Source organism: Peromyscus californicus, unplaced genomic scaffold (genome assembly GCF_007827085.1).
Source record: "Peromyscus californicus insignis strain IS unplaced genomic scaffold, ASM782708v3 Scaffold_9__1_contigs__length_137607984, whole genome shotgun sequence".
Lineage (NCBI taxonomy): Eukaryota > Metazoa > Chordata > Mammalia > Rodentia > Cricetidae > Peromyscus > Peromyscus californicus.
In genome coordinates, this window is record NW_026294617.1 from 73,438,121 (window position 1) to 73,581,342 (window position 143,222).

At 43.9% G+C, this 143,222-nt stretch overlaps 5 protein-coding genes across 5 annotated transcripts in view; all 5 read left to right on the top strand.

The window, feature by feature from the left end:
- Positions 1 to 2,018, top strand: part of Ctsk (cathepsin K) — a 10,309-nt gene extending 8,291 nt beyond the window's left edge. Inside the window, exons 7-8 of the mRNA XM_052731995.1 lie at positions 97 to 202; positions 1,424 to 2,018. Of these exons, the coding sequence (XP_052587955.1) occupies positions 97 to 202; positions 1,424 to 1,523 (206 nt within the window). The 3' untranslated portion in view covers positions 1,524 to 2,018. The remainder of the gene's footprint in view (positions 1 to 96; positions 203 to 1,423) is intronic.
- A 14,550-nt stretch (positions 2,019 to 16,568) lies between these two features.
- Ctss (cathepsin S) lies at positions 16,569 to 55,518 on the top strand. Its single transcript, XM_052731476.1, has 8 exons — positions 16,569 to 16,681; positions 19,006 to 19,132; positions 37,979 to 38,101; positions 40,547 to 40,696; positions 43,514 to 43,744; positions 45,675 to 45,840; positions 48,393 to 48,495; positions 55,202 to 55,518. Exons 1-8 carry the CDS (start codon positions 16,656 to 16,658, stop codon positions 55,299 to 55,301), a joined length of 1,026 nt encoding a protein of 341 aa, XP_052587436.1. The 5' UTR covers positions 16,569 to 16,655; the 3' UTR covers positions 55,302 to 55,518.
- Positions 55,519 to 62,846: 7,328 nt separating this feature from the next.
- Positions 62,847 to 92,118, top strand: Hormad1 (HORMA domain containing 1). Its single transcript, XM_052731261.1, has 14 exons — positions 62,847 to 63,497; positions 65,310 to 65,454; positions 66,663 to 66,726; positions 67,950 to 67,986; positions 71,305 to 71,325; positions 71,789 to 71,815; positions 76,696 to 76,763; positions 77,486 to 77,637; positions 80,761 to 81,008; positions 81,949 to 82,015; positions 82,090 to 82,166; positions 83,558 to 83,641; positions 86,982 to 87,050; positions 91,635 to 92,118. The coding sequence occupies exons 1-14, from the start codon at positions 63,462 to 63,464 to the stop codon at positions 91,713 to 91,715; spliced, it is 1,176 nt and encodes a 391-aa protein (XP_052587221.1). The 5' UTR covers positions 62,847 to 63,461; the 3' UTR covers positions 91,716 to 92,118.
- Positions 92,119 to 93,031: 913 nt separating this feature from the next.
- Positions 93,032 to 119,783, top strand: Golph3l (golgi phosphoprotein 3 like). Its single transcript, XM_052730945.1, has 5 exons — positions 93,032 to 93,229; positions 95,333 to 95,521; positions 110,184 to 110,315; positions 110,825 to 110,939; positions 117,520 to 119,783. Exons 2-5 carry the CDS (start codon positions 95,339 to 95,341, stop codon positions 117,945 to 117,947), a joined length of 858 nt encoding a protein of 285 aa, XP_052586905.1. The 5' UTR covers positions 93,032 to 93,229; positions 95,333 to 95,338; the 3' UTR covers positions 117,948 to 119,783.
- Positions 119,784 to 123,494: 3,711 nt separating this feature from the next.
- On the top strand, positions 123,495 to 132,005 carry Ensa (endosulfine alpha). Its single transcript, XM_052730946.1, has 4 exons — positions 123,495 to 123,688; positions 126,234 to 126,359; positions 128,343 to 128,509; positions 131,294 to 132,005. Exons 1-4 carry the CDS (start codon positions 123,632 to 123,634, stop codon positions 131,307 to 131,309), a joined length of 366 nt encoding a protein of 121 aa, XP_052586906.1. The 5' UTR covers positions 123,495 to 123,631; the 3' UTR covers positions 131,310 to 132,005.
- Positions 132,006 to 143,222: the final 11,217 nt, after the last annotated feature.

Sequence of the window (143,222 nt, forward strand, 5' to 3'; positions counted from 1 at the left end):
TACGTGGGGTGCCTCAGCTGTAAACCCTGACTGAGACAAGGGACCACACAGGGCCCCTCGGGTTGCAGAGAGCCTCATCCATAGTTTGTTTTGTAGGTGTGTACTATGATGAAAATTGCGACAGTGATAATGTGAACCACGCGGTGTTGGTGGTGGGCTATGGCGTCCAGAAGGGAAGCAAGCATTGGATAATTAAAAACAGGTAACAAACAGTCAGAGCGCTGTGTCTGCCATTTAATCCCCTTTGTGATCACAAGCCTCACCTCCAGCTTCCCAGTCTGTCTTTCAGGCTCAGAATTACAAAACTAACGTGATGGACGGACAAGAGCGTCCAAAGTACGTGCTGGTCAGCTGCACCTTGTGCAAGATGCTCAGCTGCACACAAACAAACGGGCAAAGGCTGTGCCAGTGGCCTGGCAGCCCAGTCAGAGAGACTTAGCAGCAGAGGCCAGTTCGTTCCCAGCAGTCTCATTCATCTCTCCATTTGCTCCAAAGCTCTCCTGCCACAGGGAAAGCTCCGCACCCCTTAGATTTCCAGTAGAGAGCGTTCAGCCTGATGTTTCTGTTTGGTTGGTTGATTGGTTTTGATTTCTTGAGACAGGGTCTCCTGTAGCTCAGGTTAGCCTTGAGCTCTGGACTTTTCAACCTTATCTTAACCCACCTCTCCAGATCGGTCTCCCACTTCAGTTTGTCTTATACCCTGGTTTTCAGCCACATTGTCATAACACATCTTGCTTCCCCATCTGTCATCAATTTCACACCCTTCTACCTTCTTCCCATTCCCACAGATGCCAAGTCTACTCATCCTTCAGGTCCAGCCTCAAATACCCCCTCTTCACCTCTCCCCCTTGTCTGGAGACAGGGTCTTATTGCGTAGGCCCTGCTGGCTTGAACTTGCTGTGTAGACCAAGCTAGGACGGAACTCACAGAGATCCTCCTGCCTCTGCCACCGCACCCAGCAATCTCTAGTATCTTTAAGACCTCTTAGTTTCTTCTGTTGCTGTGATAAAATATTCTGACAAAGTGACCCAAGGACGAAAAGGCGTATTCCACAGTTCCAGGGCACCGTCCATCAGGACAGGGGAGTCTGAGCAGCAGGGCCTGAGGCTGCTGTCACATCACAGCCGCAGTCGGGGACAGAGAGATGAAGATGATGAATGCATGCTAGTGTTCGGTTCCATCTCTCCATTTTATACAGACCAGGACCTGTCCAGGGAATAGTTCTCCCACATCGATGAACATAGTCGGGATACTTCCCGGAGGTCCATCTCCTGACTGATTCTAGATTCTGTTGAGCTGACAGTTAACACTAACCTGGGTAGCATGCCCAACTTACTCATTTATATATATTTATTGTCAGTGCCTAGTAAAATACAGCTGTATAAATTTTGAGGCTGAGCATTTTTCTCACTTGGTTCTACAGCTGGGGAGAAAGCTGGGGAAACAAAGGATATGTTCTCTTGGCTCGGAATAAAAACAACGCCTGTGGCATCACCAGCCTGGCCAGCTTCCCCAAGATGTGATGCCAGCCAGCCGCCCATTCTGCTCTCCCAGTCCTTCTTCGATGGTGCCCTACGACAGTGTACTTTGGAAGGGAGTTGCCAGAGCACTCCTGAAGTGGACGTGTTGACACGAAGATGGTGTAGTTTCTCCTTGTTGCTGCTCCCTGTGACACCTCTGACTTTCCTTCTTTCTGCCCCAAGCCCTTTTCTTTGTGGACACAAAAGGAAGTTCTCTGAGACTTGTAGACTCCTAGGCTAAGATATCTGGTCACAGACTCACCTGATGTTGCTGTTTGGGGACTGGTACTGTGCACATAAACACTGGAGGTCTCCAGCAGGCTGGAGTGACCTTCCCAAGTCCCTGTCTTCCATATTCTCCAGTGCAGATTTCTGTTTTCCACCGAGATTCACAGCCTATTCGTAACTCTTTGACAAATTTGTACTCTATAAGAAATGCATGTTCTTTTCCTTCTTTGCATTTTAAATAAAATATCTCATTTACGATTTCATAAATGACATTGCATCCACACTCATGTTGGGTATGGTGCTAGTCAGCATCTATTAAGTATCTCATTATATCAAGAGAACTGTAAATTTCTGAGATTAAGTGGACCTAAGAAGATCTCTCAATATTTAAAACTGCTGTGAAGCTGGACACAGTGGTCTGTGCCGATGGTCCCAGCACTCAAGAGGCAGAGGCAGGAGGATCACAGCAGTAAGTGACATGCATACCTAAGCCTTCAAAAATCAGGTTTCCTGACGTTATTTTGTTTTATTTTTGAGGCAGAGTCTCAACTTGTCAAGGCTATCCTCAGACTCACTGTGAACCTGAGATTAACTGTGAACTGAACTCCTGGTCAAAGATTTTTTTTTTTTTAAAGAAAAACAAACCAGTCTCCTGTGTAGCATATGCTGGCCTCAAACTCAAGATCGTGTCTCTCCCTCCCAGAGACGGGATGATAGTCTTGTGCACCATCGTGCCAGGCTGAAGACGCTTTAGTAATAGTCTTCAGGCTGTATTGCTGCATAGAGCAGTGGTTCTCAACCTTCCTAATGCCCTGACCCTTTAATACAGTTCCCCATGTTATGGTGAGTCCCCAACCATAAAATTACTTTGTTGCTACTTCATAACTATAATTTTGCTGCTGTTATGAAACATAATGTAAATATCTGTGTTTTCCAATGGTCTTAGGCGACCCCTGTGAAAGGGTCTTTCAACCCCCAAAGGGGTCGCGACCCACAGGTTTAGAACCACTGTATTAGATGAATAACTAAATTTCCATTTTCTACAAAGTACTATTATACCATGACAGAGAGCTCACAGTTACCGAATATTCATTGCCATTCACTCTTGTTTAAAATATTTTTAAATTTAGCCAGTCGATGGTGGTGCACACCTTTAATTCCCAGCAGTCAGGAGGCAGAGGCAGGTAGATCTCTGAGTTCGAGGTCAGCCTGGTCTACAGAGCAAGTTCCAGGACAGCGAGGGATACACAGAGAAACCTTGTCTAAGACAACAACAACAAAACAAAAAACCAACCAAACAAAACAAACAAACACCAAAGAAAAAATTTAGTATACATTTTGAATTTTTTATTTTATATATATGGGTGTTCTGTCTGCATGTATGTCTGTGTGCCGTGTGCATGCCTGGTGCTCACACAGGCCAGAAGAGGGCGTCAGATCTCCTGGGACTGAGGTGTGGATGCTGAGAGGCAAACCTGTGTCCTTTGGAAGAGCAGCTGGTGTTCTCAACCTCTGAGCCCTCTCTCCAGCCCCCATGTCGTACACTCTTATTTCATTCTTGGTAAACCCCTCCTCTACGTTTTTGGCCTGAAGGACATGCCAGCTACATATGGGGTAGCATATGCCTTTAATCCATGGACCTCTTAAGTTTGAGGCCAGCCTGTTCTACATAGTGAGTCCCGAGACACCCAGGCTACATAGTGAGATCCTGGCTTAAACCTATATCCACCCAATATGTGGACATGGAGCAAGCTATATTTAAGCCTAAAGGGATGGAAAAAATTAGTTCTGACTTCAAGAACATCATAGACTGCTACGTGTGGTCATCCATGTGTCTGCAGCAGGAGAATCACTTAAGCCCAAGAGTTCAAATCCTGATTAGATACCATAGCAAGACTCTGTCTCAAAAAAATAAAAAGTTTTAGACATAAAAGATACTGAAATGCTGAACTAGTTTGTGGTGACGTACACCATTAATCTCAGTTCTCAGGAGGCAGAGGCAGGTGATCTCTGAGTTTGAAGCCAGCCTGGTTTATGTAGTAAGTTCCAGGACAACCAGGCCTATATATATAGAGAGAGCATTTCAAAAAACTTAGAAAAGGAAGTTTGAAAACAGGAATGTAGTAGGACATTAATAAATACAGATGGTGTAATAAATACAACCAGTGATAGCGAGAACGAGAATGAGGTATTGCTCATACCAGCAGCAGAAGCCATTAGTGTGTTGGGTTTTAGATGGAGGCTTTAGTGACAGCACAAAGAAAGTGTGGCAGGGTGAAAGGTCACATGAAGCTGTGTTCTGGGGGAACTGTTAAGGCTGCTATGACTCACATGCAGTGCAAAGTACATAGTACAAAGTACATACAAGCTGAGCCTCGCATGCTCAGCGTCCACCCAGAGGTCCACTGGCAGTATATATATATATATAGCAGTTAGTATAACATTTTTGAGCAAAATAATCATGATCAGATCTGTACTTTAGTATTATTCTTTGTGTAGACAGCAAGAGATGAACAAAATGAAGAAGCAAGAGACTAGAGGAAGGTCTTAGTGTGGGACAGTATTCCTGGGGACCTAGAAACATATACTCACCTCCGAATGGGAACCTACAACAGACACAAGTGCTGATACCAAAGTCCAGCTTGATGAACCAGTGAGTTTTATTGGGGATTCTTAAAGGGATACACATAATGGGTCACTTACAGGAACATTAATGACTCAAAGACAGCTCTACCACCAGATCCCACCCCAGAATGGGTGACAGCTCGTGAAAGCTGAAAACCCAGAGCTCACTGCACAGCAGGTTGGACAGTGCTTTCCAGGCGGCTCAGCTTGTCCGAGTATCTCCCATCAGGCTTTATTGCAGATATGTGCTTTAAAAGTAAGGGCCTAGTGAATCTGGTCAGCTTCAGGGACTTCCTGAAACTGTGAAGTTGTCCACTTTCTGAGCCAGCAGGATGGAATGTTTCACCTCCCTTAGAACATCCTGAGTCTTCATAAGCTTCCCTCCAAAGGGGGGAAAAAAAGATTTTAATCTCAGAGTAAACTGCTACATGAGCCTACATTTCATCGGTCCTTACATTTGCTCTGCTGTTCCTCAAAACGGGGGAAATCCTTCACAAAAGAACAGATCCAAAGCCTTTCCTAAGTTTAAGTTTAGTAGACAGGGAAGATACAAAATTGCATCCTAAATGAAGCAATTAACATCTCCAAGTGTGTCGGTGTGAGAGCATGCACATTTAATAATGTGCAAGGTTTTTGCAGTGTTGGGGATCAAACCTAGGGCCTCACTGTGCAAGGTAAGTGTTCTCCTGGTGAGCTGTATCCTCAGGCCAGCAAACACACACACACAACTGAATACTCATTAAATGTTGAAAGGACCAAAGACAAGCTAATGGAATGTCTGATTCCCTATTGTACAAATTTGTACCGAATTCTCTTGCTTTGTTGTAGAATTTACTTCCCCACTTTTGCCTAAAGAATATCCTTTAGATTTACTGTTTTTTAAATTATGTGTATGTCTGTATGTGACTATGTTTCAGGAATCAAACAGGTCTTTTGAGTTGGTAGCAGGTGGTGCTGGGCCATCTTGCAGACTTCTTGCTAGTTACTTGATAAGTGTTTTTCAGGGAATTTTGGTTTTTATTACATTCTGGTGGGTTAAAATGGGGTTATTTCCAATACATCTTATAACTGGGTATATTTGTATATTTGAAAAATACAGATTTCTGTCTCATATTCAGCTACTTTATCTTAAACTTTTTTCTTTGAGTTTTTCAATTGATTCTCTTTAAATTTTTTGAGTATATAAGTATATAACACACAGACATAAATCTTACCTTTTTCTTTCCAATTTGCCTCAAGTTTCTCTCTTGTGTATTTCTGTTCCTCCAAAATGATATTAAGTAATGGCAGTAAAAAAAAAAAAAAAAAAAATCTTGCCGGGCGGTGGTGGCGCACGCCTTTAATCCCAGCACTCGGGAGGCAGAGCCAGGCGGATCTCTGTGAGTTCGAGGCCAGCCTGGGCTACCAAGTGAGTTCCAGGAAAGGCGCAAAGCTACACAGAGAAACCCTGTCTCGAAAAACCAAAAAAAAAAAAAAAAAAATCTTGATCCAGAAACATAATTATTTTTGGAGGTGCAATGACTTCTGCTGTGGAGACGCGCAGGGGCTGGTAAGGTGGCTTCATTAAGCGCTCTTGCAGCCACGCCTCATGATTCAAGCCCCACGTGATGGAATAAGAGAACTGACTCCTGCAGGTAGTCCGACTCACACACACACGATGAGTGAATGTGAAAACTGTGAGGATGTACGTATTTATTTAGCTCCCATTAAACAAACGTTACGTTCAGTGTTCTAGGTTTTAATAACATTGCAACTGATAGTTGGTATTTTGACACAGACAGTTTAAAATGATGAATTTGTCAGTCTTTTTAGTGCTTCGTGGGAGTGCACACACGTTTGGATGTGCATTCACTTCTGTATATGGAGGTCAGAGGTCAACCTTGGGTGTTATTCCTCAGACGCTGTCCTGCCTTTTACAGTCACGCACGGCCAGGGGCTCTCCAAGTAGGCGAGCCTAGCTGGCCAGTGGGCACCAGGGAAGCTTCTGTTCTGCTTCCTTAGCCCTGGAATGACAATCACTCATCACTCATGGCCCTAGCTATTTTTTTAAACATTGTTTTATCTGATTGGGTTTTTTTCTCCCATGTATGTGCTCTACTTGAATGTTTGGTACCCAGGGAGGCCAGAAGAAGACACTGGATCCTTTGGAACTGGAGTTAGACACTTGTGAGCTGCCCTGTGGGTGCTGGGAACTGAATCCAGGTACTCCGCAAGAGCTGCCACTGCTCAGTCATTGAGCCATCTCTCCAGCCCTGACCCTGGCTTAAAAACAAAAACACCAGAACTTTATTTGTATGTGTGTTTGTGTATGTGTGCGTGTTAGCAGAGTTCAGAAGATGTCTGATTCTCAGAGCTGGGGCTACAGGCAGCCGTGAGCTTCCTGTTGTGGGAGCTGGGAACTAAGCTTAGGTCCTCTACAAAACAGCAAGGCTCTCAACTGCTGAGCCATCCCTCCAGGCTTCACAAATGTTTGTTAAATCATTTACTGTTTAGTCCATGTCTAAACTTTTCTCCAGTTGCTTAAAGTACCTTTTCACTGTTAGTTCCTTCAAGTCATTACCAAAGCAGCTTTACACACTGGATGTTATCGAGTCTGGGGGGTGGGGGGAGTCGGCACAATGGGTCAGCAAATAGAGGCACTTGCCGTCAAGCCTGAGTCCTTGAGTTCGATTCTCAGGACTTCCATGGTGGACGGAGGGCACTGACCCCTCCAAGTGGCCGTCTGACGTTCACACACACATTGTGGTTTACACACACCTGTGCACATACAATAAAAACATGTACTGTTTGAAAAGTCTGCTGTGTTCTTTAACATGCACTCTTCCTACTTCCATCCTCCTCATAAATACTGTTTTTCCTCTTCATTTGTTGGGAGCACAGAGGTCCTTGTCCTCATAGACAAGCACTAAGGAAACCAGGAATGTTAGGCATGCAGGATTGTCTCTTCAACAGGAGGGATGGATAACCTTTGTGTCCACCCGGAAGGCTGGGAATGGGGGTGATTAATAACCTGGTGATCTTTGCTCTCTGTAGCGCCAGGTCACACCAACCTCCCATGAGCAGGACCGGAGATACTTAATCTAGGTAACATTTGCATTATCTGTATCGCCAGATTCCCATAGCAGGACCAGAAGTGGCTTCTACTCTTGGTGTATGACCAGGACCACACCAGATCCACCCCAGGCCCTTAACACATGTAGCCTATCTCTAGAAGCCTGTCTCTTCCATCTTCAAGGAAGAAATGGCATGTACTTTGAGAAGTGTGCCTCCCTGTGCACGGGGGATTGTTACACCAAGAAACTTTCCTAATTGCACTGAAATATGCTTACTATAAACTGCTCGGGTCAGACTCTAGAAGTGTGTACCAACAACACCAGCTAACTAAGTCATGTGGTACTGGACATCCCTCCTGCCCCATGTGGATCATTACTCTGTAGCCCTGGTGTCTGCAGTGACCCCCACATTCATTGATTTAGTGGCCTAACGATATTATTGATCTAGTAAATGGGTTAGATTACTTGTTTCCTCTCTTGTTCAAGGTCCTGCAATCTGTACTGTTTCTCACAATCCTTCACAGACATGGTGAGAAGGAAGGAATGATAGCCTGTTTAATTCTGTTTTTTCAAGACAGGGTTTTTCTGTGTAGCTTTGGATCTTGTCCTGGAACACACTCTGTAGACCAGGTTAGCTTGAATTCACAGAGATCCGCCTGGCTCTGCCTCCCAAGTGCTGGGGTTAAAGGCGTGCGCCGCCGCCGCCGCCGCCGCCGCCGCCGCCGCCGCCGCCGCCGCCGCCACCACCACCCGGCTGGGAGGAGGTCTTAAATACAGGCTTCCAGCACAATGGGAGAACCCTGGAGGGCAGAAGTTTGCTAAGTTATACGGCATTATTGAAACCATGAGTTGTACTGTGATACTTTCATATTGTTTATCATTTGACTGCAGTTTCCAGCTCCTCTGCCATTGGAGACCTTTCTTGAGTCATTAGCAGCCTTCGTACTTACAGACCGCTTGTCAGGGACTACAGTAATCCAGTCCTTCACTTTGGTAGCTACAACCTTAAAGTCTTTATTTCCTGAGAGGTTTTTTTTTTGTTTGGTTGTTTTTTTTTTTTTTTTTTTTTTTTTCCTCGAGACAGGGTTTCTCTGTGTAGCTTTGGTGCCTGTTCTGGAACTCACTCTGTAGACCAGGCTGGCCTCTAACTCACAGAGATCTACCTGGCTCTGCCTCCTGAGTGCTGGGATTAAAGGCGTGCGCCACCACCGCCCGGGTCCTGAGACTCTTAAAAGATCGGTTTTTATTTTATTTTAGTGGGAGGGTAGTGCAGAAGTGCAGTGCCCTCAGAGGCCAGAAGAGGGCACCAGATCCCCTGGAGCTAGAATTAAGGGCATTTGTGAGCCACTTGATGATAGACGCTGGGATCCAAACGCTGGTGGAGCAATAAGCCCCTCCTGCTAGACCATCTCCCCAGCCCTCGGAAGCAATTTCTGTGGATAGATTTTTTTTTTTTTTATTTTAACATAGGCTCTCACTCTAGCTCAGACTGACCTGAACTTGCTCTATAACCCAGGCCAGCATCAAACTTGCAGTGATCCTTCTGCCTCAGCCTCCCAAGTGCTGTGATTATAGGCATGCACCACCGTGTCTGGTCTATGGATTTATAGAATAAAGAGTCTGGAATGTTAGAATTCCTGGCCACTCCCCCAGCTCTATGTGCTATCCAGTAGCCAGGCAAGATGCTTAGTCATCTTAGGGCCTTACCTCCTGCATAATCCCTGTGCTGCATGATCACATAATCTATGCACATGTGTGGTGTAGCTACGTAAGCCCATATGCACTGTGCAGGGGTGGGGTACCTATAACAGCAGGTTCCACCTACTCCTTCTCTCTCTTCCTGCACAGTCATTCCAGAGGCCTGTGCACACCCCCTCTCTTAATTAAACTCTCATAGTGGGTTTTGTTGTACTTCATGGCTTTTCTCAAATAGTAAACAACGCCACTTAATACATAACAGTATGGAGGCAAGAAGTTTATTGTAACTCTACTTTCTATTCCATTTTTGTTTTTAGAACATAAAACTCTAAAAATTGTCTACTTTTTAAAATGGTCTGGAAATGGTAGCTTTTTAGTTTTTTGAGATAGCTTTGGCTGGCCTCAGACTCAAAATTGCTGTGCTTTCAGCCTCCCAAATGCTTGGAAATAGGAGCGCTCCACCACACCATTGGTTACCACATAATTTAATGTAACATTTACCAAAGAGACTCTCCCTTACCTACCTACACATTACAATTATCCTTTCTATTTATTTATTCTATTTACTCTGTGTGTGTTGCCAAATATTTGTTTACACTGTGACGATGTGCCTTTGCTATGGCACCTTCTGATTGGTTTAATAAAGAGCCTAATGGTCAATAACTAGGCAGGAAGAGGTTAGGTGGGACTTCCGGGAAGAGAGAGGACTCTGGGAAGAAGAAAGGCAGAGCCACCAGCCATACCCAGAGGAAGTAGAATGGGCAATATGGAGATGAGGTAATGAGCCTTGTGGAAGAATGTAGATTAAAAATGTGGGTTAATTTAAGTTATAAGAACTAGTTAGGAACAAGTCTAAGCTAAGGCTGAGCTTTCATAATTAATAATAAGTCTCTGTGTTGTTGTTTGTGAACTGGTAGCCCGAAGAAAAATCCAACAATAGTGTGTTTCATGCCTGTGATTGTAACATGTAGGGACGTGTATCCATGCACACGCAGAGGATGATACCAAGTGACTTCCTCTAGCTTTGTCTTCCATATCACTTTAGCACAGGCTATCTCATTGAACCAGAAGCCAGGCCAGCTGGCCAGCAAGCTCTTGGGATCCGCCTGTCCCCACCCTGAAATGCCAGGCTTACAAAGACATACAGCCACCCCTGGGTTGACACATGGTGCAGGGATTGAGACTCAGGACCTCATTGTCACAGAACAAGCGCTCTTCCCCACTGTGCAGCTCCTGAGCTCCCCACTACCCTCCTCAGTCCTCCAGGCTAAGCCATTACACTCCCACCTGCTTCTAAGTGCTCCCAGGAGGAAGAGGAGTGGGTGAGCGCTTTTCCTATGGAAAGCTGTCTGCTGTTAAATCCCCAGCACAATCATGCAGATTAAGAGACAAAAGCAGCCCGTGTGTCAGCTTAAAATTCAGAGCCTTTTAAAATGAAGAAAGTTTAAAATTGAGAAAGTTCCCCAGAAACCCTTGAAGCAGCTATTTCAGAGTCACGAAGCAGAAGACGATGATTTCAAAAGTCAGAGAGGACAGACCAGGGCTGAGCAGCTCTTCCCCATTCGGCTTTCATTTCTCCCTCCCAGTCACTCGGGGAGTTTTCCCATCTGCAAGGCGCCAGTGTTCTGGTGGCCTGCCTCACTCTTTGCATCATTCCGGCTAAATCAACATGGAGTGGCTGGTGCGCACCATTTCAGGGGAGATCAGTACAAGATCCAATTTGCTGCCTTGGAATGTTCCAGAACAATTCTTTTCCTTTCTTCTCTGCCCTTACCCATCACACACACACCTTTTTGCCTCCAATTCCTGAGTGCTGGGATCATAGCTTTGTGCCCCTATAACCACTGCAGATCTTGGTTTTGGTTTTGGGTTTTTTTTTTTTTTTTGAGGGTGGGGGAATTTTCGAGACAGGGTTTCTCTGTGAAACGGTCCTGGCTATCCTAGAACTCACTTGGTAGCCCAGGCTGGCCTCGAACTCACAGAGATCTGCCTGACTGTGCCTCCCGAGTGCTGGGATTAAAGGCGTGCGCCGCCCAGCCAATCTTAGAATTTTTAAGTTATGTGATTTTATGTGACACTGTGTGGAATGAAGTCCTAACTTTGAGCTACAATTTGTAGGCTCTCAACACCACAGCTGAGCAAAGGTGAGTGGGGTCATCAGGAAAGACGGAAGAGGCTTCCTGCAAGCTCTTGAGGCGGCTCTTCCGGATGGAGATGAGGGAATGGAGAAAGGCACTGGGCAGGAAGAGGCAAGAGTGGCTGGCCAGTGAGAGCGCGACTACAGCAAAGGTGATTGACGGGAAAGCCTGCTCTAAACTGAGTAAATTGCTCAAGAATGGGCATTTTGTGGGGGGAAGAGCCCTAAAAGCAGGAAGAGCGCTTGCTACAGTCACGAGGACCTGAGTTCAAATCATCGGCTCCCACGTGAAAACCCAGGCTGGGGATGTAACCCCAGAACAGCGGAGGCAGAGACAGACAGATTGCAGGGCCTTGCTGGCTCCCAGCCTAGCTCCAGACTCAGTGAGAGGCCCTGTCTTAAAAGAATAAGGTGGACTTGGTGTCCTCCTCTGGCCTCCATAAGTGCAACACACACACACACACACACACACACACACACACACACACACACACACACACACAGTAGATTTAAGCCAGGCATGGTGTTCTCATGCCTGTAACCTTAACACTTGAGAGCCTGAGACAGGAAGCCCAGGCTGGGATACAGAGTGAGACCCTGTCTCAAATAAGTAACAAATTAAAAAAAAAGATTTCGTGCTGGTGCTGGGAAGGGAAGATGGCTGAGCAGTGAAAGGCCTTGATGTACACGTTGGAGGGTCAGAGTTTAGAGCCCAGACCCCGCATGACAAACCAGCTGTAGAAGCCTGTGCCTTCAGCTCTCAGGGACCCCACGTCCTCTCCCGGCCTCCACACAGGCACAGGTGTGCTGAGCATCTATCTAAACCACACTTAGAAAGAAAATAATTTTGATCACGGGGAAAGCATGATCAAAATAGCATACGGGGAAAAAAAATTTTTTTTTTCCGATGTTCTTTCTCTTCCTTCTTCAGCAGGGTCTCATGTGGCCCAAGCTGGTCTTGAACAAGAAGGATTTTGAATTCCTAATCTTCCTGCCTCCACCTCCCAAGAGGTAAAGTTATGGACACATATCACCAAACCCTAGTTTACCTTTTTTTTTTTTTTTAATCTTGGTAGAATTTATTTATTTATTTATTGAGTTAGGGTTTCTCTGTGTAGCCCTGGCTGTCCTGGAACTCACTCTGTAGATCAGGCTGGCCTCGAACTCACAAAGAGCTGCCTGCCCCTGCCTCCCGAGTGCTGGGAGTCACCACTGTCCAACAGGAATAATTTTTTTTTTTTTATCCTTGTCTTGTTTAGATTTTTTTGTCGCCTGACACAGGCTGGAGTCCTTCTGGAAGAGAAAACCTCACCTGAGAAAACGCCTCCACCACACTGGCCTGCGGGCAGGTCTGTGGGGCATCCTCTTGATGGACAATTGACGTGGGAGGGTATAGGCCACTGTGGGCAGTGCCACCCCTGGGACGGGGGTCCCCAGAACTGCAGGAAGGCGGGCGAAGCAAGCCAGGAAGCAGTGTTCCTCCAGGGCCTTGCGTCGGCGCCTGCTTCCAGCTGCTCCCGTGGCGTGCCTCAGTGCTGGACTGTGCTGTGGAACTGTAAGCTGGAATAAACCCTCCCCTCCCAAGCTGCTTTTGCTCATAGTGTTTGATCACAGCTGGGGAAAGCCTAAGGCAGTGCTCCTTTCCCACTGAGGAAACAGCCATAGATGTTTGGGGGTGCAAGTACATACAGAGGGGATCAAAGCTAACAGACTCCCTGCCCCCCCTAAAAAAAAGGGTGTGTGTGTAAAATCAGATATGTAGAGTCAGCCGGTGAAGTGCTTACCTCATGAGCAATAGGCACTGGGGGGATCCACAGAAGCCAAGTGCAGACCCCAGGCATGGTGGCATGCCCTGGGAATCCCCGTGCTGAGGGGCAGAGACAGTAGTATTCCTGGGGCCCACTGGCCAGCAGTTTAGCCATATTGGTGAGGATGAGCCAATGGGGGCGAACTCAGAGGACATTGTTTCTATGGATGCCATTGGAGGTTGTGCTTAGGTCTCCAGGCACACACTCACGTGTGCACCGCTGCACACCCATGAACACACACACATTAGAGCACAGCCATCAGACCTACAACAGAAGAACAGAGAAGGCAGCGGTCTGTGGTTATTGTGGATTTCACAATTGTTTTCTCCTCATCCTTCCTGTTTGTAGCCCGAGAGCAGCTGCTTCCCAATCTGCCTCTGGGGCCCAGGTCTTGTTTTGCTGATGTCAACACGCCTGTGAATGTCATTACTGGATCTATCTCTTGGGGGTACCACAGTTTCTTTTAAAATAGCAGAAAGAGGGCCGGAGAGATGAGTCATCACTTAGAACCCGGCTGCTCTTCCAGAGAACCTGGGTTCGATTCCCAGTATCCACATGGCAGCTCACAGATGACTGTTACTCCAGTTCTAGGAGATCTGATGCCCTCTTCTGGCCTCTTTGGGCATTGCACATACGTGGTTCACCTACACACATGCACACAAAATACCCATATGCATAAAATAAAAATAAACAAAGCTTTATTTTTAAAAATTCAGCCGGGCAGTGGTGGCGCACGCCTTTAATCCCAGCACTCGGGAAGCAGAGGCAGGCAGATCTCTGTGAGTTCAAGGCCAGCCTGGGCGACAGAATGAGTTCCAGGAAAGGTGCAAAGCTACACAGAGAAACCGTCTCGAAAAACCAAAAAAAAAATAAATAAATGCAGGAGGCTTCCAGAATCTTTGAGAGTCCAGAGTCAGTCAAACATAGAGGATATTATGTAACTGTGAACTTGTTATCACACAAGGAAGGCAGCTCGAGCTGTGATGTTGACGTGAACACTGTGATTTGCAGAGGGCACTAGGAGTCAACGCCAGAACCACTGCTGCTGCGACTCCACGGCAGTCCTCACCAGAGAGTGGCTTCCTGGGTCTATTTCTTTATAGGCTGATTCTGAAAACGAAGTCTCTAACAGGGCAAAGCCTAGGTCATACATCTGAGACTGAACTTCAGTGGAGCCTTAGACATAAGAGTTTTGACCTCAACATGGAGTAAAATTTGTGATGCAGAGAATTCTCCAGATGGAGGCAGGAGGGCCAGGCATTCATGGCCAGACTCTGCTGCATAGCACGGCCAAACAGTCTAGGCTAGAGGAGGTCCTGTTTTCAAGGGGCAGGGAAGACAGCAGTTAGAAAAGCATGTGCAGCTCCTTCTCAGCCTCAGGTCAGTTTCCAGGACTCAGGTCAGGCAGATAACAGCCACCTATAACTTCAACTCCAGGGGATCTGATGCCCTCTTCTGGTCTCCAAGGACACCTGGACTCATGTGAACATAACTCACAGACACACACACACACACAGACACACACACACACACACACACACACACACACACACACACACACACATATAAAATTAAAAGTAAAATAAATCTTTAAAAAAGAAAAACATATATTCATATTTAAATGTGATGGTCAGTTTAGATATTGTCATGGTTTGTGCTTGTATTTCTTTAACATATCTCTTTCAAAAATATGCATATGAGGGTCCTCGAGATGGCTTAGTGGGCAAAGGCACTCACCGCCAAGCCTAATTCAGTCTCTAGAGCACACAATGGTTATAGGAGAGGCTCTTCAAGTTCTCCTCTGAACTCCATGTGCGCACTATGACACAGGTTCACCCACCACACACACACACACACACACACACACACACACACACACACACACACAAAGGATAAACACTTGAAACATTTTCATATTATAAAGGAAACCATATGATATCCAGGAGTTATTTCAAAACAATCTGGGTAAAGAGAGTGTAAATGAAGCAACTTGGTCAGTTACTGACAATTGTGGAAACAAAATAAAAGTTGCAGAGAGGCTCATTATCTTACTACTTTCTTGTTTTACATCTTGAGGACAAGGTTTCATGTAACCCAGGCTGGCCTGAGACTAGCAATGTAGTAAAGGCTAGCCTTAACTTCTTGCCTCTGCCTCCAAAAATGCTGGGATTATAAGCATGCCACAGCATCTCTGATCATCTCTCCTTTTACATATGTTTGCATCTTTTTAGATAAAAACACTGTTGGAGGCAGGCTGTTCAAAATGCACTGCAGAGCCCAGGCTGACCTCAGCCAGTCCTGTGACAGTCCTGCCGCTGAGCCTTCTGCGAGCCTCCACATACATGGCTTCTTCGTTTTCAGATTTACTTTTTTAAATTGTATGTGTATGTGTGAGTGACTGAACGTATGTCTGTATATCACGTACATGCCTGGTGCGTGAGGAGACCAGAAGAGGGCATTGGATCCCCTGGAACTGGAATTACAGATGGTTGTAAGTCACCGTGTAGGTGCTGGGAACCAGACCTGGGGCCTCTGTGAAATCAGCAAGTGCTCTTAACCACTGAGCCCTCACTCCAACTCTGTTTGTTTTGAAACAGTCTCTTATGGCTTGAGTTGCCCTTGAACTCCTGATCTTCCTGCCTCCAATTCTGGAATTACAGACATAGACCGCTATACCAGGCCTGAATAAAATTTTCTATTTTAAATTTTCAAATAGAAAAAAAGATCAATATAAGCAAAGTTAAAAGGCCAGTGGAAAGCTGAGAGAAGTCAGAATTAGTGTATAACACTGTCAGGGATTACTAGCCAGAACATAGTAAAAACAATCCCTGCAGATCACTAAGAAAAGCAATAGGTACACTAGAAAAATGGGCAAACTAAGTGAAAATACAATTCTCAGAAAACTCAATGGTCAAAAACGTGAGAGAGATACCTATATACTTTATGATTAATAAAAGTGCAAATCTAAAAATAATACTTCATATTGTTCCCACTGTGCCTAGATGACCACAGCAGCAGTTGAACGTATATTCTGGTGTGGGTAAGTTTACGTGTGTGTGTGTGTGTGTGTGTGTGTGTGTGTGTGTGTGTGTGTGTTAAGAAGCTTTGAAACAATAAAAAGGAATTACCGAGTGAGAATTAGGTACAATAGGTCATATATGACTTGTGTCAAAGGAATAAGACAGTTTCCTAGGAAATCATGAAAAGAGCTGAGATTTGAGGAGTCCAATCTGAATATCTTTATAACTAAACTTTTCCATTTCAGAACCGACATTGTGAACTAAATGGATTCTGAAAATGATGCGGGGTTGAAGGATAACCTTGTCCGTCTCTCACTGAGGTCAATAGATGGCCTCTACCCTGGCCTCCTTCGGGCAGCTCACTGCCCTCACGTGGCTCTGAGGTGAGAAGGAAGGGGGCTGGAGGCAGCTGCTCACGTAAGGCTCCACATGAAACCGAAATGAAAGTCCACTTCCTCATTGTGGATGCTTCGTGTGACAAGCTCCGGTTTCTTTTTAAAGTCAGTTCACCCAGCCTCCTGCTGCCTGGGACGTCTTTGGAGTGAGTGCCACACTTCAGGGTGACCATGGGGACTCCTGCCCACACCGCCATGTATGTACTATCTGCTTTTTTATTTGATTTGTTCATACATTCAGTCTTAAACATTCTCTATCTTTTCATCAGCCAGGCTGCCAGGTTTTTAAATCTTTGCTTTCAGGAAGTGAGCTGAAAACAAAAATCATGTCGTCCCATTCGCCTCCTGTTTTTCTGACTAGGAGTTTCCTGAAACCTGGGTTACTGTGGAGCATGATCCAAGGGCTCCCATGGTTAAAATCCCATCTGTTCTGAATTGAAAAGATCCGGTTCCAGGTGACTGCTGAATTTATGTCAAATATAGAAACATTGTGGGTGCTGGGCGTGGCGTTGTTTAGAGACAGGGTCGCACCTCTTAGATCTGGCTGCCTTGGAACTCGACATGGAGACCAAGCTGGCCTCAAATGTGTGTGCGGTCCCTGCCTTGCCTCTGCCTCCGGAGTCCAGGGGCAGGGGTCACAAGCGCAGGCCTCCACACCTGGTGAGAAAATGATGTTTTGGGGTACTTCCTTAGAAACAGATCTTTGATTTATTGGGGAGAAAAGTGAAAAAGGAAAATAACCAAAGCGTGTACGATCTAAGAACTGAGTTGTCTCCTACCTATCTCTAAAGATGTCTGGACATTTATTTTTTTCCTGGAAGCTTATCTGTCGGGTGTTTGTTCAGGGTCAGGCCAAGGACCTCACACCATCATGGGGCAAGTGCTCTGTGGCAGAGGACTATTTGTTGATTTTGGAGATTTGATCTATCTATGTTGGCCACAGGCCTTGAACACTCTTGCTGAGCAATCCTCCTGCCTCAGCTTCTTCAGAAGCTGGGGCTATAGCTACCTGCCGCTGCACCTGGCTTGTTTTTTAAATTAAATATTAATGAAGTACTAAGTAGTGTTGCAATCCATGCACACGCTAAGTTTATTTAAATGGCCGCTTATGTCAGAGGCATGTCCTCATAAAGAAGGTGTCTTCGTTTTATTTTTGTTGTTGATTTTAGACACAGGGCTCCCCTGTGTAGCCCTGGCTGTCCTGGAACGTGCTCTGTGGACCAGGCTGGCCTCGAACCCACAGATCTGCCTGCCTTTCCCTCTGAGCTAAGGAAGGTTTCTTTAAGAAAGAGAAAGGTGACAGGCAGTGGTGGCGCACGCCTGTAATTCCAACACTCAGGAGGCAGAGGCAGGCAGGTCTCTGAGTTCGAGGCCAGCCTGATCTACAGAGAGAGTTCCAGGACAGCTAGGGTTACACAGAGAAACCCTATCTCAAAAAACAAATTAACAGGGCTGGAGAGATGGCTCAGAGGTTAAGAGCACTGGCTACTCTTCCAGAGGTGCTGAGTTCAATTTCCAGCAACCACATGGTGGCTCACAACCATCTGTAATGAGATCTGGTGCCCTCTTCTGGCCTGCAGGAATACATGCAGGCAGAACACTGTATACATAATAAATCTTAAAAAAAGAAAAAAAAAAAAAACATAGAAAGGAGGAATTTCCTTGGCTAGATTTGTTGGCAAATTCTGGAAAGTCTTTGAGTTTAACTCTCTAAGTGTGTTTGTTTGGGAAAATTCTTTTTTTCTTTTGAAGTTTTAGTTTATTTTATGTGTATGGGTATTTTGCCAGTATGTGTGTATGTGCACCAAGTGCATGCAGTACCCATGGAGACCAGAAGAGAGAGACAGGTCTCTCTGGAACTAGAGTCACAGAAGGCTGATTGCTGTGGTGTGGTGCTGGGAATCAAACCCAGGTCCTCTGGAAAAGAGACTTCTTAACCACTGAGCATCTCTCTCCAGCCCACTTGGAGAATTTCTCGAGATATTTTCTTTTCCAGACAGAATCTATCTCCATAGCTCCGCCTGTCCTGGAACTCACTCTGTAGCCCAGGCTGGCCTCGAACTCAGAGATCCTCCTGGCTCTGCCTCCTGAGTGCTGGGATTAAAGGCGTGCACCACTGCCCAGTTGCATTTCCCTTTTTAAAGCATTAAAAGTATCAATATAGTATGAAAAGTATTCAGAATAGTATTGGGGGCATAATTCCTTCTTCCTCCGGAACATTCTAGTAAGTTACAGGAGTGTGCTCCTTTGATAGATGTTACATTGTTACTTTCTGTTTTAAGACTACATTGCCACATCCATGGCGGTGGTCCACACCTGTATCTGTAATCCCAGCCCTGGGGAGGCAGAGTCAGGCAGATTGCTACAAGTTCAAGGGTAGCCTGGGCTGCATGGTGAGGTCCAGGACAGCCTGGGCTATAGAGCAACCTATCTTTATAAAAACAAACAAACAAAAGGAAACTCTATGATCAAATACAGGCATCTAACCGCTGTGCTTCCTCTGCTCTCTTCCCTTGAACAGAATGAGATGGCTGTTCTGTGTGCCCCTGGTGTGTTCCCTGGCAATGGAGCAACTGCAGAAAGACCCTGCCCTGGACCACCACTGGCATCTCTGGAAGAAAGTCCACAGCAAACAATACAAGGAGAAGGTAGGTGGGGTTCCTGCTCGAGCAGTGCGCTTTCGCACAGTGCCGTTTTCTCCATCCCAAATGATGTCTGGGCAAGCAGTGTTTTCTAGAAGTACCGTATGCTTATTTCTGACCAGATACTGCTTTGGGTAGAAACAAAGCACATTCTTGTTGCTGTGGAGCTCAAGTTACAGTGTGAGAAACAGGACACCAGGCAGTAAACAGACACAGGGTCGATGGTGACAGACAAGGAAAAGACACATAAAGCAAGGCAGGGGAGACAGGGGACCTAGGAGACAGCGGCGGCGACACATCTTTGGGAACGAGGTGGGAAGGTGAAGGCCCAACAGATAATGTGACGTTTGAGCAGAGGGCTGGTAGATGCAGGGCGACAGATAAAATGGGTGGGAGAGAGGGAAGCTCCTGAGCCAGGAGAGCGGGTAGAGGACTCGGAGGAAAGACCACATTTGGCACATTTGAGGAACAGAAAGTCTTGGCTTTGGAGAGAGCTCAGTGGGTAAAATGCTTGTCATCCATATGAGGAACTGAGTTCAGACCTCTAGAGCCCAGATAAGACTGGGTGCAGTAGTGTGTCCTAACCTGAGGTGGAGAAATCGCTTGTGAGCCGTCAGCCTGGCACATGGAGGGGCAAACAAGAGACCCTGTCTCAAAGGGTACAAGTGGAAGACCTCTGACCTTCACATGAACACTGTGGTATGCCCTCACCAGCACACACACACACACCCGATATACACAAGAGATAAAAAATAAACGTTTGAAAAATTTACGTGGATGAGTGTTTTGCTGCATATCGGTCGGTACACCATGTGTGTAGTACCTGCGAAGGACAGAAGAGGGCGTCAGATCCTCTTACAGGCCGTTGAGAGGCCAAGTGGGTGCAGGGAATCAAACCGGATCCTCTGTAAGAGCAGCCAGGACTCTTCTGAGCTATTCCTCCAGCCCGATTTTTTTTTCTGATTTATTAATTTTATTTGATATGTCTGAGTGTTTTGCCTACATGTATGTATGTGCACCACATGTATGTATGTGCACTGCATGCCCACCTAGAGGCCAGAAGAAAAGGCGTCAGATCCCCTAGAACTGAAGTTTTGCATAGTTGTGAACTGCTGTGTAGTTTTGCATAGTTGTGAACTGCTGTGTAGGTGCTGGGAATCAACCCTGGGTTCTCTGCAAGAGCAGCAAGCACTCTTAACCTCTGATCCATCTCTCCACTTCCATAAGGAATATTTTTCAAATTCCTCATTACAGTCCCTGGCCCACAAAAGTGCTTCAAGATACATGCTTTTTTCCTTTTTAGACGAGACCTTAACACGCAGCCCCAGCTGCCCTGGAACTGGTTATGTAGGTCAGCTTGGCCTCAAACTCACGGAGATTTGCCTCTGCCTTCCTAGGGTTGGGATTGAAGGCCCACACCACTATGCCCAGCTAGATGGGGATCCTGACTCTCACTTCTCACTCTGTTCTTTGGCTTTTGTTTCAAAGCATACTTGTTGATTGTTCTTAAAATGTTAACCATAGCGTCCTGTAACTCTACAATGTTTTTTGCAAATTAGTAAATTAAATTGAGGTACACAATAGCTTTGTCATTAGTGTGGACTTCCACGCTCTACAGTAGGCAGGTCACTACAGCTGACTCCTCCCACCTGAGACTCCATGCCCTTCGGCCCTTGTCTTTCAATCACCCTTCCTTCAGCCTCGGCTACGCATCATTCTCCTTCTGTGAGTTTGGCTTTTCTATTTTATTATTTTATCTGTTTATTTATTGGGGCTATGGATGGAATCTAGGATCCCAGCATGCTAGGCGAGTGCGCTGCCCGTGCGCTACACCCTGGGTGACTTAGGTGATTGCAGATCCCACACACCAGTGAGATCTGGTGGTGAAGTGTCTTTCTGTACCTGGCTTATCTTGCATAGTGCGCTCAGATTCACCCGTCTTGCTATGTTTGACAGGATCCCTCCTTTTAAAGGCTAAATAGCATTAGATTGTGTATATGTTCCACATTTTCTTTATCCCTTCATCTGTGATAAGACTCTTAGGTTGATTCTGTGTCTCAGCCATTGTGAATGGGGCTGCAGTAAACACAGGGAGCAGATCTCTCTCCAATGTCTTGATTTAGTTTCCTTTAGACATATATCCAGAAATGGGCTTGCTAAGACAAATGGTAGGTCCATTTTTAGTGGACTAAAATATTTATGTTACAATTAGTTGTTTACTTATGTGTGTGTCTATCACTAAGCCTTTCCTCCCACCCTTTATAAGTTGTTTTCTTCCTATATACTTTTTAAAGATTTATTTTATTTGTATTTATGGTGTGTATCAATGTCTGTGTGAGTATGCACAGGTGCAAGTCAGTACCAGAAGATGCCAGGAGAAGGCATTGCATCCCCTGCAGCTGGATTATAAGCAGCTGTCAGTGCCCAGTGCCAGCTGGGAACTGAACTGGGGTCCTTTGCAAAAACAGTAAGTGCTCTTAACTGCTGGGCCACTTCTCAAGCCCAGTTTGGTTTTTTTTTTGTGTTCTTTAATTTTTTGTTTGTTTGCTTTCTTGGTGTTTTTGAGAAAGGGTCTATCTACATAGCCCTGGATGACCTGGAACTCTCTCTGTGTAGACCAGACTGGCCTTGAACACACAGAGATCTGTCTGCTTCCCAAGTGCCGGGATTAAAGGCATGTGCCATTACACCTGGCTTATTTTTACAATTTTATTGATTTATTTTCTGTGTGTCCTCATATGCACACGTGCTATGGCTCCCCCGAGACACTCAGAAAATGACCGGGGGAGTTCTCGCCTTCCACCACGTGGGTTCTGGCTTGTCACGCTTGGCTGCAGATGCCTTGGTCCACTGAGCCATCTCACCAGTCCTGTTTTTAACTCTTGAATCAGTTGTGAGGGACTCTTGTACACCAGGTTAGGATCCAGTTTCATACTTCTGTGTGTGAAGCGGGTTCCCACGCTGTTAGAGCGGTGAGGTTGTCTTTTCCCTTTCTATGGCTTTGGCATCTTTGCCGAAAATGGACTGGCCATAAATGCATCTGTTTGTTCCTGGGTTCTCTCTTGTGCTACACTCTCAGCCAGTGTATGCTTTGCTGGGTTCTCTCTTGTGTTACACTCTCAGCCGGTGTGTGCTTTGCTGGGTTCTCTCTCGTGTTACACTCTCAGCCGGTGTATGCTTTGCTGGGTTCTCTCTTGTGTTACACTCTCAGCCGGTGTGTGCTTTGCTGGGTTCTCTCTCGTGTTACACTCTCAGCCAGTGTGTGCTTTGCTGGGTTCTCTCTCGTGTTACACTCTCAGCCGGTGTGTGCTTTGCTGGGTTCTCTCTTGTGTTACACTCTCAGCCGGTGTGTGCTCTGGTCACTGTGGCTCATGGTGCCTTCTGAGATTAGGTACTGTGATGCATCCTCTCCTGTTTCTTCTGCTCAAGACTTGTTGAAAGTTTGAAGTTATGTGGCTCCACATAAAACTTCAGGATTGTTTTTCTGTGTTTGTGAAGAATGTTACTGGAATTTGACAGGGATTATATTGGGTCTTCAAATCGTTTTGAATAGTTTGGATATTTCAGTGACCTAATTCTTCCAATCACTCTGAATTTCTTTCGCCACAGTTTTACAACTTTTAGCATTCAGCTGCCTCTCCAGATCTGCATGTTCTGTATTTATGGATTCGACAAGCTGTGGACTGAAAATATTCTTTTTAGCTGGGTACATTAGCACACACACCCGTAATCCTAAGTGCTCAGGAGGTTGAGATAGGAGAATCAGGAGTTCCAAGTCATCCTTGGCTATGTATGTAGTAAGTTTGATGCCAGCCTAGGGGACATCAGATCACCTCAAAAAAAAAAAAAAAAAAAAAAAAAAGGACTGACAATTACCAGATCTCATGGTGAAGGAGAAAACCAACTCCACAGAGTTGTCCTCTGACCTCCCCACATGTGGGATGCACACACACACACACACACACACACACACACACACACACACACACACACACTAAATGTTGAAGATTAAACAAAAGAAACACATCTAACCTAAACACATGTAGAATTTAAAATTTTATGTCTACGTGTGTGTGTGTATGGGTGCGTGTATGTGAATGCAGGTGAGGAGAGGGCATCCAATCCCCTGGAGCTAGAGTTATAGGTGTGTAGAGTTCCAGACACAACACAGGTGTGGGGACAGAACATGTGTCCACTTCAAGAGCAGCATGTGCTCTTAACCTCTGAGCTATCTCTACAGCCCCGTAGACTGTTTTTTCTTAACATCTCCTACACAATACAATATAGCAACTACATTATATTATATAAATAATCTAAAGACAATTTGAAGTATATGTGTTTTTATGCATGTAGGTAGGTAAATTATGAGAATACTTGACTTTCTGTTGATTTTTTTTTTGAGACAGGGCATCTGTGTATTTTTTGTGAATTATTTTATTTTTATTTTATGTGTATGGGTGTTTTGACTACATGGATAGCTCTGTACAATGTGAATGTGGTGCCCACAGGTGAGAAGAGGGAATTGGATCCCCTGGAACTGGAGTTATAAATGGTTGTGAGTTGTCATGTGGGTGCTGGGAATAAAACCTGGGTCTTCTGGAAGGATAAGTAGCCAGTGTCCTTAACCACTGAGCCATCTCTCCAACCTTCTCAGTGTATCTTAAGCTGATCTGAAACATTGTGGAGTCCAGGCTGACTATGAACTCTCGGATATCTTCCTGAGTGTGAGCCATTATATTTAGCTTACACTTCAGGGATTTGAGCGACCAAGGCTGTTTGCATTCTTGGGAAACTGATTCTTCATGGTTCCTCCCAGACAGCTGCACTGAGCCTTCACCTCCTTGACTGGATTTATTCTTAAGTAATTTTTTTGCGTGTGTGTGGGCACACATGTATGTACAGGTATGGCCATTATACACGTGTATGTGTATAGAGGTCCAACCCGGACATTGAGAGTCTTCCTCAATCACTCTCCACTGTTTTCATTGACTCATGGTCTCTCAGCTGCACCCAGAGTTGTCAATACAGCTAGTCTAGATGGGGCACTTCTCTAGATGGGGCGCTTGTCTCAGGAACCCTCCTCTCTGCCTTCAGGGTATTGGAGTTACAGACAGCCCAACATTCTCGCCCAGCATTTCCATGGGTATCGGACATCCGAACTCATGTCTGAACACTTGTAGGGCAAGCACATTATCCACTGAGCCGTCTGCTCAGTCCCCTAAGTATGTTTTATATAATTATAGATGGGATTGTTTTCTTAATATCTTTTAAAATTGTTTGTTGTTTAAAGATACAAAATGCTACCAATTTTTGCAGATTGGTTTTGTATCCTGAAACTTCTGAATCTGTTTATCAGTTTAACATTGGGTGTGTGTGTGTGTGTGTGTGTGTGTGTGTGTGTGTGTGTGTGTGTGTGTAGGCCAGAGGTAGACATCAGATTTCTTCCTCACTCTCCACCTCATTTTTGAGGCAGGATCTCTCACTGAACCCTGGAGCCCAACTTCTGGAAGCAAACCCTAGAAATCCCCTTATTTCCCGCTTCCGAGGGCTGTGATTACAGGCATGTGACTTGGTTTCCTCACGGATGCTCTGTATGTAAAGCCAGGTCGTATGATTCAGCACAAGCACTCTATTGGCTGAGCTATCTCCCCAGCTCATGAACACAACTCTCATGAGTAACCTACCTTAATATCTAATCTCTAAATTAACTTATTTATTTTTTCCTTTCCTACAATTTTTTAGATTTATTTTTACTTATTCTAATTTCCTCCTCTAGAGTCTGGGATGTGTTTATCATCTGTGCCCCTTACGTCTATCACTAGGATTGTTATAAAACTTGTACACAGGGAGAGTGGCTGTGGCCGGACTAAAGCGGGACAGACATTTCTGAGTGTTCCTCACTGAGGCTGAGGCTGGCTTTGTGGACCTTGAAGGGTTTCAGCTGTCAATGGAGGCACTGTTGTGGAATAGTATTTTAACTAGGCAAAGATGTATACGTTTGTTCATGCTGCATTTGTTTGGTTAGGTAAAGATGTGCTGCATTTGTTTCACCTTGCCTGCCTAAGGCACCTGATTGGTTTAATAAAGAGCTGAAAGGTCAATAGCTAGGCAGAGGAGGGATAGGCAGGGCTGGCAGGCAGAGAGAATAAATAGGAGGAGAAATCTAGGAACGAGAGGAGAGAGAGGAGAGAACAAGGGAGAAAGAGGGGCATACAACCGGGGTAAGAAGCCAGCAGCCTCCAGGGAGCCAGACATGAGAAGCAGTGAAAGATATACAAAAGGGGGGGAAAATGGAAAGCCCTGAAGCAAAAGGTAGATCAAGAGAAACGGGTTAATTTAAGTTAAAAGAGCTAGCCAGGAATGAGCGTAAGCTAGGCTGAGCATTCAAAACTAATAAGAAGTCTCTGTGTGATGATTTGGAAGCTGGTTGGTGGTCCAAAAGACAAAGCCTGGTACTATGTGTGTGCAGGAACCTGTGAAGGTCAGAAGAGACATTGGATCCCAGAAACTAGGATCACAAACACTTGTGAGCTACCATGTGGGTACTGGGAGCCCAACCCGGGTCCTCTGCAAGCATCGGAGGCATTCTTACACTAAACCACCTCTTCTGCCCCAAATCAATCATCTTGAAAGTAGTTCCGAGCCATCCACGCAGAAAGCTGCATAGGGAAGTAAAATGGAGCAGTGTCTATGCAGAACAAAAGCAGGAGACATGAGAGCTTGAGTCTCCTGAGTGTATCTAAGAGAGTCAGAGTGGGGGTAAATGACACAGGAAAAGACGCCGTTGAGAATTTTCAGTTATAAAAATATTCCCAAATTGTTGCTTGAATTTCTAATAGGTCTTCTAATAAAAAAACCCGGACCAGATATTGGGGTGAAAGCTGAAAGATCAGAGAAGCAGAGCAAGCCACAGCCACCACCTCTTACCTCACCAGCTCCTCAGCCAGAAGGAGCTTCAGCCGATAGGCTAGAATGAACTTCCTCAGCTGAAAGGCTTTGAGATGAAAGGGACGCGTCTACCGAAAAGCCTTCTAGTTCCTGTCTCCTCACGCTTTATATGCCTTTCTCCACCCAGTGATATCACTTCCTTCCTAGAGCTGGGATTAAAGGCGTGTGTGCTTCCCAAGCAAAGGCATGAGATCTCAAGTGCTGGGATTAAAAGGTGTGTGCCACCACTGCCTGGCTCTGTTTCTCTCCTAGACTGAGTCAATTTCATGTAGTCCGGGATGGCTTTGAATTCACAGAGATCTAGATGGATCTCTGCCTCCTGAGTGCTAGGATTAAAGGTGTGTGCCACCACTGCCTGGCCTCTATGTTTAATCTAGTCCCTTGTACTGTTCTCTGATCTTCAAGCAAATTTTATTAGGGTACACAATATATCACCACAGCAAGTCATCAAACCAAGCTTAAGAGGGAAAAATGTAAAACCCTACACCCAGACACACATGAGGAAATACAAGACTTTTTTTTTTTTTTTTTGGTTTTTCGAGACAGGGTTTCTCTGTGTAGCTTTGCGCCTCTCCTGGAACTCACTTGGTAGCCCAGACTGGCCTCGAACTCACAGAGATCTGCCTGGCTCTGCCTCCCGAGTGCTGGGATTAAAGGCGTGCGCCACCACTGCCTGGCATACAAGACTTTTAAGAAAAAAAAAATCAGGTTGGAGATTTAGCTCAGTGATAGAGCGCTTGCCTAGCAAGCGCAAGGCCCTGTGTTCAGTCCTCAGCTCCAGAAAAAAAAAAAAAAATCACAAAAGCTAATGAGCCTAGTTAAGAACATTGGTACAGGAGCCGGGTGTGGTGACAATTTGAACAACCCCAGCACCCAGTAGGTAGGCATAGGAGGGTCCTGAGAGTAGCCAGCGTGGGCTACCCAGCAAGGCTGAAGTCAACCTGGGCAAGAATAAGAATAAGAACTATCAGCAGCTGCAGCAGGAGGCTGTGGTGGTGCAGCCTGTCATACCAGCACTCGGGTGGTGAAAGCAAAGGGATCACAGGTTCAAGGCCAGCCTGAGCTACATGAGATCCTGTCTCAGAAAAAAAAAACAAAACTAAATATAAGGAAAATTAGAAGTACAATGGTTAAACTCCTGATTCGCAGTAGTGGTGTGCTGGCTAGTTTTATGTCAACTTGACACAAGCTACAGTTACTGGAGAGGAGGAAGCCTGTGTTGGAAAAAAAAAATGCCTCCATATGCTCAGGCTTCAGGCAAGCCTGTAAAGCATTTTCTTAATGAGCGATTGATGGTGGAGGGCTCAGCCCATGGTAGGTGGTGCTATCCGTGGGCTGGTGGTTCTGGGTTCTATAAGAAAGTGGGCTGAGCGAGCCAGTAAGCAGCACTCCTCCATGGCTTCTGTATCAGCTCCTGCCTCGAGGTTCCTGTCCTGACTTCCTTCGATAATGAACGATGATGTGGAAGTGTAAACCGAATAAATCCTTTCCTCCCCAAGTAGCTTCGGTCATGGTATTTCATCACCTTAGCAATATTAACCTTAACTATGGATGCCAGGACAAAAAATGAAGAAACATCTTCAAATAGCTAGAAAAACAGAAATTTATAATCATCTGAACTGCTTTGCAGGAGTGAGAATTTTTTTTTTTTTTAAGATTTATTTACTTAAAAAAGAATCTTATGATGATCTACAAAACCAGGTGTTGGGGGTATGCAGGAGGCCAAGGCAGGAGGATTGCTGTGAGTTTGAGGCTAGCCTGAGCTACAGTGTGAGTTGCTAGGACAGCCAGAGCTACATAACGGGACCATGTCTTTAAAACAACAACAACAAAAAGAAAAGGAAAGAAAACTAAAGAGAAAAAAAGAAAAGAAAAATTTGGAAGGATTAGAGCTCATTACCTGACCCGTCCCGCGGGCCAGGTTATTGGGGAGACCCGAGGAGGCACCTCCTGAAAGATCAATGGGGGCAAGAGAGAAAGGAGACCAGGCGCATAAGGGAAGACAGAGTCAGTCTGAGTCGCGTCAAGGTCTCGTTTATTGACTGGGTATTGAGGCTTATAAGCAGGGCTTCAGGCAGGGAGGGGGAGCAGGGGAAGCAAAAGGAGAGAAGAATGGAAAATTCCTAAGGAAGAGTGAGGTCGCTTTGGTCCCAGGCCCCTGCAGCTGGCTGATTAGCACGTACTCCAGGAAGTTGTACAGCCTGCGGTTAGGCCAGGAACCTGTTTTTGCAAGGTTTGTTAAAGTAAGGAAGGTCACACAAAATTCAAGACACAGCTGTCCGGAGTCGGTCTCCAACAGTTCCCCCTCTTTTCTCAAAAATGGACCAAGTCCATGTGATCGGGGTGGCTAGGGTCCGAGAGAGTCCCTGTCTTAGGCTACACAGGGGGCTTCCTACGCTCGGCAGCGTGCCACGTTGAGCCGGTCTCGAGGACCTCTGTACGCTGTTGTCTCCGGCGTGAGCCCTGTACTATTCCCGTCATTGGGTACCCTCTAGCAAGACCATGGGGACATTAGGGCCTTAGGACACTGAATCTGAGTCCTTGATGGGGCTCCTGGCTGGCCTCCTCGGAATCTGGCCCAGGGACCAAAGGTAATGAGAAGGAGAAAAACAATTAAGGGGGCTAGAATGGTAGGTAGCAAGGTGGAGAGCCAGGGGGACCCTTGCAGCCAATCTTCAAACTCCCTTTTTCTTTGGGCTAGCCTTTCCCTTAATTTTTCCATCGATTCCCTGACAATACCAGTATGGTCGGCATAAAAGCAGCATTCTTCCTTCAAGGCTGCACATAATCCCCCCTCCTTTAAAAATAGTAAATCCAGACCTCTTATGTTTTGTAACACAACCTCAGAGAGCGAGGTTAAAGATTTCTCCAGAGCAGAAATGGATCTTTCTATGGCCTCTAGGTCAGTAGTCATAGCCATTTGTAACTGCATAAGGTGGTTGCTCTGCACGAGGGCAGTAGTTCCTGTACCAATTCCTGCAGTGATGCCCCCAATACCTAACAAGAGGGCAATAGTCATAGACACAGGTTCTCGAGTGTATCTGCCTCTCTGCTCAAAGAATTCCATATCGGAGACTAATTGGACCAGAACATAAGATTTTCCCATTATCAATGGCAAAGCGAGCTTCCCCTTATTCAGTTTTTGCCATCTGCAAGTGTGTCATGGGTTCAGAGGTGGATATTGGAATTCTAGCATCCTCAGTTTAGTGGTACCCAGACATGAATCATCATTTAGTTAAGACACCAGTGATATAAGAGCCAACAATAATTAGCAGAAGCACAAGGGCCAAAAGCCTTATGATGGCTGACAGAGTTCCTTATCCTCAAGGAACTTGGAACTTTATCTCAGGTTCCCTATGACAAGAAATTCCCTTTTGATCTAACATTCTGGGGGGCCGGGAAACAAGGGCGATGTTTTCTCTTCTGTAATTACTTCCTGCTGACATTGGGACGTTGTTGTCAAGGCCCTGGAAAGCCAGAATGTTAGTCAAAGACAAGAGGGAACGTTCTATTGACCAGCTGAAGAGATGGTATGCATATCGGCTGAATTGGTCCATATCAGCTTTCAGCAAGTTCAGGGCTCACAGTCATTTGCAGTAGGTTGTCACCAGCAAATGATGCTTGGATGTATCTGTCAGCCAAGTAGAAACCTGTTGAGATAGATATAAACTAGGAACAGAAGTTAAAACTTACGAACTTATTTGGAACTTTTAGACCCATAGTCTTAGTAATTGTAGTATTATCAATTTGCCCTGAAATCCATAGTGTCTTCTCTATCTAGAGAGCCAAGTATAGATTGGACTGAAATTTCCTTGGCCCAATGAGAAGCATCTGTAAGTCTATATTTAGAACCTGTTTATCTTTTTTTAAAAAGACTTATTAGCTTTAATTAATTAATCCATTGATCAATCAATTACTAAGCTGAGAAAGCTATAGCTAGTCCAGTCATCAATGTCATCAAAGATCTGAGAAGGATAAACTTTACCCGAGTGCAGACTTTTAAATCTATTTAAAAAACAACAGAGACTATTCATTACCCAGACTGCCATCATCCCAGGCTCCTATAGTCTTCATAGTGTTGGCAGGACAGGTGTCGGGACAGCATCAGTCTTGGCTGCTGGGCCCATAATGTGAAATTCTCCCTGTTGAGGAGCAACTTGGTAAAAACTGACCTTATCTTGTCAGTGTCTCATAGGCCAGATCCCTGGCAGCAGGTGTTGAGTCAGAGTGTCTTGCCCAGTGGTCGGTGTTGTCTACAATTCAGGTGGCATCTTCTTGTCATTGCTCCATATCTTCTTTGGAGACCTTGGGAGTCATTGCTAGGAGCTGGGGAGCTTGGAGTCTCTGTTTGCTATAGTAAGCTTTTTATCAAATAATGTAAATGCCATATTCAACAGATCCTTGACAGGTTTGAGGACCATTATCTATTAAATGTATCTGAGCCAAACAAATCTAGGCCCAATCTTGAAAATATCTCTAAGTTTGGTAACAATAACCAGGCCAATTTGTTCACCTATAGATATATTAGTCAAATATACCTCTCAGTTTTTTTTTATTAAAATAGAACAGTTTATGCTTTAAACTAGTATCTGAATAGCCAGATGACTAGTATTAACTTGTATTCCTTAACATAAAGGACATGCAAACTCAGACATTCAAAACCAAACATACATGTGGCCACATTTTTCATTCATACCTGTAGAGTAGACAGACATTTTTACAACTATGACCCTTTGGAGTCTCAATGCAACAGCAGAATAGCAAGACAAAGAAATCTGAAACATGTTTCATTTTTTTTATATATCTCAAGTCATTTTTTTAAATCATTATTTAAGCCTTTTTATCCTCAGACCTTTATACCTTGCTTTTACATATTCTAATAACTTGCATTTTATATATTTTTTAAAACTTTTTTTTTATCTTAACCAACAATAATTTGAAACCAATTCTCTTAAATGATGGCAAGTATTTGTAACCCATTGAACTCAAATGACCCATGTTAATTTTTATTTTTCCTGTGGAAACAAAAGCATAATTTTCCCAGTATCTTGAACTGATAATTTAACATTTCCTTTTAAGCAATATCAGGACAGAGAAGGGTTAACAAGAGAAGCTGCTGGCCGGCAGAAGAGACCTTGAAGTTATCACAGTAAAGGAAGGGAAGGGGAGCAGTGGGCATAGAGCGTGTCCTTGGCTGCCAGTGTTCCTGAAAAAAAGTTTTTGTTAACTCCTCTGACTAAAGTCAGATTCTCTGCTCAGTGTTCACACAGTTTTTGTCAATTGCAGGCAGTCCCCATTGCCCTGTCCAGAGCTCCTGTCTTTGCCCGCCTGTATGGAGAGCACGCACCCCCACCCTCGTGAGAGCGGCCAACTGGCTGCAGTCCTGATAGCAAGAGAGCTAGGGAGGGACGGAGGTGGCCTTAGTTATGCCTCTCTTTCCTCCTCTTCCTTTAGGAAAATAAGGGAGGTTAGTAGACAGAAACATTTAACATTTACACAGACAATCCAAGAACCGGTACATCAGCACTGAGATGACAGCCTCATTCACAGCCAGCAAGTCCCTCTTGCAGTATGCAAGCCCCACCTGGCAGGAGCTACCTGTTTATCTCAGTTCAATCAGGGAGTGGGGGTGGGGAACCCAGTTCCCTCTATTGTGGCTCACACATTCTTCCAGTGGGCTAGGCAAAGGTCTAGTGGAGAAGAAGGGAACTGTCCCATAGCGTCCGTCACAGTCAAGTCAACAATGAGAACAGTTAATACATTACACACAAGACCAAGGGCACACGAAAAAACTTTGCCCCAACAAAACAACCAACAAAGCTCCAAGAACAATGACAGCCTGATGTGCTCTGGGGGGAGGGGGGGGTAACCCTCCAGGCTCAATCACATCAAAACCAATCCAGACTCGAGGATCTCTGTCCTTAATCAAACAGACATCAGGGGCTTCCACATCCCTGTCAGTCAGACATGCACCTTTTTTTTTCTTGGAAGAGGAGAGAGTAAAGTAACAATGATCACAACAAAACATACAAAAAAAAAAAAAACCCACAAAATGGCTCTGACAATTTCCCGGGACAAAATACAAAGTGGCACTTCCTCCCACCGTGGGGGAAGATACCCAAAGATGCTCCTAAACCAAATGGTCACCTCTGAGGTGGCCTTAGGGCTCTGGGACGCCTCCCTTCGCCGCAAGGTTCACTGTCCGGACACGTCTGTCCCAGTGAGAGCCTGCAAAGTACAAATCAAGCCTGCAAAGTACAAAACAAAAGTAACAAGACAGAGAGACACAGACAAGACAGAGAGTGCTCTTACCGGTGGATATCAATAAACCTCTGGACCCTTGGGTGTCAGGCAGGGGGAGTTTGAGAGAAAATCCTCTGCAAGGGCTAGTAAATGTAAAACATGCCCATCTCCCTCTGCTTCCTTTAGAACATCTCTAATCACACCATAAAAACTAAAAAAGGCTTCGGGGACATTTTCCCCATCTCTGAGTAATTTGTTAATATCTTTTCCAACCTTGTTCCAAGTCAAAGGGTGAATTCCTGGTCCATTAATCACTAACCAGGGACATTTCTCCTCCACATATTGGAAGAATTTTATCAAATCCTTTTTCTTTTTCTTTTTTTTTGGGGTTTTTCGAGACAGGGTTTCTCTGTGTAGCTTTGCGCCTTTCCTGGATCTCGCTCTGTAGACCAGGCTGGCCTCAAACTCACAAAGATCCGCCTGGCTCTGCCTCCCGAGTGCTGGGATTAAAGGCGTGCGCCACCACCGCCTGGCCTCAAATCCTTTTTCTTAACTCTTATTCCTCTCTCCCTAAGATTACCTTTCATCTCCTTGAGAAAAACAGCCTCTTTAGATAAATTTTCGCCCATGATCGATGGGACGACATACTTACCTCAAGACTCTCCCGCGTTGCACGAGTGATGCGGTCCGGGCGTCTCTACCCTGATCCTCTCTGGGGGGGGGGGGGGGCTGTTAGTTTTTCGGCTGCGTTGTGTTCTTACCCTGCAAGGAAATGCCACGAAACACGACAGAATCCGCTAACAAGAGTTTTATTAAAGGTAAAGGGACAGAGAGTGAACAGGCCTGCGGGAAGCACGTGTGTGGAAAAGAAGGAGGAAGAAGAAGAAGAGAACCAGGAACATGGCGCCGGATTTTAAAGGCTGGGCGTGGACAGATCAGCGTCACTATTACACGCAAGCGCGTAGATCACATGGCCACGTTGCGCGCCTACGTAGCCAATGGAACGTCACGGATCTTGGTCACGCAAGATGCCCTGACCCGGAAATGGCTATCCTGACCTGGAACTGGCTAGGTGGAAGTGTCTGTTGGGCATATGCGAACACGCCCGACCGTGGGGGCGTGTTGTAAACCTTTCATCCCTGACTCTTCCTTTTTTAAAAAAGAAAAAAATTGTGGTTGCCTGGGTATGGGGGCGACGTTTCTCTCAAAGACTGCTTCCAGCTGAATAGTGGGCGTTGGTTGGCTCTTGGGGGGCAGGGGGATGAGAGGGTATATTGTGAAGTCCTGGGATAATGGTGGGCAGGTCCTGGAATGAAGTTCTGCCGTCCCCTCGTTCTGCGGCTGTCCATCCATGCTGTGGCTGGGAACCTTCCGTGCTGTGGCTAGGAACCTTCTGTTTGACAAGATACTGTTGACATAGAAAAGGCTTAGAGAGAAAGAATCATTATTATTTTATTTTGGAGTTGGCATTTGTCTGAGGTAGATCTGGCCTGTCCAGATAGAGACATGTGATATTTACCTGAGGTAGATCTGGCCTTAGTACTCTGCTTAATTTCTATCTGAGACAAGCCTTATTAGAGGTAGTTTATTTAAGGCACCGGTTTCCCTTATTAGGTTAGCATTTAGGAAACGCAGGTTATCAGTTACTGAGTATCGAACAATGATAGATTATTGTATTACATTATTCCTTACCGCCTGGATATTTTTGATGGTCCTTTTTGCCTCCGGCTCTGTATGTCTACCTGAGAGACTGGTAGGGGAAAGGAATTGTTAGAGTCAGAAGAGTGAGTGGCTAGGAGGAGAAGTAAAGGAGCTGCTGGCATGTCTGGGATGAGGCGAATGTGTGGAGCGAAAGAAATGGACGCTCCTACCTTAGCTAGAAGATCCCTCCCCATTAAAGGTACAGGGCAGCTTGGCACCACTAAGAATGTGTGTGTGAGAGGGATGCCTCTGAAAATGCAATTGAGTGGTGGTGTCTGATGAGGTAGATAAGGCTGTCCCCAACCCCGACAATAGGGAGACGAGCAGGAGAGGTGGGCCTCCAAAACTCTCTCAGGACAGAGTAGGTAGCTCCGGTGTCCAAAAGGAACGAGATGGGGCCGCCCATTGACCTTTATAATTACCCTAGGTTCCCTGTGTGAGATGGGAGTGGCCGGGGCGGAAACCAGGCAGCAGCAGTCCTCGCTGTAAGCCAAGCCTACAAAGTCAGCTGGAGGGTGGTCTTCATCTGGCGTTCCTATGTCGCTTGGGACATTAGGACAGTCAGCTGACCAGTGACCCTTTTGGCAACACTTTGGACAAGGCTTTGTCGGTGCCCTTCATGGGCCGGTGGTGCAAGCCTGGGCCCAATGGCCTTCTCTCCCACACTTGAAGCAGGGACCAGATGGCTTTCGGGGAGCCGGTGGGGCAGTGCTTGCCAGCATCTGGCAGCTCCTTTTATGGGCTTTTTCATCTCTACCATGGAACACCTTAAACGCTATCACCAGCACATCTGCCTGTGGAGTCAGAGGGCCGTTCTCCAAACGTTTAAGTTTATCCCTAATGTTAGGGAAGCTCTGTGAGACAAACTGGGTTATTAGCAGCTGCCTGCCCTCAGGGCTCTCCGGGTCTAAGCTAGTGAACTGAAGTAGAGCCTTGGTGAGCTGCTCTAGGAAATGAGACGGATTTTCGTCCTTATCTTGAATAACCATTTTTAGTTTTTCATAGTTTACTGGTTTTAGGGCAGCCTTACGGAGACCTGTCAGGAGACAGGTAATAAACCTATCTCTGGCTAGACAGCCACCCTGGGTGTTATAATCCCAGTGTGGCTCTCGGTCAGGAACCGCCTCAGCTCCTGGAGGGTGTGAAAGGTTAGTTTGATGAATTTCGTCTGCGTGAATCCTAGCCTGCTCCCAAACCCGCCTGCGCTCCTCAGGAAGTAAGTTATTAGAAAGTATCATGAATATGTCATGAAAGGTAAGACTATAAGATTGAGTTATATATTGAAACTGTTTAATAAAGGCAGCAGAATTAAAAGTATAAGAACCCAGCTTACTTTCTATCTGAGAGAGTTCTGCTAGAGAGAATGGAGCATGAACTTTAATCAGTCCATCCACACCAGTCACCTCTCGCAAAGGGAGAACAGTGGAAGGTTTTGGATGGCTGGTATCCGGCAGTTTAGCAGCCCGAGAGCGGGTGGTAGGAGGAGTGAAGTTTGGAGCTAGGGCAGGGCCTTTGGAACCGGCCGCTGCTGAGGAAGGAGCAGCTTTAGAAGAAGAATCCAGAAGGGGAGCGGAAGGAACAGTTGTTCTAGGAGTTGGAGCTGGAGGTTGAATAGGTGGAGGTTCATTAGCAGGATCTAGAGTCAGAGATTCCGGAGTCAGAGAATCCTCTGGTTCAGGCATAGCCAGGAGCATATGAACAGGAGAGAAGGAATCCAGAAGAGACGGTTTAGCACTGAGAAAGAAAAATGCTATAACATAGGGCAACTCTTTCCATCTGCCTGAGCGCTGACAGTAATTAGATAACTCCCGTAAAATATCGGGATCTAAGGAGCCGCTCGGCGGCCATTTTTGTTGTTTTCTAAAGAATACTTTGGCCATTTTTTAGAACATAGACGAGTTAACTTAGGAATCTTTATGTAAGGCATTAAACTGAGTGGTTTTAAAGCTTCAATAAGACAGCCTAACGGAGAAGAAGGACTAACAGGGTTGGAAGCCTTGTTTCCCATGTCTGCAGCGGAGAGGCAGAAAAAAATAAAAAAGAAAAAAACAAACGTGATCCGGAGCCAAGGCCCCAGGCGTCCCCAAGGCCAAGGACGGATACCGGGCACAAGCTGTTCCTTAGCTCGTCAGCCACAGAAACAGGGGCCCTCGCCACGTGAGGAAAGGATTCCCCGGGAATCCGGACAGCGTCTGCCGCTTCGTCAAGTCGGATGAACGTGTCGGCCCCACGTGGCCCCCAGGACGCACCCAACGGCGGTGGTCCCAACGCGAGAAATATCTCAGGCTGCAGACGTGGGAGAGGGCTAGAAATCTGAGGCCTGCGATAGGGGCCGACCGCAGCCAATGAAGACCGTGGTCGGGGGTTCCCCGGTCTCAAGAATACTTGTGAGGTACCGGTTGGTCTCACAGATTCAGGAAACCGTTTACACTGGCCGAAAAATGGGGGGGACTCACCAATGGGAGAAAGCGGTGTTGCATGGAATTTCTGCGGTCAGGCAAAATGGAGAGCGGTCTGTCGCGTACGGAGCAGAGTGTTGCAGTCCCCGGTTTACGGGTTTCCAGGCGCAGGGCGTCCGGAAGCGCCCGCTCGGTTTCGGCACCAAAAATGTTAGTTTTTTGGCTGCGTTGTGTGCTTACCCTGCAAGGAAATGCCACGAAACACGACAGAATCCGCTAACAAGAGTTTTATTAAAGGGACAGAGAGTGAGCAGGCCTGCGGGAAACACGTGTGTGGAGAGGAAGGAGGAAGAAGAAGAAGAAGGAACCGGGAACATGGTGCCGGATTTTAAAGGCTGGGTGTGGACAGATCAGCGTCACTATCACACGCAAGCGCGTAGATCACATGGCCACGTTGCGCGCCTACGTAGCCAATGGAACGTCACGGATCTTGGTCACGCAAGATGCCCTGACCCGGAAATGGATATCCTGACCTGGAACTGGCTAGGTGGAAGTGTCTGTTGGGCATATGCGAACACGCCCGACCGTGGGGGCGTGTTGTAAACCTTTCAGGGGCCCCTTCTGTTGTCCGTCGTCCACACGTTCGGGCGCCACTTGACCAGTCCCGCGGGCCAGGTTATTGGGGAGACCCGAGGAGGCACCTCCTGAAAGATCAATGGGGGCGAGAGAGAAAGGAGACCAGGCGCATAAGGGAAGACAGAGTCAGTCTGAGTCGCGTCAAGGTCTCGTTTATTGACTGGGTATTGAGGCTTATAAGCAGGGCTTCAGGCAGGGAGGGGAGCAGGGGAAGCAAAAGGAGAGAAGAATGGAAAATTCCTAAGGAAGGGTGAGGTCGCTTTGGTCCCAGGCCCCTGCAGCTGGCTGATTAGCACATACTCCAGGAAGTTGTACAGCCCGCGGTTAGGCCAGGAACCTGTTTTTGCAAGGTTTGATAAAGTAAGGAAGGTCACACAAAATTCAAGACACAGCTGTCCGGAGTCGGTCTCCAACAATTACCTGTAAGGGACATGCATCAAACAAGCTTCTAAATTTTGGAGTGCTAAGAAACAAATTCACAATAAGTAAAGAAAAAAAAGAGAATAAAACTAATTATGTAGGTCGTATATTAATAAACATCCAAAAATTAAGAGCAAGAATTTAAATTGAAATGTGATTTTAGCAGTTGTTTTGGACGTATGCATTTGTTTATATGCTTCTAGATATATCCACATTTAGTAGAATACTATTTGGGGCACAGGAAAGATGACTAAGCAGTTAAGAACCCTGATGCCCTTGCAGAGGACTCTGGTTTAGTTCCCAGCACCCACCTGGGGTGGCCCATGACCACCTGAAACTTCAGCTCCACAGAATCAGATGTCCTCTTCTGGCCTCTGTGGATACCTGAACCCACATGCTCACACACACACACACACACACACACACACACACACACACACACACACACAGAATATTAAAATTAATAAAATAAATTCCACTTGCATCCATTTTCCTCCTGTTTCAGAATGAAGAAGAAGTACGACGTCTCATCTGGGAAAAGAATCTGAAATTTGTGATGCTTCACAATCTGGAACATTCTATGGGAATGCACTCATATGATCTGGGCATGAACCATCTGGGGGACATGGTAGGTAAATCACCAACAGTCCTTCTTTCACGACTGGGCAAGTATGCTTTCCGTATCACCAAGAGTAATTTAAGGGACACTGGGATGGTAACAACAAAACCAAAGGAGACTGTAAGGCAGGCTGCAGTGTGGCTGTGGTGTGGCTGTGGTGTGACTGCGGTGTGGCTGTGGTGTGGCTGCGGTGTGGCTGTGGTGTGGCTGTGGTGTGGCTGTGGTGTGGCTGTGGTGTGGCTGCAGTGTGGCTGTGGTGTGGCTGCAGTGTGGTGTGGCTGCAGTGTGGCTGTAGTATGGCTGCAGTGTGGCCTGTGCTGTAGCTGAGCTGTGGCTTCAGTGTGACTAGGTGGCAGAGTACCCTTCTTGCGTGCACTCAAAGCCCTAGACTTCGTCCCTAGCACCACCATAAGGAAAGAGAGGAGAGCCGGGTGGTGGTGGCACACGACTTTAGTCCCAGCACTCGGGAGGCAGAGGCATGTGGATCTCTGAGTTCGAGGCCAGCCTGGGCTACAGAGTGAGTTCCAGAGCAGTCAGGGCTACACAGGGAAACCCTGTCTTGAAAAACAAAAAGGAAGAAGAGGAGGAGGAGGAGGAGGGCTGGAGAGATGCTCAGGAGGTAAGAGCACTGGTTGTTCTCCCAGAGGTCTTGAGTTCAGCTCCCAGGACCCACGTTGCAACTCACACCATCCATAGTTGTGGTCCCATGAGATCGCAGGTCCTCTTCTGGTGTGCAGATATACATGCAGACAAAACATCCATGTACAGAAATAAATAAATCTTTAAAAAATGAAAAAGAAAGAGAGGAAAGATGGGGAGTCAGTGAGATGGCGCCAGGGTAAAATCCCTCGCTGCCAAACCTGAGTCTGACCCCGTGGTCTCATGTGATCCAAGAAGGGAACTGTCTTCTAGAGTTACCTCTAACTACATCGAAAAATTCTCACTTAGTCCTACATTCTTTAAAAAAAAAACCCTCCTCTCTACCTCCAGAATGCAGGGGTTATACGTCTGCGTCATCACACTCCACTTACCAAATCTCTTCTTTACAGGAAATTTAAAACTTACAAAATACTGAGGCCAGCCTGGTCTACAGAGTGAGTTCCAGGGCTACATAGAGAAACCCTGTCTTGAAAAACAAAACAGAAAACCAAACCAAACAAAAACACCAAAACCAAAAACACCACCAGCAACAAAATTAAGAATCACAATATTTAAAAATAAAGACAAGAGCCAGAGGTGGGGAAAAGGCCCAGTGGGTAAAGAGCTTGTGTGCAGCGGGGTGGAGACAAGGCTATCCTGGCAGCCAGTGTAGATAAAGCAGTTCCAGATTCAGTGAGAAACCTTGTCTCAAATAATAAGATTGAAAGTGACGGGACACTGAAAGTCAGCGGCTGGCCTACACACACACACACACACACACACACACACACACACACACACACACACACTTTATACATTGCTTTGTAAGATTCGGCCTTTCTTTCTATCAAAAATCTGTAACTTCTAGTTTTTACCATTTTCTATTTCTCCTTCCTCCTCTTCAAACTGTTACTAATGAAAAGTGCAAGGTTAAAGAAACACACAGTTCACTTCAATCAGCGCCCACAGTCTCCTCACAGTCAGCTCCACAGTCTCCTCACAGCTCCACAGACAGTCTCCTCACAGTCAGCTCACAGTCTCCTCACAGTCAGCTCCACAGTCTCCTCACAGTCAGCTCACAGTCTCCTCACAGTCAGCTCACAGTCTCCTCACAGTCAGCTCACAGTCTCCTCACAGTCAGCTCACAGTCTCCTCACAGTCAGCTCCACAGTCTCCTCACAGTCAGCTCCACAGTCTCCTCACAGTCAGCTCACAGTCTCCTCACAGTCAGCTCCACAGACAGTCTCCTCACAGTCACCTCCACAGTCTCCTCACAGTCAGCTCCACAGTCTCCTCACAGTCAGCTCACAGTTTCCTCACAGTCAGCTCCACAGTCTCCTCACAGTCAGCTCACAGTCTCCTCACAGTCAGCTCCACAGACAGTCTCCTCACAGTCACCTCCACAGTCTCCTCACAGTCAGCTCCACAGTCTCCTCACAGTCAGCTCACAGTCTCCTCACAGTCGAGCTATATCTACGTGGGTGCCACTACCACTCATTTTTCTTAGTTTTAAAATACATTCACTTTTACAATTCTTAGTATTTTTTTAAAAATAAGATGGGAGCCAACCCCACCAGGCAAAGGCTGTCACAGCCTGAGTTCAGCCCTGGGGACCCAGACGGTAGAGGAGTGAACTGATTCCTACAAGTTGTGCCCTGACTTCCACATGTGAGCCGTGGTGCATGTGTCCCAGCCCCCACAAACATATGCACAAGAAAGGAAGAAGGAAGGAGGGAGGGAGGGAGGGAGGGAGGGAGGGAGGGAGGGAGGGAAAAGAGAAAGACTCAGTGAAACGTGCTATTACTTGCTCCGTAGACCAGTGAAGAAGTCACATCTCTGATGAGCTCCCTGAGAGTTCCCAGCCAGTGGCAGACAAATGGCACCTACAAGTCGAACCCTAACCAGAGACTGCCTGATTCTCTGGACTGGCGAGAGAAGGGGTGTGTCACGGAAGTGAAATACCAGGTGAGTGTCACCAGCCCCTGAGCCTGGCCTGAGGGCTCCTTCCTGTGTCTAGCTCCACACGCTGGTAGTGGGCCTCGCTGTCTCTTTGCTACTTCCTGTCCGCTTTCATTATTCCCGTCTTCCCAACTAAATTCTAAGGGGTTTGTTGTCATTTGTGGTGTTGTTGTTGTTTGGTTTTACTTATTTCTTTATTTTGGATTATATACATAGCCCAGGCTGGCCTCGAACTCACATGACAAAACTAAGTCCCCTCCATATTTTGGATCTTAGCCCCTTATCAAATATGTAATTTGCATGCTCAACCTGCAAAATACCTTTTGATGAGAAAAAAAATTTTTTTTTTCAAGGCAAGGTTTTTCTGTGTAGCCCTGGCTTGCCCTATAGCCCAGGCTGGCTTTGAACTCACAGAGATCCGCCTGCCTCTGCCTCCTGAGTGCTGGGATTAAAGGCGTGAGCTACTGCCCAGGTGATCCATAAAGTCTGAGCACAGAAGCTAGACAGTTGGTCCTGCAGCTGAGAGCACTCACTGCTCTTCCAGAGGACTTAGGTTTGGTTCCCAGCACCTACAACACGCAACCCACAGCCTTCTGTAACGCCAGTCTCGCGGGACCCAGCGCCCTCTTCTGGCCTCTGTGGGTACCTGCACATACATGCACACATACATATACATAAATAAATAATAAAACAAATCTTTATTTTAGATTCTATGATAATAAGGTTTGAAAACAGTTGCCCTAGGGTTAAAGCCCCCCCCCCTTTTTTTTGAGGCATCATTTTGTGACAGAACACTGGAGTTTGTGGATGCCTGACATCACAAATGTCAATGAGCAGAAATAGGAACTAAATCTTTTTTAAATTTATTTATTTTATGTATATTTATGTTGTGTGTGTGTGTGTGTGTGTGTGTGTGTGTGTGTGTGTGTGTGTGAATGTGTGTGCTTGTACCACATGCATGCAGTGCCTGCAGAGGTCAGAGGGCATCAGATCCCCTGGAACTGGCGTTACAGAAGGTTGTGAGTCACCATGTGGATACTGAACACCAAATCCTGGTCCTCTGTAAGAGAAGCGAGTACTCTAACCACTAAGCCATCTCTCCAGCCTGAGGCACTGAATCTTTAGGCTACATTTTATTCTGAGAGTTGGTGGCCTGAGAAGGTAGCAGATGAACCTTCTGGAAATCTGCCTTACATCTCATCTCCAGGCAGCAGGCTTTATAGGGAGTGGAAGTGAAGGCAGTCATTCCAAAGCCGAGCCTTGGCCTCTGGTCAGGTGGTCTGCCTCGTCTGTGAGACTCTTGGTGTCAGTGCCCCGTCCCTATCACCTCCTGAAAGCGTCTCATCATCACCTCTCTGCTGGTTTGCCGCTTCCCGGGCCACTGAGCCTCGCGGTCCTCATGTGGTGTCACCCGGATAGTGCATTGACTCTGAACAGCAAATCATTCACTGTTCTGGCCGCACTGTTTACAATGTGTGCTGAAGGCTCCTGTCTTCAGCACGAGGTGCAACGCGCCCTTAGAACACAGAACACAAAGGTGTGCTGTTCTAACTTCGGTACAGCGGCCGCACCTTAACCTGCTGCTATTTCCTCCAGCAACGACATCTTTGCAGTTACCCGCCTGCTTCCCTAGCAGCGGCATGGTGGGAATTTTGTCCAGCAGGCACCGGCCCTGCCGCTGCCTCTAAAGGTAGCTTTAACTAAATCTCTGTAGTTCTATTTATAAATAAGACTCAAGAATCAAAGGCTGGGGTGAAAAATGTGAGCTCAGAGAGGCTGAGTTGCAACTAATTAACCTTCTCTCCTTGCTGGCATCTGCCAAAGACCCCCGTTTCCACTTCACCAAACCAGAAAAAGCTGCACCACTCCAATCCCTCCCTGCTACTCTCTCTCTCTCTCTCTCTCTCTCTCTCTCTCTCTCTCTCTCTCTCTCTCTCTCTCTCCCCCCACCCCATGCCCTATGATGCTCTATGATTACTTTCTGTCAACTAGTTGCTAATGCAGCCCCCTGACCCCTTTTTTTTTAATTAACACAAATGCAAACTCAGGGTTCAGTGTGACCGACTGTCCCCCAACTAAAGTGCCCCTCTCTGTCCCTCCTGTCCAGCTCAGTTATTCTATCTCCTCTTAAAATCACTTTCCTGTTGAGTGGGGGGAAAAAATTAAAAAAGGAAGGACATGATTGCTCCTAGGTATGGTGGAGGTTTATTGTAGATAAAAGGGAGAGCATCGCCGGAAGAAGGGACATCTAGGAGAGTCCAGAGTGAACAAGACCAGACTGAGCTGGACTAGTGAGGAGCCGGGGGAGGGGAGGAGAGTCAGGAGAGTAAAGGTTATAGGAAAAGGGCCGGGTGCCTAAAACAGCTGGATTATACAAGGCAGTTGCGGGAAGAGCAGCCCCGCCCCTGGGCTGGAGAAGTTTGGGGTGGGAATGGGGTATGCCAGCCCTGTAACAGGTAGGGACTGAGGGATGCTGGGAGAACCTGGCGGCCAGGTCTGGTGTGATGTGTTGAACAGGCACCTCAGCCGCTCGTCTGTCCCGTTAGGTTTGAGACCTAACACCTGTGGCACCCGTGTCCCTTAGAGGGGAGGACGGCTGGGGCTTTGCACATGGTTGGTGTGTACTATCAGTGCGTTCGCAACGCCTGCCGTGAGCCCCGCCCTCTCCACCAGGGTAGGACCTTGTCTGGACCATGTCTCCCTTCACTGTCTGAGAGAGAAGGCGTCAGTGGAGGAGGGAGCTCTCCCTGGCAGAGCCGGAGCCATCGTTTGCGCGATGGCAGCTGCCTTGACTGAGGCTGAGGCTGACCTCTCTGTTTTCAGGGCTCCTGTGGGTCCTGCTGGGCCTTCAGCGCCGTGGGGGCCCTCGAAGCGCAGCTGAAGCTGAAAACAGGGAAGCTGGTGTCTCTCAGCGCACAGAACCTGGTGGATTGCTCAACCGAAGCAAAATACGGGAATAAAGGCTGCCAGGGTGGCTTCATGACCGAGGCCTTCCAGTACATCATCGATAATGGCGGCATCGAGTCGGACGCTTCCTACCCCTACAAAGCCATGGTGCGTCACGTCTGTCCCCTGTGACTTCATTCCCTCCACTGGCTCCACCCCCTCCAGGACCCTATCTGCAGCTCCTCAATATCGGAGTTCTCTTCCAAATGCAGTGACCTTCTTAATCAACCCGTGGGGCTTGGGGTCATTGTTTGTTACAGGGTCTCATGACACAGACCAGGCTGGTCTTCAATTCATGTCCTGGTTGAGGAGGCTCTGAATTTCTGTTCCTTCTGCCTGTACCTCCCAAATGTTGGATTATAGGGGTGTGCCGACAAGCCCTAAGCAGAAAATATTTTCAAACAGGAAGGTAGCATTCATATTTAAATACAGGCTTAAAGAAAACATTTTAAAAGCCTTCTGCGTATTATCTGATATTTAGCTTTTTAGTCCTGCAACCTCCAATGCTTAATGATATTCTCAGGTCATCATCAAGCTCATTCTCCACTTAAAAGGTGCAATAATGAGCTGGGCGGTGGTGGCGCATGCCTTTAATCCCAGCACTCGGGAGGCAGAGCCAGGCGGATCTCTGTGAGTTCGAGGCCAGCCTGGGCTACCAAGTGAGTTCCAGGAAAGGCACAAAGCTACACAGGGAAACCCTGTCTCGAAAAAACCAAAAAAAAAAAAAAAAAAAAAAAAAAAGGTGCAATAATGTTATCCTCTTTGCCTCAAGATTTTTGTTTTGTTTTCTTACAAATTCTGTTGAGTAATAACCGCCCCCCCAAAAAAACATGGAAAAGAAAAATTATCCTGACAGGGCTGGCAAGATGGCTCATTAGGTAAAGGGACATGTGGCCAAGCCTGACAATCTGAGACTGGTCACTGGTCCCACATGATAGAAGAGAGCCAAGTCCTGTAAGTTATCCTCTGACTCCACACTGGCATAAATAAATACAATAAAAAATCACATCGTAGGGGCTGGAGAGACGGCTCAGTGGTTAAGAACACTGACTGCTCGTCCAGAAGACCTGGGTTCGGTTCCTGGCATCCACATGATAATTCACTACTGTCTGTAACTACAACTCCAGGGGAATCTAACACCCTCACACAGACAAAACACCAATGCACATGAAATAAAATTAAACATTTTTTAAAAAAGATTTATTTATTACTTATAGTGTTCTGCCTGCATGTATCCCTGCAGGCCAGATGAGGGCACCAGATGTCATTACAGATGATTGTGAGTCGCCATGTGGTTGCTGAGCCATCTCTCCAGCCCAAAATTAAACATTTTTTAAAAAAATCACATTTTAGCTAGACAGTGGTACCTTTAATCTCAGCACTTTAGAGGCAGAGGCAGGAAGATCTCTGATTTTGAGGCCAACCTAGTCTATAGAGCAAGTTCTAGGACAGCCAGGGCTACACAGAGAAACCCTGTCTCAAAAAAAGCAAAAACAAAAAAATCATATTTTAAAAATTATCCCTTGAAAACTTCCTACCTTCAGCAATATTATTTCGATTCATTTCTTTCAGCCTCTTTTTCTGTTATGATTTTAGGGGGGAGCGCAGTCATATGTTCAACAAACATACATTTGTAACCTCCTGGGTTTTTTTGTTTCTTTTTTGCTTTTGAGACACAATCTCACTCTATAACTCCGGCTGGCCTGGAACTCGCTCTGTAGACCAGGCTGGCCTTGAACTCAGACCCACCTGAGTGCTGTCTCTTGGGGTTACGTTCATTTTGTGCAGTCTCGTATAGCTCCAGCTGAGCCGAGCTTGGCTGAGAAGCCTGTGCTACCATGCCCAGCTTGAGACGGTGTTTACACAAACAAATGGAAAAACCCAGAACAGAACAATAAAGAGGGGGTGGGGGTGGGGGAGGGAAAGACAGGGAGAGGATCTTAGACGGTTGAAAAGGGTAAAGTGCGTGGGTGGGGGAACCATAGTTGAAATCCAGGAAACTGAAATAGACTTTATGCTTTTTTTTTTTTTTCCGTAGGATGAAAAGTGTCACTATGACTCAAAAAACCGAGCTGCCACTTGCTCCAGGTACATCCAGCTACCCTTCGGCGACGAAGAGGCACTCAAGGAAGCAGTGGCTACTAAAGGACCTGTGTCTGTGGCCATCGATGCCAGCCATCCTTCCTTCTTCCTCTACAGAAGTGGTAAAATGGGGGCGCTGGCCTCTTGTCCTTTGCTGCGCTTGGTGTAGACCGGGCGTCCCATACCTCGCTCTAACTGGTGAATCCCACTGGTTAAAGCTGACTAATCCCACTGGTGAAAGCTGACTAGGACCACTCCACTAAGTTCTTCATGAGCCTCTGTCGTCTCACCCACACAGCGACTCTAATTTACACACGAACACCTCTCGGCAAGGCTGATCTGCCTTGGGGCTGGAGCGTCGGCTCAGTGGTTAAGAGTACTTCTTGTGGCAAGGGACCCAGATTTCATTCCTACATCCCACCTCCTCGGGCACCAGGCAGGCACGTGGTGCACATCCAGACAAAACACCCATACACATAAAATAATAAAAATAAATCTAGCTGGGCGGTGGTGGCGCACGCCTTTAATCCCAGCACTCGGGAGGCAGAGCCAGGCGGATCTCTGTGAGTTCGAGGCCAGCCTGGGCTACCAAGTGAGTTCCAGGAAAGGTGCAAAGCTACACAGAGAAACCCTGTCTCGGGGAAAAAAGAAAAAAAAAACTCTGCAGATGAAAACCATGTCACGGGCTACGTAATCCACACATAAAAACGAGTGGCCGCTAAGTGTGGTGGGTGTGTCTGTAATTCTAGCATTCGGGAGGCAGAGGCAGAGGGATGACAAGGTCGAGGCCTGGGCTACACAGTGAGACTCTATCAAAAAGCAAAAACAAAGCAAACAAAGAAATTAGTGGTTTTTTTTTTAATCCACCAACAGTGCATTATATGAACTAGAAATCCAGAAAGCACTTCCATAACTGGGGGTGGGGTGGGGGGTGGAGTAGGGGGTGGGGGGTTGGGAGCCTAATAATAATAAATTAACCCAGAGAGCAGAAGACGCCATAGTGAGCCTCAAAAGGATACACACACAGAGGCAAAACACATATCCCCTGTTTATGAAATGCAGTCAAATATCAATAAAATTCTTCACAAACCAAATAGAATAATCTTTAAGAATGTATGAAACCGTGAAAACCTTCAATAGCCAAAGTCATTTTAACAAAAGCAGCAAAGCAAGAGAGCACATTCCTGAGTTACAGCGACCAAACAGCATGGTGTCAGCATGACAACAGACCCCAGACCAGCAACACAGACCAGCAGGACCCTGTCTCAAAAACACAGCCAGGCATGTCACATGCCTGTAATTCTAACACTTAGAAGTGGGAGGCAGAAGGTTTACTTCAAATTTGAAGCCAGCCTGGCTGGCCTTGTTAGGCTTCTATCTCTGTGTTAAAACACTGATCAAAACCAACTTGGGACAAAGTTTATCTGGCTTACAGTTCACAATCCATCACCAAGAGGATCCAAGGCAGGGACTGAAGCAGAGACCACGGAAGTACGTGGATGGATGGATGGCTCCCGCCCTATGGCTTTCTCAGTTTGCTTCCCCTCCAGACAGGGTTGCTCTGTGTAGTCTTGGCTGTCCTGGAACTCACTCTGTAGACCAGGCTGGCCTCGAACTCACAGTGATGCACCTGCCTCTGCCTCTACCCAGAGGTGGTACCACTCACAGTAGGCTGGATCCTCCCACATCAATCATTTTTCAAGACAGTGACCTACAGACTTGCCTGCAGGCCAATCTGACGGAAGCATTTTCTCAGTTGAGGTTTCTTTCCCCAAATAAGGTAGCTTGTGTCAAGTCAACAGAAAGTTCACCAGGACACTGACTATATTCTGAGAATTCCAGACAAGCCAGGGCAACACAGCAAGACCATGTCTCAGACAGACATATAGATAAAGATAACCAAGTGCTGGTGACATGGAGAAGGGGGCCTTTGCACACTGACTATAAGAATATCAATTAGGACAGCGTCTAAGGGAAATGGTGTAGAAATTCCCCCAAAAGATAAAAAATAGAACTATCATTTGACCCAGCAGTTCCACCGCCAGGAATATATCCCAAAGAAATTAAATCAATATATTGAAAAGACATCTCTCGAGTTCATTGCAGTACAGTTTTCAGCAGCCTAAGTGACCATCAGCTGATGAGTGGATAAAGAGAGAACAGCACGTATACAACATGGAATACGATTCTGCTTTTAAAAAATAGGATGCAGGAATGGGGTGTGGCTCAGATATTAAAATGTTCTCTCACTGTGCATGAAGCCGTGGGTTCAGTCCCCGGCACACATACATACTGGACATGCTGGTACAAGCCTGTCATCTCAACTCTTGGGAAGTGGAGGCAGGAGGATCAGAAGTTCAGGGTCATCTTTGACTACTTATCAAGTTTGAGGCCAGTTAGGGGGCCTATGTGAGACCCTGGCTGTGATCTTAAGCACTATGGAAACTTAAAGGAGAGCACATAACACTTCTCTAAGGTTGACACTTAGAACTGAGTACGCCATCACACACAGCTCAGTGACACAGTCCCTGAACATCCACAGAATGCAGAACCCTGTATTATGCACAATCATTTTGTCCTCTCTCCAGGAACCTTGTAACAAGCAGTCGAATGTCCACGTGTGTTTTCTTATCCTGTAGCACTTGCCTCTTTCCCACCTGTGTTTTATTCCCAGGTGTCTATGACGACCCCTCCTGTACTGACACAGTCAATCATGGTGTCCTAGTGGTTGGCTATGGGAACCTCGATGGGAAAGACTACTGGCTTGTGAAAAACAGGTAATACATTTGCACATCAGTGTCAGCTCCAGTGTCAGGACTTGGGGGTGGAGGTGCACATCAGCGAAAGTGCCCTTGCTGTTAGGATTGCTGGGCACCATAGCAACAAGGATGAGCATTTAAAGTCCGAAGAGGAACTACTCCCTGCACCACTCGGGTGGTTTTTAATAAGAATGGCCCTCATAGGCTTAGTCATCAGGGAGTGGCACTATTTGAGAAGGATTAAAATGATTAGGAGGTGTGGCTTTGTTGGAGGAAATGTGTCCCTGGGGGTGGGCTTTAAGCTTTCAAAAAGCTAAGCCAGGCCCAGTCTCTGTGTGTCGCCCCCCACCCCTGCTTTTGGATTAGGACCTAGCTCTGTTCTAGCACCATGCTGATGCCCTGCTCCCAGCCCCGATGGTAAATGGACTGACCCTCTGAAACTGTAACCAAACTCCTAATTCAATGCTTTCTTTTTTGAGTTGCTGTGGTCATGATGTCTCTTCACAGCAATAGGACAGTGACTAAGACATCCATGTTCATCTTTGTTTTCATGATTTGTCTTCTATAATACTTTTCATTCTATTTTATATCATTTGGTGTTTTGAGATAGGGCCTTGCTATTACTCCTAGATGGCCTGGAACTCACTATGTGTTTCAGGCTGGCCTTGAACTTACAGCCATCCTTTGTCCCTGGGTGTCGGAATTACAGATGCACACTGCTATTCTTGGTTTGCTTTTCTATCATTCCTTGTCTGTTCTTTTTATCCTCTGTAGAATATTCATGGCTGTAATTTTTGTTTGGCAGTGTTAGGGCTTAAGGCCACGGTCACACATATGCTCCTTAAGCTCAACCTCTGAACCACATCCCCAGCCCCATCAGCCCCTCTTAGGAACATTGTTCCTCTGCCTAGCCCCTGAATGTTGTTATTCCCTACTCCCCCGGGGATCCAAATGACTACTTCTACCTTTGTACATCGTTCCACTCAGGATTTACCGCAGCCTATAAGCTGGAGGCCTTCAGCTCTCTTCCACCGAATGTGGCATTGGCCCAGAACTTCACACTTACCCAGTCACTGACATTTTACTTTCTCCAAACTCAGTGTGGCCAAAGACTTCAGTTCTCTCCTCTCCATGCTGTTCCCTCCAGAATTTCCCAGATCAGTAAATCATATCACATAACAGTGTCATCCAAAAGGTACCGTGGAGTCATCCCAGGCCTCTCCAGTGACAAATCAAATACAATTTGCCTCAAGTTGTCTTGGGGTTTGCCTGCCTCTTTTCTGTGATTCTGTCTCTGGTTCCGATGGCTCTTGCCTGGACCGCTGCTCTATCTAGCCTGAGAACTGGTGCTCTTCTTTACTCTTTATATTTTGTTTTATTTTTTCTTATAACTGTGCATGTGAAAGTGCATGGTGGTGGTGGTGGGGTGTGTATGAGTGTATATCTGGATTCTGGGGATTGAACCCAGGTCACCAGGCTTCCGGGCAAGTGTTTTTATCCACTGTCTTAGTTACTTACCTGTATCTGTGATAAAACCCCATGAGCAAGGAAGGGTTTATTTGGGGCTTATGGTTCCAGAAGGAGAAGAGTCCAGACCATCACAGCAGGGAAGTATGGCAGCAGGCTGAACCCATGGAGGCAGAAACAGCCGAGAGCTTACATCCTGAACTGTATGCGGGAAGCAACAAGAGCAAATTCAAAATGGTGTATGTCTTTAAGCTCTCAAAACCTGTTGTTTCTTAGTGACACACTTCCTCCAGCAAAGTCACACCTCTTGAGCCTGTCAAACAGAGACATCAATTGGGGACCACATATCCGATGCCAGAGAATATGGGGGGACATGTCACCCAAACCACCACAGCTGCTGGTCCATCCTGCCGGCCCCATCCTCTTTATTCTTGAATTGATCTTTCATGTGCTGCCGCCTAGTGGATGTGTCTGAGCAGAACAAGTCTGGGCTTGCAGCTCCTCTGCTTGGGCACCAGTCAGTGTGAAGTTCCTAGTGGAGGAGTCCAGTCTTTCTCTGCCTGCCTTGCCAGCCTCCTGGCATTCAATTGGCATTTTTATTTTAGTTAGAGTAAACTATAAGACAGTTATACAGCTACAGACCCCATACATACAGTGTCATCTGAAATAGCTACTTTTCTTTTTATTTGGTTTATCATTCTTTCGAAAGCAGCTCAGAAGCCTGGTGGCACATTCTTATAATTCTAGCACTGAGGAGGTGGAGGCAGGGCATCCTTGGCTACATACCAAATTCTAGGCCAGCCTGAGCTACATGTGACCTATTTCATGCCCCTCATCAATAAAATAAAATACAGACTTAAAAAATTCAAAATATAATTTTTTGTTTTGTTTTGTTTTTTTCCAGACAGGGTTTCTCTGTGTAGTTTTGGTGCCTGTCCTGGATCTTGCTCTTCAGGTTGGCCTTGAACTCACAGAGATCTGCCTGCCTCTGCCTCCCAAGTGCTGGGATTAAAAGTGTGCGCCACCACTGCTCAGTACCAAAATATAATTTTTTAAAAAGGCCAACAATATGACTCAGGGGGTAAAGGTTCTTGTTGCCAAGCTAACAGCCTGAGCTTGATCCTACATTCTACATGGTGAAAGAACTGGCGCCTACAAGGTGTACTCCGACCTCCGCTCACACATGCCTTCCCCTACAGTAAAAAAATAAATGTAGTAAAACAATTTAAGCCAAAGCAGCTTAAGCATTATCTATTCCAGGAAAAAAACATCTCTGAATGTTTGGGATTAAAAAAAAATGTCTTTTTTTTTTTAGATTGGAACTTACTGTGTGTACTAAATTAGCTTGGAACTCACAGAGATTTTTCTGCCTCTGCCTTTCTGCCTTGCAGGTGCTAGGATTAAAGGCATGCATCACTTGTATGCCTGGTGCCCTCAGAGGCTAGAAGAGGGCCTCATCTCAGAGCTGCAGTCACAGATGGTTGTGAGCCACTACGTGGGTGCTGGGCACCTAACCCAGGTCCTCTGCAAGAGCAGCCAGTACCTCCTAACCATTGAGCCATCCCTCCAGCCACTAGGCTGCCAAACTATTCTACAGATGCTGAGCCAAAGCATTTACACATTGTGTTTAAATGGTTGCTTGTGTGTAGCTGTGATGTTCTGTATGTGACTTCGTGGTGGACATGAGGACAGACTTGTTTTTCTGTCGTCAGCCCCCTTCCAGCACACGGTGACCCCTCAATAATGCACTGAAGTGACCTCTGTGTAATTCATAAGCAAAATGAGTACAACTTTTAGAGGGAAAGTGGGAAGAGGAGGCTGGAGAAGTTAAGACCCTTGTTGCTCTTGCAGAGGACCTGGCTTCGGTTCCTAGCAACCAAATCAAGAGGCTCACCGCTGTGTGTGACTACAGTTCCTGGGGCTTTGATGCCCGTTTTTAGACTCTGTGAGCACCCATATGCACCCAAACTCACATAGGCACATACCATTAGACATAATTATTTGAAAATATTTTCAAGCTTTATTTTATTTTTAATTATGTGTATGTATGTAGATATGTGCACAAGAATGCAGGTGACCAGGGTGGCCAGAGGCGTATAATCCCCTGGAACTAGATTACAGGTGGTTGTAAGCCTCCTAACATGGGTGCTGGGACTCAAACTCAGGTCCTCTGGAAGTACAGTATGTGCTCTTAACCACTGAGCCATCCCTCCAGCTCCTGAGCTTTTTTGCTATTGGAGGCAATATGAAAAGTCAAGACTTGGAAGCACAGTTGGGGTTTTTCCCATTGGTTTCCCTGCACTGTTACTACACAGCGCAGAATGGAGGGCTCAAAACAGCAGAAGTTTGCGTCTCCTGGCTCTCGAGGCTAGAAGACGGAGATGAACGTGTTGTTGGGTTGCTTTCTTCCGAGGATTGTGGGGAAGAAACTATTTACAGACACGGATCTAAGGGATTTAAGAAAGTCAAACTCAGGGACAGAACAGGATGGTGACTGCTGGAGGTATGATGGGGACACAGGAGGTGCTGACCAAAGGGGACAGAGGCTCAGTTAAAGAAAGTTCTCCAGTTCTAATGTGGGAACAATGTCTTCATTAATCTGTCTGTGCTCATTTGCCTCAGAGTGTGTATGCATGCACTATGTGCACCTTGGATAATTTCTATTTTGTTTGTTTGGTTTTTTGGTGTTTATTTGGGGGGGGGTTGTTTTGTTTGAGACTAGATTTCTCTGTATAGCCCTGGCTGTCCTGGAACTCACTCTGTACACCAGGTTGGCCTCCAACCCAGAGACCCACCTTCTCTGCCCCCACCCCCAAATGCTGGGATTAAAAATGTGTGCCACCACCCAGCATGGTAATTTCTAATTAAATACGTTTTCGTTAAAAAAATAAAATAACTACTTGGTAGCTAACAGCTGTAACTATAACTCCAGTTCCATCAGGATCCAACCCTCTTCTGGCCTTTTCAGGCTCTGCGCACACATGATACACAGACATTCATGCAGGCAAAACACATACATATAAAATAAAAATGTTTTTGACAGGCAGTAGTGTCATACACCTTTAATCTCAGCACTCTGGAGGCAGAGGCAGGTGAATCTCTGAGTTCGAAGCCCACTTGGTCTGCAGAGTGAGTTCCAGGACAATTAGGGCTATAGAAATTGAAAATTAATTAACTAATTGATTGATTAATAATAAAAATACCCCAGTGTGGTGGCACATGCCTGTAATCCTGGCATTGGGCAGTGGAGGCAGGAGGATTAGGAGTTGAAGACCAACCTTTGGTACATAGCAAGTTCAAGACCGACCTAGGCTGCATGAGATTCTTCTGTCACACACACACACACACACACACACACACACACACACACACACACACACACACACACGATGGAAAGAAGAAAAAGCTGAGTACCTCCCCAGCTCCTGAGGTTGCAGCCACTGTGGCTTTCTTTCCGTGGCCTGTAGGAACAGTGCTCTCTCTTGCTTTCAATTCTCACGTGGCCTCCCTGCGTGGGACCTCCCTGTGTTGACTTCAGTCCTACTGGATTGAGGCTGACCTCACGACTTCATGTTAATCTAATGATGTCTACAGTGCCCCTACTTCCAAATAAGGACGCATTCCGCACTGTGATGGGCTAACAGTGTTTGTGTGCTCCACTGGGAAAGCGGCTGAGGAAACTGCTCATGTACTGATCAGCTTGATGTGGAGCCCTACTAGCTTTCCTTGTTCCTTGAGCTTCTTTTTTATGTGTTGTTTTTTTACACACACACTTTTTTTTTTTTTTGGCTTGTTTCTTCAGTGATTGAAATAATCTTTTCTCTTGTAGCTTACTGAGTTTCTAAAGGACTCTCCTAAGTAATATTCTAAATGGCCCCCATCCAAACCTCTTCGTCTCCCCCCACTTTTTTTTTTTTGAGACAAGCACCCATGTAGCCCAGGCTGGCTTCAAGTTCATTATGTAGTCAAGGAGGACCAAGAATTCCCGATCCTCCTGCTTCCATCTCTGTGGTGTTGGGATTAGAAGTGTGTGATGCTTTGTGCCCAGGCAGATGAGTTCTTGAATACACAGATGCGGTCTACACAGCAAGCCTGAAAGCCTGTAATACCAGGCAGCTCATCACCTCACAAAGGAGAATGCTCTACTTCTGGATAGCTTTAAATAGGAAAGCGTCTCATCCATTTCTGGATCATTCACAACTGCATTATTTATCATTTGCTTTAGAATTCATTGTTATATAACACTTTCATAATGGCTTTCATAGTGGCTGCTCAAAAATACTCTCAGTATTTCTCTAGAGAAATGTGTTTGCTGGAAAGTTGTTACCCTGAACCAAACACTGTGACAGCTAATGCTTATAGTCCCAGTCCTTAGGAGGCAGAGTTAGAGGATCAGCTACGTAGTAAATTTAAGGCCAGCCTGGGATACATGAGACTCTTGTCTAACAACAACAACAACAAGTCATTATCTATGACCCTATTGTGCAAAAACATTTAGAGATGAAGTGCTATAAATAATATTCACTCCTTACAGAAGGCATGCTTAGAAAGCAGGCTGGACCTTATATTACTGTCCCTAAATGTAAGTCAATATGGAACTAATGTGTGTGGTGGCTCACACATGTAAGCCAAGTCCTGGGAAACTGCTGTGAGTTTGAGATTAGACTGCATGTTTTTGTTGTCTACAAACAACGAAAAACAAAACAAAACAAAAAAAAACCTTAAAAACAAGCCAGAAGTGATAGCACACACCTTTAATCCCAGCACTCAGAACCAGAGACAAGTGGATCCCTGTGACACAGTCTGGTCCACATAGGAAGTTATAGGCCATCCAGGGACATAGTCAGACCCTGTATAAAAATATATATAAGTGTAGGGCTGGAGAGATGGCTCAGTGGTTAAGAGCACTATTCTGGGGCTGAGGATTTAGCTCAGTGGTAGAGTGCTTGCCTAGCAAACACAAGGCCCTGGGTTCGGTCCTCAGCTCTGAAAAAAAAAAAAGAGCACTGTTCTTCCAGTAGGACCCAAGTTCAATTCCCAGCACCTTATTATAGCTCACAACTGTCTGTAACTTCAGTTCCAGGGGATCTAAGACACTCACACAAACATACATGCAGGCAAAACCTCAATGCACATAAAATAAAATTAATTAATTAAAAATATGTAAGGGTTTTAGGAGGAAGCAAAGAGATAAAAATATTGATGATATAGTTTTATTATATTAATTTATAATTTTGTGTTCTTTCTCTTTTTGTAGCTGGGGCCTTTACTTTGGTGATCAAGGATATATTCGGATGTCAAGAAATAATAAAAATCATTGTGGGATTGCTTCTTATTGCTCTTACCCAGAAATCTAAATGATGTCTTCTTCTTCTAACAAGTCATGAAGATGAAATACACTCTAACTTAATTTCACCTGTTCTGTCCAGAAGAAACAAATGTGTCATGAGAAATGTCTATTTAATGTATTAACTAGGTTATAGTTTGTTTTCTTGATAACTTTGTCTCTCTGAAAAGTCTGTAAACAAGTTAAGAATGTACTATAGATGGAACTCTGTCAGAGTCTGTCCCCAGGATATTCGTGTTTGCTCTTTCTGTATCTTACACCCTGTCTTCTTTATGTTTTTTTTTTTTTTTTTTTTTTTTTTTTTTTTTTTTTTTTTTTTTTTTTGGTTTTTCGAGACAGGGTTTCTCTGTGTAGCTTTGCGCCTTTCCTGGGACTCACTTGGTAGCCCAGGCTGGCCTCGAACTCACAGAGATCCGCCTGGCTCTGCCTCCCGAGTGCTGGGATTAAAGGCGTGCGCCACCACCGCCCGGCTTTTCTTTATGTTTATAACATAATATCCCTAAAGAGTTTAATAAATCTGTCATTTCAAATCTCTATTTTTGTCCCATACCATATTTTCAAAATGTTCTTAGATAACCTTTATACCCTCTCATGAGCATGGCCATGTTAGTGATGAGCTATAGCCATTGTGATGAAGAAAATGTTATAAAAACTTAAAAAAAAAATGCTAGGTATAGTGGCACATGCCTTTGATCCCAGCACTCAGGAGGCAGAGGCAGGCGGATCCTCGAGTTCAGCCTGGGCTACAGAGTGAATTCCAGGAAAGGCACCAAAGCTACACAGAGAAACCCTGTCTCAAAAAACCAAAAAAAAAAAAAAAAAAAAAAGAAACACATAAATGGTTAAAAGCAAAGCTGGTTTTTTGGGGGAGGGAGGGGAAGATGGCTCAGTGGTTGAGAGCACTTTGCACCTCTTGTACAGGGAACGTGGGTTCATTTCCCAGAAACCACATGGAGGCTCTCAGTTATCCATCATCCAGTTCCAGGGTGGTCTGCCTTCTTCTAGTCCCAGTGAGCACCACACACACGATTCACATAAATATATGCAGGCAAAACACTCTTATAATTCTTTTTTTTAAAGGTAAGCTGTTTTTGAACACCTTTGAAGAATTAGTTACTTATTTCTGTGGTGCTGGTGATCAAACAGTCTCCCATATGCCAAGTAATTTCTCTACCAGTGAGCTATGCCCTCAGGTATGGGCCTGGGGAGGAAGGATTTGTAACAAGCATAAAGGTGGGGTCTATTAACTGCAGAGAACATGGGACCTCTTTCATGAGGATGAGTTCTACTGACTGAGAGACAATGCTCGGGATTTTGGGGGATTCAGGTGAAGGCTGGCTCCATAGGATAGCAAAAGATCACTAGACAGCATCCACTCCAGCCTTCCAGGTGAACAGGTGTCATTTTCCTCCTTTGAGGAAGACAGCACTGCCTGTTTAACAATCCTGGTTTCCCCGGTGCTTTCTGTCAGCTGTGCCCTCCACACTCACCAGCCCTGGAGTCTGTTCCCAGTGCTCTATAAACTGTGTGGAGGTCGGAGGATGACTTGCTAGTCAGTTGCCTCAATATGCCAGGCTATATTGGAAATTTAATATGCCATGTTTTGGTGGCCCCCTCTGCCCACACTGATATTTCTTCTGATATTGGAAAACCAATTTTTGCCTAAGTCTATTTTCTCATCTCAAAAAACAAAACCAAACAAAACCCAACAATGCTTAACACCAGAAAAAGAGAGAGGTGGAGGATGGAGAGATGGGGACGAGGGGGAAGAGAGAGTGCAGGAAGGGGTGATAGCTGTCTCTTTCACAAGGTTCTTAGAGAAGCGATGTAATACCCGGGCAGTGAATTGGAAAAGTCTTGGAAATTTTTAAATGTGAGAGAAAAAAAAACATGGTAAACATTAGAGTAAGATTTTCAACTTTTTTGATCCTGAAAACAAGATCCTAGTCCTCATTATTCCTCATACTGAACTGTGGGGGGTCTCTGAGACCACCCAGGCCAGCAGAGTGTCGTCCGAGAGAGGAAAGAAGACAGTGCAGTCCAACAGGACTCAGCATCTGGTGCTGGTTCAAACTTCGAGAGTCTGACACCATGAAGTTTATTTTAGGCATATATAAGTACAGCACCATTTGGAACAACATTTTCTGGTGATACTTAATCCCGTGTACACAATAAAGCTTAAGACATGACAACATCAAAACTCTAAAGTACAAGTGACATCTTCCATAAAGATAGACTAAGGAAAGGGGCTCAAGATAACAAACTCAGGATAAGCATTTTGAGGAGGATAACCCTATAGATTAACTGAGACAAGCTCAGGATAAGTGTCTGGAGGAGGATAACCCTATAGTTTAACTGAGACAAGCTCATGATAAGCGTCTGGAGGAGGGTAACCCTATAGATTAACTGAGACAAGCTCATGATAAGTGTCTGGGGGAGGATAACACTACAGATTAACTGAGACAAGCTCATGATAAGTGTCTGGAGGAGGATAACCCTATAGATTAACTGAGACAAGCTCATGATAAGTGTCTCGGGGAGGATAACCTTATAGATTAACTGAGACAAGCTCAAGGGTCTGGGGGAGCTAGTGTGGCCTAGCCACACAAATAGTGTGAAGGTCACCACATCTGTCCCCAGCCTTCTGGGTGGAAAACAGGTACACACTGCTCCTTTGAAAAGACAGCCCTGTGTGTTTAACATTTCTATTTTCCTTAGTGCTTATCTGTGAGCACAAGGATCTACATGCCTCTGACACTGAATAACTTTGGGCAGACCTTTTCCTATCTGTGGTGTACATTTCCTCTTGTTGAAAATATATCAAAGTTCATGAGACAGTACACATTAAGGGAAGAAGCTTCCACTACCCCACAATCTCCACCTATCCTTCATCCTAATGTTTTTTCCCATGGTTAAAACTGCTTTATTGAGGTGCTGGCATAACTGGATGTCAATATGTAAAAGATTACTGGAGGGGGGTGCTGTATCTTATGGGGACACAAAGAACATTTTAGGGTTATGGAGTAGTCCATGAGGGTGTATCATCTGAGCCAGTTGCCTTGAAACGGTTCTGGATGTTGGATCATCTGGGCCATGGTGTCATCGGAGACCTTTCAGGGGGTCTTGGCTGGTCAAACCTGATGTATCTTAATCTGGAACAAATCCATAGCCTCTGGCTTTCTGTGGAAACAAAAGCAGAGCCTCCTTTCCAAAGCAACATATCCTTACATCCAAATTTTGAAGTCAAGGTACCTTTAAAATATACATTTTGGCATAACTCAACAGCTTTTGTAATCAAATGTTTTTCTTCAGTTACGAATATCAAAGAGAACATAATCCAGATTCTCTGTGTGGTAGCCATCTTTACGTGGCTTATTTTTTTATATTAGCTTGAGCCTATTGCTTTAAACTGCAGCATTCTAAGCCTGAAAGGGCGCTGGCGCTGCTGGCTCCACCCACTTCAGCTTCCCAATATGGCGGTGATACGTTTTCCGCCATCTCTGGGAGCCATCAACTCTCAGAAATAGTGGGTCTATGCTTCTATCAAAGCAGCGTGTAGCCCAGAAAACTCTTTTTTTTTTTTTTTGTACTAGCAAAGGCTAAATCCACCACACAGCTTAATGTGCCACTTGCAGAGGCCTCATTCCCACCATACTACAGGTCGAGCCTGCACGCACGCTAGGAACCCGCCAGTAGCTCAAACCAGCAGCTGCTGCTCATTTGAGAGAGACAATTAGGAAGCTGTTTTTAGCTCCATTTTAGAATCTTTTTTCTCAGTTTTTAGGTGGAAACTCTTGCCACCACGTTGGACGCCATTTGTTGCTTGAGTTTTCCTGCCTGGCCCACAGTCAGGGCAAATCTCTCTCACCCGCCAGTCCCAAGCCGCTCAAACCCGATCAAGTAAACACAGAGACTTATATTGGTTACAAACTGTATGGCTGTGGCAGGCTTCTTGTTAACTGTTCTTACAGCTTAAATTAATCCATTTCTATTAATCTATACCTTGCCACGTGGCTTGTGGCTTACCGGTACTTTACATCTTCCTTATCCTGATGGCGGCTGGCAGTGTCTCCCTGACTCAGCCTTCCACTTCCCAGCTCTATTCTCCTCCTTGTCCCGCCTATACTTCCTGCCTGGCCATGGGCCAATCAGTGATTTATTTATTGACCAATCAGCAACACATTTGACATACAGACCATCCCACAGCAGGAGGCTATATAGCAGGGGGGACCCTAGGATGACTGTGGCTTATAATAAGTTTTGGTTTTACTCAATTACTGGGCAAGCCTCAATCAAACATTTCACTATTAGGATAAAAATTTATACTGTATCAAGCTGATAATAGAAAAAAACACAAACAATACTGTGACAAATATCTTGCTACATGTACTTTATCAATATTTTGTATTAAATAATTATTATCAGTGAAAAAAACTGCTCTACTGAGGTCTGAAGAGAGAGATGGTTCACTGGTTATGAGTACTTGCTGCTCTCACAGGAGACTGGGGTTCATTTCCCGAAACCCATATGGTGACTCACACACAATCATCTGTAATCCTGGTCCAGGGGATCCAATGCTCTCTTCTGACTTCCAAGACCACCAGTCACACACCTGGTGCACATACATAGATGCAGACACTTATACACACAAAATTATAGATGCAAACTTTGAAGTTGTTTATAGATGGCAGTTAACACTAGTCAGCTGATCCCCAAAGAAATGCTCAGTGACAGAGATTGCTGGTCCACAGAGAAATAAATAAACCTGAACAAAGCCAGGACTGTGATGACTACTGAAGCCTGTCCTCCTCCTTGCAGAATGAAATGGGGACTGACTGATACATGGCACACGCTGTTCTACCAACTGTGAGAACCAGAGTCTCCATATCCAGCATCCCACCCACAGACGTATCGGGTTCCATTAACCTTCTCCACAGTGTAGCCTTCCTAATGTTTATTTATTAATTTGCCTGTGTGGGCACATGTGCTAAAGTGCACATGTGGAGAGCAGGGAAAAATTCACATAATCAGTTCTCTCCTCCCACTTTGTGGGTTCCAGGAATAGAGACCAGTTCATCACGCTTGGTAGAACGTGCCTTTACGCACTGAGCCATTTTGACAGCCTGGGAACTATGTTTTGAAAACAGTTGTGTGAAGCAGTGCTGGCGGTGCACTGGGCGGCCTGATAAAGGACCGGCACTTCGGCAACCACCCACAAACTTGAATGCCAGTACTGAAAAATCACCGCTCCAAAAATAGAACTTAATTTTCTTTCCAAACGAGACATAAATTGTTTCCAAAGCTACCCCCTGTGCCCAGTTGGATCAGTAGAAATTGAAAGGCCCCAGCATACTTGCTTAGCCTAACGCCATTTTGAGCAAGGCCTGAAAAGTACGGGGAAAGTTCAGTTAGAGGACATGGGCATAGGAACAAACAGGGTATCTACGGTCGGCCACCTGGCCCCAGAACAGGGAACTAAAGGTCAGAAAAACAACTTGTACCCTAGATAAGAGCCAAGTCAGCAGGCGTGTCGAGCTCGGGGAAAAACCACGAACTGTCCTGAGTTTGAACCTGGCCTCATACGAATCGTCCAATCAGAACCCTGTAAACCATGCTTCTTGCTTCTGTACCCGCCCTTCTGCTGCCCGACCCTATAAAAACCCTCCACTCCAGCCCGTCGGCGCGCCAGTCTCTCAAGCCTCTGGAGTGACTGTGTCGCCCCGGGTACCCGTGTTCCTGAATAAAGCCTCTTGCTGTTTGCATCTGACTTGTGGTCTCGGTGTGATCTCTGGGCGAGGGTCTCTCCAGAGGGAAGACTACCTTCGGGGGTCTTTCAAAATAATTAGTAGAAAGTAAAGTAAGGTGGTGACATATGCCTGGACATCTAGTACGGGGGAGGGGTAAAAGCAGGGAGGATGGCCATTCAAGACTAAACTCGGCTAAATAGGAAGAATAAGTCTCAGAAATAAAAGTACTGGATTGGGTGAGATGGCTCAGCAGGTATAAGCGCCTGTTGCCAAGCCCGACAGCTGAGTTAGACTCTTGGGAGCCACGTGGTGGAGGGGGAGGGCTGACTTCAAGTTAGCCTGACCACCACGCGTCGTGCTGCGGTATGAGCATGCCCACATATGGTCCTCGGGCCTCGGAATGAACGCCACAGGGCACACACACACACACACGCACACACACACACACACACACACACACACACGCACACACACACACACACACACACACACACACACTCACACACACACACACACACTACTAAAAATTAAAAACAACTCATTAGCAGAAATACAAGTCTAAGTCACCAGACTGGTGGAGCAACTGATTTCCTCCAAGGCACCATGGTCTGGGCGGTCGGGGGGCGGGGGACGATCCAGCACACGGAAGGTCCGATAACAAAATCCAAAGCCCGAGAACCACCCGACCCGGGAGAAAACGGAGTCTCCAGGGGAGCGGCGCGCCGGGAAGGCTTTGCACGTCCCCCCGCCGATCCACGCGCGCTGAGAACTCGGCCTGCCGGGAACAGAGCAGGGCTCCCGGCAGCCCTTGCGCAGCTTTGGGCGGGAACGGGGAAATCCCGCCCGAGGTCAAAGGGCGCGGCACGTGCCGGGCGGCCGTTGGCGCGCATGCGCACCGCGCCTAGGCTGAAGCGAGCGCGGGACGCCGCGCCTCCTCTTCCCTGCGGCGGTGGCCTGCGTCCCTCAGGCGTGGCGTAATAGATGTTTACTCTGGGTTTGGGTCTCGCAGACCTGTCGGTGGGGGGGGTCTCCGTTCCGTGGCCCACCCGCGGGACGGTTGAGAGTTTGTGGGTCGGGTGCCCGGCGGTGCCTGCGGGGGCGACGGGGGCCGGCGCCATGGCGCTAACGGTTTCTGGGCCCACGGCCGGGTGACTCGCATTAACGGGAGGAACACGGGCCGCGAGGGCGGCGACACTGAACGCGGTTGAAGGGGCCGGCGGGTTTTAGGTCTACCCAGTGAGGTACAGGCGAGCCAGGGCCGCGCGGGGAGGCCTGCCTCCACGTAGAAATGAGAGGACGATTTTAGAATAAACGACGCCTGGTGGCCCTGGGGAGGTGGAGGCGGGAGGGTCGGAAGGTCAAGGTCAAGGCCGGTGTGGTGGCGCACGCCTTTAATCCCAGCCCTCGAGAGGCAAAGGCGGGAGCATCGCTGTGAGTTCGAGGCCAGCCTGGGCTACAGAGAGAGTTCCGGGACAGCCAGGGCTACATAGGAAGACCCTGTTTAAAAAAAAAAAAAAAAGTTAAATATCATTCTTGGCTACCTAGGGTTGGAGTCAGCCTGGGCAACGTGAAGGCCTATCTCAAGATGTTTTTTGTTTTTCCGAGACAGGGTTTCTCTGTGTAGCTTTGGAGCCTGTCCTGGATCTCACTCTGTAGCCCAGGCTGGCGTTGAACTCACAGAGATCCTCCTGCCTCTGCCTCCCCAGTGCTGGGATTAAAGGCGTGCGCCACCACCGCCCGGCTGTCTCCAGAATTTTTTAAAATCTGTTTCTGAAGAAAAATTTTTTTATTTATCTATTTCTGTTGCCTTAAAAACGTCTTCGTCACACTGTATGGGAGGTGGTAGCATACACATTGTGCTATGGCACGTGTAGACATCAGAGGACTTGGGGAATCTGTTTTCTCCTTCCACCGTGTTGGTCCTACCAACCCAGAGCATCAGGATGGCGACAAGCTCCTTCACCAGCTGAGCTGTCTGGTGTCCTCCCTGCTTTGCCGTTTTACAGTTCCAGAGTAGACAGTGTAGGCTGAGCCCTGAGAAAGGAGTCACCTGATTTGAATATTTTTGATATAAATATATTTTAAATTATCAGGCAGAATCTCCCCCCCCCCAAACAAAACAAACAAACAAACAAACCCAGGGTCTCAGGTAGCCTTGTCTGGTCTGCAACTTGCTAACTAGCCAAGACTAAACTTGAACTCCTGATCTTCTTGCCCCAGTCTACCAAGTGTTATTCTAGAAGTACACTATAGTACTGGGGCTATACATTGTCATTTTTAAAGGTTCTATTTTAAGTAAAATTCTGAAATTTATTAAGATAAAAACCTCATGTAATAGAGTTTTAGAGATAAAAAATGAAATCTGAAATTAAAATTTGTATTTGTGCTGTGTTACATGGCTGAAGAAAACATTTTATTGGAAGATGGCCACTATGCAGTTGCGGAGGACAGCTTCCATGGTATGATTTCTTATGACTTAATCTGTATTAATTTAGCTGGGTTTCTTTTTTGTTGTTGTTGTTTTGGTTTGGTTTGGTTTGGTTTTTTGAGTAGCCCTGGCTGTTCTAGGACTAGCTCTGTAGACCAGCGTGGCCTCGAATTCACAGGGATCTACCTGCCTGTGCCTCCTGAGTGCTGGGATTAAAGGCATGTGCCACCAGGGCCCACATTAGCTGAGTTTCTTGTTTCTTTTTTCTTTCTTTTTCTTTTTTTTGGGGGGGGGTGTTTTGCTGCATGTATATAGACTGTGTGAGGGTATCAGATCTTGAAGTTGCAGACCACTGTGAGCTGCCATGTGGGTTCTGGGACTTGAACCCAGGTCCTCTGGAAGGGCAGACAGTGCTCTTAACCACTGAGCCATCTCTCCAGCCCCGAGTTTCTTGTTTCTTGAAGCCATAAATATTTTACTGTTTAAAAGAATCAAACATTTAGCCGGGCGGTGGTGGCGCACGCCTTTAATCCCAGCACTCGGGAGGCAGAGGCAGGCGGATCTCTGTGAGTTCGAGGCCAGCCTGGGCTACAGAGTGAGTTCCAGGACAGGCGCAAAGCTACACAGAGAAACCCTGTCTCAAAAAACCAAAAACAAAAAAAAAAGAATCAAACATTTGCAGCTTTAATGATATCAGGACACCTTGTACTTCAAGGAAAAAAGGACTGTAGAATTCTTTTGGACACTGTTACCATAAACTGTTCGTTCAGTGGCATCTCCTTTTCCTTGGAGCTCTCACCAGCTGAATGTGACAGTTGGAAAGGACAAGTAAGGTTGAGTCCTGCTTGCTTCCACTCAGCCATCTGTGTATGAACCCAGTGCTTGTGTTTTGTTTTAGGGGATTTTTTTTTCTTAATGAGTTTAGCTGCTGTTCATGAAAAGAGTGAATACTTAGAACTGTGCCAATAATTAGAGGAAATCCTAAGAAAATGCATTTCTCTTTGTTATTATTATTATTGTTGATATTATTATTATTATATTTAAAGATTTAGTATGTATACAGTGTTCTGCGTACATGTATGCCTGTGTGCCAGAAGAGGGCACCAGATCTCATTATAGATGGTAGTGAGCTACCATGTGGTTGCTGGCAATTGAAGTCAAGGACCTCTGGAGGAGCAGCTAGCTAGTGTTCTTAACCTCTGAGCCATCTCTCCAGCCGCTGCTGCTATTACCATTTTCGACAACATCTCACTATGTAGCCCTGGCTGTCCTGAAACTCTTATGTAGACCCAGGCTCTGCTCACAGAGATCCACCTGTCTTTGCCTCTTAACTGGGATTGAAAATGGATATGCTACCACATCTGGCTCAAAATGCATTTCTTTTCTACTTATTTATAATGTACAGTGGTTTGTCTTAATATATGTCTGTGCACTATGTGGGTACAGTGCTAGCAGATCCCCTGGAACTAATGTTAGACAGTTGTTAGCCACCATGTGGATGCAGAGAATCAAACTTGAGTCCTCTGGAAGAGCAGCCAATGCTCTTGACTGCTGAGCCATCTCTCCAGCCCCTAAAGTGCATTTCGTTACAGAGTTTATCATACCATCCTTTGGACCCTTTGTTTGAAAAGTTGAATCAAGTCTCAAATAATGCCTCTTCACTTGTATCCTGAGTACTGTAGCTGTGGGCCAGCACTGTGTTATACCTCTGGATGTAAAATAGATACACCTGCTGTTACATAAGCTATAGTGACCATGCTTTGTTAGAGCTTCTTTTAAGCTTAGCGGAGCTTTGTTTTCAACAAATGTCAATTAAGATACTTTAATTTCCCTTGAATTTCAGAGTGCATTGGTATTTCCCAATAAGATCTCAACTGAGCATCAGTCTTTGATGTTTGTGAAGAGGCTCCTTGCAGTTTCAGTATCCTGCATCACCTATTTGAGAGGAATATTTCCAGAACGTGCTTATGGGACAAGATATCTGGATGGTAATTTATAATATTTAAGACTTTCTTTGTTTTTTACTTAGAGTGATTTTTATTTATTTTATGTGGTTCTTTTGCCTGCATGTATGTATATGTACCATGTGTGTACCTGGTGCTCTTGGAGACCAGAAAGGTCATCAGATCCCCTGGAACTAGAGTTACCATGAACTGCCACTTCGGTGCTAGGAATCTAACCTAGGTCAGGTCCTCTGAAACAGCAGACAGTGCTCTTAGTACTGAGCTATTTATTCTGCCACTCTTCACCCCCTTTTTTTCAGACAGAGTCTTATTTAGGTAGTCCAGGCTGGCCTTGCACTGGTTATATAGCTGAGACTGGCCTCGAACTCTAGGTTCCTACTTCCTCTACCTTCTTCTGAGTGCTGGGATTGTAGGCATGCACCACTACACCCAGTTTACGTGGTGCTCAGGATTCAACCTAGGGTTTGCTAATGTGAGACAAGCACTTACAAACTACTTACCAACTAAAGCACAGAAATAGGAGAAGTTTTACCCATCAACTTAAATTCTTAATCATTATGATGGCATTTTATAATGAGTACAAATTATTTCCTTTTTTTTTTTTTTTTTTTTTTTTTTTGGTTTTTTGAGACAGGGTTTCTCTGTGTAGCTTTGGTGCCTTTCCTAGAACTCACTCTGTAGCCCAGGCTGGCCTGGAACTCACAGAGATCCGCCTGGTTCTGCCTCTCGAGTGCTGAGATTAAAGGCGTGCACTACCACCACCGCCCGGCATGAGTACCAATTATTTCAAAGCTGCCACTAATAATATGCATATAATGAGCCAGGTGGGTGGCACACACTTGGGTAATCCCAATACTGGACAGGCTAAGGCAGGGGAACTGTTGAGTTCAAGACCAACCTGGGCTATACATAGTGAGACCCTGTCTCAAAAAATAATATACCTATTATTTATAGCTAAAGAAAGTAAATATAATTTAAAATTTACTGTTGAGGCTGACAAAATAGCTTAGCTGTTAAAGGCACTTGCCACCTAACCTGATGATCTGATTTGGATCCCCCTAACCCACATGGTAGAAGGAGAGAGCCAGCTCCCCAAAGTCTCTGACTGCCACACATATGTGTTTTGACACATGTGTACCCATACACATTTGCATGTAACACAAATAAATACAAGTAATTCATTAAACCAACTGTTTATAAGTACTTCTATATTTATTTCATTTTTCATTTAGATCTTTGTGTTAAAATTCTGAAAGAAGATAAAAATTGTCCAGGTTCTTCACAGTTAGTGAAGTGGTAAGTAAAAGAATGCCTAGAGGCAGAAAATTATTACTTTTCCTTTTTTGTTTGTTTGTTTGTTTTGTTTTTTGAGACAGGGTTTCTCTGTGTTGCCCTGTCTGTCCTGGAACTAGCTCTGTAGACCACGCTGGCCTGGAAATCATAGAGATCCACCTGCCTCTGCCTCCCAAGTGCTGGGATTAAAGGCATGTGCCATTAAACTTAGCCTCCTTCCCCCGGGGGGCAGGGGCAGGCGTATTACTTTTTTTATTGTTTTTTGATTTTTTTTTTTCCGAGACATGGTTTCTCTGTGTAGCTTTGTGCCTTTCCTGGAACTCACTCTGTAGCCCAGGCTGGCCTGGAACTCACAGAGATCTGCTTGCCTCTGCCTCCCGAGTGCTGGGATCAAAGGCGTAAGCCACCACCGCCCAGCGGTATTACTTTTTTAATCATACTTTTTGTACATTGAATACTTTTCAATGTATAACCAGATTTTAGTAACTAACCCTTTAGCCCTGGGTACCATGCTTTGAGGTCTTTGGATTTATGTATTAATTTTTTTATTTCATGCTCCATGTAAATAGGATTCATTTTCCTATTATAACTCTACAGATAGCTATTCGATATTTCATAGTTTTCCTTCTGTCCTCCCATCTCCATATTTATGGTCCTTCTTTCTTTCTTTCTTTCTTTTTGCTTTTTGTTTTGTTTTTCGAGACAGGGTTTCTCTGTGTAACCCTGGCTGTCCTGGAACTCACACTGTAGACCAGGCTGACCTTGAACTCAGAGATTCACCTGCCTCTGCCTCCCAAGTGCTGAGATTAAAGGCATACGCCACCACCACCTGGCTGGTTTTTCTTTTTTGAAGATTTTTTTTTAAGAAAACGTGTATGTGCCTGAATACATGTATGTGCACCATGTGAGTTCAGAAGCCCAAGAAAAGCAAAAGAGAATATAAGACCTTGCAACTGTAGTTACAGGCAGTTGTTAACTGCCTTGTGGGTGCTGGGATCAAAACCCAGGTCTTCTACAAGAACAGTAAGCACTGTTAACCACTGGGTCATCTCTCCAGCCCCTGTTTCTTTATGTTTTATTTTGTTCAGTTTTAAGCTAGTTAATAAGAAAAGATGCTTTAATTTAATTATTAGTTTTATTTTGTAAGGGTAAATACAGAGATTTATGAAAAGAACTATTTTCTGAAAATGCATTAAATATAAAAGTGAACCTTTGACTTTTTTTAGGATGCTAGGATGCTATGATGCTTTACAGAAGAAATATGTAAGTCTTTGCCATCTCTTCTTCCCTTCCCTATAGCTACAACAGGAGTTATCATGTAGTAAGAGTAATTTAAACTAACTTGATATAGAACAGTCTCAATTACTAAAAAAAAGCCTGAGCATTGGAATAATTTAAAGAATTACTTTTATTTATTTATATGCACGTGTACAATGTGTGTTCCTGTCTGATGGTGCCCATGGAGGTCAGAAAAGGGTATTAGATCTCATGGAGATACAGATGGCTGTGAGCCACCCATTATGGCTACTGGAACCAAACTCTGGTCTTGAGAACAGCAAGTACTGTTTTTTGTTGTTTTTAAGAGACAGGGCCTTGCTATGTTGCCCAGGCTGGAGTGCAGTGGCTATTCACAGGCGCGACCCCACTACTGATCAGCACGGGAGTTTTGACCTGCTGTTTCCAACCTGGGCCGTGTCACTCCTCCTTAGGAAACCTGGTGGTCCCCAGCTCCCAGGAGGTCACCCTATTGATGCCAGACTTAGTGCATAGCTCACAACAGCCCAGAAATCCTGGACTCAAGTGAGCCTCCTGTCTCAGCCTCCCGGAGTAGCTGGGACTACAGGTGTGCGCCATTGTGCCCCGCCAGCAAGCACTCTTAACTGCTCTTGACTAATGAATCATCTTTCCAGTCCCACATTTGAATTTTTTTATTTTTTTTTATTTTATTTATTTATTTATTTATTTATTTATTTATTTTTTGGTTTTTCGAGACAGGGTTTCTCTGTGTAGCTTTGCGCCTTTCATGGGACTCACTTGGTAGCCCAGAGATCCGCCTGCCTCTGCCTCCCGAGTGCTGGGATTAAAGGCATGCGCCACCACCGCCCGGCTGAATTTTTTTATTTTTGAGACAATATCTCACTATACAGTTCTGGCTGGCCTGGAATTTGCTATGTAGACCAGACTGACCTTGAACTCACAAGAGGTCAACCCACCTTTGCCTCTTCACTGCTAGTATTAAAGACATAGGTCACCATGCCTGGCCACATTTGAATATTTTAAAATCCAGTCTTCAATTCATTTAAACTAATGCAGTTAATACTAAATAAATTTTGCCAAGCTAGGTTTAACAAATTAGCACTCACTTATTAGCGTTAATAGCACATATTAACTTACAAAAATGAATTTAAATGTTTTAAAATATTGCATTAGTTTTACATGTATTCTGCAACCATGCTTATACTAGTATTTTAATAATTTGTTCTGGTTTTTTTGAGACAGAAAAAAACAAAAAGAAAAAAATGTGTATGCACACTCTTAATTCTAGCACTCTGGAGGCAGAAGTAGACAGATGTCTGTGAGTTCAAGGCCTGTCAGGGATACACTGTGAGACCCTCTCTCTCTTGATAATAGTAATTATTGTTACTTACTACTAGCCATGATGGCACATGCCTACAAACCTAGAACTTGAGGGACAGAGACAAGAGGATCAGTAGTTCAAGGCTGTTTTCTACCATGTAGTTAATGCCAGTATAGGACACAGCAGTATTTACTTCTTTTACTGACTGTTTTGTTAACCATTGCTCACTTACCAATGCTCCTATGTGCCAGAATGTATATGGTGTTCCATATTTACTGTCTTAATGGAAAAGTTAAGGACTAGGGATAAAAATTCAATTTCAGAATTCTGCTAGAACTGGACTTCTCTGTTTATATTGCTTAAAATGATACTATGTAAAAGGCTTGTAGTCTATTGTAAAATCTTAATTAAAATTTCACTATTTCAGGGTCATGGTGATGCACACCTTTAATCCCAGCACCAGGGAGGCAGAGGCAGATAGATCTCTGTTTGAGGCCAGCTTGATGTAGAGAGTGATTTCCAGGACAGCCAGGGCTACACAGAGAAATCCTGTCTTGAAAAAAATCCCATAAATTTCACTATTTTCACATATACTATGAGTTCAGATCCAGCCTGGACTATATAATGAGTTCAGGCTAGCTGTGGCACAGAGTGAGACCCTGACTCAAAACCTGTATAAATTTAACCATTTCAGAATTTGTGCCAGCTTAACTTGAATTGCATGGGAACATTTATTTTTGCTGTGCTTAGAACTGAATTCAGGGCCTTGTACATATTAGATAAGTACTCTGCCACTGATCTACAGCCTCAGCACAAGGAAACTTATTTTTAGATTCTAATTAAGAATTACTGGGGGGTTGGGGATTTAGCTCAGTGGTAGAGCGCTTGCCTAGCAAGCACAAGGCCTTGGGTTCAGTCCTCAGCTCTGGAAAAAAAAAAAAAAAAAAGAATTACTGGGTAGTGGTAGCACAGGCCTTTAATCCCAGCATTCGGGAGGCAGGGGCATGCAGATCTCTGTGAGTTCAAGACCAGTTTGGTTTACAGAGTAAGTTCCAGGACAACCAAGGTTACACATAGAGACCCTGCCTCAAAAAACAACAAAAAAAAAAGCAAATTCTTTCCAATAGTGTTAAATGCCATTATAATTTTTAGGAAAGCTATAGGGAATTGGAATAACTTTAATTACTTCTTTTTTGAGTCAGGGTCTCACTTTGTAGCTCCGACAGCCTGGAACTCACTATATGACCAGGCTGGCCTCAAACTCACAGTATTCTGCCTTTCTCTGCCTCTTGAGTGCTGGAATTAAAGTGTATGCCACCATACCTTGTAACTAATTATATTTGATTAAGTCAGTGAAATAAAATGCTGACATGAATTTTAGCCATTAGAAAGCCAAGTGAAAAGAAATAATTTGGGAGAATAGACATGATATGAAACGAATCTTCCACAATGGTTACTTTTAGAAATACATGTTGAGTGCTGGGTGTGCTGGTACAGACCTTTTTTATTTCCAGCACTCAAGGGGCAGAAGCAGGTGGATCTCTTAAGTTCAAGGCCAGCCTTATCTATATAGCAAGTTCCAGGATAGCCATCAAAAAGCGCCACACACACACAAACACACACACACAAACACACACACACACACACACACACACACACACACACACGCACACGCACACGCACACGCGCACACACACACACACACCTGAACTAACCCCCCACCCCCCTACACACACACACACACACACACACACACACACACACACACACACACACACACACACACGTGCGCGCGCGCGCAAGCAATGTTGAGATAGAACAAAAATTCTCCCTTGAGGATGGGGAAGCACTAAAGAGTGAACTCACAGTCTTGCATGTGCTAAATGATTGCTCTACTGCTAACCTATGCCCCAAGCCCCTGAATGAGTACAAAGAATTTTTATGATCCATCATAAAAATGCATTTTACAGAATACAATTAAGATTTGTTCTCTTGTATTTCAGCTAAGGATGATCATTCTAGCTGTAAGTACTTTTAAATTGTATCTTTTAACACTGTCAAATTTTTCCCTTTATTAAGTGACACTGAAATTATCAGATGATTTATGTCACTTTATTAAATCTGCTGATGTATCCAGTGGGGAAAAAGAAGTTAACTTTTTTAAGATTTATTTTTATGTGCATTGATGTTTTGCCTGCATGTATGTCTGTGTGAGGGTGCCAGATCCCCTGGAACTGGAGTTACAGACAGTTGTGAGCTGTCATGTGGGTGCTGGGAACTGAACCTGGGAACTCTAGAAGAACAGCCAGCACTCCTAACCTCTGAGCCATCTTTTCAGCCCTAGAGAAAAAGAAGTAAACTTCTTATTGGGAGGGTCATTTTGTTTTTTGTTTTGTTTCATTGAACAACTCAATACTTTAATGTCCAATTTTATTCTTTCTGAATACTTAGCTTCACTTTACTTAATTGTAATGCATTTTTACATAGGTATACACCAATCCAGAAGATCCTCGGGTAAGTGTGCTTGAGTTAGAAGTGTTAGAAATGTAATGCTTCTAATATCTAAACACAAATTCTTTTAATAGTTAATGCTTCTTGGGTTTTTGTTTGTTTGTTTTTCTTTGTTTTGGAGACAGAGTTTCTTTGTGTATCTCTGGCAGTCCTGGAACTCACTCTGTATACCAGGCTGACCTCAAACTCACAGAGATCCACCTGCCTCTGCCTCCCAAGTGCTAGGATTAAAGGTGTGCACCACAACTGCCTGGCATGCTTTTGTATTTTAATCAATATACTTCTATATTTTTTCATGTTTGAACCTTGTAAAACTTCTGCGGTGAGGCATGGTTTGTATTGTTATATGTTAAGAGATTAATATACTCACTACAAGAGATTTTGTAACTGATTTTAGCCCATGAGTCTAATAAACTATTTGAAATAACCAATGTTACTTGATTTCTGACTCCATACAGTATTTTTTTGTGGTTGAGACAAAGTCTCCCTGTGTAACCTAAGAAGGCCTCAAACTTGCTGCATAGCTGAGGTTATCTTGAACTTCTGATCTCATACCTCCTGAGTGCTGGGATTTAGAGAGTTGTGCTACCAAGCCAGGTTTCCGGTATGATAGGCAAGCCCTCTACCAATGAACTACAACTTCAGTACCTTCTCCATCTTTATTAAAGACAGAGACCTCTTCCTTAGCATAGGCTTGCCTGAAACCCAGTATGAAGCCCATGCTGCCCATGAACTCACAGTGATACTAATGCCTCCACCTCCTGGGGTTGCAGGCATAGGTGACTACACTCAGTTTTGGGAGGTTTGTTTGTCTTCATTTTATTTTATTGTTTTACTTGGGTTGAACCTAAGGCCTAGAACATGGTGTAGGCAAGCTCTCTACCACAAACCACACCCCTAGCCTTCAGAAGATCTTGTGTGCTTATTCTATAATAGGCTTTACTTTGGGTCTTTATGGGCATTATCCCTCATTTATTCACCATAACCTAATTAGAATTATCATCACCACTTTACAGATTAGGAATGTGTGTTTTGTATATCTGTGGTGCATATACACACAGGTTATGTGTACATGTTGGGTGTTCTGCTTTATCATTCTCCTTCTTCCTTTGAGATAGGTTCTTTCTCTGAACCAGGAACTAGGCTGTTGGCCAGCAAGCCCCAGTGAACCTCCTGTCCTGCTTCCTCACAATGTTAGGATTACTAGTTCATACAACCACACTCAGCAGTTTTTACATGGGTTCTGGGAATTAGGAATCTGTTGCACATAATTGTATACTAAGTTCTTTTACCAGCTGAGCCACTTCTCTGGATTCAAGGTTTCTTACCTAAGTTTGTGTGGCAGAGAAAACAAAACCAAAGTTTGGCCAGGCAGCGGTGGCACATGCCTTTAATCCCAGCACTTGAGAGGCAGAGCCAGGCAGATCTCTGTGAGTTCTCTTTCTGGTCTACAGAAAGAGATCCAGAACAGGCACCATAACTACACAGAGAAATCCTGTCTCAAAAAACCAACCAACAGCAGCAACAAAACCAAATTTGAACTAGAAAAACAGCTCACCATGTGGTGGTTTTAACCATTAAAATGTAACTTTTCACTTAGTCCTGGAAGCATATTTGAACTGATCAGGGCTAAGGATGTGCCTCAGTTGGTGGAAAGCTTATCCAACTTATACAAAGCCCTAAGTTAAAAAAACAAAACAAGCCGGGCGGTGGTGGCACACACCTTTAATCCCAGCACTCCGGAGGCAGAGCCAGGCGGATCTCTGTGAGTTCGAGGCCAGCCTGGGCTACAGAGTGAGTTCTAGGAAAGGTGAAAAGCTACACAGAGAAACCCGGTCTCAAAAAACCAAAAAAAAAAAAAAAAAAAAAACCCCCAAAACTAGATATGGTGAAGTTGGGAATTTCAGTCAGGAGGTTCAGAAGTTCAAGTTTATCCACTGCATAAAGAGATTGAGGCCAGCCTGAACTATTCAAAACTCTGTTATAAATAAATGAAATTATTATGCCATGCATAGAAAGCAAACCATCTCTACCCTTAGCTAAGGCACTATTGGTAGTTAATGGTTGCTTGGGGAAGGAAAGTCATTTTCTTCAATGGAATAACCACTGGTAAATTGCTCATGACTCGTTACCATAGTACCCGTGTGCATACAACTGGCCCTAATTAAACACAGTGGATTTTAAAAAATTATTTTTTTATTTTATGTGCATTTGGTGTTTTTTGCCTGCATGTGTGTCTGTGTGAAGGTGTTGGAACTCCTGGAGCTACAATTACAGTGGTCAGCTGTCATGTGGGTGCTGGGAATTGAACCCACATCCTCTGGAAGAGTAGCCAGTACTCCAAACTGCTGAGCTTTCTCTCTAGCCCCACAGTAGATTTTTTTAAGCTAAATATTCTGAGCTTAAGGAGGGATGACTGTCTTTTCTTTGAAATGCATAACAACAAGTAATGCTATATATGTCCATAATTACAAAGCAGATTGTTTAAGAGAAAGGCTATAATTAAGTTAATTGTTCAGAAAATATTCATTACTGGGTTTGTTTGTTTGGTTTTTTTCTTCAGACTGGGTCTTTCTATATAGCCCTGGCTATCCTAGAACTCACCATGTAGACTAGGCTGGCCTCAAACCTGCAGAGATCTGCCTGCCTCTGTCTTCCAAGTGCTGGGATTAAAGGCATGTGCCACCATGCCCAGCTTTATTACCCTTTTTTTTTTTTTTTGGTTTTTTTTTTTTTTTGTTTTTTTTTCGAGACAGGGTTTCTCTGTGTAGCTTTGCGCCTTTCCTGGAACTCACTTTGGAGACCAGGCTGGCCTCGAACTCACAGAGATCTGCCTGGCTCTGGGATTAAAGGCATGCGCCACCACCGCCCAGCCCATATTTTTATAGTTATGCATTTTTCCATTAGCAAGTAAACAGCCTTACTGTGCACCTGAGTGATACTTATTAAATAGTTATTGTGTGCTATCAACTTTGTTAAGGGCTCTATAAAATAGCTGTTTGATAATAACATGGAATTATTAATAAGACTCCTTTCTTACGTAGGGAAATAGAAAGCTTAAATGGTTTGCATGTGGTTATAGTATAGCCAGGGTTAAAAAAAAAAAAAAAACCTGGGTGTGGTAGCACAGGCCTGATACCTTTGATCCCAGCACTCAGAAGGCAGAGGTAGGCAGATCTCTGTGAGTTCAAAGCTAGCCTGGTCTACACAATCACTTCCAGGCCAGTCAGGGCTATATAGTGAGAACCTGTCTTTTAAAAAAGTTTTCTTTAATCTGTTTTTACTGGTTGTGGTGGTGCATGGCTGTTATCATAGCACTTAGGAGGTAGAGCCAAGAGAGTTGAAAGTCAGTCCTTGGTTACATAGTGAGTTCAAGGCAAACCTGGATGCATCACAATAAGCAGGGTGCTGGTGGCTCTTGCCTTTAATACCAGCACTAGGGAGGCAGAGGCAGACTGATCTGTGTGAGTTCAAGGCCAGCCTGGTCTACAGAGTGAGTTCCAGGACAGCCAGGGCTACACAGAGAAACCCTGTCTTGAAAAACCAAAATAATAACAAAATAAATCCTATACTTAGTATCTGTCTTAGTTCCTTTTCTTTTATACAGATTTGGTAATTTATAAAGAATAAAAGTTTATTCCATTTATGATTCTGGAGGCTGGGATCTAAGGTTTAGAATTTATTTCTTTTAGTTGTAGAGGCTGGGAACAAAATTTAGTCCAAACAAAATTTAGTAATGACCTTCTTTGTCTGTCTCACACACACACACACACACACACACACACACACACACACACACACACACACACACACGTGGAAGAGAAAAACACAGACATCTTTTTATAAGGAACACACTTGCACAACATTTGACCCACTTCAGTGATAACCAAATTAATTTATTTAATTAACTCATGAGGACAGGATCATTTTAACCCAGTGGTTCTCAACCTGTGGGTCAAGACCTCTTTGGAGTCAAATGACCTTTTCATAGGGGTTGCCTAAGACCATTGGAAAACACAGATATTTATATTATGATTCATAATAGTAGAAAAATTACAGTTATGAAGTAGCAATGAAAATTATTTTATGGTTAGGGGATCACCATAACATGAAGAACTGTATTAAAGGGTCCAGCAGAAAGGTTTAAAACCACTGCCTTAACCTAATTATTTCTTTACGATCATGTTCCTTTCCTCTAGATAGTCAATTATAATCTAACTGTGTCAACTCAAAGCAGCAACTTTTGTATTTGATTGCCCTGTCTAGTGGGCTCATTTAGGTTAATAACAAAAATGCTATAGATTTGATGGATGTCTACCCAGTGCAGTCTTTTTGCTTTTGTTTAGCACTAATTGATCAAATTGGCTTCAACTGCTTTTTCTGATAGAAGCAGTATCCTAGATACTGTGCAAAATCAGTGTCAAGAATTTTGACTTCAATAAAACAGTCATTTTTTTGCTTCCAAAAAAAATGCCATTCTTCAAATTGTTGCACTGGGGACATGTATTTCCAATACATAAACCTTGCAGACAATTCACACTACAGCCCTTACCAACTCTGCTGAGGTGTGGTTCCTCTCCAACTTGCCTGCTGAAGCATTCCTACCATTTAGTATCTATAACAGGCATAGTAGTGAGTCAGAGAGACTCTCTCTCTCTCTCTCTCTCTCTCTCTCTCTCTCTCTCTCTCTCTCTCTCTCTCTCTCAATCTAAAGTACCAAATTCCATACCATCAGCATTAACTATGAGAATTTGAAAACTCCAGTGGACCAATAGGGGTTAACACATTAGAGAAAACTACTGACTGAATGTTTGAAGTCATATGAAAACCATGGCAGTCAGAACTATGCATCAGTTACATAACTGCAATGTTTTCTATTTAAGACAATCTCAGAATGTTACCAGTTTAAGTTCAAGTACACAAAAAATGGACCAGTCATGGACTTTATAAGGTATTGTTCTATAGTTTTATTTTTGCATTATCAGTTATCACTTATTAATGCTATTTAGCTAGACTCCAAGGTTATTTCTGAAACTTCTCAAACTCCCAGTTAGCAATTTGGCTTTACAAAATAGAGTAGTAGGATGTGAGGTCGATATGGCTGTGACATCTGTCAACCGTTGTTGATCCCCAGGATTAATTTGACTGTTCTGGGTGCCTAGCTTGGTGCTCCCTTCCTTTATCACCTGTCGGGTGATTCCTTCCCAATGCCTCACACTCAGTCAAAGAGGACAACCTTCCCTGATAGTGGAGGATTGTTCCTCGTTCAGGGTTTATGAGTAGCTGTGATTTTTCTACTAGAACCCCCAGAGAAGCTCTCAAAATGCAACAAAACTTAGAATGCCACAAGATCATGTGTTAATTATGTACTATTTTAATTATAAAAAAAGGAATTTGAGTGGTTAGAAATGTAATTAAAATCCATCGTTCATTTCCTTTAAACACAATGTATATAAAATGTGTATTTGTTATACTTATGTAAATTTGTATTTAGCTTATAATAATGATGTTAATAATGATACTAAATTTTTATAATAGTGACATGAAAATATTTTTGTGGTAACTTTCAATCTAGTAACAATGTTTTAAAAGAATAATCTCAAATTGTTAAAATGTGAGATAATATTAGAAGTCATAAGTCTTATGAAAAATTTATTTCTCATTCTTTTCTAGCAAAAATCAAAACAATAAATCTAGTACAACATCTGCTGACACCAAGAAAGCAAGTATTCTCCTCATTCGGAAGATTTATGTCCTAATGCAAAATCTAGGACCTTTGCCTAATGATGTTTGTTTGACCATGAAACTTTTCTACTATGATGAAGGTACTACTTGCAGTATGTCTTGATTTAGTTTTATATTTCAAAAATTGGTTTCTACTTCTAATGTTTTAGCACCTAAATTGTTACAGAGTCTTTGAAAGTAGAAAACTTGCATTTAATATGAGTATTTGAAAAGAAACATTGGTGGCTGGGGAGACAATTCAGAGGTTAAGAGCACTTGCTGCTCTTACAGAGGACTAGGGTATGGTTCCCAGCACCAATTGTGGTAGGCGACAGAATTGGCCTGTAACTCCATGTCCAGGGCAATCCAGTGCCCTCTTCTGGCCTTCTCAGGCACCTGTGGACAAAGACAGACAGTCACACATACAAAATGAATAAAAATAAAATAAATATTGAAAAACAAAATTGTAAGCCGGGCAGTGGTGGCGCACAACTTTTTTTTGTTTGTTTGTTTTGGTTTGGTTTTGGTTTTTCGAGACAGGGTTTCTCTGTGTAGCTTTGCGCCTTTCCTGGAACTCACTTGGTAGCCCAGGCTGGCCTTGAACTCACAGAGATCCGCCTGGCTCTGTCTCCTGAGTGCTGGGGTTAAAGGCGTGCGCCACCACCCTGTCTCGAAAAACCAAAAAAAACCTTGTTGCCAGGTGGTGGCGGCACACATCTTTAATCCCAGCACCTGGGAGGCAGAGGCAGGTGGATCTCTGGCAAAAGTAGGATTTAAAATGCATTTCTCTGGGCTGGAGAGATGGTTCAGTAGTTATAAGAGCATTGGCTGCTCTTCAGAGGTCCTAAGTTCAATTCCCAGCAACCATGTGATGGCTTATAACCATCTATAGTGGGATCTGATGCCCTCTTCTGGCTTAAAGTTGGTAGAGCACTCATATACATAAAATAAATCTTTTTTTAAAAAATGCATTTCTCTAGTGATAGGAACATCTATAGGAAATGCAACTTACTCATAATTAAAGAAATGGAATAGTAAAATGCTACTTTTTATTTACCAGATTGATAAAACTTGTGAACCCATAATTGAGAAAATATGTGCTCTTAAACCTTCTTGAGCGAATGCACATAGGAGCAAAATTTTCTTTTTTTTTTCCCCCCGGAGCTGAGGACCGAACCCATAGCCTTGCACTTGCTAGGCAAGTGCTCTACCACTGAGCTAAATCCCCAACCCCTAGCAAAATTTTCAGAAGATATTTTGTCAGTATTTTAAAAAATGTCGGCTTTTGGGGGGAGCTGGAGAGATGGCTCAGTGGCTAAGAGCACCACTTGCTCTTCCAGAGGACCGGATTCAATTCCCAGCACCCACATGACAGCTCACAACTGTCTGTAACTCCAGTTCCAGGGGACCCAACACCCATGGCAAAACACCAATGCACATAAAGTTAAATAAAATTTTTTTTAAATGTTGGTTTTCAACATTGCACTAAAGAGCTGGGCAAGTCAGCCAGGCTACATTCAGTGTGACACTCGAGCTACCACATTCTAAAGTAGTATCAGCCACCCTTGTTTTGTTCTCCTCTCCATTAGTCATGTTGGAACACCTGAGCTTGTTAACCATACAGTGGATTACCATGATGTAGAAGCCAGCTGAACAGATGTTTCAGGGAATTATTCTTTTTTCGGCAGTAGTTGGGTTTATCTGTGGATATGTGGCTGAACAGTTTGAATGGCATGTCTATAAAGTTATAGGCAGATTTGCTTTCTCATGTTTGCTGACACTTCCTCTGTGGCCCTATCTTACCAACATCCCCTGAAATGTTTACCATGGGCTTAAACTGCCAAGTTTGAGACAGGGTCTCTTTATGTAGCCCAGGCAGTACTCAAACTCTCTATATAGACCAGACTGGCCTCAAACTCACAGGGATCCTCCTGAGTGCTGAAATTAAAGGCAAGCACCAGTACCACCTTCTTACAGACAGCTTTGTGAAGATTTAGTTGTCTGTGTTTCATTTCTAATCTGGTTGTGTTTTAATTTTAAAACTATTTTATATCATATTTTCATAATTTTTGTAGATAACAGAAAAATAAATATGCAGTGTTTCTTTCAGGTATACGTAATGAATAAACACCTCATAACTGGAAAAAAAAGGTTTTGGTTTTATGGTACTGGGGCTTGAACTTAAGGTCTTATGCATACTAGGAAAGCATTCTACCATGAAGCCATATCTCTCACTCCAAAATTTAATATTTTAACTTATAAATGATATACCTAGAAAAATATTTTGAGACTAGCTTGTACAGATATTCAAGATTATGTATTTATAAGAATTTTCATTATAACAGTGGTTAAAATAGGAATGAAGTGTAAACAAATAGAATATCTTCCTTGGAGACTTGAGTAAGTAAATTATGTTGCATCTATATAAAAAAAATACTATATGAACTGTTAAAATCACAGAAGGGCTGCAGCAGTGCTCTTGTTACTGACCAGCCCCTTGCACTTGCAGAGTACTGAAAAAAAGAAAAGCGAGGCATGATCTCCCTGAATTTTTAAAGGATGTTTAAGGATATATAGTGCATAGAAAGTATGCAAACATGAAATATTACTGTTACATATATAATATTTTCTATGTAAACATAAGGTATTCTTTTTATTACATGCATGATATTTTTTTAGAACATAATGCAACAACAATAACACCTTTTAACAATTACTTGCTATGTGCCTGTTCAGTTCTGAACATTTTACACTTTACTATTTTTATATCCACAGCGACCTCTTGTGGGTAGGTATTGTTATTTTCTCCATTTGACAAAGAAAATAAACCAAGAATGATAAGTAATTTGCTCACAGTCATGTAGCCAGTCAAGAAAATGAATGTTACCCTTAAAGAATGAGGACTTTAGCCGGGCGGTGGTGGCACACGCCTTTAATCCCAGCACTTGGGAGGCAGAGCCAGGGGCTCTCTGTGAGTTTGAGGCCAGCCTGGTCTGCAGAGTGAGATCCAGGACAGGCACCAAAACTACACAGAGAAACCCTGTCTCGAAAAACAAAAAACAAACAAACAAACAAACAAAAGAATGAGGACTTTGATATAGGAGGTGCATCTCTACATTTTTAGCTTAGGTTTTTTTGTCTGAATTTAATCTTGTTGTGTTTCTATGACTATTTCAGTTTCTTCAGTTTTATAAATGGTACAGTTTATACTTCCTTTTTTGTAGTTACACCCCCAGATTACCAACCTCCAGGTTTTAAGGATGGTGATTGTGAAGGAGTAATATTTGATGGGGACCCTACATACTTAAATGTGGGAGAAGTCCCGACACCTTTTCACACCTTCAGATTAAAAGTGACCACTGAGAAAGAACGAATGGAAAATATTGATTCAGCCATATTAACACCAAAACAATCAAAAATACCATTTCGAAAAATCATAATGGACAAAGATGATGTAGAAGATGACAATCATGTAAGTGGAACATATTTAATTATAAAGTGCAATAGTAGCAAACGTTATGAGGACTTTGATAGATCTTCATGTTTCTATAAATACAGTAGTAAAATCTTCATTCTGTAGAAGAACTTCATTCCGAGACAGGATCAAATGGCTGGTTATACAGGAGATCAAATTCTGATTGCTAGGCCTGTTCCTTGAGCACTTTGTCTGCTGCACTATCTCACAGGCTTTTGTTTTTAAAAGACAGGGTTCAGGCTAGCTGCTAACTACTTGCTGTGTAGCGGAGGCTGTCCTTGAATTTCTAATCCTCCTGCCTCCACCTCCTAAATGTTGAGATTGCAGGTGTGAACCACCATGCCAGCTAGGAATTTTGTAGCATTCTTTAAAATATTTGAGTCTCAGGATGAGAGGTAAAGTTCTTGCTGCACAAGCATAAAGATGTGTATGATCAGTTTCCTAGAACCCATGTAAAAGCTGCATATCATTGTGCAAATCTGTAACCCTTGCACTGGGAGGGTTGGGACTAGAAGCAGAATTCTAGGAACTTGCTGTCCAAAACACTCAGCTCCAGGTTCAATCAGTGATAGACTCTGTCTCAAAATACATAAATAAGTTTAGCATGGTAGTACACACCTGTAAATCCCAGCACTCAGGAGACAGAGGTATACAGATCTCTGTGAGTTCGAGGCCAGCCTGGTCTACAAAGCGAGTTCCAGGATAGGCAGGGCTGTTACACAGGTGAATTCTGTCTCAAAAATTAATTAATTAGTTAATTAATATAATAAAAAACAAAGTTGCCTTGTGGTAGTAATTCTAGCATCATTTGTATTTCTAGCAAACTTAAGATAGTTGTAGTTAACCTTTACATAAAGCAAATGTGTTCATTAATATTCATATCTAATGTTTTCATTTATTCTTAAAATGTGTTCAATTTGTCTTCATATTTATATAGAATAATTTTGACATTAAAACTAAAATGGACGAACAGAAAGAAAACTTGGGAGCTTCTGAAATTAAAGGTAAGAAGCTAACAAAAATGTTTATTAACTGCCAATTCAATTTTATACCATTTTAACTTTATTTTTTTTAACAGAACCAAATTTAGATTATAAGGAAGAAGAAATTATGCAGTTCAAAAAAACCCCAAGTCCTTCAATTTCTCATTGTCAGGTATAAACTTGGTAGTTCCATCTGGCTTTCAATTTTATTTTGTTTTGTCTTGTTTTACTTTACCTGTTTGTTTGAGACAGATTCTTGGTGCTGGTGGCACACATGCCTTTCTGGTTGATCTCTGTGAGTTCAAGGCCAGCCTGGTCTACAGAAGGAATTCCAGGACAGCCAAGACTGTTACACAGAGAAACCCTATCTTGAAAAAAAGGGGGAAGGGGAGAAAGAGAAAGAGATGGGGTCTTACAATGTAGCTCTAGTTGGCCTAGAACTCACTATGTAGGCCACACTGGCCTCATACTTGCAGCCATGTTCCTACCTCTGCTTCTTGAGTGCTGGGATTATAGATGTGAACTATCACATCTGGCCTTAAATTATTTTATGTGCATGAATATTTTGCTTATATATATTTTATGTACACTATATCAATGTCTGGTGCCCATGGAGGCTAGATGAGGACATCAGATCCCCTAGGACTGGAGTTGCAGCCAGTTGTGAACCACCATGGAGGTGCTAGGATCCCTTGTCTTCTGTAAAAGCAGCCAGTGTTCTTTACCATTGAGCCATCCAGCCCCTGTTTTAATTTTTTTTAAAAGATGATTCCTTATATGCTTATTTCATTATTGCTCAGGTTTTCTTATCTTTTGTGTTATAGAATAAAAATAGGTATTTAGATAAATTATTATATACAATTATTTATTAAGAAGGTTTTTTAGTATATCACTGTGAATTTATTTAATAATAAACCTTAAGATGTTTGTAGATCCCACAGAAATCCCCCACAACAAGATGTTTGTAGAGGGCTGGTGAGATGGCTCAGAAGATAAAGGGAATTGCTACCAAAACTGATGACCTCTGATTCCCAGAACCCACGTGATGGAAGGAAAAAAGCCAATTCCTTCAAGATGTCTTCTGATCTCTAACATGTGTACTGTGGTGTACATGCTTCTTTCCTCAATAAATAAATATAAAATAAAATTAATGTTCATAGACTCTAAGAATTTCAGAGCTAGATAAAATATTACACATTTTTTTTGTTTGTTTAAGGGATTGAGAGATGGTCCTAGTATGTAACCTTAGCTAGCCTGGAACTCACTAGACTAAGCTGGCCTCAAATTTATGGCAATCTTCTTTCTGCCTCTTGAGTATTGTGACTAGAAGTGTGAGCCATGCAAGTCAGTGATGGTGCATGCCTTTAATCTCAGCACTCAGGAGGCAGAGGCAGGTGGATCTCTGTGAGTTCGGGGACAGCCAGGGATACACAGAGAAACCCTGTCTTGAAAAAAAAAAGTGTGAGCCACTATCCAGCACAAGATACTAAACTTTATATGATTAATATTTTGGATCCCACTTATTATGATATGTTATATCGTTTTGTGAAATATGTTTTCTAGGTTGAACAGTTAGTCAGTAAAACATCTGAACTTGATGTGTCTGAAAGCAAAACAAGAAGTGGGAAAATCTTTCAGAGTAAAATGGTAAATATAATTTCATCTTCATGTGTGAATTTTTTTTTTTTTTGTGTGGTCTTTCCAGACAGGGTTTCTCCGTGTAGTTTTGGTGCCTGTCCTGGATCTCTCGCTGTAGACCAGGCTGGCCTTGAACTCACGGATATCCATCTGGCTCTGCCTCCCCAGTGCTGAGATTATAAAGGCCTGTGCCACTGCCACCCAGCTTCTGTATTTTTCTGTTTGTTTTTAAGTCAGGGTCTCTCTCTCTCTCTCTCTCTCTCTCTCTCTCTCTCTCTCTCTCTCTCTCTCTCATCTATCTATCTATACACACACACACACACACACACACACACACACACACACACACACACACACTCACTCACTCACTCACTCACTCACTCACTCACTCACTCACTCACTCACAGACACACAGGCACATAGGCTGTCCTGGAACTCACTGTGTATGCCAGGCTGGATCTCAGAGATCTGCCTACCTCTGTCTCCTGGGTGCTGATCTTAAATGCATTCACCACCACTTCTGGCTATTTTATGGTGTTTCTTTCTTTCTTTTTTTTTTTTTTGGTTTTTTCGAGACAGGGTTTCTCTGTGTAGCTTTGCGCCTTTCCTGGAACTTTGGAGACCAGGCTGGCCTCGAACTCACAGAGATCCACCTGCCTCTGCCTCCCGAGTGCTGGGATTAAAGGCGTGCGCCACCACCGCCCGGCTTCTTTCTTTTTTAATGATTTATTTTTATTTTATGTGCCTTGGTACTTTGCCTGCATGTGTGTCTGTGTGAGAGTGTCAGATCCTCTGGAACTGAAGTTACAGACAGGTGTGAACCGCCATGTGGGTGCTGAGAATTGAACTCGGGTACTCTGGAAGAGCAGCCAGTGCTCTTAACAGCTGATCCATCTCTCCAGCCCCATATTCTCAAGTATTTCTTAAGTAGCTGTTTATTGTGTGTCAGGTACATACTAGGTGCCAGGGACACACACACACAGATGGACACACACACACACACATTTAGATGGATGGATGGATAGATGGTAGATAGAGGAATAGATAGATGAAAGAGAGAGAAATAGAACAATGATATAAGGTCATTATAGAAGTCTTAATAGCTTACATGGAGGTGCAAAGGAAAGAATAGAAAATTTAATCAAATACATCAGCATGAAGAATCTGAAAATAGTTCTGAGAAATATTATCTAAACTCTTAAGGAAAGTATTCTAGAATACCAGAAAGTTCCCATGTTCTATTTTGTAAATTGATTATTTACAAAATTGATTACATTACAAATTGATCTTTTGTAGATATCTTGCATAAAACAAATATTATTAGGAAATCAGTTTTAGTTTTCATAACTAATTTTACTAAATAGAAGTTTAGATTTGATTTGATTTTTCAAGACAAGGTCTCAGGTCACTCAAACTGGTGTTGAACTCACTGTGTAGCTGAGGATGGCCTTAAATTCCTGCTCCTCCTGTTTCTGCCTTTAGTGCACACTGACTATAGCGGCATCCTCCATGCCTAGCTCATATTTTATTTTAGACATTTAAGTTATTCTCAGAGATTTAGTTCTATGCTAGAACATAGCTTCCTAACATCTTGTTCAGTGACATCATAATGGCAGTTGGAAATTGGACATTAAGAATATTCACAGCATGGAAATCAACAAATGCCTCAGGATTTCTCCCATAGAGCTGATTGTAAAACATCTCCCAGAGTCGCATTAATTATGCTACCTTGTTTATGTGTCTTTTTCTTCCCCACATTCTCAGTAAGAACTTAGAACTAGCCAAAGGCAATATTCAAGCTAGTATGCTGATGGAAGCAAGAAACAAAGAAATGTAAGCTGGGTGTGGTGGTGCACACTTGTTATCCCAGCACTTGAGAAGGGGGATGTAGAAGATAGCTGTGAGTTTGAGGCCACCCTGGGCTTCATGGCACATTGCAAGCCAGCATGAGCTACAGGGTAAAACTCTGTGGAGTGGAAGGGCTCACAGAAATTAGAGATATCAAGAATTATTACTTCCAGCAACAAAACATTCTTTCTATCCAGCTTCAATTTAGGATGACTATCTTTCACTAGGATATAAGGAGAGAGGCAGAAGTTGGGCAGTAGTGGTGGCCCTTGTTTTTAATCCCAGCATTTGGCAGGAAGAGACAGATCTCTATGAGTTCAAGGGAGGAAGAGACAGATCTCTATTAGTTCAAAGCCAGCCTGGTCTACAGAGTTCTAGGACAGCCAAGGACTGTTACACAGAGAAACCGTGTCTCAAAAAACCATAATAAGGAAGAAATGAAGAAAGGGAGAAAAGGAAGGAAGGAAAGGAAGGAAGGAAGGAAGGAAGGAAGGAAGGCAGGAAGGAAGGCAGGCAGGCAGGCAGGCAGACAAAAGGATTTTAGCAGTGTTGAGAATCCAGGGCCTTACATATGCAAGATACTGAGCCATGCCTTCTGCTGAAAGGGCAATTTCAAGCATGAAAAAAGATGTATCAGGTATGGTACTAGACACCTATAATCTCAGTACTCAGGAGGCAGAGACAAGAAGATTGTAAATTTTCAGCCAGCCTGGGCTACATGGCAAATTTATGTCTACATAGTAAGACATAGTATCCAAATGTTTTTTAAAAAATTCTGTTAAATACTATAAAACAAGAAGTATGTCTTTTTTAAGAAAAGTAATGTTGACAACAATTTTTTACTTTCCAACATTTATTTTAATAATTATGCATATGACATTACTATTGTCAAGAAGTAGAAAAAAGTAATGTCCATCAACAGATTGGATAAATAGTTATAGCCACACAACAGAATTATTCAGCCATAAAAGGAACAAAACATCAATATACATGCAACAACTAATTGAAAGAAGTCAATCACAGAGGCCACATACCATGATTCTGTTCATATGACAGTCATAAATTTCACAGAGAAACATTGTCTCAAATAAAAAGTAAGTCAGAATTTGAGGCTGGACAAAAGTCTTTAGTTCCAGTACTAGGGAGGCAGAGGCAGGCAAATCTCTTAAGTTTTAGGATAGTCAGGACTACATAGAAAAACCAACCTACTCTGAAAAACAAACAAAAAAGTCAGAATTTGGAAAGCTATTGAAACGAAGTATTAGGAATGGCAGGAGATTAAAGGATAGGAGACTGATAGCTGAAGATGGGCCTTCTATAGTTCTAATACTGACTATATTAGTAAATTCTACAACTCTGAATACTCTTAAAATTATTGACTTGTACACTTAAAATAGAGAAATCATACAGCATCTGACATATTATGTGTCAGTGCATAAGGTTGAAAAAATTAACTGTTCTTTGAGAAATAATGAAATAGTAATTTTTCTATCTTTGGGAGGTAAATGGAAATCAAGGACAAACTTCTAAAGAAAATCGAAAGAGAAGTCTTCGTCAGCCTGGGAAAACAGTAAGTCTAATGATAGTGTATGGATTGAATAAAATGGCAGATATCCGAATGTCATAACTATAGATTAAGATAATATGCCGGGCGGTGGTGGCGCACGCCTTTAATCCCAGCACTCGGGAGGCAGAGCCAGGCGGATCTCTGTGAGTTCGAGGCCAGCCTGGGCTACCACGTGAGTCCCAGGAAAGGCGCAAAGCTACACAGAGAAACCCTGTCTCGAAAAACCAAAAAAAAAAAAAGATAATAGATTTGGTGTTCCTGAACATACTTCAAAGCTCTGATACTCAAAACTTGTTCAAATATCTGAGGCTGCTGGGTGTGGTAGATCTTTCCTGTAATCCTAGTTCTTGGGAGACTAAAGAAGAAGGATTACCAACAGTTCAAGTTCAACCTGGCCTACATAGTAAGTTCCAATCCAATTTGAGCTATAGTGTGAGACACTGTCTCAAACAAATAAATAAAATGTTTTCTAAATGTAAGTAGCTCCTGTCCATTCCATGAGCAATTCAGTTATTAAAGAAATTTATAAAATAAAAATCTGTATCTGGAAAAATAGAAGTAGAATGATACAATGACCTAAGAATATTCATGACATTTGGGCTACATAATTGAACAGAGCTTTCCAGAGATCAAAACTAAGAGAAATAACCAAGTTGCCATATCCACATGTTTCTTGAAAATATAGTATCTCAGGAGAAAGAAAACTACTTAACTAAACTCTGTAGTTTTATTTTTGGAAACTTATTTTGCTGAATCAGATAGTACATTTGTCCTTTTTAAAAATATTTATATTTTAACTAAGGTTTGAATATTACTAGTTAAAATTAGACAACTGAAGGACTGGGATGTTAGGAGTAGAGTGCTTTCGTAGTATTTGTGAGGCATTGAATTTGATTTCCGAGAACAAAAAGAATTTAGACACCTGAAGTCTTAAAACTGTTTGAAATGTTTAAAAGAGAATCTAAATTATATAAGTGGTTAATTAATGTTCTTTCGATTTAGAAACAGGTCTATGTAGCCCAGGTTGTCCTTGAACTCTCCAGGAGGCCTAGCATGACATTGAACTACTAGTCCTCCTTCCTTCTTCTCCTGAGTGATGGGACTACAGGTATGCACCACCACACCCAGTTTATGCAGTGATGGGGATAGAACCCAGAGTTTCCTGCATGTTGGGCAAGCATTCTATTGACTGAGCTACATCCCTAGCTGGTATTTAAAAACAAAACAAAAAAGGTTTTATTAAATTTAATTATGCATTCATTCATGCATTCTGCATATGTGGGTATGCATGTGTATTCACTTGCCACGGTACCATGTGGAGGTCAGAGTACAACTAACTTGCCAGAGTCGGTTTCCTTCTTCTACCATGTGGGCCCCAGGAATCAGACTTAGGTCATCATGCTTAGTGGCAAGTACCTTTACCTGAGTCATTTCACCAGCATACCCCGCACCAGTTAGTGTTCTTTTTTTTTTTAACTTTATATATATGGGTACTTCATCTGAGTATATGGCTATACACCACATACATGAAGTACCCATGGAGGCCTGAAGAGGGCATCAGATCTCCTGGAACTAGAGTTACAGACAGTTGTGAGCCACCATGTGGGTGCTAGAAATCAAACCAGAGTCCTCTAAAAGTGCATCCTATGCTCTTAACCACTGAACCATTTGTCTGCATCCCTTGTCTGTTGCTGCAATGAAACACCATGACCAAAAAGCAAGTTGAGGAGGAAAGGGTTTATTTTGTCTTACACTTAGCATTGTTCACCATCAAAGAAGTCAGGTCAGGAGCTCAAACAGGGCAGGATCTTTGAGGTAGGAACTGATGCAGAGACCATGGAGAAGTGCTACTTACTGGCTTGCTTCCCCTAGCTTGCTCTGCCTGCTTTCTTATAGAACCACCAGCCCAGGGATGGCACCATCCACAGTGTGCTGGGCCCTCCTCCCCCATTGATCACTAATTGAGAAAATGCTTTACAGCTGAATCTCATGGAGGCATCAACTGAGGCTCCTTCCTCTCTGATGACTCTATTTGTGTCAAGTTGACACACAAAACCAGCCAATACACCCTGCCAGTCAGTATTTTTAATATACATCATTTCAGAAGGGAATGAATGGAGCAGGATGAAGTGACATACTCCTGAATTTCTCAGCAGTTGAGAAGATTAATCAGGATGACCATGAGTTTGGAGCCAGTTTAGATTTCAGAGTGAGTTCCATGCTCTGGGCTACCCAGTGAAAAAGAAAGAATAACTTGACATCCCACTAAAGATGTTAGTTTTCTTTCATTTCTCCATTTTTTAAGAAGATTTATATGGCAAGGTGGTGGTGGTGCACACCTTTAAGGGAGGCAGAGGCAGGTGGATCTCAGTCAGTTCAAGGCCAGCCTGGTCTCCTGGTCTACAAAGGAGTTCCAGAACAGCAAGGGCTGTTACACAGAGAAACCCTGTCTTGAAAAACCAAAAAAAAGAAGAAAAAGATATGTGGTGTTTTGCCTCCATGTGTGTGTGTGTGTGTGTGTGTGTGTGTGTGTGTGTGTGTGTGTGTGTGTGTGTGTGTGTGTGTGTGTATGCGTGTATGCACTGCATGCATGCCTGGTGCTTCTGGAAGTCAGAAGAGCATGTTGAATTCCCTGGAATGGAAGTTATGGATGGTTATGAGCCATGTGGGTGCTGGGAACTGAAATGCTCTTAATCACTGAACATCTCTCTAGCCTCCCAAAGATTTATTTTTTGTAAAACATATATGTATATGTGTATGTCTGGCCAGGCATAGTGGTCCATGCCTTTATTCCCAGCACTCAGGAGGCAGAAGAAGAACTCTTGAGTTTGAGGCCAGGCCAGTTTATATATAGCAATTCTCAGGCCAGGCTGGTTTATATAGCAAGTTCCATGCCAGTGAGGGCTATATAGTAGACCCTGTCTCAAAAAAGAAAAAAAATAAAAAAGGATGGCTGGACATAGTGGCACATGCTTTTAATTCCAGCGCTCAGGAGGCAGAGGCAGGTGGATCTCTGTGAGTTCAAGGTCAGCCTGGTCTGCATAGTGAATTCCAGGACAGCCAGAGCTATGTAGAGAAACCCTGTCTCACAAATAAAATAAAATAAAAAGGATGTTTGTGTGTTTGTGTCTCTGCATAGATAAATGCATATAAGTGCTGGTGCCAAAGAAACCAGATGTCCTGTACCTGGTGTTTCAGGTGGTTGTGAGCCACCTGACAGGAGTGCTGGAATGGAACTTAGGTCCGGAGGAGCATCCTCTTAACCACTAAGCCATATCTCCAGCCTTAATTTTTCTCAATGTTTTAAACCTTGATACTTGATGCTTTCTTAGGAACCACAATCCAATTTGTCATTATACTTTAACTTTTCCAGAAAATGAAAGTCCAATAAAGAAATTTTGTTAGTTCTCTAATTCATTCTTTCGTTTATTCAAACTTACATTCTGAGCTAAGGATATTGTACTTAACCTTTCATTTGTGAGGGTTTAGGTTTTCATCTTCAGCACTGCAAAAGAAAAAGAAGTCAAGAAAATGGATTCACTGAATGTCTAATTTTTATAAAGACATGATGGAGGGGGGTTAAGTGAGATCATATAGCTGAGGCTGGTCTTAGATTTGTGATCTTCCTGCCTTTGCCTACCAGTTGCTGCAGTTATAGCTATGAGCTACCCTGTCTGCCTTAAAATATGATTTAAATCATACATGGTCCCAAAGTAAAATGTTTTCCTATTATGATTAAAATCTTTACTCCCTTTTCTTTTCTTTTTTTTTTTTTTTTTTTTGGTTTTTCGAGACAGGGTTTCTCTGTGTAGCTTTGCGCCTTTCCTGGGACTCACTTGGTAGCCCAGGCTGGCCTCGAACTCACAGAGATCCGCCTGGCTCTGCCTCCCGAGTGCTGGGATTAAAGGCGTGCGCCATCACCGCCCGGCTCCTTTACTCCCTTTTCATTCCTCCAATTTCAAAGATAACATGTTATAATTATTTTTCCTTCTAACTCTATCTTCAACAACTCAAATGAATATCTTACCTTTTGTGAGTATATGCTTATAGCAGCTATTCATAGGTAAGTTGTATGTCAATAATAAATTGTACTCTACTTTAAAAATACTCTGGGTATCCTATTTTAGTAGAAAATACCTATGCTGGGCTGGAGATGTAGCTCAGTTAGTAGAGTGCTTGCTTGGCATGCATGGAGCCCTGTGTCAGCCCTTCCACACCACATCAACCCATATGTAGGAGCACATCACTGTGATCCCAGCACTGAGTATATCATGAGAGGTGAGAAGTTCAAACCAACCTCTGCTACATAGTGGATAGGAAGCAATCCTGGACCATGGGAGCTCTATCTCAAAAATAAGAACAGGGTGTTGGTGGCGCATGCCTGTAATCCCAGCACTCGGAAGGCAGAGGCAGGCAGAGCTCTTGAGTTCGAGGCCAGCCTGGGCTACAGAGTTAGTTCTTAGTTCCAGGACAGCCAGGGCTACACAGAGAAACCCTGTCGGGGGGGGGGGGGGGAGGAAAAAAAGAAAGAAGGAAGGAAGGAAAATTAAACTGGAAAGTCTCTAAGTAGTTGTTTTCTTTTGACAGGTCCTTCATCTCTTGGAATCTTCTAGTCAAGAGTCAGTGACAAAAAGAAAGAGAGTTAGTGAACCACAGGAACAGACCTAAAAATTATTTTTCTTATGCAGATTCGTAGTTCTCAACATTTAAACTAAAATATACTGTATTATTATTTGAAGGTGTGCTTTTTGTACCTCTGAAAATTATTTTGTGGCTCACACAGTTATTACACTAATGAAAGTTTTAGCTATTATATTGTGTTTACCTGAGCTAAATCCAAGGGAACTTTTGGCTAAACCAAAGTATAAATGTCACCATTGATTCTGCTCATTATCCACTGAATACAATCTGCCTTCCATTTTAAAGCTTTTTAAAAATATGTGTTAACTTTTAAGGCTCTCTAGAACCATTTCTGAAATGTTTATTCTAGCATTAAAATTTTGTAAGGATTCACTTTTTACATATGTTAAAACTGTACCATTTAATTGGTGTTATTAAAATAATGTTTGATATTTTGATATAGTGTGTTATTAACATAATATACAACATTCAACTTTTAAACATGTATTTAGGGCAAAAATATGACTGAAAGCAATGACTAATAAAAGACTGGCATTTTACTAGCATGGTTAAGATAGTGTGCAGGCTCTTTCATGATTTCTAATTTTTATTTAATTAGCACAAAGTGTTTAGCTATTAATTTTGAGAGAATTTAGGTAAGCATTATCTTGCAAGAGTTGAACACACTTGGAACTTTTGAGTAGTAGCATGAGCGATTTCTTTGATGAGAGACCTGGGACATAGTTACAACCTTGCCATTTATTTCCTTTGCTTCAGAAAAGGAAGACCTAAAACTTTCTCTGTTTGTGTCTTGTTTCAGCAGCCATATTCCAAAACGCACAGTAGCCACAGGATTATCGAAGTGCTCCATAGGGATATTATGTGTGTGTGATGGTAGGAATGTACCCATCTGTTCAGTGTAAACCGGATAACGTCCACAAACTGGTCAGATCAGGTTTTTCTAGAGTCAGAGTTAAGATATGGGGAGGGGGTATCTGATTTTAGCCTTAGTTTGCTCGGATGCCAGCATTTCTTCCCCGGTTGTGTCAATACTCAAAGCTACAGAAACACACCTGCTACACTGAAATTGGCCAGCAGGATCCTTTCGTGATTGGCAGCATCTGTTGTCTCACGGGATACTTTGATTGGGTAATTTCATTGGGGTGGGGCGCAGCCTTTTCCTGGCCTCCACCGAGGTTTCTTCATTGGATTGACCAGCTGTCAGGTTGAACCCAAACCTGCCTCCTTTTGGTGATGTTTGTCTGGATCGCAACACAATAGCCGGGAGGGCCTCCCCTCGTAAGCTCCGATTGGCTAGACTCAACCTTGGGGGATTCTGATTGGCTCAATGAAGAAACACCAAGGTAGGTTGCCTAGTGATCCTGAGGAAGCTGATGTGTTATTCCCTCTCTGCATCGAAGGATCAGGAAGTTTGTGCTCTCTGCGTGGCTGAGAAGTTTTTCACCTACTAGTACCGGGCTGGGGTGAGGGAAACAGGTGCCCTCCAAAAAGAGAGTGCGAACTGCAGCCTACGTCCCACTGCAGCTCCAGAGCAACGTCAGGTAAGGAACAGAAAATAACACTTCTTAACGTCCAACAGAGCTGCTCAATATTTTACTTTAGAGAGAAAGGGTGGTTTTTACTACTCATTGTTGGTCATCATGTCTTCAAATAATGTGTTTTAACTAGTAAGTGTCCACGGGGAAATGATAAATTCCGCAAAGAAAATTGCCCCCATTCCCTCGAGGGTGTAAAGTTTCTTGGATTGGGTTTGGAAATAACCCCGATTCAATGCCAAATAGAATTAGTACCCTAAGGCATTATTCCGTGTTCTGTTCCTTCTTCACTTTTCTTACTTCCCACCAAAAATTATATTTGAAATGTATCCTTGTACATTTATTTGTAAGACACTTAGTGCGTATTTCTATTTTTAATGTACACATGCCTTTCTGAGTGTCCATTTTACTGAGTATATATTTATTGAGCGGTTACAACGTTAACGATACTGTGCTAGTTGCTATGGAAAATGTAAAAACTCAAGATGACAACATCTCAGCCCTCAAGAAGTTTAAGTTAACATACAGCCATAACAAAAGAGGGACTATGATAAATATTGAAAGAGAGTAAGTATGAATAAATTTCTGTACAGCTGAGAGAGAAACCAGTTCTCGCCATGGGACATATGCATAATGGAGAGATAGAAATTGACCTTAAGGCCTCACAGTGAGTCTTCGGTAGGCCTTCAAAGACTGGACAACATTTAGGGAGAAAAGGGAAAGGGGAAGAACCCCAGAATAACAAGGATCAGAGGCAGAAAGAAAACAAGACACACTTGATAAAATTGTTATAAGGTAGAACAAGGAGCAGCCATAGCATCTTTTAAATACTGATCTTTTGATCTCAAAAGTATATAATTGCTGATATTAAGTGCTTGTTTTTAAGGATAAAAATTGACATTTAAATTTGTATAAGATGTGCTAACTTTAAGCTTTATCACAGGTGATTTAGAGTGTAAAGCTGAAAAAAAGGGTGTCTACTCTGATTTTTTTCTACCATTGCTGGGAATGGCACTTAGGACCTTATACATGCTAACACATGCTGTAACACTGAGCCACATTCCATCCTCATTTTCTTTTGAGAATTTGATAAGCTTTCACAGTCTTGCGGGATTTTTTTTTTGTAGCTATTTGTGTATTCACAAGATAGCCAGGTAGAACAAGGATGCTAAGTTATTATACTTGATATTCACGTAAGTGTTATACTCTAGTGATTTCCAAAATGAATGCATGAAATGAGTTGTTGTGATAGAAAAAAGAAAATAGAAAAAAGAAAATAAGTTGGCTCAGTGGTTAAGAGCACTTGTTCTTACAAAGGACCCAGGTTTGATTCCCAGAATCCACATGGAGGCTTACCACTTCCTCAGGCACCAAGCATGCATGCAGTAATACAGACATACGTGCAGGCAAAAAACTCATATACTTAAAATAAAATAAATCTTTAAAAAAAAAGAAAGAAAATATTAAAACACAGGCATGGAGAGATGGCTCAGTGGGCAAAGGAAATTACTGCACAAGCCAAGCAACCTGAGTTCAATCCCCAAAACCCAAATAAAGGTAGGATAGAGGGCTCCAAAAAATTGTCCTCTGGCCTCCACATGTGCACATGGCACAAGCACCCACAAATATTATGTACACACAATAATTTTAAAGTATTGTAATGTGGGGTTTTTGTTATGTATATTTTTGTATATTCCATAATGTGCCATTAACTGTTTACAGAAATTATAAATTATGTGTACTCAAGGCCACGTGTTCATGAAGTTTTGCTATTCCATCTTATTTAACTTGGGGACCCATTTTAGGAAAGAGGAGTAATAGTGGTAGAAATTCACTGCTGGGTTGTAGTTGAAATAAGCATACTGAAAAGATGGTCATTTCTAATGGACTTTTAAATTACTGTTGATCACTTTTTATTGCTTTCTGGAATTTAAGCTGTTATGCTTTGAAAAAGAGAGCATGTTATCCAGTGTTCCTATTTACTACCTCTTTCTGTATTTGCACTTATATATTTTCCTCTGTGTGTGTGTGTGTGTGTGTAGGTCTTCTGTGGATTATATTTGTTCATTTTCTAAAACACAGATGTTTTTCACATCTCTCCATAAACAGGTGAGAATGACCACATTAACTCACCGTACCCGTCGAACTGAAGTCAGTAAGAGCGCTGAAAAAAAAGTAGAAAGTGAAGAAGACACTAATCAAGAAAGGAGTCCAGATAGTGAAGACCCTGGAGACTCTAAGGATATCCGCCTAACTCTTATGGAAGAAGTATTGCTCCTGGGACTAAAAGATAAAGAGGTAATGACATTAGGTTTGCTAAGTTTAGCTCAAAGACACAAATCTTAGAATGTTTTAGGAAATAAACTTTAGCCACGTTGATTTTGGAGGAACATGGGAAAGAGAATATCTGCAAAGTAAAATCCAAAAATATAATTATTTGAAGTATAATTTAATTGAAAAATTATGGAGGACAGAGATGGATAACATAGTGTTAGCACTTGTAGTTTCCCAGCTCAGTTTAATGGTTAATGGTGGAGTAATGATCTGTTATTAAATAAGAAAAAGAGGCCCATTCAGTCAAGTCTTCTTGAGCCTGGAAGAGAAGTCTTTCATTGTTTTGTTTTGCTTTGCTTTGTTTTGTTTTGTATTTTTGAGACAAGGTTTCTCTTTTGTAACCTTGGCTGTCCTGGATCTCACTCTGTAGACCAAGCTGGCCTGGAACTCAGAGATCCACCTGACTCAGCTTCATGAGTGCTGGGTTTAAAGGTGTGAGCCACCACTGCCCGTTGAGGAATCTTAAAAGACAAGAACAACAGCAGGTATGGTGGCATAGGCTTGTGAGCTCAGTATTCAGGAGATAAGGACAAGACCATGAGTTCAAAGCCAACCTGATGTACCCAATGAGTTATAGGCTAATCAGGGCTATATAGCAAGACCCTATCTCAAAATTAAATAAGCAAATAAAAACAACAGAAAATATGTGTGACTATCTGTTTTATGGAAACAAATGATGACTGAGTTTCTTATATCAAAAATAATATTTTTCAGCCTAGGATTGATGATACAGATCTATAATTCCAGCACTGGGGAGGTGGAGGCAGGAGGACCAGGAGTTTAAAGTTATCTCACCCACATACTGAGTTGAACTGAGGTACTTGACAGTTTGAAACCCTGTCTCATAAAACCAAAGGGGATCTGGGTGTGGTGGTGACACACACCTTTAATCCCAGCACTCGAGAGACAGAGGGAAGCAGATCTCTGAGAATTCCAGGCCAGCCTAGTGCGCATATTGAGTTCCAGGTTAGCCAGGGCTATGTAGAGAGTCCCTGTCCCCCCCCAAAAAAGGGGGTTAGGGGTGGGAGAACAATAGGTTTTATTTTGTTTTCTTGTTTTTTCATTTTCTTCTGTGGATCTTTAAAAATAACAATTGATTAAAAAAAAAAAAAAAAAAGGCCGGGCGGTGGTGGCGCACGCCTTTAATCCCAGCACTCGGGAGGCAGAGCCAGGCGGATCTCTGTGAGTTCGAGGCCAGCCTGGGCTACCAAGTGAGTTCCAGGAGAGGCGCAAAGCTACACAGAGAAACCCTGTCTCGAAAAACCAAAAAAAAAAAAAAATAAAAAAAAAAATAAAAAACAATTGATTAAGGGCTTGTTTTTGTTTTTGTTTTTCATTTGTGTATACATTTATGTGAATATATTCCATTTGTGTGTCAGTGCCTGCAGAGACCAGAAGAGGGGTCAGATTCCCCTGGAGCTGGAGTTATAGACATTTGTGGGCTGCCTAATGTACGTGCTGGGAACTGAGCTCAGGTTGTCTGGAGGAGCAGAAAGCAGTCCTGTTGTAACTATTGAGTCATTTTACCAGCCTCACTGAAGATTAATTTTAAAAAATCAACCCCCATTTAAAAAAAAGTAATGCCTATTATCCCAATACGTGGAAGGCTAAGGGTTGGTAGAGAGTCCAAGGCTACCCTGTACTACATAATGAGGCCAAGACCACCTAGGTGACATGTCAATACCCTGTCTCAAAAGCAAAACAAAATAATCATTTCATTTCTTTATTTCTAAATTTCTCCTTACTCATAGAAAATTTAGGCCAAGTGTCATGGTGCGGTTCTGGCATTCAGGAATCTTAAGGCAGTATAATCAAGGATTCAGAATCAGCCTGGGCTACATAGCAAGTTTGGGTACAGCCTAGATTACTTGGTGAAACTTTGTTTCAAAGAAAAAAAGAACAATTTTATTTTTTTATTTGAGTCTCATGTAACCCAGACTGTCCAAAGACTCACCATATAGAAGGTGGCCTTGATGATCCTCCAGTCTTCACCTCCAGAGTTCTGGGATTAAGGCATGTGTCACTGTGCCTGTTTTATGTAATTCTGGGAATTGAACCCAGGGCTTCATTCAAGCTAGACAAGTACCTTATCAAATGAGTGACATTCCCCAGTCCAACAATTTTCTTTCATTGTTTTTTGTTAGAGACAAGTTTTGCTATGTATTCTTTTTTAAATTTATTATTATTATTATTATTATTATTATGTATACAGTGTTCTGCCCGCATGTATGCCTGCAGGCCAGAGATGGCACCAGATCTCATTGTAGATGATTGTGAACCACCGTGTGCTTGCTGGGATTTGAACTCAGGATCTTTGGAAGAGCAGCCAGTGTTCTTAACCTCTGAGCCATCTCTCCAGGTCCCAAAAGGTCTCTCAGAGTACACAATTTTTTTTTTTTTTGTTTTTTTTGTTTTTTGAGACAGGGTTTCTCTGTGTAGCTTTGCACCTTTCCTGGAACTCACTCTGTAGCCCAGCTGTCCTCGAACTTACAGAGATCCGCCTGGCCCTGCCTCCCGAGTGCTGAGATTAAAGGTGTGTGCCACCGCCTCCTGGCTTTGCTATGAATTCTTAACTGTACTAGAACTCACTAGCTAGACCAGACCCTCATCAAACCCACAGCAATCCTCCTGTTTCTTCCTAGAGAGAACACTTACTTTGTAGTAGATTGGTCTTGAGATAGTTTTCCGAGTGTTGGGGTTAAAGGCATGTGCCACCACTGTCTGGCTAAGAGTTTTGGTATCTATTAGAGTCCCAGCACTCAGGAGGCAGAGGCAGGCAGATCTCTGTGAGGCCAGCCTGGTCTACAGATTGAGTTCCAAGACTGCCAAGGCTACTCAGAGAAACCCTGTCTGGGGGGGGGGGGGGAGCAAAAAACAAAAACAAAACAAAACACCTATAAGAGAAGCGAGCCTATTAGTTTTAACTTGGTAATAATTTTTAAAAATTTTTTACAATTATTTGTTTGTGTGAGTTGTGTGTATATTATGTGTGTATGTGTGAGTATGTGAGCATGCCACAGTGTACAGAGGTCAGAGAACAATTTATGAAAGTTGGTTCTCTTATTCTCCAATGATATTTTGTTTTTACATTTATTTAGAGTGTGTGTAGTTGTTTCCTTCCGCTGTGTGGGTCCCAGGGATGAAATCTAACTTGTCAGCCTTCATGGCAAGCACCTTTACCTACTGAACCATCTCACCACCCCTTTTGGTGACAATTTTTTAAGCTTATGTTTCCAGAGTCAGGTGTGGTGCTCATGCCTATAATTGCAGCACATAGGAGGCTAAGGCAGTGCTACATAGTAAGGCCCTATCTCCCTTAACCAAAACTTGAGCCAGGAATGCAGCTCACTTAATAAAGTGACTGCTTACTATACAGGAAGCTCTTGGTTTGACCCTAAGTACCGAAACCCCAGACCACTCAAGAAGTGGAGTAAGGAAGATCAGAAATTTAGGGTTATCCTGTTCTCCAGAGGGAGTCTGAGGTCATCTTAAGCTACATGAGAACCTGTTTCCAAAAAAATTTTTAATGAAAATTTTAAAAAATTGAAAGTCTGCTGGGCAGTAGTGGTGCACGCCTTTAATCCCAGAACTTGGGAGGCAGAGGCAGGTGAAACTCTGTGAGTTCGAGGCCAGCCTGGTCTACAGAGCAAGATCCAGGACAGCTAAGGCTGTTACACAGAAAAACCCTGTCTGGGGGGTGGGGGTGGGGGGTGGAGGGTGAGGGGTGGGGGGAGGGATTGAAAATCTAATTTAGGTCACTACCTGCATTTTCCTTTTAGTTTCCTGATTGTGTAGAATGAACACTGAGTCTTGTCAGTAGTTGTTGCTCATTGTGAATAGTGCAAGTATATTAGAAGGGCCATTTACCTTTGTGTGTGCACTTTACATGGGCTATTAAAAAAGAAGAACTTTGTCTTGCTCATTATTATATCCAGTTTTAAAGCCCAAAGAAATGAGCCAGAGATCAAAGTTCTATTTTGACAGTAGGAGAATAAAGCTTAAGCTACTTCCTTCCTGGTTCCTCCCAGTTCTAAAATGCACACTGTTCTAAAATATATGATACCAAAATTAAGATAAATCCACCTACCATTTAAATTGGGCCTTTGGCTATAACCACTGAGCCTGTAAATTTACTGTGAGCCTTTTGTCTCCTTCATAGTTTGATTAGCTTGTGCGTTTTTTTAAATGCTTTACTTGCTTGGCCCACTGAGCCTGTAAATTTACTGTGAGCCTTTTGTCTCCTTCATAGTTGGATTAGCTTGTGCATTTTTTTAAATGCTTTACTTGCTTGGCCCTGCAAGGTAGGGAATATTCTCTCTTTATGAGGGTCGAAGCAAAATGATTATCTGGGAGTTTACATTTAAATTTACTCTTAGGTTAACAAAGGAGCTTGAAAACAAATATCATACAAACACTTAAGTATTTTAAGATTTATTTTTATGTGTATGAGTGTTTGTCTGCATGTATGTGATTACCATATGTGTGCAGTACCTGCAGAGGCCAGAAGGCGGCACTGGGTCCCCTGGAACTGGAGTTACAGATGATTAGCTGCCATATGGGTGCTTGGAGTCAAACCCAATTCCTCTGTAAAAACAGCCAATGCTCTGAACTTCCGAGCGAGATAGGAGAGAACTGACTCCACAAAGTTGACCTTTTGCCTCCATACATGCACATGGTATGAGTGCCTACACATACATCATGCACACTCACAATAATAAATTGTTTATGTGAAGAATTGTAATGTTGACTCTTCAGAATAGAAAGGGGGGACAGTGGTTCTGCTCTGGAATTATTGCTGTTAAAATGGCTGCTTTGTTTCCTTTCCTGTGGTTGTGATAAAAATACCCTGACCAAAGCAACTTAAAGGAAACAAGGTTTATTTGGTTCATAATTTCAGGTTACATTCCATTCTGTCAAGGATAGGAACTTGAAGCAACTTGTCACATCATACCCAGTCAAGAGCAGAGAAAAATTAATACATACATTCTAGTGTTTAGCTCTCTTTCTCAAAAGAGTTCAGAATTTCCTTCCTAAGTAATAGTACCACTCAAGGTGGGTTCTTCACAGGTGATTCTAGATTATGTCAAATTGACAATTAAAACTAATCATCAGGGATGGAGAGATGGTTCAGCAGTTTAGAGCACATACTGCTTTTCCACGTGACTTGAGTTCTGTTCCCAGCATCTTTACTGGGGAGCTCACAGCAGAGTTCAGTGTCACAGACCTGTAGTCCCAGCTGTCTGAATGTTAAAGGCCAGCCTGTTTTACGTAGTAAGTTCAGACCAAACAGGAGTTACATAGCCAAACCCTGTATCAGGATTTAAAAAAAAAAACAAACCAGAAAGGAATCCTGGTTTGAAGTAGAGAGGATTGAATTACATTAATTCCCAGCATTTTTTATTCAACTTTATCATAAGCATTTTCTAAGATTTGGGGTGGGGGGTTAAAAAATCTTCTTCTTTATATTTGATTTATGTATATGGGTGTTTTGCCTGCCTGTTATGTCTGTGTACCAAGTGTGTGCAGTGCCTATGGAGGCCAGAAGAGGGTGTTGGATCCCTGGAGACTGGAGTTACAGACTTGTGAACTGCCATGTAGGTGCTGGAAATCGAACCAGGTCCTCTTAACTACTGAGCCATCTATCTCTCCAGGCCCAGTTGGTTTTGGGTTTTTTAAATGCTCTCACTGTCTTGGAAATCACCATGTAACTCAGGATGGCCTCTGGTGTTTGGGGTAGTTGTTTTTGAGACAGGGTCTCTTGTAGTGTAGGTTGGTCTTGATTTCTGTAGTCATGGATGACCTTGAACTACTGACCATTCTGCCTCCACTTCTCCAGTGTTGGGGTTATAGATGAGCAGTGACACCGTTCTCAGCTGGATGCCTGGTTTTTAATGATGCTTTATTTTTTTTTTCTTTGCTTCCTCATTTCCATTTGCCACTCTCAGCTGCCAACTCTAAGATATTTAACATTCATGGTTGTTTTAAGGTGTGTCTTCCAGGATGTTTGACTAAGGAAGGGCACTTTGAATACTTGACTAATTGGAAATTCCGTATAAAGTGTTGACTCTTTGTATGTAATGAACTCCTTTTGCTCAGGCTTTTTACAGTATCAAAATTATCATAATTATGTATAATCTTTAACTAAAATGTTTCTCTTAGGGGTTTATTTAGAAATACAATGACAAAAGAATATTACCTTTCTTTTCATTTTTTTTTTTTTTTTTTTTTTTTTTTTTGGTTTTTCGAGACAGGGTTTCTCTGTGTAGCTTTGCCCCTTTCCTGGAACTCACTTGGTAGCCCAGGCTGGCCTCGAACTCACAGAGATCCGCCTGGCTCTGCCTCCCGAGTGCTGGGATTAAAGGCGTGCGCCACCACCGCCCGGCTCTTCATCTTTTTTTTTAAAGACAGGTTTTCATTTACACCAGGCTGGTCTCGAAGTCACAATGTAGATGATCTTGACTTTCCAGTCATCCTGCTTCTACCCCAATGCTAGAATTTCAGGCAAGAACCACTAGATCTGATTTGGTTTTGTTTTTGTTTTTTATGCAGAGCTAGGGTTCAAACCCAGACTTCTTCCATGTTAGATAAGAACCCTACCAACTAAGCTATATACCTAGCCCTCCTTTTTTTTTTTTTTTTTTGGTATACAAATAAATATGTGTTAAATTAGAAAAATTACCCACTAAACTAGTTATAATAGTCACCTGAAGGAGGTTTTTTGTTTTTGGGGTTTTTTTTTCCCTTGGTTTTTCAAGACAGGGTTTTCCTATGTAGCCCTCCCTGGCTGTCTGGTTGGCCTGGAACTCACCATGTAGAGCCGGCTGGCCTCTAACTTAGAGATCTATTTGTCTCTACCTCCAGAGTGCTGGGATTAAAGTTGTGGGCCACCATACCTGGTTTAGGCTTTTACTTTTTAAATTAAGTGTTTTCTTTTTTTTTTTTTTTTTTTTTTTTTTTTTTTGGTTTTTCGAGACAGGGTTTCTCTGTGCAGTTTTGTGCCTTTCCTGGAACTCACTCCGTAGCTCAGGCTGGCCTCAAACTCACAGAGATCCGCCTGGCTCTGCCTCCTGAGTGCTGAGATTAAAGGCGTGCACCACCACTGCCCAGCCGTAAATTAAGTGTTTTCATGTGGGCTTTTTTCTTTTTAAAAATTACCTATTTTTATAATCAGTACAAAACAAAATTACTATCCAAAGATCTCATTCTGACCAGGTATTGCGTTACATGCCTGTAATTACAACACTCGGGAGGTAGAAGTAGCAGGATATCTGTCCATTGCATCCTGGTCTATACGATGAATTCAAGGCTAGCCTGGGCTACAAAGTAAGACCCTCTCTCAACCCTTCACCCACAACAGGAGTTTTTTGGTGGTGGTGGTGTGGTTTTAAAGCTGTCAGCCTGCAAGTGTCCTAGGACAGTCCCCCACTGGTACTGGGGTAGTATGCAATTCCGTCTGTCTCTTTCTCACAAGCCCCAAAATGTTTTCTTTTTTCTTCCTCATATATGTAACTTCTGGTAATGTATTTTAGTGATTCAGTGGTGACCTTTGTGTGTGGTAGTTCTTCTGCTCGGGCATTCCAAAGCATTGGCCCTTTAGCATAGACTCTTAGCTGTGTATGCATAGGTAGTTTGAGATTTTACCAAACTATGTACATGAGGAGAAAATAACCTTGGAAAGGTAAGGAACCATATAGTCCTTTCTCCCTGGCTACTCTACATCTCATTATGACACTGATATGATGGTCTGTATTGTCATCTGTGGTCTTCATAGATGGGACATATGCCTACCGCTTTTTTTCCTCAGTCATTATCTTTTCTAAATTGATGTTATAGTTCCACAAGTGCTTTTAATTTTTAAACTAAGTATGTTTTTACACTTTTTTCTATTGCATATTACTGAGTTTAATGACTCATTTAGAGAGTTTCACATGTTTTGAGATGCTGTGATGGGACAGAGTAATATTTAAAGAGTTCCTACGAGCCTGGAGTATAGCTCAGTTGGTAAAAGTCCTTGCTGAATGTTCACAAAGCCCTGAGTCCAGTCACCAGTAAATAGTGGTGCACACCTATAATCTAACATTCCAGAGGTAGAAGTAGTAGTAGTTTCCATTTAGAGTTATCCTCAACTACAGTGAGTTCAAGGCTAATCTGGACTATAGGAGACCCTGTCTCAAAACAAAAATAAAAAAACTACATCCTGGTTGCCATTGTGTCCTTATTTACAGTGCTTCTCTTCTATAATTCTGTTGACAATCTGAATTGTCCTTGAAACAGACGCTACATGTGACAAGGAAGAAATGGAAAAGGAAAAATTCTCTCCAGTTAATTCTAGCTATGATGTTTGCACACCTGTTGAGGATATGTATGTTGTACATGAGTCAACTGTCTGTTCTGAAGCAAATTATAGTTTAACAATCTAATTGAGCAGCTAAATTGTATAAAAATCAAATATTAAGCTAAAAAATATACTCTATACTTTCCTTAAAGAGGAATCTAGTGTGTCCCTGGAGTGGCCATGGCTTGGGCAGGAGAGAAAAGTAACCCCTGCCTTGGGTCAAAGATCTCAGGCCCTTAGGAAATACAGAGATGTCTCATGAATGTTTATGACCTTAGCTGAGGTTTTTGCAAGCTAACATATTTGCTTACTTGCTTTTTCCTACTTTAGATTTTTGAGACAGCATCTCATGTAGCCCAGGCTAGGCTTTCCACCTTCCAAGTACATGTGCTACCATGCCTAACCCTAACAAACATTTCTTGAATTGATAAATTTATGATTGAAAGTTTGTGCCTTAGGTTTTATCCCCACCACTACAGAAAAAAAATAATGTATTGAGCAGATAATATATGTCAATCATAAAGGATATCATTCTTTCTTTTTTTGAGTCAAGGACTGGCTTTATACTCACAGAGATCCACTTAAGTGGATTAAAGGCATACTTCACCATGCCCAGCAAAGATATTCTATTCTTAAGGTATAGTAAAGACAAACAAGCTAGCCATGATATAAAACAGAGGCTTAGAAAAGAAGTGTGTGTGTCTAGGCACATTCAGGTAAGAAGCATAACCCAGATGATGGAGTGGAGAGAAAAACAACTTTAGAAAATGTTACACAGATGTGATCCCTGCACTCAGTCCTTAAGTGCAAAGAGAAGTTGGAGAAGGAACAACATTGGTTCCATGTGTACAAAGGCATTTAGAGCACTTAACAAGAAGGGCTGGATATGATACGGGTCAGTGTCTAGAGTGCTCATGAGCATGCATGAACCTCTTTGGTTCAATCCCCAGCAATACAGACACCAAGAGAATCAAAAGTTCAAAGTAACCCTCAGTTACATATTGAATTCCAGGACAACATAGGCTACCTGAAACCCAGTCTTATTAAAAAATAAATAAACAAGAAAGAAAAGAATGCTGGGTGGTGGTAGCCTTTTTTGTTTTTGTTTTTTTGAGACAGGGTTTCTCTGTGTAGCTTTTGGAGCTTGTTCTGGATCTCACTGTGTAGCCCAGGCTGGCCTTGAACTCACAGAGATCCGCCTGCTTCTGCCTCCTGAATGCTGGAATTTAAGGCGTGCGCCACCACTGCCCAGCCATGGTGCATGCCTTTAATCCCAGGCAGAGGCAGGCAGATCTCTGTGAGTTCGAGGCCAGCCTGTTCTATGGATCCAGTTCTAGGACAGGCTCCAAAGCTACACAGAGAAACCCTATCTTGAAAAAAAAAGACGAAGAAAGAAAAGAAAGAAAAACATCCAGAGCACTCAATAGAAAGTGGAGTTTGCAAGTGGGCCTGGGTAGGTAGCTTAAGTGCTAGAGGGCTTGCATACATGAAGCTCTAGGTTTGATTCCCAGCACTACATATACCTATATCATGCTGAATGCCTGTAATCCCAGCACTTGTGAGGCAAGAGAATTGTCATGAGTTCAAGGCTAGCCTGGTCTTTATAGCATGACCCTTTCAGGAAAAAAAGTCAATTGATAAATATAAATAAAATTGTTAAAAATATATAACAAAAATATGCGGTTAGAGAGATGGCTCAGCAGTTAAAAGCACTGACTGCTCTTCCAGAGGACCTGGGTTCAATTCCCAGCACCTATATGGTAGCTCACAACCATCCAATTCCAGGAGATCCAACACCCTCTTCTGGCCTCTATGGGCAGCAGTCATGCACATGGTACCCAGACATACATGTAGGAAAACTACTCACATACATAAATAAGTAAATATAAACAAAAACACTTAAAATAATTGGTGATAGTTAAAATATAATGATCCAGAAGAGGGAGACCTAAGAGCAGCTGGTCTCTTTCTATAGCTCTGTTGATAAAAATGAAGCCCTGACTAGATCTGCAGAACTGCATAAACTGCATAAAGCTAGTATGGTGTGGCACATGCCTCTGGATGTGGAAGCGGGAAGAAAAAAAAATTTTTTTTGAGACAAGATTTCTCTGTGTAGATAAGATTAAAGGTGTGTGCTATCATGCCCCCCATAGGAAGAAATGTTTAAGCTATATAGTTTGAGGCCAGCCTAGGCTGTATTAGACCCTGTCTCATAAAATATAACTAAGTAGATGCTAGAGAGATGGTTCAGTTGTTAAGAGCACTTGTTGCTCTTGCAGAGGACTCAGGTTCAGTTCGCAGTACCCACCTCTCAAATCATCCATAACTCCAGTTCCAGGAGGTCCGAAGCCCTCTTCTGACTTCTGTAGGCACCAGGCTTGCACATAGTACACATGCATACAAACAAGCAAAACACTAAGACACATAAGTAAATATTTGTTTGTTTGGGAGGTTCCTTGTTTATAATTTATTTTTATTTTATGTACATTGGTGTTTTGCCTGCATATATGTCTGTTGTGAGGGGGTCAGATCCCTTGGAACTAGAGTTGCAGACAATTGTAAGCTGCCACGTGGGTGCTGGGAATTGAATCTGGGTTCTCTGGGAGGGCAGTCAGTGCTCTTAAAGGCTGAGCCATCTCCCTAGCCCCATTTTTTGGTTGTATAGGGTTTTGTTGTTGTTGTTTTTGTTTTGAGACAGGTTTTCTCTGTGTAGCCTTGACTGTCCTGCAACCAGACTGTCCTCAGACTCAGAGATCTGCCTGCGCCTCCTGAGTTCTAAGATTAAAGGAATGCACTACCACTGTCCAGCTTTTCACATAAATAAATCTTTTGTTATTTGTTTGGTTGGGTTTTTTTGTTTTTTTTTGGGGGGGGGGTATTTTTTGTTTTTTTCGAGATAGGGTTTCTCTGTGTAACAGCACTAGCTCTCTTGGAACCAGCTCTGTAGATCAGGCTGGCCTCGAACTCACAGAGATCCACCTGTCTCTGCCTCCAAAGTGCTGGGATTAAAGGTGTGTGCCACCACCGCCCGACATTTTTGAGACTTCTTTTTATTTTATATGTATTGGTGTTACAAACTAAACTTTTATCAGCTGTTTAAGCCTATTTCTTCCACTCTTTCCGTTCAGCTTTTATTTAAGTTTCCAGCTAGATTCTTGGCTCCTTTTGGTAGTGGCTGACTTACATCTTTGTGTATGAACTAACATGTATTTTTTGTAGTCCATGCCTTATACTCAACCCTTTCTCATATAGTTTATTTTATTGAGTCCTCACAACAAATTATAAAAATAGATATTAGTTTCCCTATTTTATCAATAAAGACATTGGGCTTCAGAAAGGTTAAGTAACATATCCAGAGCCTGTAACTAATCAGTGGGTTTGTCCAGTGCCTGCATCACAATAGTTTGTTCAGATAGAGATGTAGCTTAGCATATACACAGCCCTGAGCTCAGTCACAGTACACACACACACACACACACACACAAAGGGACGGAAAATTTGCAAATAATACATACCTAAATGTGGGATATTTGTATACTGTGTGAATATGTATTTGCTGTGATTGGTGTGATAAAAAGCTGAAGAACCAATAGCGAGGCAGGAGGCATAGGCAAGATTTCCAGGAAGAGAATGGAAGAGGAGGAGAATCTAGGGGCACAAGACACCAGGAGACATGGAGAGGAAACAAGAGGTGCAAGATGAAAGAGAGGTAATGTCACGTGATAGAACATAGATTAATATAAATGGTTTAAGAGCTAGTTAAGAACAAGCCTAAGTTATAGGCCGAGGTTTCATAATAAGTCTCCGTGTCATTATTTGGGAATTGGCTGGCGGGACAGAGAAAGACTCGTTACACCTAGGAAGAGCAACAACAACAAAACAATAGACATAGCTTATGCTTTCATTTCTGCCTTTCCTGGCACTGCTCTGCAATTCAGAGCATCCTGCAAATCTTTCCAAACCAAAACTCCTGCCATGGAGATGGCTCAGTGTGGAAAGGCAACTTAGTACCAAGCCACGTGATCTTCAGGACCCACATCGTGAAAGGAGAGTCAACTTTTGTAGAGAGTCAACTTTCAGCTCCTGAAAGTTGTCCTCAGACCTCTGCATGTCCCTACCTCACCCCATAAATAGAGAAATAAATGTAAGAAAAATATTTGTTTCAAACCAGAATTCAATTGAAATCAAAATCTGACATGGCAGTTGTCCACTTATATCAAGTCATAGGAAGTTGTAATCAGATGCTTCCTGTCCCAATTGCCCAGTCCCAAATAACCTATTCAGAGGCTGAATATGAATAATAAATGTTCGGCCTATAGCTCAGGCTTGTTACTAGCTAACTCATAGCTTTAAATTAACCCATATTTCTATTTATTCTTTGCCACATGGTGGTACCTTTATTAGCATGGCAAGTTCATCTCTTGCTCCCTCTGCATTTGGCTGGCGACCCCTCACTCCACCCTTCTCCTTCCCATCCTTAGTTTGGTCACCCCACCTGTATACTTCCTGCCTGGCTACTGGCTAATCAGTGTTTTATTAAACCAATTCAGTAAATCTTTACAATATACAAGAGAATTATTCCACAGCATTTCCCCTATTTTGTCTAATTAAAAAGGAAGGTTTTAACTTTAACATAGTAAGATTATATACAACAAAAAGTTACCAAGTAAGAATTACAGTTATAATATCCAGTCTATTTGTATTTTGCAAAATTGGAGAAAATACTGTATTATCTATCTTATCTTTGTGAGTCCAAAGTTTTGTACCTAATTTATCTTTTATCATAACTAAAGAAAACTATAGCTATCTTGTCTTCACCTCCATCAAAGACCCCAGAAGGGTGAAATATTACCTAATTACAGGGACATCAGGCTGCCTGGACAGTTACCCAAGGTTCCTCTGCAACGTTGGGGCATCCATCTTTGGCCTACAGGCCTAGCACATCTGATAGACTCCTCTGTGAAGCAGGACTTTCTAAAGAGCCTTCCTACCTTGTTTTGGCAAGGATCGGCAGTCCTTTTGTGTCCTGCTTGTCCGTTTTGGACAGCATACTGTCAGTAGTCAAGGCAAGGGCACTTTCTTGCCCAGTGGCTAACTTTTACCACAAAAAAAGTAAACTCTATGAAGTTTCTTCAATGCCCATCATCTTCTCTGAAGTAGATTGGTGCTGCCAGGAGCAGTCATGTCTCATGGTCATAAGAAAAAGAAAAAAATCTATGTTATTAAAACATCTTAAATGCCATGTTCTATAGATCTCTGAAATATATGAAGATGACCTGTATATCTAAGATATATCTGTTTGATCTTGAAAACATACCTAACATAACTACAAGTTTGATTGTAATGACTACTTTCATTTCTTTATATCCTAATTAGTTGGTAATAATAACTTTCAAGGACTAGGATTTGCATTACATTGTTAAATGAACTGTATAGGTACAATACCTTGAACAAGATTAGAAATATATATACAGTATTTTCTAACAAAATCAATCTCAAATTTGCATCTATATATAATTTGTATACAATATACAAAAATCCAATCCAATGTAAAATATTTAAAATAGTAGTTGCCTTTTAAAAGTAGATTCAATAATCTACCTTTTTATCTTATCAGAAAGTCATTAAATAACTCAAAAGTCCAATAGAGAGCCGGGCGGTGGTGGCGCACGCCTTTAATCCCAGCACTCGGGAGGCAGAGCCAGGCGGATCTCTGAGTTCGAGGCCAGCCTGGGCTACCAAGTGAGTTCCAGGAAAGGCGCAAAGCTACACAGAGAAACCCTGTCTCGAAAAACCAAAAAAAAAAAAAAAAAAAAAAAGTCCAATAGAAAATAGTATTTTGGGTGTTTAGATTAAGGCAATTAGAGCTGGCTAAATGGTTCAACAGAGAAAGGCACTTGCTGCCAAACCTAGCGACCTGAGTTCAATCCCCAGAGCCCACATGGTAGAAGGAGAGAACCAACTCCCAAATTGTCCTCTGACCTCTATAGGCTCACCATGGCACTAATGTAGAATAAACAAATAAATGTAATAAAAAATAGATTTCAGTGACTAATGAAATATTCTAGTGGTTCAGTATAGAGCACTTGTTAGTATGTGTAAGGCCCTATGTTCAGTCCCAAGCACTGCTCAAACAATAGCACAACATGCCCTCATCTTACTCTGTACCTTGCTTTGAGTTCATGCAGTGTGATGTGAAGAGAATCTCAAAAATATCACACCTTATTAAGGTATTGGCTGGAAGTCAGTATTACTTTCAGAATATTCTTTATTTTCTTTTTCCTCTCCTAGGGCTACACATCTTTCTGGAACGACTGTATATCCTCTGGGCTTCGAGGAGGCATCCTGATAGAGCTCGCCATGCGGGGTCGAATCTATCTGGAACCTCCCACCATGCGTAAGAAGCGACTCCTAGACAGAAAGGTACACTATCCTCTGAATTGTGGAGAGTCAAATAACAACAGTACATTTCAGAAGAATAAGAATATTTGAGAGCTGAAGAGATGGTTCAGCAGTTAAATCATTTGTTGTTCTTACAGAGGACCCAGGTTTGGTTCCCAATACCCACATGGTGGCTAACAACTGTCTCTAACTCCAATTCAACTTGGCTCTCTCAAAGCAGTCAAAGGCCAGGCTTGACAAAATCCCCCAAATTAACTTACTTTTCCTATCTTCCTGCCTTTATTAGTGGTTTTCCAAACTCAGAAAGATAGTATGGAATCTTTTGTCCATTTTATTTATAGCATTTGCTACTAGGTCCCAGTTCAGATGTAATTTTGTCTCCCTACTACGAAGTCATACTACATATTAAACTCTTCCATGACATGGGCAGTCTGTTCCGCTTCCTGACACCTCCTAACCAGCAGTGTGTGTATTGTACACAGAAGGATTTTCATCTGAGTGAAGCAGTGTCCTCTGTTTCTTTCTTTAAGGTCCTGCTAAAGTCAGACAGCCCAACGGGTGATGTTTTGCTGGATGAAACTCTCAAGCATATCAAAGCGACTGAGCCAACAGAAACTGTCCAGACGTGGATAGAGCTACTCACTGGTGAGCTGACTGAAAATCACGCCCCAGCCCCACCCTTGGTTATCTTAGCCTACAGGTAAGGTTAGAGGGAAATAGACAAGAGCAGCGTGCTAGGTAAGGTAGTGGCTAACCAGCACCTAAAGCTTTCACAAGCATGGCAGCTTAGCATCTGCAGTCCTACTCTGAAAGGTGTTTTGCTTTCTAACAGGATCTCAGATGGCCCAGACTTTCCTTGAACTTGCTGTGCAGCCAAGGATGATCCAGAACTTATCCAGCCGAGGAACTTTTTTTTTTTTTTTTTTTGAGACAGTATCTCATATATCCCAGACTGGCCTCAAACTTGCTATGTAGCCGAGGATAACCTTGAAGTTCTAATCCTATTGCCTTCGCCTCCTAAGTGTAGGATTATAGGCATAAACCATCACTCTACTTCCTGCGGTGCTAAGGATCAAACCCAGGACTTCAAGGATGCTAGGGAAGCACTGGACCAACTGAGTTTTATTCCCAGACCTTCCCAAGAAACTTTGTATTTATGTATTTTTTTCTGATTGTGTGTGTGTGTACTGACGTGTGGGAGTGCACATGCAAAGGTCAGAGGACAGCTGTTTGTATTTATGTATTTTTATGATTGTGTGTGTGCTGATCTGTGGCAGTGCACATGCGAAGGTCAGAGGACAGCTGTTTGGAGGTGGCTCTCCTTCCACCTTCAGTTGTTAGGCTTTGTGCCAAGTGTTTTCACCTGCCAAACTATTTCACCAACCCTTTTTAAAATAAACATTAGTAAAGCTTATTAAACTTTTTAAAAAAGCATTATTAGCCAGGAATGGTGGTATATACCTATAACCCTAGTACTTGTAGAATTACTGATAGTTCAAGGCCAATCTGGGTTACATTTGGAAACATTGTTTAAAAAACACCAAAAAATGGGTTTAATTCCCAGTACCCTCCCCAAAAAAGCATGTGCATAAGAACTAAAGTAAAAATTAGAGTCTGGAGAGATGGTTCAATGGTTAGAATGAACACTACTCTCAAAGAGGATGCAAGTTCAGTTCCTGAACCCATGTCTGGCGGCTTACAACCCCTGTAACTATAGCTCCAGAAAATTTGATGTCCTCTCTGGCCCCTTTGGGAGTGCACATGCTCATGAGAGTGCACACACACACACACACACACACACACACACACACACACACACGATAAATTTTTTTATTTAAAAAAAGTTAAAACGCCAGGCGGTGGTGGCACACGCCTTTAATCCCAGCACTTGGGAGGCAGAGCCAGGTGGATCTCTGTGAGTTCGAGGCCAGCCTGGGCTACCAAGCTAGTCCCAGGAAAGGCGCAAAGCTACACAGAGAAACCTTGTCTCGAAAAACGAAAAAAAAAAAAAAAAGTTAAACCAGCTGTAGTAGCAAAAGCTTGTAACCTCACCATGTGGGAAGCTAAGGCAAAGTTTCAAGATCAGCCTGGTATTCATAGTAAAACCCTATCAAAATAATAATAATATTTATTGAGATGACAACCAGGGCATTGACATAGTAAAATCTTTCCATCTTGAATATCCCAGAATTATCTGTTTTTACAGCTAATATTTTATGAATTTATATGCCACATTTGTTTGGTCATTTAGCTGATGGATATTTGAGTTACACTACTTTTTTTTTTTTTTTTTTTTTTTTGGTTACACTACTTTTTAGCTATTGGGACCAAGGCTACTGTAAACATTTGTGAACAATTTAAATTTTTTTTCAGCTGGGTGTGGTGGTGCAGGCCTTTAATCCCAGCAGTCAGGAGGCAGAGACAGGTGGATCTCTGTGAGTTCGAGGCCAGCCTGGTCTACAGAGTGAGTTCCAGGACAGCTAGGGCTACACAGAGAAACCCTATCTAGGGAAAAAAATTGTTTTCTTGCTTTGTTTTTTCTACATGTACATGGCCCCTCCCCCAACCCCCACCAACATAGTGCACATGTGGAGGTCCGGGGACAACTCTGAGGTTGTCTCCTTTGACCCTCTGGGTCCGGGGATTAAACTGAGGTAGTCAGGCTTGGTTGGCAAGAGCCTTTGCCAATTGAGCTATCTCACTGGCCCCGTTTGTGGACAGCCTTCTGAATCCTTGCATCAAAATCAACAGTAAAAAATGGAGAAGTTCCTGGTGTGGCGGCACACTTTTAATCCTAGTACTTGGGAGATGGAGGTGAGTTTCAGGACAGCCAGGTCTACGTAGAGAGACCTGTGGAAAGGAAGAAAAGAAGGCTTTTGGCTGACAGTTTGGTTAGTCAGTGCTTTGAACTAACCACTTTCCTTTTCTGGACCCATTTCTTCTGACTCTGCGTCAGCTGTTGATCTCACTGCCGCTCTGATGTGACAAGTCATTTTCTCAGCCCGCCTTCCAAGACTGCCTCTTAGTACCTGGCTTACATATCATTCTCTGTACATGTATCCTAGGTGGGCTTCATTGAGGTCAAAATGTGTAGGCAAGTGTTTTCCGTGGAATATGGGATTTATTATCCTGCCATTTTTATTTCCTCTCCCTTTCTTTCCACCATTTCTTTCTCTGTACTTTTTACACAGGTGTCAGTCCTGAGGGCACCTCACATTTCTCTGAGGCTCTCCTCAAACTACATAATCTCATTTTGTATTGTTAAACAGGATTTCACATAGCTTGGGGTGGCCTCAGACTTACTCTGTAGCAGAATATAACCATGAACTTCTGATTCTCCTGCCCAGGAGCTTTACAGGCATTCTTCACAATGCCTAGCTCAAACTACATAATCTCTGTTGTCTCCAAGACTGCTGATTCTTTTGCTAGCTCAGTTTTGTTGTTGACCTCTTAAGTAAATTTTTTATTTTGCTTATTTTTCTCTCAAACTCCAGAATTTCTGTATGGTTATATAGCTTCTGATATCACTGTTGAGATTTTTTTCTCTGATTTTTATTTTATGTTATGAGTCTGTGTCTGTATGTGGAAATCAGCATGTGAGTGCTGATGCCTACAAAGGCCAAAAGAGAGTGTAATCCCCCCCCCCATAGCTGTCATTATAGGCAGTCATGAGACACTTGACATGGGTGCTGGGATCCTCTGCAAGAGCAGTATTCATTCCTAACTGCTAAAGCATCTCTCCAATGCGCTCGCTCGCTCTCTCTCCCTTCTCTCTCTCCCTCTCCCCCCTTCCTTCCCTCCCTCCCCCCCCCCCCCCCCCCCGGTCTCATTTAATCTTACCTTTAAGTGTTAAGGGTTAGAATAAGCCACTTGTTAGCTAAAGGTTTTGCCAAAGACCCTGTATTACTTTTTTTTTTTTTTTTTTTGGTTTTCCGAGACAGGGTTTCTCTGTACGTTTTGCGCCTTTCCTGGAACTCACTTGGTAGCCCAGGCTGGTCTCGAACTCACAGAGATCCGCCTGGCTCTGCCTCCCGAGTGCTGGGATTAAAGGCGTGCGCCACCACCGCCCGGCCTTCTTTTTTTATTGCTGTGACCAAGAAGCAGTTTAAGAGAGGAGAACTTACTTTGGCGTAAACATTGGGAGTGGGAGACAGGAAGCAGAGACATGAATACTGGTGCTCAAAAGGCTTTCCTTTGTCTCTTTTTACTCAGTCTAGGTACACATCCAGTGTCTAGGATGGGTCTCTCCTTTCATCTACACCTCTTGGGTATGCCCTCACAGACATGCCAGCAGTGTGCCTTCTCAGCAATTCCTTTTTATTGTTACTAAATTTCTATTTATATAGTTGATATGTGGGGTGTGCACAAGCAGGCGCCACAACACACATCTGGAGGTCAAAGGACAACTTATAGGAGTCAGTTTTCTTCCACCATTTAGGTCAGAGTCCATACTCAGATAGTCAAGCTTGGCAGCAAGCGCCTGGACCTACTGAGCTATCTCAACGGTCCCCCTTATTTGTGTGTGTGTTTGTGTGTGTGTGTGTGTGTGTGTGTGTGTGTGTGTGTGTGTGTGTGCTAACATGCCACTGTACTCATGGAGAGGTAAGAGGACAGCTTTCAGGAGTTGATTCTCTCCTTCCACCATAGTTTCCAGGGATCAGGCCCAGGTCACCAGGCTCTCCCAGCAAGTACTTTTTACCTGCTGTACCTTCTGGCCAGCCCTCTCCTGGGATTCTAAATCAAGTCAACAATGAAGAATAATTGTCGTAGCCCCTTTAACCAATTACATTTTGGTTTTTAATGTGTATGAATGTTTGCCTACATGTAATTAGTGTACTACATGTGTGCAGAGCCTGTGGAAGTGAAAAGAGGTGTCAGATTCCCTGGAACTGGAGTTACAGACAGTTGTGAACTGCCATTGTGGGTGCTGAGAACCAAACCTAAGTCCTAGAAGAGCAACAAGTTCTCTCAACTCCTGAGCCATCTCTCCAGCCCCACTTTTTGGAGTTTTGTTGTTATTGTAATCGTTGTTTACTGATACAGGATCTCATGTAGCCTAGGCTGATCTTGAAACTCATTTTATAGCTGAAGATAACCCTGAAGTCTTCATGTTCCTGCTCTGCCTCCCAAGTGCTGGGATTGCTGGCATAGGTACCATACCTGTCCCAATTAAATGTTACTGTTCTTTTCTTTTGGGGATTCATTTTAAGGCCTCACACATGCTAAACTACTGAGCTGGATTCCAGCCCCACTCATTAGATTTTCTTACCCTTTTACTGTTGAATATGTGTGATATGTGATTTTGACACAGGTAACATAATTCAGAAAGTTTACTTTTTTTGCCCCATACAAGAATAAGGGCTAGTAGCTTGGAAATTCCTTTTCTGTTTTCTTCTGAGGAAGACTAGTGTCTTGATTATGAACACAGCTTGCCTCTTCCAGTATAGAATGTCTCCTCAAAGTTAGAATGGGACAGTTAGGGTCCCAATGTTGCCAGCCTACCATATCAGAAATACAGCATCTATCCTTTAAGCAGAGGAAGCAAACCTCAGTCTTCTCAGCTTCACCAGGTCAAATAGAGCTTCTGCAATGTAGAAAATCAGCATTCCAGAAGAACCTGGAAGAGTCTACCAGAGATACATGATTATATTTTAAGCCTAGCGTCTTAGAGTTACAACAACTTATTATCTGGGCATGGGAATGCATACCTGTTATCCTAGCACTTGAGAAGCTGAGGCAGGAGGATCACTAGTTTGAGGCCAGCCTGAACTACATAAGGAAATCAAAGCCACCCTGTATATGCTGAGATGTTGTCTCTGGAAGGATATTTGGTGGTGAGGGGGCACACTACAGCTTACTGTTATGTGTTCTGTCAGAGGTTATGCTTAAACCCCTGGTGTCAGTGACAGCCTCTAATCAAGCCCCACCCAAATCCTGTTCCAATTGCATCTAGTATAGGCACACACCCTTGCACCCACCAGAGCTGACCATGATTCCAGCAGGGTTCTCCTGCTTTTTCCTCTGGTTACTGTTAAATTCCAGGAGGCTTTGCCAGTTGATATTTGCTCTCAGCATCCTGGCAATTATTCTGCACCAAGAAGATGTCTGTGGTTTTCAGTAGCACCTTAAGATTTAGGATTCTCTACACTTGATCAAATGGACTTCTTGGGTACAGCTGTGGAATCCTTCTTCCTTTAGACTTTTAGTCTGTTTCTCCTAGTGTGACACCCTCTTGCTCTATTAGTAGTAGAATGGTGGCCTCTCATCCTCTTGTCTTTCATTTTCTAATCTAGGACCTCTACTCTTCAAAGAAGATAGAATGGGGTAGTTTGAGCCCCAACATTGCCAGCTCACCATTCCTGGGTAGGCCTTCCACCTGAGAGACCCTGTCTGAAAGAAAGGGAAGGGAGTAAGGAAGGGCTGGATGACACCTGAGGCTGTTCTCTGACATCCATGTACACACACACACAAATCCAAGAACGATTAACAACATCACAGAGAAGTCATATATGAACTGAAATAAGGGGCCAGAGAGATGGTTCAGTGGTTAAGAGTGCTTCCTGCTCTTTCCAGAGGACCTGAATGCAGTTCCCAGAACCCATGTCAGGTGGCTCACAACAACGTATAACTCCAGCTCCAGGGGATTCAACACCTTCTTTGGCCTCTGTGGACACCTGCATACATACATAAGTACAAATAACAACAAAAAATTATAATGACAAAAATAAAAAATCTGGAAGACTGTCAAGATGGTTTGATCAAGTAAAGGTACTTGCTGCCAAGTTTCACAACCTAGGTTTGATCCCTAGAAGCCACAAGGTGGAAGGAGAGAACCAGTTCTGACCCCCACACAGGTACCATAGCACACATGCTTTCATGCACACTGAATAATAAATGAATGTAAAAAAATTTACTCCATGAATACTAGCATAGAAGCCCATGATGATATGTGTGCTCTTGCATGCACATGTGTGTGTGCAGATATTGTTATCTGTGTGTGCATGTGTGTGCATGTGCATTCATGTATGTGTGAGGACAATTTTTGAAGGTCATTTAATGTAAAATACATTTGGAGTCAAACCAACACATAAAGCATGAAGGATGGTTTAAAAAAAAAGTTGGCATTGTTCCCCCGTGGATGGAGATTGTGCTTTTACCTTTTTAGACATGGTTCAAATAACAAACTGGCCTTTTCTTTTTGTTTTCCTCTGTCTGTTTTCCAAAGGTGAGACATGGAACCCCTTCAAATTACAGTACCAGCTGAGAAACGTACGAGAGCGAATTGCCAAGAATCTAGTAGAGAAGGGTATTCTAACCACAGAGAAGCAGAACTTCCTGCTCTTTGACATGACCACTCATCCAGTGACCAATACAACAGAGAAACAGCGACTCGTGAAAAAGCTTCAAGACAGTGTGCTAGAGCGGTGGGTGAAGGACCCTCAGCGCATGGACAGGCGGACGCTGGCCCTGCTCGTGCTGGCCCACTCCTCCGACGTGCTGGAGAACGTCTTCTCCTGTCTGACAGATGACAAGTATGATGTGGCAATGAATCGAACCAAGGACCTAGTAGAACTGGACCCCGAAGTAGAAGGGACAAAGCACAGTGCCACAGAGATGATCTGGGCTGTGCTGGCAGCCTTCAACAAATCCTAAAGCCAGCAGGCGGGTTTCTCCTTTCCTCTGGTGGCTGGTGACTGTCGGAGACCCCATCACTGAGTGTTGTGTAATGAGATATTGTCATCCTTTTTTCCTCTTTTTTGAATCAGACTCGTGACTTGGGGAGGACAACCTCAGGGCCTCGTCATGGGCCATGACCATTCTAAGCAGACTATTTCTCCTCGTACTTCCATTCCATGTCCAAATGAAAGCGGTGAGGCCACGCACATCCAATAAATATCTCCCATTTCTGGGTTTAGTTTTAACCAATGTGCTTTTGGATCAACAGGAGTATCTATGTGGGGTTTAGAGTTTTCCAGCAACAAAATGTGAAGATGAAGAGCAAACTGTATATCCATTTTTTTTCTCCCTTATTCAGGTTTTCTCAGCCTTTGTCTCTTTGACTCTGCTAAACAATGATGCTTACTGACATCGCTGTCTCTTTGAATGAGGAGCAATAGAAATCAGACTAATTTTTGGCCCCTGAGATTGTGCCTCCTGCCTGTGATTTTCTCATCTTTATCTAATGAAAACACTCCAAGTCTGATGACCTGACACCCATAGTTCTAGAAGCAGAAATGTATCCCATGCTCCTTTTTAGCACTATCCTGCTTCCACAATCATTAAGACAAAGTCTGAATTTAAAAAGCAATGTGCCTCAGTCACCTCCTTCATGCAGCCAGCATTAGAACTTGTAGGGAAGGGAGGCAGCAGGAGAATTCACATCTTTGAAGCCAGGTGTAGAGGGACACACCTGTCATCCCAGCAGTTGGGAGATAGTGGCAGAAGGATCTGGAGCTGAAAGTCAACCTCAGCTAGATTAGTAAGTTCAGGGCTAGCCAGGGCTATATGATACCATCTCTCACTCAACAATTAAAGACTTTTCTTTCATCCTTTAGCATGTGACTGTCTTGTTTGCTCCAGACTACTTTAAGTATCTCTACTCTGATTAAGGGAATTTTAAGTTTCAATTCCTAAATAACAGCACTGAGTCCAGACAATGTAACCAAACTCCATGTCTTCATAATCCCTGTTTTTATTTCCTATATAAGTTAAAAAATTCTCCCTGTATTTAAGGGCTTTGACAGTAATTCTGTCTATATTTAATCTACAGGTACCCTCCAAATTGTGTCTTCTTTCAACACGGTCTTCATTCTGTCAGACTTTAAATGTTTCTGCTTCAGTAGTGAGAGTGAAAAGAGACTTTGTTAGAGGAGATGCTATTTAGATGGGTAGTTGAGTGTCAATGGCAGCTGACACAAAGCCTAGGTTTGGGAGCTCTGAAGAGGCCAGCACTTGGTTGTGCTGATTTCAAGCACCCTGTTGACTGCCGGGGAGAAACAGACTGCCACACAGCCAAAACAGATGACTTGAACTCATTCCAAATCCCCCTAATCAGAAGTAAATTGCTCTAACTTCATCTGCTCCCCTGAACCTACCTAGATCCATGAAACTCGTCTAATTCATTGTTACTGTTTTCATTTCATATGTCTCTTAGATTAGTCGAGATATAAGTTGTAATTTGAGAAGCAAGTAGAGCCTTAGTCTGGCTCTCTAGAAGTACAAAAGTCAGCCCATGTGATATCTAGCGGCTTAGCTTGTCTTCCCATTAGAACAATTCGGCATGAATTGAAACCAGGTTTTCCTGTGGAAAGCTTCAGCTTGGTTGGGGGGATAGAAGTTGAGTTCTTTCTTGCAACTCTCAATGTTTATTTTTATATGTCCATAAGATAAGGATGTCATCACTTCAAATCTGTGTAATGTTCACTGCCAAACACTCATTTAGTGTATAATTGCCATCACATTTCTGTATAATAAAGATCAATAGTTATACCCCTCGTCTCTCTGTTCATGGTTTATAACTTCATTAATTGTGGTATGTATTGACAGGGCACAGGAGTGCTGACTTGGGCTCCAGCTAACATCCCAGTAGGGACTCCATCTCAGTCAAAGTAAGTTACCCAGTAATGCCATATTACCACTGAAGAGAATGAGGATGACTTCTGTGAACACATTGCAAATGACATGAGTATGTCTTAAAAAATGAACCTAACAATGCACTGGATAGCTAATGTAACTGTGCTTCTGATTGCCTTATTAATCCTCCCTCAGAGTGTCCACAGCACAAGGAACAGGAAGAAATGTCCTTATTTGGACTGGCTATACTTTGCTATGTAAAATGAACCATGTGGGAGCTGATTCTCCCCTAATACCTTTGGAGTCCCTGGGATTGAACTCCCACCATCAGGCTGAGCCATCTCTCTGTCCTGGTTCCTTGTTTTTAATTTACTGCTTCTACAGATAGTCGATTGGAGAAACAGCTTTCTCATCCCTTGTATTCAATCCACTGCTAAACTAATAAATCGCATGCACACATGCAGCCATTGATTCCCAGACCCTCTTTATCATTTTAAAATCTTTTTTAAAAGATTTATTTTGGCTGGGGGATGGTGGCACAAGCCTTTAATCCCAGCAGGCTGATCACTGTAAGTTCAAGGCTAGCCTGTTCTACAAAGTAAGTTCCAGGACAGCCAGGGATATACTGAGATATCCCTTGTTTCAAAAACAAGCAAAACAAAAAAAGACTTATTTTCTGTGTATGGATATTTTGCCTACATGTTTGTGTACCACATTGGTGTAATTACAGTGGAGACCAGAAGAGGGCCTCAGATCCCCAAGAACTGGAGTTACAGATGGCTCTGTACGTCTTGTGGGTGCTGAGAACCAAACTTCCTCTGTGAGAGCTGCCAGTACTCTTAACTCCAGGCCTCTCCCCATTATTATTTCTTTTCTTTTTAAAATCTTTTAAAGTCAGGGTTTAAGTTTCCCAGGCTGGCCTTGGATTTGTAATTCTTCTGTTTCAGCCTCCTGAGTTGCTGACATTAGAAGCCTGCTGCACCAGGTCCAGCTTCTCACATACTGTTGATTAGGTTTAGTTTTGTATTTTCTTGTCTTCCTTAATTTCTCTTTCTTTTTCTCTTCTTCTCTGCACCCTCCCCTACCACCCCACCACCACCACCCACCACCCCCGTACAGTACTGAGGATTGAACTCATGGTTTCATGCATGCTGGGCAAGTGCTCTACCATTGAGCTGAGCTGTATACATGCAATGCAGTTCTGCTTTGCTCTTAACGACCACATTTCTAGGTTAATTCTAGGTATCTCTTACCTAATGATGGCAGTAGACTTAGGCTAGACCGACCATCTCTAGTGCCTTTCTGCCTAAATTTCTAAACATTTGTATTCATCACCACCAAATTAACCTTCCTGAAAGTCAGTTCTGCTTCTCATTCAATTAAGAAAGCCTTTCACTGATTTGTCCTGGTATTTCTAAATGACCTTTGTCAGGAATACTTTTTTTTTTTAACCTTACACTGCCTATGGGTCTTTGTAAAATTCCTACAGAGCTTTATAAACATTTTATTATGCTTATCAGACTTTGCCTTGTATGATAATAACCTGTGTTTCAGTATTTCTCAGGTTGTCCCATGAGCAGTAAACGTAATGCTATGAGAAATGAACATGTAGCTCCCAAGCCTATCTGTCACAAGAAGTTGCCAAACACAATTGGTTGTGGCCTTTAATCCCAGCACTTGGGAATCAGAGGCAGGTGAGTCTCTAGGAGTTCAAAGCCAGCCTGTCTACAGAGTGAGTTCCAGGACAGCCAGGACTACACAAAGAAACCCTGTCTGGGGGGAAGGGGGAATAACAGGGGGGAAAAAAGAAAAAGCGAAGCTGGCGGTGTTGTTACTAGATAGACTTTGTTTTTGTTTTGGGAATTTAGTATACCACAAGAGAGCAGTGGGTTGTTACCATCAAGACAGTGCCTATAGCCATTATTCCTTGTTGTTTTCTTTTTCTGTTTTGGGGCAGGGTCCAGCTTTGAATTCACTATGTAGCCAAAGATGGCCTTGAACTCCTGATCTTCCTGCCTATGCCTCTCAAGTGCAAGAATCACAGGTGTAGTCTAATGCCCAGCTGTTAGTGTAAGTAAGCACTGCAGCTCTGATGGAAAGGGATCCTGACAGTTGAGAGCCAAGAAATACCACAAAGTCACCTAAGGTAGCAGCCCTGCTCCAGGGAAAGGTTTCCTTGATGTAACAACTCTGCTCAGGCAGGAGAGGCTTTCAGCAGGAGAGGGTTTGTTAGAGCTCTGCTCAGCTCCACTTGGGCTCCAGTGAAAGTCGTTACTCCTCTGCTTTACTCCACTCCTATAAAAGAAGGTCGTCACTCAAACCTCATTCAGGAGATTTCTTGGGAGGAAAGAACCCAGGAGTGTGGCTGCCTCTAGAATGAGGAAGCAGCAAACTGAACAGGGTACAGAGTTTATATAGGGATTGTTGGGGGTCAGTGGAACTTTCCAGGGTAGCTTGCGTTTGCTGGGTTTTTGTGCTCAGGGATTGGTGGGATTTCAATCCCTGTTCTCAAGTTAGGGTCAGGGTGTTTTTCCTTGGCCCTTTTCACCCTACAGTTAGACCAAGTATTCAGAATATAAATATGTAATACTTTTGGACTAACACTCTTAGAAGACTTAATGTTGAGAATTAAAATGCTTTGAAGGGCAGAGGCTGCCTTATGTATATATTCCTATAAAAGTAATACAGTACTATCTACTGACAGATACTGAATTTTCCTTGGTTACTTTTAGTTTTTGAGACAAGGTCGCCTTGTGTAGCCTGTTAGCCTCAAACTCGAGAGATCTTCCTGCTTCAGCATCCTTTGTGCGAGTATTACAGGTTAAGAACTATTGTTGAACTGTGATTCTGTTTACATTAACAGGTATTTAATATATGTGCTAAATGTTTACCATGTACCTAGGACTGCACTCCTAATTCCAAGGATTTAGGTCTCCACAGAATGACTCTTTTTTTTTTGCTTTGTTTTGTTTTGTTTTTACAAGACACAGTTTCTCTGTGTAACTGTCCTGGCTGTCCTGGAACTGGCTTTGTAGACCATACTGGCCTCAAACTCCCAGTGATCCACCTGCCTCTGCCTCCCAAGTGCTGGGATTAAAGGCGTGCGCCGCCGCCACCACCCAGCCACAGAATGACTCTTAATAATTATAATGCCTACATAAAGACTAAAGTGTGGAACGAAAGCCATACAAGACAGCTGGTACAAGCTAGCACTCAAGTCCCTGAAAACTGATGAATATCAATTTGTCCTCCAATTTTTATTTCTGGACGTCAGAAACTTTCTTTGTAACACCGCTCAAAGCTTAATCCTTTGCACCAGGGTTTCCATGTTGGCCCTCTGGTTTGACATTCGAAAGCCTGCCCAAGACCTGGCCAAGAAACTGAAGGAAGCTTCTGCCCACCCAAGAAGCAAAAATACCAAAGCTAGCTATCCTGCCCCTAAGCTCCCTGCAGGCTTCTAATTGGCTCTTATGGCTTGCTCTCTTTCTCCGTTGGTGTTCTAGCTTGCCTGTCAGCTCTGATTCCGCGCCCCCCTCCACCCAACGCTTATTGGTGTGTCGTTACGTCATTGCCCCATCAAGCCCTCTTTGATTGGCTCCCATAGGAGGGGGCGGTCTCAACGTCACGGGCTCGGGCCGCCATTTTGACTGAGCGACCATAGTGACAGGAGCCGAAGCAGCAGCTCAGGTTGTCCCCGTTTCCCCTCCCCCTTCCCTTTTCCGGCTGACTTCCCGGGCCCTGAATTGCACAGTCCCGGTCCTGCCATGTCCCAGAAACAAGAAGAAGAGAACCCTGCGGAGGAGACTGGCGAGGAGAAGCAGGTGAGAGGAGGGGGAGACGGGGGTAGCGCGCGGGCGGAATCCGCCCCCGCCGCCGCTGATTGGCCGCCTCTGCCTCGAGCTCCACAGGGGTTGGCCACTGCTTATGTCGCGCAGGCTGCATTTCGGCGCGGCCTGGTACTCTGATGTCGATTAGTCAAGCCGATTGTCATTCTGTGCGATTCCCTTCCTTATTGGCCAGTAAGCCCTCTAGTCAGTCCGTGGAAGCTGTTCTATAATTGGCCGAGCCCTGGCGTGGGCGGGTGTTTGGAAAGATGAGGCGAATGAAAGGGGGATGGCTGGTGGTCCTAGGGTATAGATGGGCTGTTTGATTAGTAGAGATAAGTGACCAGCCATCAGACTGGAACTCATCCTCAGCCACAGAAAGATACAGGTCAAGGTGAAGACGTTTAAAATAAACCAGAATTGGGGGAGGGGAGAAGAGTAATTATTACCTTGGCTAAGTTCAGGTGGCAACTTCCTCAGACCTATTTTGATAGGGATAGTTTGTTGTTCACCGTCAGCGCCTTGGAGAGCCCCTTGAATTCCTCCTGAGTGGGATATAGTCCACCCACCATCGCATGATGAAAACACTAATGCCAACAAAAGCCCTTCTTGTGCTCTATATTTGAGTTCTTAACACTGAACTTCAGGACGCATTAAATACACTTTCTGTTATATCAGTACCTGAGTTGTCAAGAGAAAAATCCACTAGCCAGGCAATGGTGGTGCAAGCCTTTAACTCGGGAGGCAGAGACAGGTGGATCTCTGAATTCAAGGCCAGCTTAGTCTACAGAGCGAGTTCCAGGACAACCAGGGTTACACAGAGAAACCCTGTCTGGAAAAACAAAAAACAAAACCCAAATCGTTAAAGTGCAGCAAGGGAAGCTGGAACTATAAGTAAATGGTAGACTGTTTTGTTAGCATAACGAGGCTTTTTATAACCCAGTACCAGAAAAAAAAAAAAAGAAAGCAGCCAAGTGTGGCACACCCAGCACTACAGAGGCTGAGGCAGAAGGTGCCTTGGTCATCAGAGTGAGACCCTATCCCCCCAAAAAATAATAATTAAATGAATAAACTAATAGACGTGCCCACAAGAAGCAAGAGACCAGCCAGTGGTAGTGGTATACATTTTTAATCCAGCACTAGGGAGGCAGAGACAGGGAAATCTGTGAGCTAAGGCCAGCCTGGTGTACATAGAGAGTTCCAGGACAGCCAGGGCTACATAGGAGAGGAGGAGGAGGGGAAGGTGGGGGAGGAGGAGGAGGAGACAGTGATGAGAACCTCTGTAAACAATTTGAGCTTTGGTGTTTCCCTAGACTTCTATCACCTACCTCACTGGGGTAAGCATTAATCTTTTTATTTATTTATTTTTATGAGACTGATACATAAATACCACAGTGAAACTAGTTTCTTATTTTCTTGAGGTTAAAACTAATGTCACATTAACTCTGTTTACCTCCTGTCCTGCCTACATTTATGGAAGTGGATTACTCAGGGGGATATCTTTGGAATAGGCCACATGCCTAGCATCCTCCACAGTGAGACCAGATGGCTTCTTAGAGTCTGAATGAGGACGGAGCCTCTCAGAAGACTCAGCTCCTTTGACCTGTAGGACGGCCAGAAACTCTCCCACTTACCTGGTATTGCTAAAAGGGCTGCCCAGTACCTTTTGTGTCTTTCCTGCTATTGGTGCTGAGTGAGCGCTAAGATTCAGGAACCATGTTTAGATATTGCCTTTAACCTAGTGCTCACAGGTCATCGGGTGGTTCCCCGGGTGTAGTATAAGAACTAGCTTGTCTTTTTCTTCACTAGATACAGTTATCTTGAACCTTGGGGATTTGAACAAGGGTCTAAATTTAAGATCAGAGGAGCTGGAAAGATGGCTCAGTAGTTAAGAGCAGTTGTAGTTTGTAATGGGTTTCTCTGTGTAGCCCTAGCTGCCCTGGTACTTGCTCTGAAGCCCAGATGGGGATTAAAGGTGTGCAACACCACTGTCTGGCTGCACTTGTTGCTCTGCAAAGGATCTGGGTTTGGTTCCCAGCACCCACATGGTGACTCGTAACCATCTATAGGGTCCAGTTCTAGAAGATTTGATGTCTTCTTCTGAACCTTGAGGGCACCATGCATATATGTGATATACATTCATACATGCATGCAAACATAGTCATATAAAAGAAATAAATCTTTAAAACATACACTCTCTAAAAAGAGCAGAGTGGAGATGGCATGTTTACAAGCCGATAGGTCTTCAGGAAAATGTTAATGATATAAAGGTTATCAGAGGGGGCTGGAGAGATGGTTCAGAAGTTAAGAGCCCTGGCTGTTCTTCCAGACATCCTCAGTTCAATTCCCAGCAACCACATGGTGGCTGGCTCACAACCATCCATAATGAGATCTGGTGCCCTCTTCTGGCCTGCAGGGATATATGCAGACAGAACACTGTATACATAATAAATAAGTAAATCTTAAAAAAAAAAAAAAGGTTATCAGATATTAGAAGTCATTGTTTTTCAGTCTTTAATTTCAGTTGGCTTGTTTTCTTCAGGACACTCAGGAGAAAGAAGGTATTCTTCCTGAGAGAGCTGAGGAGGCAAAGCTAAAGGCCAAATACCCAAGCCTAGGACAAAAGCCTGGAGGCTCCGATTTCCTCATGAAGAGACTCCAGAAAGGGGTATGCGGCACCCTTTTACTGTGGAACCTTGGATGAAGTCTGTAGAGGTTCTTCGCATGTTTTTCTGTAGGTTTGGTTATTGGGCAGTAGTAGAGATGAATTAGAAACTTGAAAAGAGGAAAAGAGATTATTGTGCATCCCTGCAATGATGTCAATCCCCTTCTGACTGTAGGGAGTGAAGGCTTAGTGTTGGGCATTCGGGTGGGTGGGAGATGGGGACTGCAGTCAGGGTGTTAGAGCCTGGAAGTGAGTCTTGTGCCATGCGTTTGCCTTGTTGAGTGGTGCTGGGGTTAAGGGCTGTGTCCTTATTGAGGCTGAGAGACAAATTTTAGAGCAAATCGTGTCAGAAGATTCACAGATCTTCAGCTTGAGCACTAGGTTTCTTCAGACTAGCACCAGACATTAACTATACTCCCCCAAGAAACGTACTGTAGCTGGGTGGAGCTCAACTCCTAAGCTGAAACAGGAAGATTACCCCAGATTCAAGAACTGCTTGGTCTACAGAGTAAGTTCAGGACAGCCTAGGCTAAAATGAGACCCTGCCTTTAAAAAGAAAAGGAAACCAAACAGAAAAAGAGAGGGGCTGAGGGATGGCTCAGTGGTGAAGGACACCAACTGTTCTTCTAGAGGATCAGGTTCCATTCCCAGCATTCACATGGCACCTCATGACAATCTGTAATTCCAAGATCTGACATCCTCCACACACATACCTGTAGGCAAAACACCAATGCACATAAAATAAAAGTAATTAAAAAAAAAAAAAAAACACAGAAAAAGAGGGCTGGGTCAGCAGTTGGAGAGCAGGGCTGCTGCTGTTCCAGAGAGCCAAAGCTTTGTTCCCAGCCCCCACATCAGGCAGCTGACAATTGCCTGTGACTTCAGGTCCAGGAGGATCTGACCCCCTCTCTGGCTTCCATAGACATATGTACACACATAAATAAAAAATGTTCCAAATCTTTAGAAATAGAAAAGTACATGCCTTTAATCCCAACACTGGGGAAGTAGAGGTATACAGATCTCTGTGAGATTGAGGCCAGCCTGGTCTACATAGTAAGTTCTAGGACAGCTGAGGCTACATAGTGAGACTCTGTCTTCCAGGGAGAAAAAAAGTAAAAAAAAAATAAAATAATAAACAAAACACGCAGACAGTTCTTTTTCATGTACAGAATGATAAGGGATGTAGTCCCAAGGGAAAGCACTTGTTCAGCCTGGATTCAACCTATAAGATCACAGAAGTTTATAAAACCAACCAACCAACCAGAATGGCCTTCCAGTCTGCCTCTGGGTCGGGTGTCTCTACCAAAGCTGACAGGCAGACTAAGGATTAAGCTGGAGTGTATGGGAGGAAGTGGCTTCCTCCGGAGAATCCCAGGTGCTCTTCTTAGTCACAGAGGATGGCGTGGTGCTGATTTGCCACTTATCTCGCCTCAGGCAAGCCGGGCGTGGGCAGACTGTCTCAGCATAGAACATGTGTGGGAGTGGTGGGAGTCCAGAAAGCACACTGCCTCCTGAGCACGCCCAGTTCCTATTCCTGGTCTGAGAGTCATTCTAACTCGGGAGTTGGTTCAGGTTGGTTTCTGGTGCTGGTAGCCCCAGATTGACCCTTCTTTGAATCTTACTCATTTGTTTCCCCAATACCAAGGTATTGCTTTGCCCTAGTAAGGCCCTCCATAAGCTGTTATTAATGAAGTAAGTGGTTCTGATTGAATGCATCCTGTGCCGAGTAAGGTACGGAAAGGTGTAGGAGCTGTCACCAGGTTTAGGGATAGAACTGCCCCTGAAACTGTGAAGGTACATGTTTCTTCTAGGACAGGGTCAGAGCATGCTAGGAGAGATGTCAGTACAAGTGAGTAATGTGGACTGTGTGCATGAGGAACTTAGACAGCTGGGTTGCATGAGAGCTTGTGCTGATGGTAGATTGGAGTCTGCTTTTGAAGACCACCAGAGTGGCACATTCATCTAAGCCTCCCTCCTGTCTCCTAGCAAAAGTACTTTGACTCAGGAGACTACAACATGGCCAAAGCCAAGATGAAGAACAAGCAGCTGCCGAGTGCAGGACCAGACAAGAACCTGGTGACCGGAGACCACATCCCCACCCCACAGGACCTGCCCCAGAGAAAGTCCTCGCTCGTCACCAGCAAGCTTGCGGGGTAACCTGGGCCCCTCTCTTCCCCTTCCTCACCCACTGGACTTTTATATATTATAGGCAGGGAATGGGCACCTAGTCAGAGCTCAGCTTGCCATCCAGGAAGTCATTCTGCTGGGGGCTTAGGTTGAAGAGGGACTCTGAGTTCATTTCTTTGGGTAAATTGAAACTTCTACACCCTCACCATAGCCCAGTAGAGACCCCAAAGTAGGAAAGACTAGGACTGTATAGTGCTGCGGCTATTCCTGTGCTGAGAAATGTGGAAGGTGTGAGGTCTCCTTTTGGAGGGCCAAGTCCTGGGACAGGTTGAGTCTTGGAGCAGTGTGGCAGGTTCAGTGTCCCAAGGCTGAACTGTGAACTGACACGTTGGGAAAGGTCGAGTGAAGGAGACGCTCTCTGTGCTTCTAAGTGTGTTGTCCCTGAGGCCTCTGTGCTTTGTGTTCCCACTGTGGGTGTTCGGGGAACCTTCAAAGCCGAGAAGGGTTGGCTTGCCTAGAACCACAGTGCCCACCTAACCTCCAACAGTTGTCCTGCTGCTCAAGGAATGCAGAGTTTGATGAAAGTTACTCATGGAAAATTGGGATCTGTTCTTTTCCAGCCCGTTGCTTTTGAAAGTATTATGGGATAGTGGGAAGAGTTTAGGAGTTGAAATACCTGGGCTGTAGTGTTGCCCATGCTTAGCAGCACCTGTGTATGAGCTTAGCCGGGTCATGTAACCTCTCTGGATTCTGTTCCTCATCTCTAAAGAGAAGGAAACGTGTGTAGGCTAATTCTGACTCTAAATCCTACACCTGCCGGAACTGCTGGTTCATAAAACCAAAACTGAGTGAGGCCTGTTGCTGGCTTCAGCTCTCTAAAGCCAGAGGACAGGGGAACAGGAGGGTGCTACGCGGGAAGAGAGGAAGTTTGAGATTGAAGGGCCAGACCTTCAGACTACAGAATCTCATAGGTGTCATAGCCTTCTTGAGAGAGGGAGCGCCAGAGCAAACCTGAAGAAGCTAGCCCTGGAAGTTTTTTGACTCTGCCCATCTTTCTGGGTCTACAGTTGACCCTAGCTGCTACAAACCCGCTCTGGCAGCAGATTGGATGGGCCTCAGGAAGTAGGCTGTCACGTGGCATTCATGGCTTCAGATCTAATCAGATGCTAGGTGTGTGTTAGGCATGGAAGAAGAAAGGGGATGAGCGGAGCTGGCCCCCAGGAGTTAGTTCTCCTGCCAGCTGGAGCAGCTGGTCCTTAGCGGATGATTCACTGGTGGAGGCTGGAGAGAGGGTGTGGGAGGGAGACAGCAGCCTGGCTTGCTGTGTCATCGCTAGTTTGGCCTGGATCTTACCGAATGCCACCTGCTTGTTAACAGCAGAGAGGACCCGAGTGAGAACTGCTCTGGATGATGCGGTCTGTCTCCCCTTCAGAGTCCAGTGTGCCCGTAGAGTGTCTAGCGAGTTTGTTGCTGTGTGTGTCAGGGGGAAAGTGTGTAAATACGCTCTCCTCCTGACTGACCGCTCTGGTCTCTGACTATCATTCAGATTGGGTAGGAGTAGGTTGGTGAGGAAGGAGTGGAGAGAGCAGGATCCCTGGTCTCCCTGGCCCCCAAACTCCTTGACTCTCATTTGTAATTGTATATAATTTTTGTGTTTTTTGCTCCATTTTCTCATGCTGTCATCCTTAATCTGAAGTCCATGTGGGAAGGGGACAGTGCTGAACATCATTGTATAGTTTCTTCAGTGTCCCAGCCATGTTGTACATAGCTATGTCATGTTATTATATATATAAATATATATATAATTTTGTACGTTTTCTTCATCTCCGATCTTCTCGAGTTCTGCACCTTTTCTCTTCTGTCTGAGCTGCCTTCTCTATTGGTCAGTTTTGTGTCTTCAAGGCTGGTGTTCACGGTGAGTCTGGTTTTTAGGAAGGGACAGGAGGAATAAGAAAGTCAAGCTAGCTTGTAATCCTAGCTGTTAAAAAAGCTGAGGCACAATGATTTGATACTTCAAGGCTAGCCTGGGCTACAGAGTGCGTTCAAAGCTGGCCTTGGGAGTTTAATCAGACCCTGTCTCAAATAAAAAGCAAAGAGAGGGCTAGAGAACAAAGTTTAGATGTATAGTGCTTTCCTGTTGTGCAGGTGGCCCTAGTTTCAACCTCCAGTAATATACACAGTAGCAAGTGGGTACACACGTGCGTGCACACACACTCACTCATGAGCACAAGTAGGGACAGAGACAGGAAAGGGAAGGAAATCAAAATCAAACTTAGTCTCACGCCTCCATGCTAAGGAAGCAAATAAGCTTTGCTTCTCTGGCTGGTTTCTTAGCAAGGAAGGGTAATTGCATTCGATTAAACCCAGGCTATTTAGCCCCCTCCGAACAAGTGTGCAGCCTGACCTGGTGTCTGCCAGTCACCACGTCGTCACTGCTGTGCTTCCTTCTCCATAGCTGCTGGTGGCTGTGCCTGCATGACTCCTGAGGCAGGCAGGCAGGCATCTTACATCTCCACTGGAGACTTCCAGTTACCTGATGTCTCAAGAATCATTTTTCTGTTTTCCATGAGTATATCAAAAAGACAGAAAACATTCTGTTTGTAAATAGGAAAAGACTAAGTTTTTTAGGTTTTTGTTTTTTTTGACTTCCTTGTGATTAATATCCAGGCATGTGTCGGGTAGCCTAATGAAGTATTTGGAGAAGCCGTGGGGTTGAGACTGGGGTGGAATTCAAGAGGTTCTCCCCTTTACTTGACAGCGTTTTTTTGTGTGTGTGTGTGTTTGTTGTTTCTTCTTGTGTTCATCCACAGTGGCCAAGGTGAATGATGCTGCCTGGGGCTCCACCAGATCGGGAGACGCCGCCCACTTGGGGTCCTGTGCTGGCTCCTACCCCTCCCTGCTTTTGCAGCCAGGGGTCAGGAGGTGGCCCGGGTGCAGGCTAGAGAGGCAGAGACCCCTGCCCACTGGTGTCCCAGCACATGGAGCCCCTTGGGCTGAGCACCAAGACCTTGAACTTTTTTTTTGTTCTACCTTTTTTTCCAAATACTTGTTGGGAGAAATTTCATTGAAATCCCAAGGGTGGGGTTGAGGGGGTGGAGTGGAAGATGTGGGGGAAATGAATTAGGATTTGTAGCTGATAAAAAAGAAAATTTCCTATCATTCTCCTTAACCACAGGTTTGGGATGGTTGTAAGGTGAAGGGATTATCAGCAGACTAATGATAAGAGCTTCTGGTTCAACTCTGAAGAGTGATGCGTTATTGGAATGCGGCTAGTGACCTGGAGTCAGAGAAAAGGGATTGTGCTCTTTACAGTATACACACTTTCTCTGGTTCTGCAGAGCAAGCTGGGGGTTCAGTGTTAATTGTTCCTTTAAAAAAAGTACTGTCCTTGAAACAGGTTTGCTATGGGGAGAAGGGCAGCGAGTGGGGAGCCCCACAGACCCCTGGGGGATTTTTTTCAGTATTTGAAATAAAACAAGAATAACAAAAAACACCCATGAAAAAAACCAAACCCAGAAATACTCTGAAGCAGTTGGTGTGTTTTATTGGGGTTTGGGAGGGTGAAAATGTGATTGAGGGGGAGATTGGTGTGGTCCCTGAGTTTGTAAGGAACACAGGGCTCTCTTGGGGTAGACAGTCTGACCTCCTGACTGTGTTACTTGAGAGAGGGAGCAGGAATGTTGGCGCACAGATCAGGCCTGTGCTGGCCACTGTCCATCCTCTGTAGCTAATACAGAAGGTGCATCACCCTATACTTGATTAAGTGGTATACTTATACCCAAAGCTTAGTACAGGCTCAGCAAAACTGGGACCCATCCTTCCTTCTCCCCTCAGTTTCTATTCCTGCGTTCTGAGTCTATGTGGGAGAAATTCAAGTTCCTAGTAATAAGCAAAAGAAACTGGCCTTTCTGTTCCTGGCTGGCAGGAAGCAAGTGACTTATCCCCATGTGATGTCCAAACCTGCCTTCCTGAAATCCTGCCACTGAAATCATTTAAGGGAAGTGCAAGAGACAGAGCTGAGTGAAATCACCAGTATTCTGGGGTGGGGGTGGCTCTGCACTGGAGAAGAAACCTTGCTCTCAGTATCCATGACCCTGTTTTTCTTAGTCAAGCTTGTCAAGTAAATTAGTAACTGCGTGCGATGTTTCTGGCTTTCTCTCTTCTGGTTTAGCCAGGGATTATGATACATCCTTAAAAGTTTGTCCTGCTGAACAGTGAGCCTGGTTGAATGAAAAAGCATTAAAAAGAAGTGTGCTGAGCTGCTATACTGGCAGCCATTGGGAGATGGAGGCTGGAGGATCAGGAGTTCAAGGTCATCATCAGCTACATAAACATAAAACCCTATTTTGAAAAAAAAAAACATCTGGACTTGGTAGTGCTTGCTTGTAAACCTAGTACTCCAGAAGTAGAGGCAAAGGATCATCAGTTCAAGGCCAGCCTGCTCTATATGGTGAGTTACAGGTCAGGGCTCTGTGGTAGGACTCTGTCTCAGAACAAAACATGTTTGGTTAAGGGGGCTTGCCGCGAAGCCTGAGTTCGAGTCCTGAAACCCACAACAGGGAAGTTATTCTCAGCACCCAGTAGAGGGCACTGTCACAGTGCATAATGACATGTGTACACCCAGCAACAAAACACGGGCAACAACAGTTGACTGTGCAGCTGGAAGGGTAATGGGTGAAAAGGTTCAGTGCTTTGACGGGAGTAAACCAAGGCTCTGTGTTCCGGGTGTGGGCAGTGGTGCTGCTGCTGCACGGAGCCGTGAGGTCTCCTAGTTCCACCAGGTACATATGTCTGGGGAGTGGGAGAGTGGGTCAGCATCCAGTAGTGCAAGTTCATTTCCATACAAGTGAGGAAGTTGAGGTTTGGAAATAAGTTGCTTGGAAAGCAGCAGGCCCAGGAAGAGCTTGCATTAGACCAAGATCTTACAACCTCTCTGCTCTTCTGGAGTCCCTGGACCTTAGGTTTAAGCTGTAACTTTGAAAATTTCTGGGTACCAAGAAATGTTTTTGGATACTTATGTATCAGTTTTAAAATTTTCTATTTGGAGCTGGGCAATGGCAGCGCACACCTTTAATCCCAGCACTTGGGAGACAGAGGTAGGTGGATCTCTTATGAGTTCAAGGCTGGCCTGGTCTACAGAGTGAGTTCCAGGACAGCCAGGGCTTCACAGAGACCCTGTCTACAAAATAACAAAAACGTCTATTTGGGGCTGAGGAGATGGCTCTGTAGGTGATGTACTGGCCACACAAGCCTGACAACCTGGGCAGCACCTAGAACCCACATAAAGGTGGGGGCAGAGAGCTGGCTCCTCAGAGTACAGGTGCACACATGTAATAAAGTTGTTTTAAAGTAGGGATGGACTTTGGCCTGGCGGTGCACGCCTTTAATCTCTGCACTCAGAAGCAGAGGCAGATGGAGCGCTGTGAGTTTGAGGCCAGCCTGGGCTATATAGTGAGACCTGTCTCTAAACCAATGAATGAATGAATACAGGGCCCAAAGTGGTTGTGCGGGCTTTTGACCCAGCGCTTGGGAGGCAGAGGCAGGTAGACCTCTGAGTTCAAGGTCAACCTGGTCTACATAGTTCCAAGACAGCCAGAGAGCCAGTGAGACTTTGTCACAAATAATTTAAATATTGCCGTTTATTCTTTATTCATACAAAGACCCAAGCAACCCAGGTAAACAAATTCTATAACTGCCTTTTTTTTACCAAAAACATTTCCTGTGTAACCTAGGCTGGGCCCAGACTTGACTCCTACCTCCTCCTGTGTGCTGAGGTTGAAGGCAGATCACCACAGCTACACTTAGCCCTGCAGGTTCTCTCAGCCAGCTGTGAAGTTTCTGAAGTCTTTATCTCAGAAGAGTTGGGTGCAAGCTGTTCCACTGCTGGAACACAGCGGGGGGATGATTGTGACCACAGGCCTGTCACCTGAGCCTTCGGATGTATGAACAGAGTGGCAGGAATCAAGTCACTGCTCCGCCAGGATTGACTTTAACTAGTGTGCCTACACATAGAAAAGATAGTCATAAGCCAGACAAGGTGGCACACACCTGTAACCCTAGTACTCAAGAGCATTGCCACATGTTCAAAGCTAGCCTGGGATACATAGTGAGACCGTCTCAAGAAAAAAAAGAGTAATGGTACACATGTAATCTTAGCACTGTGGAGGTAGAGGTAGAAAAATCATGAATTCAAGGCCCACCACATGCTAGTAACCCAGTTCTCAACGGTAAAAGTAAGAGAATAGTTTACATAGCTAGTTGAGGCCAGCCAGGTCTCCATAGCAAGCTGCACCTGCCAATCAGCTGCCTTGGAGGAAACCAGAAGGGAAGGGGAGGTCTCTGCAGTAGGACACTGGGTGGTGTAAAGTGGGACCCGCCATGCTTATGACCCAACAGTGGGAAGTAAACTTGGGAAGACAGCATCAGCTTCGCAGGAACCCCTCCGTATAAGGTCAGGCAGGCGGGCCAGGCGGTACGGCCCTGAGGAGAACATCCAGCTGAGTGCACGTACTGATGTACAAGCCTGAGCCTTGAAAAGGAGGAAGGGTTTCAGTGGTCCAGCTCAATGGCCATTTACTAATGCTCAGAATATGCCAGGCACCATGCTAAAATATAAGGTGGATGATCCATGCCACTGCTATTAATGAAATGACATTGTGGGGGATTGCAAGAGAATAAATGACATGGTAATGTTACATTCTAGCAGTGGTGGTCCAGCTGCACGGGATAGAAAAAAAAACAGTATTTCCTGTACTAGGCTTTCTTGGACTGGCAGCCCCCAAATCATGACATGGAGACTTACAGTTATGAATGCTTGGCCTTAGCTTAGGCTTGTTTCTAGCTAGCTTTTTTTTTTTTTAAACTTAACCCATTTGTATTAATCTATGTGCTACCTCAAGGCTTGTTTACCTTATCTACATATTGACCATTCTGCTTTCCTGCTTTCCTCCACTGCCCTTTTCTCTTTGCCCTCCAGCCTTACCTATCCCTTCTCTGCCTAGCTGTTGGCCATTCAGCTTTTTATCAGACCAGTCAGGTGCGTTAGGCAGGCAAGGTAAAACAGCAACACATCTTTACATAGTTAAATACTCTGCAACACATCTTTACTTAGTTTTTAAAAAAATATCCTATTCCAGGGCTGGAGAGATGACTCAGAGATTAAGAGCACTGGCTACTCTTCCGAAGGACCCGAGTTCAATTCCCAGCACCCATATGGCAGTTCACAACTGTAACTCCAATTCCAGGGGGGTCTAGCATCCTCACACAGACATACATGCAGGCAAAACCCCAATGTACATAATAAGCAAATATTTTTTTTAAAGTTTAAAAAAAATTCCCTCTGGGCAGCAGTGGCGCACGCCTTTAATCCCAGCACTCGAGAGACAGAGCCAGACAGATCTCTGTCAGTTCGAGGCCAGCCTGGTCTACAGAGCAAGATCCAGGACAGGCACCAAAACTACACAGTGAAACCCTGTCTCAAAAAACAAACAAAAAATTCTATTCCACAACAATTTCCCAAATAGTTTGAGCAATGTTGTCAAGCAGATAATTAGGATCAACTCATGTAACCCTAGTTCTCTAATGTAGGTTCCTTCCTTGTTTTGGAGCATCTCCTGTGTCCTGGTCTGTAATTCCAGTTCCAGGGGATCCTACACCATGTTCTGGCTTCCATAAGGATCAGACACCCATACGGTGCCCTCATATGTACAGACAAAACACTATACACATAAAATAAATAAAAAGGAACAGGGAATACATGCATGGTGGTGTGCCCTTGTAATCCTAGCACTTGGGAGGCTAAGGCAGGAGGATTGGAAGTTCCAGGCAAGCTACAGTGTGATAAGGTTCTGCCTCAAACCACATGTGGTAGCAAATGCCTGTATCCTAGCACACAGGTCACAGAGGCAGGAGGATCACCACAAGTTTGAGGTCAGCCTGGTCTACATAGCAAGTTCAAAGACAGCTAGGTCTACATAAGTGTCAGAAGTGAAAAGGAAACTGTGTATGAGCTCCGGGCACACGGGTCTGAGAGTAGAGGAAGAATACTGGGTCAACAACAGGGAGGGAGCGAAGACTGAGGAAGTTCTGACAGACACGACAGCTTCAGGAGACGGGAAGAAGACACTGGTAGAGGCACAACACTAGACATGTGCAAGAGCCTGGACAGAATCAAGAACTGCAGGGTCGGGGCCAGGCCAGGGGTAGAAAAGGAGGCGGCGACTCCCACAGGATAATCTGTGCAGCGGGTGTAGGAGCCACCAAGGGGACTTCAGGCAGGGATCTGTTCCGGTCTGTTTTAGATGGGCCCATGCCAAATTGTGGGGAACAGGAATTTATGTTTTGTTAATTTGATTGAGATGCACTTACATGTGTGTGTGCGTGTGGAGGGCAGAGGTCAACTGCAGTTGAATCAGCCAGCTAGATTTTTTATTACATTGTATTTATTTACTGGGGGATGGTAGGAGGAAGCAAATACCACAGTACTAGCAGAGGTCAGAGGACATCCGTGGGAGTCGGTTCCCTTTCTGCTTAGCTGGCCTGGAATTTGCTAGGTAGAACAAGTTGGCCTTGAACTTTCTAGATCCTGTGCCTCCCAAGTGCTGGAATTAACAGGCATGTGCCATCATGCCTGGCTAAAGAATGGATTTAATGGCAGCATGGCTGCTCAGTTTTAAATCCTGGTTTTGGTATTTTGATTTTGGGGTGGTCATGATGTGTGTGAATATGCATGCAGGTGAGCATGTGGGTGGCAGAGATCAACCTCAGGTATCATCCTCTTGTCAGGCACATGCCACCACACCCAGCATCCGCGTGGGTCTGGGAACCTGACCTCAGGCCCTCATGCTTGAGTAGCAAACACTTTATGCACCATGTGCCTGACTGGATTTTTTTTTTATTTAAAAACAAATTATTTTTATGTGTATGGGTGTTTGACCTGCACATATGTATGAGTACACCTTTATGCCTGATGCCCAGGGAGGCCAGAAGAGGGCATTGGATTCCCCGAAATCCAATGCTGGGAACCCTGTTTTCTTTTTTTTTTTTTTTTTTACGTTTTCTTTCTTTGTGAGGAGGGGCGTGTCCATGAGTACCACAGCATGTGTGTGAAGGTCCGAGAACAGCCTTTGGGAGCTGGTTCTCCCCTCTACCATGTGGGTACCAGGGGTTGACCTTAGGTAGTAAAGCCATTGACAAGTGCCTTTACCATCTCGCCGGCCCCATCTTTTGTTTTGTTTTGTTTTATATTACTCTAGACAAGTTTCTTAAGCTACCTCAATTGTGTATAGTGACGTGTGTATCTATACAGAAGATAGGATTAAATTATATGAGACAAAGCGTGTAAGACCCTTCAAGGGCCATAGCAGTGTACAAGTGTGGCTCAGATCCTCAAGGGGTTCACTGTCCATGGGAATGTCATAGACAGATTGAGCTGGGGTATAACTCAGTGGTAAAGCACTCATCTAGCATACACTAAGTCCTAGGTTCAATCTCCACTACCACATACACACAGGTAGGTAGATAAAATAAATACAGGGATTCTGGGCTGGAGAGATGCTCAGTGGTTAAGAGCACTTGTTCTGCAATTGTGAGAACTTTGGAGTTCAAATCCCCAGGTATGGCTGTGCCTCAGCATTGGAAGGATGAAATTGGCAGTCCCCAGGAACTCAGCGGCCAGCCCAGCTGAGCAGAAATACAACCCGCTGTTTTAAGTGAGAGACCCCGTGTCGGCCCAATAGGCAAAGATTGATAGAGGACCCAGCCTCCTGCTCTGGTCTCCATATGCGCATGCACCATGTACACACACATGTACAAAAGAACAGAGCCTCCATGCTAAACCTGGAATAAAACAGCTTGCTCTGAGCATGTGCAGGGGCAGGCGCCCTCTCAATCTGAGGAGGTGTGGGGAAGAGCAGAAAAATGTTTTCAAAAAGGCGGGTCTTTAAGCACTCAGGCTGAGCGCTGAGCTTGCAGGCTCCATGTCCAGACTAGAAAGTTAAAATCCAGCTAGTGAAGAGCTGAGGCAGTGCAGATGTGGCCTGCCGGTGGTGACTGCATGTTGTGAGCTAAGTGGATTAGGAGTGCTGAATGGGAAGGGGCACGTCCCAGTAGACCAGCGGAGCTTCTTGGAAGAGAGAGCATTTGAGCCACTTGAAGAATGAACAGGAGATGAGGTGCGGAGAAGGTGTTTCATGGAGGTTGTGATCCAAGGGTCACACGTGAAGGGATCTCTGTCAGTGTCAGCACATACTAAGTGAGGTGAGATTGGTCAGGGAATATCCCAGGATGGAGGGGGACGTGACAGTCTTTATGTAGTGCATGCTCACTAAGAACTCGCTGGCTGGCCCTGGCTGGCCCTGGTTGAGCTCCTAATCCTTTTGCTCTCTCTGTTTCCTGGTCCTGAGATTACAGGTGTTCCCTTCCACTTCTGGATCAGGAAAATCCGTGCACATAAGCTGGGGGTGTCACTCAGTGAGTAGACTGCTTGCCTAGCCCAGACCCTGAGTCTGATCTCAGAAGTCCAGTTCTCCCGTGACTACAGCGGGTTCAAGTTCAAGGAAGGCTTCGACTACATGAGACCCGTCTTTTAAGAAGGTTTTCCAAATGGGATGTGATGGCAGAGTAGGAGTGGAGCTTATGCAGACGTTAGACCGGGGAAATGTCACACATAAAGTGACTCAGAGATACTACCTTCTGCAAACTAGAAACAATCCATACAAGGGCGAGGCCAGAGATGGGAAGGAGGCAAGAGCGAGGTCATCAGTGGACCTTTGAACTTCATCCTGGAAGCAGGGAGAACCTGTCTAAAGATTTTGTGCCAGATGTGACACACGCCTGTAATCGCAGAACCCTGGAAGGAGAGCTGTAAATGTGAGACAGCCTTCACTAGACATAGTGAGTTTCCAGACCTGCCTGGGATGCAGGCGGGCGGTGGTGGCGCACGCCTTTAATCCCAGCATTCGGGAGGCAGAGCCAGGCGGATCTCTGTGAGTTCGAAGCCAGCCTGGGCTACCAAGTGAGTTCCAGGAAAGGCGCAAAGCTACACAGGGAAACCCTGTCTCGAAAAACCAAAAAAAAAAAAAAAAAAAAAAAAAAAAAAAAAAAACCCAAACAACAAAATAAACGATTTTGAAATGGGCATGGGGGTTGAAACAAGAGGATCACAGTTGCAGGGCTGGAGAGATGCCCAGTGTGATGGCACTGGCTGCTCTTGCAGAGGACCTGAGTTTGGTTCCCAGCACCCATGTCAGGCAGCTCACCACTGCCGTAGCTTCTAGACCCAGGCATGTGACTTCCCTGGCCTCCCAAGGGCACATACAGACATACACAACTACACATAATAAAAATCTTTTAAATAAAGAACACCTAAAAGTGGTTTTAAAGAGGCTAGCCTGGGCTACATAGTGAACCTGTTGAAGATACAGCTTACTTGGTAGAGTGGGAGTCTACAGAAAGCCTTAGATTCAGTTTCCAGTACCATCTAAAGCCCTGTGTGGTGGCACAGGACCAGCATTTGGGAGGTAGACTCAGAGGATCACAAGTTCAAGGCTACATATGTTCAAGACAGGCCTGGGATACATGAGACCCTGTCTCAAAAAAAAAAAAAAAAAGAAAAAAGAAAAATTGTAGCACCGAGGCATGGTGGTCTACATGTGGAATCCCAGGACTTTGAAAGGTGAGATAGAATGATAAAGAGTTAAAGGTAAGCCTGGGCTACGTAGTAAGGGGGTTAAGGATGTAACTCAATAGTGAGCACTTAGCTAATATGCACCAGCCCCTGGGTTTGATTCCTTTTGTGTGTGTGTGTATATACAGACTTTTTTTCTCGCTCTTCTGTTTTGTTTTTGTTGGTTTTTTGTTTTTGTTTTTGTTTTTTTGGTTTTTCAAGACAGGCTTTCTCTGTAACAGCCCTGGCTGTCCTGGAATTCACTTTTTAGACCAAGCTAGCCTCAAACTCACAGAGATCCGCCTGCCTCCCAAGTGATGAGTGAGATTAAAGGAGTGTGCCACCACACCTGGCTCAGATTTCTATTTTTATATGATCCTACTCAAAATTCTAAAAAATGCAGAAATAGTGATAGTATTTAAGGGGTAAACATGCAGGCCAGTGTGGTGGTGTACACCTGAAATCCCAGTGCTCAGGAGACTGAGGAAGGACCGTTGCTGCACATTTGAGGCCACTCTAATCTACCGTGAGTTCTAGGCCAACCTGGGCTACAGAAAACCCTTTCTGTACATCCATACATATGTTCATACACACAATGTGTATTTTGAATTTACCATACAATGTAGTTTGCTTGTTTGTTTTATTTTAATTTTTAATTACATGGGGGAGTGGTGAGTCTGTGCATGTGAATGTAAGTGCCAGTGGAGGGACTCAAGTAGTTAAAACTGCTTTTTTGTTTATTTTAATTCATTTTATTTATTATTGTGGAGTGAATTTGGGCACACACATGTCACAGTATGTGTGTGGAGGTCAGCAAACGGCTTGCAGAAGCCACTCATTTCCTTCCGCCTTTCTGGGTTCAGGGGATCAAACTCAGGTCATCAGGTTTGGCAGCAGGCATTCTTCCCATCGAGACATCTTGCCAGCCCAAGTTATTAAAGGCTATTTTATTTATTTAATTATTATTTTTTTTTTGAGACCTCAAAAAACCTTTTGGGTTTTTTTTAGGCTCAAACTTGCTGTCCTGGAACTCACTCTGTAGACCAGGCTGGCCTCGAACTCACAGAGATCCGCCTGGCTCTGCCTCCCGAGTGCTGGGATTAAAGGTGTGCTCCACTGTGCCTGGCTTTTTCACACTTTTTTAAAATTTATGTGCGTTTGTGTGTGCATAGCACATGCATTGCAGAGCCCCAGGAGGCTAGAAGATGGTGTTGGATCACCTGGAACTGGAGTTCCAGGTGGTTGTGATCCATCGGGCGTTGTGTTAGGAACTGAACTCAGGTCCTCCGGAAGAGCAGCGAAATCTCGTAATCACTGAGCCTCTCCCCAGCCCTTAAATGATTTTGAAAGTAATAAAGATGAGGTCAAGGACACCTTGGGCTGCCTGAGCCCCTGTCTCCACAGAAAGCAATGAAGAAGGCCGGTGGGGCGGCAACGGCGTGAGGTAAGAGGCCAGTGAGTTTACATAACATGAACTACACAGTGAACTGGGGTCAGGGTGGACTTAAGGGTGACTCCGCCTAGGGTATAGATAAATTGTTTAAAGTCAAATTTAAAAGATGGAATAGTTAAGAGCATCTGCTGCTCTTGCAGAGGACTTGGGTTTAAAAGCATGTACTACCCACCATGTCCAGCTACCTAAACCGTTCTTTCCTTAACTACCAAATCGTCCTATACCATCCAGTTCTACATGCAGGAGGACTTCACCTCTACCAAACTATTGAAATTGGTCTTAGGAAAGCTAGAAGTTACAGATCCAGTAGATACTCAGTCCAGGAGGCTGGAGCAGGGAGATCTCAAACAGAAGGCCAATCTGAACCACTCAGCGAGTTCGAAGCCTGCCTAGTATATATAGGGAAAAAGGGGTAGGGGTAGACACATGTGAAGGATTGCGTGGAAAGGATAAGTAGACACTGAAGCTCGTTCCGCAATGATAGTAACTCTAACCTGGGCTCTAAAAGGAGAGAGTGTGGCTGTGAGCGCCCAGGTGCCTGTGTTCTGTTACATAACAGCCTCGTTGAGCAAACATTTATTGAGCTCACTGTGTGCCAGCCTCTCCCAGATGCTCAGGTTTGTCTGGGTGGGAAGCCAGTTGAGTAAGAAATTGGTTTTAAGGAGAGGGTGTGCCCCTCATCCTGTCTGGACTGACAGCAGTTCATGATTGGAGGTAGGCAGCCGATGGCCATCCTTCTCTGGCCACCACTTTTCTTCATAAAGAAGGCTGTGGATTGAACCCAGGGCCTCACGTATCCAGGCAAGTACTTTACTACTGAGCTAACAACCTCCCGGCCCTGTGAAGTCAGATGTTCCAGGTACTAGTTGAATTGCGGCCCTGTGAAGTCAGATGTTCCAGGTACTAGTTGAATTGCGGCCCTGTGAAGTCAGATGTTCCAAGTACTAGTTGAATTGCGGTGGAAGCTGGGTGGGAGTGTAAAAAGAGCAGCCAGAGAAGGATGCAGAAGGGAAGATGGGAGAAAAGGGAATGGAAAAAAAGCCAAGCAAAAACTAGGTAAGAAGGACCGGAAGCCAGGGCGATGTGTGAGCGGCTGAGCCCACTCGTGGAGGCTGTCTGAAATGAACAACCAAGAGCTGGAACAGACTGGAAACGAGGAATGTGCAAGAGCACCCCACAGTTCTCCAGCAGGACTCAGCTGCCCGGGGATAGGCGTGAAGCACGATTGTGTGGGGCCTGAGTCATAATCTGTGGACACATGGAGTGGACTGGCGAGAGAGCAGAGGGTGAAGGTCCTCATGACAGACGCTTTGCTCCTGATAGATAAGCCTAGCAGTGATGTCAGCAGGCTGACGACGGAATGATTCAGAGGGGACGGAAGTGAGTCGCCTGGAAGCCCCTGACTGTATCACCCAATGGTTGTTGGAATCTGAGACTTGGGAGTTGGATGAGCTGGGTGCGTGAGGTGCAAGAGAGGTTCGGGTGGGGTGGTTCAGTTCCTCAGGGACTTCTCACGTAAGGCTGTGACGCTGAGGACTCGAATACCTGAGGTCTGTTCTGTCATTTTTGGAAGATGGGGTTTTCTTCGTCTTGAGAAGGCATGTCCTGAAGCTGAGTCTGG

Excerpts from the sequence above, each read along its gene's own strand:
- Ctss (XM_052731476.1), top strand. The coding sequence starts at position 16,656 with ATGGGGACTCCTGCCCACACCGCCAT. Across the intron at positions 43,745-45,674 it reads CCTACCCCTACAAAGCCATG|GATGAAAAGTGTCACTATGA; the intron begins GTGCGTCACGTC and ends TTTTTTCCGTAG. Across the intron at positions 48,496-55,201 it reads TACTGGCTTGTGAAAAACAG|CTGGGGCCTTTACTTTGGTG; the intron begins GTAATACATTTG and ends CTCTTTTTGTAG.
- Hormad1 (XM_052731261.1), top strand. The coding sequence starts at position 63,462 with ATGGCCACTATGCAGTTGCGGAGGACAGCTTCCATG. Across the intron at positions 71,326-71,788 it reads TAAGGATGATCATTCTAGCT|GTATACACCAATCCAGAAGA; the intron begins GTAAGTACTTTT and ends ATTTTTACATAG. Across the intron at positions 82,167-83,557 it reads CTTCAATTTCTCATTGTCAG|GTTGAACAGTTAGTCAGTAA; the intron begins GTATAAACTTGG and ends TATGTTTTCTAG.
- Golph3l (XM_052730945.1), top strand. The coding sequence starts at position 95,339 with ATGACCACATTAACTCACCGTACCCGTCGAACTGAAGTCAGTAAGAGC. Across the intron at positions 110,316-110,824 it reads AGCGACTCCTAGACAGAAAG|GTCCTGCTAAAGTCAGACAG; the intron begins GTACACTATCCT and ends TCTTTCTTTAAG. Across the intron at positions 110,940-117,519 it reads GTGGATAGAGCTACTCACTG|GTGAGACATGGAACCCCTTC; the intron begins GTGAGCTGACTG and ends TGTTTTCCAAAG.
- Ensa (XM_052730946.1), top strand. The coding sequence starts at position 123,632 with ATGTCCCAGAAACAAGAAGAAGAGAACCCTGCGGAGGAGACTGGCGAG. Across the intron at positions 123,689-126,233 it reads AGACTGGCGAGGAGAAGCAG|GACACTCAGGAGAAAGAAGG; the intron begins GTGAGAGGAGGG and ends TGTTTTCTTCAG. Across the intron at positions 126,360-128,342 it reads TGAAGAGACTCCAGAAAGGG|CAAAAGTACTTTGACTCAGG; the intron begins GTATGCGGCACC and ends CCTGTCTCCTAG.